Source organism: Mauremys mutica, chromosome 6 (genome assembly GCF_020497125.1).
Source record: "Mauremys mutica isolate MM-2020 ecotype Southern chromosome 6, ASM2049712v1, whole genome shotgun sequence".
Lineage (NCBI taxonomy): Eukaryota > Metazoa > Chordata > Testudines > Geoemydidae > Mauremys > Mauremys mutica.
In genome coordinates, this window is record NC_059077.1 from 61,002,259 (window position 1) to 61,146,437 (window position 144,179).

The following is a 144,179-nucleotide window of genomic DNA, read 5'->3' on the forward strand; positions in this document are numbered from 1 at the left end:
GTTCTGCCATAACAGACTTGTCTCCCCAGCATGCAATGAGATCCAGTACCGCCCGTTCGGACCATGCTGGAGCTCGTCTGCGAAGCCGGGACTGCGTGATCTCCTGTGATGGTGGACTCTTCATGGTCGCCTATCATGGTGAACTGTGCTGATGGTCACCTGTGCTGATGGTGACCAAACAGGAAATGAAATTCAAAAGTTCCCGGGGCTTTTCCTGACCACCTGGTTAGTGCATCGGAGTTGACATGGTTGTCCAGAGCGGTTACAAGGGAGCATTCTGGGATAGCTCCCGGAGGCCAATAACGTCAAATTGCATCCACAATACCTTTAACCTGGGATTGCGATCTCGATTTAAGCGATACTCCACTTGCTGGGGTTGAGTACCGAAATTGGATTAAAGAGCCCTTTAAATTGAAAAACGGTTTGGTTGTGTAGACGGAATAATTTTTTTTTTCCGAATTAACTCGGCTAATTCCGAAATAACAGACTAGTGTAGACCAGGCCTAAGAGTCTGATTAAAGCCTTTCTGCTCCCTTTACTTTCTGACTTCTGTTTGAAAAATCAAACAAAGAAGAAGAAAAAAAAGACTTCTTTTGGCAAATTCTTCCACTCATGTCCTGCAGATTTACTCAGGTAAAACTCACAGCTCAGTCAATGCACCAAATTCTTAGGCTCTTACTCAGTTTTATCGAGTCCTTACTCAGCAAACTCCCATTTACTTTGTTTGTTTTTTTTTCAATTGTAGCACTTGGTATGTTGCCATCTTTTGGCTGTACCCTGTGTAGAGAGGTCAAAGTTATTGGCTAAGAAATATATTCTGTGTAAATTGTTTCCTTGCTAAAATGTTTCTTTGTTCTGTAGACCAACAGTATTATCCATAGCCTGAACACTCCTATTTTTGAGTCATCTGCAGGTTTCAAAACCATACTGCTCATGCTCTCTTTTTAAAATCGTGAACCCCAAATGTCATCATCTTCCAAAAGGATCTATTCCCATTTACACTGATACGCTGCACCCAAAACCAGTTCTCAATCCTTAATTGTGCATTTAGCTCTGAAAACCTTGATCAGACTAATTGGTATGTGTTCATCTGATTGTCGCATGGACTTATGAAAATAAACAATTAATTGGCTTTCCTCCAGTCCCTTGCCAAAATTAAGTCACTTGTTTGTAGACCTGCTCAAATTGGAGCCATTTATGAAAGACTACATAGTCAGAAAATTATCTTGTGATCCACAAGGGACCAAAACTTATTCCCCTGCTGGGCTGAATTGTAATTGGTGTATTCATTTCTTACTGACAGGTTATCAGTCTATCAGGAATCATCCATCATGGTTCTCCCCACCCTTATCATAAGCTCAGTGTATGAAATCAGTGAGGAGAAAAGGAAGAGGAAAGTGGGTAACTGGTGCTCATCTATCCTTTTCCCCACAAATGCAGCAGCCAACCAGACATAAATGCAGACTTTACAGGGGTGGAGAGAATATGTAGGAACTGGGACTCTTTTCAGGCCATCACTTTCCCACCTTAGATGCATAGTTCTGTCCTCTATTGCTGGGGGGGAGGGATAGCTCAGTGGTTTGCACATTGGCTTGCTAAACCCAGGGTTGTGAGTTCAATCCTTGAGGGGGGCCACTTAGGGATCTGGGGCAAAATCAGTACTTGGGCCTGCTAGTGAAAGCAGCGGGCTGGACTCAATGACCTTCCAAGGTCGCTCTAGGAGATTGGTATATCTCCAATTATTACCTTAGGATCATTCTTTCATTAACAGAGTTAGAATTGTTGCAACTCCATGTGTGACATTTCTCACCCATGAGAACAAGTACTATTTCCCACTCCAAGTGTCATCCTCTCTCCACTCATAGCTTTCTGAATCAGTGGCTAACAGCAGGAGAGTGATTGGAGACCATGGGGAAGGCTGAGTGAATTGGGGATTGAGGAGTAGAAGATCCTAGCCACTTTCATTCTGCCACTGCTTCTTACTGGCTTCCCACACACTTTCCTATTTTCATTCTCATAGACTCATAGACTTTAAGGTCAGAAGGGACCATTATGATCATCTAGTCTGACCTCCTGCACAATGCAGGCCACAGAATCTCACCCACCCACTCCTGTAACAAACCCCTAACCTATGACTGAGTTACTGAAGTCCTCAAATTGTGGTTTAAAGACCTCCAGGTGCAGAGAATCCTCCAGCAAGTGACCCGTGCCCCCATGCTGCAGAGGAAGGCAAAAAACCTCCAGGGCTCTGCCAATCTGCCCTGGAGGAAAATTCCTTCCCGACCCCAAATATGGCGATCAGTTAAACCCTGAGCATGTGGGCAAGACTCACCAGCCAGCACCCAGGAAAGAATTCTCTGTAGTAACTCAGATCCCACCCCATCTAACATCCCATCACAGACCATTGGGCATATTTACCTGCTAATAATCAAAGATCAATTAATTGCCAAAATTAGGCTATCCCATTATACCATCCCCTCCATAAACTTATCAAGCTTAGCCTTGAAGCCAGATGTCTTTTGCCCCCACTACTCCCCTTGGAAGGCTGTTCCAGAACTTCACTCCTCTAATGGTTAGAAACCTTTATCTAATTTCAAGTCTAAACTTCCTAGTGTCCAGTTTATATCCATTTGTTCTTGTGCCCACATTGGTACTAAGCTTAAATAATTCCTCTCCCTCCATGATATTTATCCCTCTGATATATTTATAAAGAGCAATCATATCCCCCCCTCAGCCTTCTTTTGGTTAGGCTAAACAAGCCAAGCTCTTTGAGTCTCCTTTCATAAGACAGGTTTTCCATTCCTTGGATCATCCTAGTAGCCCTTCTCTGTACCTGTTCCAGTTTGAATTCATCCTTCTTAAACATGGGAGACCAGAACTGCACACAATATTCCAGATGAGGTCTCACCAGTGCCTTGTATAACGGTACTAACACCTCCTTATCTTTACTGGAAATACCTTGACTGATGCATCCCAAGACCGCATTAGCTTTTTTTCACAGCCATATCACATTAGCGGCTCATAGTCATCCTGTGATCAACCAATACTCCGAGGTCCTTCTCCTCCTCTGTTACTTCCAACTGATGTGTCCCCAATTTATAACTAAAATTCTTGTTATTAATCCCTAAATGCATGACCTTGCACTTTTCACTATTAAATTTCATCCTATTACTATTACTCCAGTTTACAAAGTCATCCAGATCTTCCTGTATGATATCCCGGTCCTTATCTGTGTTAGCAATACCTCCCAGCTTTGTGTCATCTGCAAACTTTATTAGTACATTGCCACTTTTTGTGCCAAGGTCAGTAATAAGATTAAATAAGATTGGTCCCAAAACTGATCCCTAAGGAACTCCACTAGTAACCGCCTTCCAGCCTGACAGTTCACCTTTCAGTATGACCCATTGTAGTCTCCCCTTTAACCAGTTCCTTATCCACCTTTCAATTTTCATATTGATCCCCATCTTTTCCAATTTAAGTAATAATGCCCCTTGTGGAATCGTATCAAATGCCTTACTGAAATCGAGGTAAATTAGATCCACTGCGTTTCCTTTGTCTAAAAAAATCTGTTATCTTCTCAAAGAAGGAGATCAGGTTGGTTTGGCACAATCTACCTTTTGTAAAACCATGTTGTATTTTGTCCCAATTACCATTGACCTCAATGTCCTTAACTACTTTCTCCTTCAAAATTTTTTCCAAGACCTTGCATACTACAGATGTCAAACTAACAGTCCTATAGTTACTCGGATCACTTTTTTTCCCTTTCTTAAAAATAGGAACTATGTTAGCAATTCTCCAGTCGTACAGTACAACCCCTGAGTTTACTGATTCATTAAAAATTCTTGCTAATAGGCTTGCAATTTCATGTGCCAGTTTCTTTAATATTCTTGGATGAAGATTAGCTGGGCCCCCCGATTTAGTCCCATTAAGCTGTTCGAGTTTGGCATCTACCTTGGATGTGGTAATATCTACCTCCATATCCTCATTCCCATTTGTGATCCGGTGGACATAGTGTACTTAGATTTCCAGAAAGCCTTTGACAAGGTCCCTCACCAAAGGCTCTTACGTAAATTAAGCTGTCATGGGATAAAAGGGAAGGTCCTTTCATGGATTGAGAACTGGTTAAAGGACAGGGAACAAAGGGTAGGAATTAATGGTAAATTCTCAGAATGGAGAGGGGTAACTAGTGGTGTTGCCCAAGGGTCAGTCCTCGGACCAATCCTATTCAATTTATTCATAAATGATCTGGAGAAAGGGGTAAACAGTGAGGTGGCAAAGTTTGCAGATGATATTAAACTGCTCAAGATAGTTAAGACCAAAGCAGATTGTGAAGAACTTCAAAAAGATCTCACAAAACTAAGTGATTGGGCAACAAAATGGCAAATGAAATTTAATGTGGATAAATGTAAAGTAATGCACATTGGAAAAAATAACCCCAACTATACATACAACATGATGGGGGCTAATTTAGCTACAACGAGTCAGGAAAAAGATCTTGGTGTCATCGTGGATAGTTCTCTGAAGATGTCCACACAGTGTGCAGAGGCGGTCAAAAAAGCAAACAGGATGTTAGGAATCATTAAAAAGGTGATAGAGAAGAAGACTGAGAATATATTATTGCCCTTATATAAATCCATGGTACGCCCACATCTCGAATACTGTGTACAGTTGTGGTCTCCTCACCTCAAAAAAGATATTCTCGCACTAGAAAAGGTTCAGAAAAGGGCAACTAAAATGATTAGGGGTTTAGAGAGGGTCCCATATGAGGAAAGATTAAAGAGGCTAGGACTCTTCAGCTTGGAAAAGAGAAGACTAAGGGGGGACATGATAGAGGTATATAAAATCATGAGTGATGTTGAGAAAGTGGATAAGGAAAAGTTATTTACTTATTCCCACAATACAAGAACTAGGGGTCACCAAATGAAATTAATAGGCAGCAGGTTTAAAACAAATAAAAGGAAGTTCTTCTTCACGCAGCACACAGTCAACTTGTGGAACTCCTTACCTGAGGAGGTTGTGAAGGCTAGGACTATAACAATGTTTAAAAGGGGACTGGATAAATTCATGGTGGCTAAGTCCATAAATGGCTATTAGCCAGGATTGGTAAGAATGGTGTCCCTAGCCTCTGTTCATCAGAGGATGGAGATGGATGGCAGGAGAGAGATCACTTGATCATTGCCTGTTAGGTTCACTCCCTCTGGGGCACCTGGCATTGGCCACTGTCGGTAGACAGATACTGGGCTAGATGGACCTTTGGTCTGACCCGGTACGGCCTTTCTTATGTTCTTATGTCATCCTACCATTATCCCTAAGCTCCTCATTAGCCTCATTAAAGACTGAGGCAAAGTATTTGTTTAGATATTGGGCCATGCCTAGATTATCCTTAACCTCCACTTCATCCTCAGTGTTTTTAGCAGTCCCACTTCTTTCTTTGTTTTTTTATTAATATGGCTATAGAACCTTTTACTATTGGTTTTAATTCCCTTTGCAGGGTCCAACTCTACATGGCTTTTGGCTTTTCTCACTTTATCCCTACATGTTCTGACCTCAATAAGGTACCTTTTCTTGCTAATCCCTCCCATCTTCCACTCCTTGTAGGTTTTCTGCCTTTTCTTAATCACCTCTCTGAGGCCTGGTCCACACTAAAAAGGGGGTTCGAATTAGGGTACGCAAATTCAGCTACGTGAATAGCGTAGCTGAATTCGAAGTACCCTAATTCGAACTACTCACCCGTCCAGACGTGGCGGGGTCGAACTCCGCGGCTCCAAGGTCGACTCCGCCACCGCCGTTTGCAGTGGTGGAGTACCAGAGTCGACCGCGGCGCTTCCGGAGTTCGAACTATCGCGTCTAGATCAGATGCGATAGTTCGAACTCCGAGAAGTCGAACTCACCGCGTCGACCCGGACGGTAAGTGTGGACTAGCCCTGAGATGCTTGCTCATCCAGCTTGGTCTACAACTCCTGCCTATGAATTTTTTCCCCTTTCTTGGGATGCAGGCTTCTGATAGTTTCTGCAACTTTGACTTGAAGTAATTCCAGGCCTCCTCCACCTTTAGATCCACAAATTCTTCAGTCCAATCCACTTCCATAACTAATTTCCTTAATTCTTTAAAGTTAGCTCTTTTGAAATAAAAAATCCTAGTCCCAGATCTATTTTTGTTTATCCTTCCATCTAGTTTGAATTGGGCAGTTCAAACTCAGCCCGCACCGCTTCCAGCAGCCCCCACTGGCCCGGAGCAGCGAATCGCGGCCAGTGGGAGTCGCAATCAGCCATACCTGTGGACGGGGCAGGTAAACAAACCGGCCCAGCCCGCCAGGGGCTTTCCCCACACAAGTGGTGACCCCAGTTTGAGAAACACTGCATAGATGGAATTAAAAATTCCAGTAATGGTGAAGGCCTATAGATTGCTCTAATTCATAGAAGAATGACTCAATGTAGGACACGCAAAAGCAGGGCTATAATAGGCTGCTCCCACAGAAGGAACTCTCTAAATGCAACAATCAACCTTGGGGTGTGCAGTAGGGCTGATAGAAAATTGGAAATTCCATCCTGTGGGAAAATCCAATAATTTGACATTTGTTTTTTCCTAAATCAGGATGGAAAAAGTCAAAATACCAAACCTTTTTGCAGAAAGAAAAGTTCTGATTTTTTCAGTTTGGAAATATTGAAATATTTCGTTTTAAAAATAGAATACATATTTATGATAAAAGTAAATCATTTCAACTTTCCCAAATTGAAATATTTGATATTGGTTTGGTTCATTGAACTACATCTGCTCGAGCTGCTGTGATGCCTCATGGGAACTGTTGTTTGGGTACCTCATGTCCCCCTTCTCCTCAATGGGCTCTCTGGCTGGACTACATCTCCCAGGATAAAACACGGTCATGGGCTTCCCATGATGCATCAAGGCAGTTCAGCGAGAGAGGCGGCCACACTACATCCTGGGAAATGCGTCAGGCCAAGGGGCCAAGGCCATCGTTAAGAATGGGGACATGAGGTACCTAAACTACAACTCCCATGAGGATGTGTGGCAGCTCAGATGGACACAGTTTGTCAAACTGACTTGAAATGAAATGTATCAATTTGCTTTGACAAATGAAAATATTTTGATTTGGCTAAAACCGACCTGAAACTAAATATTTTGTTTAGTTTTTCCCAATTGAGGAGGTAGAGAAGGTAAAATAAATAAACCCATGGAAAACATCAACTTTGTGGAAACCACATTTTTCATTGAAAAAAAATTAGGAAGAAATTCCAAATATCTGTAATCAGATCTAATGTCAACAGGTCTGTTCTAGTGCTGAATTTGTTCTTGAGAGTCTTTGATATACATGTAGCCCTAACACAAAGCTATTGCATTCTGGTTCCCTATCTCTTTCAAGACCAACATAATCTCTTATTCCAAACTCACATTAATTTAAATCAGGAGGAACTCCATTGTTTCTAGTGTAGTTTTACTGGTACAAACCCAGTGGAAGTGAGAAGCAGTCCCAATAATTTTTAGACCATGCACTACACTAGAACATGAAGAGTGTGCATGCAGACTTTTAAATAATAGGCACTTTCTTCATTTTAGTAACTACATGGCACCAGATTCTAGTCTCAGTTACAACAATAGAATAAGTCAATGAATTTGAATCAATGGAGTTATTTCAGATTTACTCTGATGTAACTGTGAGCAGAATTTGGCCAATAAGACCATATTCTACCATTGATCCTCAGGGAAAATTAGTGTTTACTTCAATGAGAATAAGACTGGTCCTCCATATGATCCAGAGTCAAAAAACAAAACAAAACAAAACAAAAAAACAGTGGATCAACAAAGGGGGTGTCTTTTTCATTCTGTTTATTCCTCATCATACTTTTCCTTAGGCAAATTTTAGTCCCTAGGAAATAAAAAATTTCTCTCTCAGCCCACAGCCTCCTGCACTTTGCCATCTATCTAATATCATAGTATCTGGGTGCCATTAAAAAAGACAAAGTGAAAATTATGTTCCCTTTTGCATTATTCTTTTAGAAATAGTCTTTTATATTCTTGCTAACTAGGGTTTCTTAGAATTCTGAGGAAGCAATTAAACAATGTTAAATATACATACATATAGGTTTTGGAATGAGAAAATAGAGGACAGGAAGGAATACAATGAGGAGAAAAAGATGAGGCCATTGTTGAGAACTGTGCAAGAAAACAGATCAGAATACTGAGCATAAGTAGCTCTTCGTTATAGTGCAAGCATATATCATGGTACTGTTGTATAATCTGGTATGCACACATCTTCATAGTGGAAGGTAATTAAAGCAATACCACTGATCCTATAAAAACTGACCATTATTTAAAGAATCCCAGTCATATTATAGTACTATGGGCTGGATTCAGTAAAATAGAACGTCCAACTTCTATGCAGTGGAAAACAGTGGAGCTCTGCAAAGTATTGACTTTCATGGCTTTTTCAAATATGCCCAGACTTCAGCAGTGTGCGCAAGTTGAATCTACCGTTACGGAAACAGGTGATCACATTTATTACAGAACAGTACTTTTTATCGATTTTTTTTAAATCTAAACAATTCCATAGTAAGGATATAAACTCTCTATTTGATTCTACAGTATAACTTACAAGTCAATGGCAAATGATAACATTTGCTATTAACTCCAGGAGTTTTTACAGTAACTTTTATAGAACTCGGTTAATTCCTACATAACCCGATGGATTTTATCCCTAGTATATTCTAAACTGTCTGTAAATATTAAATCTGGCCATGTTTGATTAGTTTTTCTAACCCTTAAATCCTGACATATGATATATTTTAAAGGATTTTTCTATTGCAACATATTAAGACTAATTTGAAAACCTGTGAAAATAAAACTTAAGGCTGATTGTAGTATAGAGGAACACAATATGAGAAAGTAAGAGAAAAAATGAAAAAAAAATGTTTAATTTATTTTACAGTTATACAAATAATAAAACAGTAATACCCAAATGCTGTACACAAAATAATATTAGAGGACAAGCCTGACAGAATACATCTTAATACTGTAAACTACACAAATGGTATTGTGAATGCTCAGTAGCAATAGTACTGTGCAGAAATGCTCTACTCCATAAACTCTCTTCCTTTATTATATACATTTAGAACAATTGTGCTTTTCCCTACACAAAGTAACATATCTTCAAAACAATAAAACTTAATGTGCAATATAAAGCTTAAATCCTGCAAGAGGCTAGGCGCCTATTTGTTCTGAGCACTTCAACTCTCAGTGAACTCAATGAGAGCAACAAGTGCTCAGCACTTCACAGGATCAGACCCTAAAAAGAAAAAAAAATGTACTGAACCCACAAGTATTTATCTGCAAATTGCAGTCAATTCAAACAAGTCGTCATCCTCATGAGCGTGTTGATTTTATTTTTAATGAGAAGTTTATTTCATGGTAGGATTTATTAATTGTGGTTCAGTTTGCAAAACACATCAAATTGCCCAAACCCCTTCAAGGTTGGAAACATTCAGTAGATGTTAGATGAGGGGTAGAAAAGGGGTGAGGAAAAACTGGAGGGATAGCTCAGGTCTTTGCACATTGACCTACTAAACCCAGTGTTGTGAGCTCAATCCTTGAGGGGGTCATTTAGGGAACTGGGGTAGAAAACTGCAAACTTAACAAGCAAATATATTCTCCATTAAACCACAGGAGAGAGGGTCCCTGACAAAGAAATGTAAAAATACTAGTTTATAAATCATTTACAACAAACATGTTTGAATGAAAACAAATTCCTCTGCTAACTTTGCCTCACTGTAGCTCAGCCTCAAGATTCTGGCAACATAACAGACAGTTTCCAGAATTTTGCTTTCAATTATTATTCTTTTAAAAACATATTTGCTAGAATCATTACCGGTGATTGCTATATCTTGTGCAGGAAGAAGTCAGTCATTTGAAACCATTCCTCATTCATAATCAGCTTAATCTGATGCCCAGTTTCATATCCCCACCAAATGGGTTATCATTATAGCAGGCGGACAACTTGTCCATTTTATTTTCTCTAGTTAACATAAGTCAACGATAAGTGTTGGGCAATAATTACAACTGATGTTTATACTAGCAGTTCTGTAAGCAGTGTAGGAAGATGAAAACAACAGAACTCATCCAAAGCTGCTATGCAGATTTGAGCTAGATTGTTGTACTGTGAGTTGAAGAACCACACAGTGAAATCCATTCCCTTGCATAGGCCCTATGCCATATTTAAACCTCCATATAAGTTCAATGAGGCCAATCCTTCACCAACCTCCACAGGAAAAAGAGGGTCACATAGTGGAAGCAGTGTGATTTCACTGTTGAGGGGAGGATTTGGGGAATTTGAATGGAGGTCCAGGGGCAGCCCTGTATATTATGGACACCAGCTCTGTAATCCTCGTGCAGCAGTGTTTAGGAGCAGGGCATGGCAGGCCAGGGATGGGCTGGCATCCATGGATCTGCTGATGTGGAGAAGATTTACTGGACATTGACCTTCACAAAGGGAGATACAGGATCATGGGGAAGGTGGCTGCAGTAATGGACACAGGACTGGGACTCCCCCTCTTCAGTCTACCAAAGAATCTCCCTGCATTACATTGAGCTACTGGGTTTGTTTGTGGTTTTTGCACTGGGGTCAGTTTCATCAACAGAACTAGATGTGAACACTGCAAAATAGGCTCATGCATATCTTCTAAATACTCATTCATATTCTGCCTACTTCCCCCAATCTTCATCTGCTGAATTTTAAATCTGAACAGGAAAAAACTCATCTACCATTCTGTTTCTAGGTCTCACTGGTTTCCCTAAGTCTACTAAGAAAAGCCATTTTTTTTTGTGCAATGGGAAATAAAGCATGTCCATCTACTTTGAACTTTATCTTCATTGAACTCATATTGGAGTATTAAAAAGTTCCCTGAGATGGGGCAGAAAAAACCAGTTTTAATCCACGAGGAAGCCCTTTTTTGACTGTAGACACTGCCATCTCAAGAGGGAGCCCAAATTCACAGACCACGAAGTATGTAGTAATAAAGGTATGTGAATAAGCTAAAAAGGCACTACTCTGAGCTTCTCTGACATGGATATCAGTACATCTCTCAGTGGACAATCAATCATTATATAAAAAATAATGGGTGGAACAAGATGATCTCCATGCATATTTACTGTTAACAAGGATATCACCCACATTTGTTTTAAAATGCAAACCTTTAATGTTTACCCTACACAGTTTTGCAGTTTTTCAAACCCAATTTAAATATGTTCCATTCAGTGCTGCCAAGTAGCTCTAAGTGATTCCCCTATGATTTCTGGAATAAAAAAACAAAACAAAAAAGGTATTAATCCATGATCATGTAGGCCAGATCTTGGACCCCAGCACAAAGCCAAAGCAAACAAGTGTTGTGCAGGAAAGCTTGGGGGGTGGACAGAAATGTTGACTATGTCTATGAGATGGACAGCTGTGCTTTCAAACCACAGTCTGTTGGCTGCAGTAATAAGTTCTGTGGCCTCCTCTGAGGGGAGTCTGGCTAGTGGACTTGCATGATTATAGACTTTCCTTTGCCATGTGTAATGAATCCTGGACCCGCAAATTAGGAACAAGATTTATCCTTTAGGGCTAAAACCCACCATGTGTTGTATAGATGCGGGGGGAGGAAGGAGAAGTTAGTCAACAAGGCAAAGATATGCTCTTAAAACTTTCTTAAGTGCTAGTTCTGGAGCCTGACACATGACTGGAGACGTAATCAGGCTTCAGACCCCACTGTCATTAGGGAGCAATCAGAGTGAAAGTATGATATGGCGCTCATTCCACTAGAACCATCACGTCCAAGACCAGCAGTTGGGATTGGGGGGGGGGTCTTCACTTGGCTACAGTCATTCCTCTACCAAGGTGTGAGTAAAGTTCTTTAACCTAGCTCTTCCCGTTTTTAAATAGGTGCATCCTTGCTCATGTGTCAGGTGTTAAGTTTCCTGATATACACATTCTAAAAAGGAAGTCCTGATTTTGCTTAACTCTAATGCATTCAATCACTCTCATTACCCAAGTCTGTGATATGAACAGTCTAAGAAATGGTACTATAGACTCTTCTGTACTAGATCCTGAAGATACTCCTTCTGCCACTTCTAAATCTCTTTCTTGGACAAGTACAGGACAAGAGCAGTTGTTCTGAGTAAGAAAATGAATGAGTGAGTGAGGGAGGTTTGGAAGAATATAACTGATATGGGAATAATACAGCAATGTGCTATTTTCATCAGTTACTTATCAGCATCTTAGACTGATACAAGACAGGTTTATTGTCCAACACTGAGAAATTTAGATTTAAAAAGGACTTTGTTCAATTTATGCTTTATTTTCCATTCAGTTTTTTTACCCATTCCAATGACAGGGATATTACATAGTGCAAAATTTTGCTACATTAATTTTTTGTCATTAATTCTTTTATTACAGTAATTAAAAACTGAAAATTTTGCTCCAATGGAAATAAAAATCACACTCATATGTTTAAGTGCATGGAATAAAAACAATCTGGATATTTCTACAAAACAAATCACCTGGGACAAGGTCAGCATAGGGAATTTGTTTGAGGCTCTTCATTCAAACAAAGTAGGCAACATATATTCCAGTAGAAAACAATACCCAAAAACATTTTTCCTTCAGCAGCACAGCAACACAGTATTAAATGTACGTTTTCTGCATGAAAAGAAAAACAAAGGTATTTGTATACAAAAAAAATCAGTGTAATCTTTGGTACCAAATGTAAGGGCACCTTCTTATTAAGTACATCCTCCCCAGTTGGCAAGTAACAGAAACTTTTCCTTAAGAATGGCTCAAAATTACCAATCTCATAGTGGTTCTGTTTAGCTGGTACTGACAACCGCAGTTAAAAAAAGCAATCTGGAGGTTTAGAGTTGTGCAACAGCAGGATACAACATAAATATTTTTTAAGTATTTGATTTCCCTCCAATAAGAACTTATTTCTTCAAATACAACTCTTTGAAGATTTTATTTTTAATTGTTCCTATTGTTCTCATAAAATCCTTTAAGGATTCCAATACCCAAATGAATAAAACAGCAATCAGAAAAAACACCAACAAAAACAATGAGGTTATAATACAAGGTCAAACAGTCCCCTGACTGAAGGCATTTACTTGATCTATTTAATCAAATAGACATCACTTTCTCCACTAAGTCCACCATGATTTCTGATGACAAAGGCTGTTTTATTTCCCCAAGGGCAGATTCCATCTGCTGAGTATTTCTTCTATAAGCTGCTCAATTTTGTGGTGGCAGTCAGCATTAAATGGACTATTTGCTTCTTCATTAATTGACGATGAATGCATCATTGGATCTTGTAAACACTACTGATTATACATTCAAGCTTTGTTCTTAGTGAAAGTGGCACTTACTTGAACCCTTGCAGTCAAGATATCTTAGTTTTATAGCACTTCACAGGTATAATATCAGCTGGTCATGGACTTCAGGTAAGCTTCCTTTTCTCAATGGCTTAGTGGGTATTGAAATATATCCTCTGTTGGATCCCATTGCCTTTCACAACATCTTTATGATGAAGTGACTATTCTGTACTTTATATTGTACTTTACATGTGCTTTATTGCTGTACACATTTCCCTGTTGTTAATTTCAGTGCTCCTTGGTTATGTAACATATGTAAAGTTTTAAACTCTAATGGCATCCTATGAGGGCTGGCATTAGAAAAGTACCGATATTTTAGATCATCGTAGTAATGATATTTGACTGGTTTTCCATATAAATCCTTTGGGAATGGCCAGAACCCATACAGGTGAATTTCATCACAAAATCTGGTAGTGAGCGTGTACATGAGGAGACCGGTGCTGGGTCGTTTGATGTGGACCTTGTTTGTCAGCCAGTAGCTACAAAGCAAACAAGAAAAAGACAAGTCATGAAACGTACATACAACTCCATGTAAACAAAACTTGTGAAATGCATTTAGTTTATCTTCATTATATACATTATTTTTCTTTCATGCATGTTTTTATGGGCTTCATTCATTTCCTTGGAATGGATATATACAGATTAGCTGGTTTCTTCTCCTTTAGGGCAAGATGGTGAGCAGTTACTTGCAAAAGTAGTTCCATTAATTTTCAGTGGAATGACCTCCGTAGGTAACTGCTCACTTGTGTGAGCAAGGAGTTCACAAGTTTTTAAAGGGGTTAACTTTCTTTTTGGAGGAGGAGGTTGAAGCCGCGACCAACACACGGTATTGCTCCTGAACTGAAGCTTTACATTGGCTCAATTGTATACTAGGAGTTAGGAATTCCAAGACAAAATGAAGTAACCACTTGAGTTCTGGAACTGCCAGCTCCAAAAGATATAAAAGGAGATTTCATTCATTTTGAAAAGACACTCTTTTTACATTATTTCATAGACGTTAGATGAGGGGAAGAACTAGAATACCAGTTTACTGAGGTGATGGGGACTGCCACCCTCAGGGGTATTGTTAACAGGTCCAGAGAGTAAAAACTACACCCTCTTTCTTAATGGGACAGGGTCTTAAGTTATTTTCTGTTGTGAGATGGGGTCATGGTATGGAAAAGTTTGGGAAACATGGATTCAAGATTAGCACCTACTAATCAGGATCATTCGCTATAATTAAACACTAAGATAGGAGGAAGTATCTGTGCCAAACAAATGTCTAAATAGTTCACTTTGACTGAGAAATAGTTCAAATCTTTGGGCCAAAGTCTTTTAGACTATTCTTCAAAAAGATGCATGTAGCTGTTCTAATTATCAGGTAACTGCATAGGCAAAATGGGCCACATAGACATATATCTGATCATTTATACTTAGAAAGATCCAATTTAATAAATAAATATCTAATTAGCCAATTTTAAACACGCAAATTAATTGCTTGTGCAAAAGTAGATGCAGTGATAAACATTTTTGTGTAATGACCTATAGCTTCTCTTAAGAAAACACACGAAGGCAAAACTGTATTTTTGTAAAATCTGATTCATTGTTTCATTGAATAATAAAGGACATTTTTATTAAAGTAATCTGACCCTTTAACTTGTTTGCATGTTTACTACAAATTTGAGACTATTCCTTTTCCCCATCACAAGGATAGCAACTTTTTTTATAAATTCACCATTAAAATGAACTCTCTCTATTCTCGATCGATCTCTTTATACGTACTAACAAAATCCTCATAAATCTGAACATGCTTTTGCAGACTTGATAGACAAATCTGTGTGCGAAATCAAGATGTTACCAAAAGGTGATGTATCTAATTTCTAATCTGAAATACTGTGCAGTGTTGTAGTTACACTGTTTCTTTGGTTTTCAGCAAACTCTCCTTCCAAATGCAACAATGACAAATGTACATCTTGGCAGGCTTAGTTCTGGATGTCATTAATCACAGGTTTCTCAGGTTTTTTAAAGCATATGTTGGCAATGAGACAGAGCCTCTCAACTGCAAAAGTTGATGCAAAGAGTGACAGAGAAAGAAACACAAGAATGTGAAGAATCTGATAAATTTAGGCTTTTTTTCTTGCGTGCCAAAAAGAAATCCTGACTGATGACACTACATTGGAAGACCATTCACATCTGTTTCTGGTACATTTTGAATAAACGGAGGGAACTGTATTCTGAAAGGAGGCACTGAGTTGAACCATGTTTTGACAGAATTTTATTTTCTTGGTTCTATTCAGGTTTGCCAAAGTCTGTTTTTAAGAGATGGATGTGCCAGCATTTCACAGGTTTATGAAAAAGGAAACACTTTTGTTAGGGCCAATGGAACTAATCCACATAACATTAAGATAGAGCTACAGCTACACTGACAATGACTCATTAGGTCAACTTATTTTCTTCTAAGATATATTAATTTTTATATTAACACCAGGTTAAAGAGAGGCCAGGCACATGAGTTTGAGTTCCAAATTCTAACAAGCTCTCAAGGCAAGCAGGTGCTGAAAATAATTGCAGATAACCTGCTCCGTCCATTGAACAATGAAGACAGCATGTTGTTCTCTAATGATAAACCTTTACTTCCACCCTAGCTTGCCATGCTACTACCCAAGCAGACCAGCCTCACACTGAACCTTTGACAAGTACAGAGGCTGTTTCACATATCATTCTTGCCTAAAAAACAAGTGAATGAAAATAAGAAGTGCAAGACATAACAGTACTGCATAGCTCGCATAACTGCAGACCAAGAGTTACATTTTGTCTTGCTCATGTATATTTACTTAAAAGTTTCCCCATCTGTAAAACTGGGATAATGACATTTACCCTCCTTTGCAAAACATGTGGAGATCTCTGGATGAAAAGTGCTAAATAGGAGCTAAGTTTTATTATTAATTGAAACAAAGAAAAGTGGTCTGATTTTTATGCTGAATAGCCATACATTCCACAGAAGTTAATGGGATTATGTTTGATCGCTCCACTGAAAATCAGATCACTTTTACATAGGTACCTAAATATGGATTTAGGAATCAGGGGATGTTTTCAAGGACACAAATGGAAGTTGGGTGGACTGCATGGAAAGTCAAAGGGAGTTAGGCATCTAACTGAAAATCTTCACCGTCTTCCTATCTTTAGGCACCTAGTTCTGAAAAATATGGCCATATTCATTAAATAAGGTTAGTGGCTTGGTAAGGACTGGCCTCATGCTTGCTCAAACACTTAGTTAAGGTTTGTTGAGCACTTTGAAGAGGTAAAGCTCTGTAAGTGTTAAGTATTATTACTGTTTGGAGCAGGGGTTCTCACAACACATTTTTTGGTGGCCTCAAAGTGTGGCCACCAGCTCTTGCCGTGCTGATACTTTTCTCTAAAACACTTAATTAACTTTAGGGAAAAAAACAAATAAATACGCTTATACACACATCCAAATCATTGTAATTTATTTATGTAAGTTTTTTTGCAGACTCAATAGTAAAAATACTTGTATGTTCGTTAATATCACTTTTCACAGCACACTTAGTAGCCAGCTCAGAGGCTGTGATAAGTGACTAACAAACAGTAAGTCTGCTGTGAAAAGTGATACTTGAATTTTAATATTACTTTTCTCAGCAAGCCCCAGGACAAATTAAGCCTGGGGGGCACAGGAGGAGGCAGCGGGGCCAGAGGCGATGAATGTGGGCCCAGGGAAGGCAGTGGGGCCCAGGGCAATGGGGGTGAGCCTGCATGGCCGGAGCCGGAGGTCAGCGCATGTACTGTGTGGTCAGAGCTGGGGCTGCACAGCTGAAGTCTGGGGTTGGAGCCCGCTGCTGTGCAGCCAGGACCAGGAGTCAGCATTGTGCTCCATGCTCTGCCCTCCAGTGGTGATGCAGGGCAGTGCATGCAGGAGCAACAGGGAGGGAGGGGGAAAGGTTGATAATTGCCCCCCTCCCCCATCACCACCCAGGAGGTTTTCGTGACTGCATGAAAAGCCCCTAGCGGCCGCATTTGAGAAATGCTGGTTTGGAGTGCATACTTATGGTTGTGTGGTTGGGTTTTTTTAAAGACACACAAATTATATTAATTTAGAGCAACATTGGGACCTCGTGTGAATACATGTGTTTACAGACATGAGTAAGAGTAGCAATATTTAGCCTTTAATATCAAAAGCGTCTTAAAAGCATAAGAAGCCCCCAAATCCTAAAAATATTAATTCTGTTAAAATTGACCTTTTCAGTTTCAGTTAGTGTCTTGCAGTCTGAGTCTCTGAAGTGGATGTGGCTTGGACAGTGGTTCTTTCATCTCAGAAAAAAAAATGGCCTTTGTTTAAAAGGAAAAAGAACCTTCTCTTGCCTTTCCAGTCCCTCCCCCCTCCAAATCATTCCTGTTGCACTCACACAGTTTTTAAAAGCTGACAGGTTCTGTGAGCTGAAAGCAGCTCCAGGCTGAGCCATGGCCACTTTAAAGACAGCAGAGAAAGACTCAGGAATCTGTTTAGTTTAAAAGACATATGAATGAAAGTAAATTAAGAAAGCGAATATTATGGTATGCGATTATGATAATTGCACAGTACTATGTGTTATTCTGAATGTTTTCATTAACCTGCATTTTTAGGCAGGAGAGACCTCTGAGATGTTCCCTCTGTTGATCCAGCATTTTACAACTGGTAAGATTTTTATTGTCGTATTTTGTTTTAACAAGTGCTAGGCTCCCTGAGCTGAAAACAACTTCAGACTGAGCAATAGTCAGTTCAAGAACTTCAAGCCACAGATACAGATATCTGCTCAATATAGGCTGAAGCTGAAACCCAGGGATCTAGTTTCAGCAGAAACAGGTGTTGCAAGGCTATGCAGAATTGGTGTGGCAGGCTCACCACATGCAGGAGGTTGCAGAGTCAAGCTGCTTACTTACTACACACTGCTGCCTTTCCCTCAGAAGCCCAACCAGGTGCTTCCATTTTTTTTGTTGGGAACCTTCCATGGCCTCCTCTTATCTTGGGTGAATTTCACTCATGTAAGAACTAGAGTTGCCAACTTTCTAATTGCACAAAACCAACACCCTTGCCCTGCCCCTTCAAGAGGACCTGCCTCCACCCCACCCCTTGTCTGAGGCCCCACCACCCATTCACTCCAGCCCCTCTCCCTCCTCGCTTGCTCTCCCCAACCCTCATTCACTTTCACTGGGCTGGGGCAGGGGGCTGGGGTGTGCGAGGGGGTGAGGGATCCAGCGGGGGGTTCTGGCTGTGGGGCGGGCCAAGAAATGAGGGGTTAAGGGTGCAGGAGAGGGCTCCAGGATAGGGTAGGGACACAGGGGGCGGGGGTGATCGGAGCCGCCAGGGTCGCTTTTTGACCAGTCATTCGGATAAAAAACCGGATGCCTGGCGACTCTAGTAAGAATGGCAGGGTTAAATGTTCAATAAATAAAACTGCAATATATAGAGACAGTTCCATATTTCTGGCACAAGGAATTAGTACAAGTTATTTCCAAGAGGCAGAGATGAATATTCTATTACTGCTAGGATGAAAAACACCCCCAAGATGCCAAAGTCTATCACTAGTAGAGTTTACACTAGGAATTAAAAACCTGCAAGGAAACTTTCTTCTACTTGTCAAAACTCTTATCCAAATCATACTGAGAAAAATGTAATTGTTCGCCCACTCATACAAATGAGACATGGGCCCAAACTAAACTTCATAATCAAAATATGGGGTGGGTTTAAATCTGTAGCTGAATTTTGCAGCTTGAGATCAACTCAAATACAGATCCAAAGAACACAAGATGTGAAATGAATAAAAGGTTAGAGCAGTTTGAAGTTTACAGCCTTCTTTAGAAATCAGATTTGTAATTAATCAGGAATGAACAATTCTCACCTCTGCAAAGCCAAGATCCCAATCACTGTTTGAACTGATTTTAAAATAGACCTTTTCATCTACCTGGCCTCTGTCATTTAGTCCTGGATTATATGACTAAAATTGTTAATTACTAGAATAACTGCCCCACTATGAGCTCAATTAAGGCTTAATTTTTGGAAATTCCTTAAAGTTGCAAGTAATTGTTTGATCAATAACCATTTTGCACCTTTCCTTTCCTGCCTGTGAACACATTCAGCTAAATCTAAGCTATAATGACAGCCTCTTTTTATTTATTTTTAGGAGTATGGTTGAAAGTATGGTTCTCTGTAAGATTAAGAATTCCAAGCAGCAAAGGAAAAGGCAGCTCTACTCAGGATCTGGAAAATGCAGCTGGCATCTTTAGTTTTTCACAGGTTATCTTTGGACCTATATTCACAGCGATCGACGTCCTAGACCTGATTTTCAAACTGGCTGTGGACGTAGCAAAAACAAGAAACACCACTAGTCCTGAACAGACTATCGTCTCCTTCAGGCTAAGATCAGAATCCTCCCAAGTCTCCTGGCAAGACAGAGCAGCCCTATTAACAAGAAGTTCCTGGATTCAGTCAAATTCTAAAACGTCCTTGCATATTACTTCAATTCATCAAAAGGCCGTAAAACAGAAGACCACGTAGGTCATTATGACCATTCAGTGTTAGTGCCATCATTAACCACAACAGCTGATATTCTGGCATTGAAACATTTGCTCCTTCCTCAAAAGTTCCCAAGGGTTTCTATGGTTTTCTGATTATCTCTGACCAAAAAAAGTACAAAGGAAGACAGTGCATCAGTGACCGAAAACAAACAGATATCGACATGCCCCAGTACAAGAAATACAAGCTTATGTCCTGGCTATTGAAGAAACAGAGAAATCCCACCTTTCTTCCACCACAGCAACTGCTAAATCACATTCCATTGAACTATCACAGATTGTGAATCCTCTTGTTAACTGAGTACTTCAGCTACTCCCATTGAGAAGTATTATCAGAGTCCTTCTTGGAGAAAGTCATCCACATCCAATATTGACTCTTGGAGCCCTAGGAAGCATACAGCAGGCATAAGCCTGATGACAGGATACCCTCTCACTTTGAATTTTCCCATTCTTGGCCTAAAGTTGCAACAGGCAGTGAAAAAGTCAATTACTTCCATCCAAACTCCCTCATGCCTCTCAAAAAGCAATGACAGCAAGCGTTTGCATATCTGCTTAAAATGGATGTACATAGTAGCAATTTGCCAATTTAAATATCCTGATTAGTCATCTTTAAACAGAAGTCATTAGCAAAATACTGTTTGGCTAATTTCAGAGTAGCAGCCGTGTTAGTCTGTATCCGCAAAAAGAACAGGAGTACTTGTGGCACCTTAGAGACAACCAGATTTATTTGAGCACTTGACTGTAGCCCACGAAAGCTTATGCTCAAATAAATCTGGTTGTCTCTAAGGTGCCACAAGTATTCCTGTTCTTTTTGTTTGGCTAATGGCATTAAACAAAGATTAGTAAACTACACAGAAAGCTGAATTGGCCATTAAAGCCTTGCATTCTGTAATATTAAGATTTAAAAAGATTTGTGAGGTAAATTATTTATGTATCAGAAAGAACACAACAAAAATATTTATATAAATGAGACCTGTTTACATTTTCAGTGTTTAGCATTAAGGATTATTACTTCACAAACTTAATGCATAATTTCTATTGAACTTCTGATGCAGAAGTCCCAGGTACAAGATTTTAGCAGAGGAGTGACTGGCAACAATCTGGCAGACACACTTAGAATAAAGTTTTCATGGACAACAGACTTTGAGAAGTCCTATCATGGTGGAAAGATGATTTAAGGATGGATTTGTCTAATGGTGCCATGTCCTCTCCATCTTGCATTGTTCAAGTATGGCAAAGTTTTGAGACAGCCTTTCAGTACAGTGGTTTCACCCCAGTAAGATAAAAGATAAAAGATGCTGAGGTACTGTGACTAGCAAAAATGGTGCCATATTAATCATTACATATTCCTGCATGAGAAGTTAAACAGCTGAAAATCTGAACTGACATTATTAAGGATGAAATCAAATGGAAAATGGTGGTGAGGGTAGATTTTATTTCATATATTTTACACCATTTTATTCAGTTGTGGATGGAAAATACAGCATAGCTAAAAAACCAAGAGTAAACTTAAAAAAAAAAAAAGTAACAGCATCAGCTGTTGGCTATCAGACTATCCATTAACCTTCTTGGCACATGTCCTGTAGCATTCTGAAACCCCACTGAAGCACAGTCCATGCTGTTATAGGCTAATGAAAAATAGCACAATATGTTTATAAGTATAAAGACAGACAGACTTTGTTCCCTATTGTTTAATAAATATACATATAATTACACACACAAAAAACCTATGTTAAAAGAATGTAATTAAGGTTGCAAAGTCAAGCACTCAAAAGTTAGGAAATGCTAGAATTAAGGTTGCCTGTGCTACTTAATTTGGCCCTAATTTAAAAACTTGGCATTATGATATGACCACATACTATTTTTTCCCACAGGACTTCAGGTCCCAGCCTATGCCCCTCTACAGATTTTGTTCTCTTCTTCATTTGAATCATGCAGCTTCCTCCTCCATGTTACTGGAGCCTAGGAGAGGTTAAACTGTTGCCAATTACATTTGTACAATAAGCGCACAGGAAGCATTGTTGAGTGCTTACCTATGAGCTAATTTGCAATATTTATTGTATGGCATTCTCAAGCAGTTAGTATACAAGACAAAACTGTTTTTATTAGAAGTAATAAGGCACTTTAATAAAGGGAGATGCACTTGCTCAAACTGTTAGTCTCTCTTTAATGAGTTCAGTCAATGTTACTGCCCCCTTTCCTCCTTCTTTGACCTGACTTGGTGCCAATGGTTTCTGCTAAATATTTTCAGGCACATTTAAGTTCCTGTTTATAAAGCAGATGGTGAATGAAAAGACCATTAGCCTGGGTTTTTGATGATAGTGTTTTTGTTCTTCTGCAGAATGAAGGGGAAAAAAATCAGTGACTGAAGCTGTAAAGACAACCAAGTTAAAGGAGGCACTATATCTTGTTATGAATAAGCATGAAAGTGCTAAGAAGACTGTGTATTCATCTTAATCACCACTGTGGAGAACTTTAAACATTTCAAATATTAGTTTTAGTGACTGTGACAAAACAGCTAACAATATATTAAAGCTCAGTTTGTACAACCTTAAAAATAATGGCCAAATTCTCTGCTATAGTGTAGCTGGTTTACAGCACTCCGGGGGTGTAATCTGGGCCGAGAGCAAATTTAGCCAATCATCTAGAGAAGACCACCTTAGTACAAGGGTGATACTCCAGTGACACAGATGTGATGTACAGAAACTTATAACCTAGCATACGTTAGAACTGCCTTCCAGATGGCCCTGTGCAGAGCAGCATCAGGGTTGGGAAACCGCAAATATGAGCTTTAAACAACCTCTGTACCTACCTCTACCTGCACTTTATCTCAGCTGAAGCTTGCTCATTGTCTTTGTCTGTCCAGGTTAAACGAAATACCTGAAAACATGTTTTCCCTTTTAAGATGATTCTGAACCTTCTGGGGCAAATTCTGTCTATATTTAGACCTGCAGAATTTATGGTTTAAAGGGGAACAGAATTTAGCTCTATGTTTTCAGGAATGTCCAGAGGAGCTAAAATTGTACACTATCAAAAACATCAAAGGCATGTTTTTTTAAAAAAAAATGTGTAAGCCTAAAATTTACATTTACGCATTCAGGTACATTGTCTTGCTCCCACACAAGAATTTACTGTGTATATTCAAGTAGGGTGTAAATCCATACTAACATTAAAAAGCCCACTGAAGAGTAGGTGCATCGATGATTCTTAAAAAATAATCTGTTTGTGAAGTTTTCCAAATGGCTAAATTTACATGACCAAATAAAATAAAAATAAAACATAAATAAATAAAAATCACAATGTAAGCCTATATATCATTGAATAAAACACAACCAGGATAGACTGATATCCCATAATGGCTGCTGAAGTGCCGTGTATGAATTATTAAAATTGATTGTTAGAAACTCAGAAGACAAGATCCCACATGGACAAGCTGACCCATGGTACAGTAACTAGTTCAATTTGGACTTCACTGCTGAACAAGTTTTAGATGAATTTAAGAAAAAAATTAATGTACTGATCTCTCTTGGAAGATCAAACACACAGGTGTCACACTATAAATGTAATGGCAAAATACCATCCTATATTACTTTTCAAGCACAGGTGAAATCAACTCAACATGAACTTATATATACTATTCCAAGGAGCCTCTATACGTTTTCCCTTTGCAATATTTCTGTGGAAAGAGTACTCACTCAGCCTCCAAAATGATAAACATCTCAAAATAAGAACAGCATGACTGTGTTAAAAGTTATATAATTGTCATATCATGCTTTTGGTGAAGGAGCAATACTTCTATCCTCAAACTTCCAAGCTAACTTTTCTGCTTACTAATGTTATTAAGAACTACCCAAAGGCAGACAGACAATCTGGGAGCAAAATACTAACATGCTTAGAATGTCTCCTAAATAATTATCAACATACATGCATAAAACTATTTCAGCTCAGGATTACTTAACTCAGAAAAGACCTAAATACACTCAGCACACATTGTAAAAACAATACAGATTGTTGACTTGAGAAAAGGCTCAATCTGCAGCCCCTGCTCATGAAAGCAATCCTCCCCCATGAGAGTCGTTCTACTGACTTACATGCAACTGTTCATGTGATTAACAGTTATGCCTCATACTCGAAGTGAACATTTAAACTAGACCACAATCTACCAGACCTAAGAACTCCAGTGATGAATCACAAAACCACCTAACCAGATGCTTAGAAGAATTTAATTAAACAATAACATATAAAAAGCTGCAAAACTGTTTTCTCCTAGATAAAAATATTAGAAGGATAGCAAGCTATGGGAGTAATTATGACTATTAAGATATAGACTCTTAAATAGATTTTTTATTTTAAATTGTGCTATAACATGTATTTTTCAGGAATGGTTAAATGTATGCTGGCTATTCCTCTGTAATTGTGGAGCCATAGCAACAAAGCTTGTTTTTCCTTTACATTAAATGTAGTGCTACAAGATAAATTACCATTTGTTATTTTAGAAAGAAAATTTGTTAATCTTATCCAAAATTTGTGTAAATCTTACCCTGTGCCACAGTAAATAACACAACTAAAATGGAAACATGAAGGTGTTTTTAAGAAGCTGTCAAATAAATGCAGTCAATCATCAAGGATCTGTCTCCTGCTCAAAATGGAGTCAATGAGAGTTTTACTACTGATGGCAATAGGATCAGGAGCAGGCCCAAATTTATTAGCTAAAGACAGCATTCAGCATCTCTGTGCTGATCTTCAAGGCCTTCCATGGAATTGGCCCAACGTACCACAGATGCTTTCCAAGACAAAGATTTCCCTTGACATTCCCCAGGAACTATGAAGCCGCCAAGCTCAAAGATGGAGTTCCTGAGAGTAGGTGAAAAAAAGTCTTATTTGGAAACAAGGCCAAGGCTTTGAAACTCATTCCCAGAAATGAAGGACCACAAATCTCTCTGCCCTCAGAACAAGGGGTTAAATTCACTTCCAATTATCATTCCCTCAGCTGCTATTCTGAACTGCAAAAAAGGAAAAGAAAGAAAAAGCAGTGAAGGCAAAAAGGGAGAGAGAGAAAGAAGCAGGAGACAGGTAAGTAGAGAGAAAGTAAATACATTAAAAACAAACAAACAAAAAAAACCTTCTACTGCTTCAGGAGGAAGGGAAAGCAGACCACTGGTCTAATGAGATTTTGGAGGCATTCTAATAATGGTGTGCACCATTATAAAGAACATAGGTGGATAATCTCCCCTTTCTAAACTATATAGGACTCAAATATACTCTACAGATTCTTCACTTATTTCAGCAAGATTATACTACTGTGCCTTGACTAGATAGGATTTCTGATAACACTGTTATGTCTTTTCCACCTAAGTGTTTTGTCAGTTTTGTTGCTTTTATCAAAATGAAAAACTTTAAATATGATGGAGTTCATTGCTCTCTCTCAGATTTCTCGATTGTTCATCTCACGTCTCATTTTCAATGTACCATTTAGATAGGATGTATACTGTTAATCAAAACTAATTTCTAGTTTTGTGTTCTAATTTTAGTTTTCATAGTGGGCATTTATTCTGATTACAGATCTTTTACTTCCAGGGTAAAATTGGAAATTCATTTTATATATCAGATTCATTTTACATACCTGTTTCTTAGTCTACCAACATAACCAGTCTCTAAAACATTTGCATGTCCTTAAAAATCTCAATAATTAACCAATTCAGGAACTTATATTATTAATGATACAATTTTAATCAGCAGAACAACAATTAGATGTATGGTTAGAAGCTGAAAGGTTCATTACAGTTGCTTAAAGGAGGATATTTCCTCGATTACAAAATAGCTAGTAAGCAACTGAGGCCCAGAGTCACAAACGGTGCCTAAATTTCTGCTGTAGATGTCCCCTAGGCACCTATGTTTTTGGCTCGGGGCATGCACACAATCCCTCAGTATAGGGGCCTGGGTACCTATCTCATGCCTAAGCCACAGCGGGATCCTCAAACCAGGTGAAACTAGATGTTCCCCTGTCTGTCTCACCTGAGCACCTAACTCTGGGTTTGTAGATTCCCCCAGACACCTAATCCCTTTGTGGATTTGGTCTGTGTCCTGTCTGGATCTCAGGGCAAGTCTATACTACAGTGTTACATCGGCGATGCTGCACCGATGCAGCTGTGCTGCTGTAACATGTCTGGTGAAGATGCACTATGCCAATGGGAGAGCGCTCTCTCATCGGCATAGTTACACCACCTCGGCGAGAAGCAGAAGCTATGTCGGCAGGCAAATGTCTTCCACTAATGTAGCACAGGCAGCAAATATGTGAACTCTATTCCTTAATGCAATGTCACTATGTTCTTTAGAAAGTGCCTACCTCACTAGTTTCTCCAAAGAAATGGCATTTCTGATCAGTAGTGAAGTTCAGATGTGCCACATACCAAATTGTTGGTTGTAGGCCCATGTTGCTCACGTCATTTTTATTCATTCCACAACCATCTGTTCACACACTTAAGGGGCACACTGAAGTACATAAAGGAGGGATAGCTCAGTGGATTGAGCATTGGCCTATTAACCCCAAGGTTGTGAGCTCAGCCCTTGAGGGGCCACTTAGGGATCTGGGGCAAAATTAGTACTTGGTCCTGCCTAGTGAAGGAAGGGGGCTGGACTTGATGACCTTTTAGGAGAGGGATAGCTCAGTGGTTTGAGCATTAGCCTGCTAAACCCAGGGTTGTGAGTTCAATCCTTGAGGGTGCCACTTAGAAATCTGGGGAAAAGTTGGTCCTGCTAGTGAAGGCAGGGGGCTGGACTCAATGACCTTTCAGGGTCCCTTCCAGTTCTATGAGATAGGATAGGTATGTATAAACCTGGTAATGCTTGATTATTATCTTCCTCACAAGTTTCTTTATCTGTGCATCTCAAAAACTGTATTTTAATTGCTTTGGGTGTTGCCTCCAGTTTTGGCTTCAAACAACCGTTCAAAGAAAGTCATCAATTCACATTCTTGGTCCTAAAGTGGTAAGTCATTACTGTGAAATTACAAAAGGGTCCCCATTTAATTCTTTTTTGGTCTCAATTCTCTTCTCACACACACATGCAAACATGCACAATCCTGAAAGAGTTTTTCTGCAAAATATTTTTGTAAACACTGATTATTCAGAGAATGCAAGTTTGCTCTTTTAAAGCACAGAAATTAGTTGAATCTATTTTTTATTAACATGGACTGTACCTACACATAGTGAACAAATTGTGCATTAATATTGGTTGAAAATTATCAGCATTGGTGTTTTCTTACTCTATTTGCTAAGTACCCTGATACTGCAAAACTTTTCACATATGCTCCTGTGAGTAGTCCAGTGGTAGTAAACATAAGAACGGCCATACTGGGTCAGACCAAAGGTCCATCTAGCCCAGTATCCTGTCTTCTGACAGTGGCCAATGCCAGGTGCCCCAGAGGGAATGAACAGAACAGGTAATCAAGTGATGCATCCCCTGTCGCCCATTCCCAGCTTCTGGCAAACAGAGGCTAGGGATACCACAGAGGCTAAGTTAAGCATGTGTGAGTTTACAGGATCAGGGCCTAAGATCACACTTGATTAAAATGTTTTTATTAACAAAAAGTCAGGAAAGAAAATATTTGGAATTCTTTAAGGCAGAAAAACAACTCTGCAAAGTAAAACAGCCAAACGGTCAAAAAGGAGAGATGAAAATGTATGTGTGTGAGTTGATGAGGATGGGGATATGAGGGAGCTAGGAGCTTTCTTTAGTCTGGTCACATCAGGTCAGGTCACATGAAATTAACATTTATCCAAATCTTAATTCACAATTAGCGAAAGAGACCAGAATTTGAAGCAACTTGATCAACTGGCAAAAATGTCATTTTAACAAATGCAGAACCTTCAAGAAGTTTGATAGTCTGACAGCAAGTGCACTCTACGAATCACATACTCTTATGGCACCATGTAACTAATAAAACATAACTACCGCAGCCTGCTGTAAATCACAAGTAGAAAGTAGCAATACTTCCTGGAGACGTGGGTTAATGCTGATGCTCATGAAAGTGACCAACGAATAGCTCGGGCAATAGCATAATGTGAACAAGGAGCTGTGCTACACTGATCACATAGCTCTGCCAGTGCACCTCAATTAGGACACATCTCTGCTGTTCCAGGCCCTTGTTTCCTCAGATCAGAGACTTTAAATGGTGCTGAATTGTACAGTTCCTTTTGATGTGGTTAAACATACACTGGAGACTGTATCAAAACCTCTAAACTCATTTTCACTGGTGAGCTAAGTCAACTGTTAATAAAAATCTCCAGAGGTTAAAGGCTAGTGAACCACTACACCCCTTAGTCCACCGGAACACCAATTCAACACAAAGTCAGAGCAGTTAAGCATGCTGATAGCACAAACATAAAGCCAATCCCTTTGGCAGCAATAGTAGTGTTATGATTAAAATTAGGAGAAACAATGGGCCTGGTCCCACAAACACATACTCTACTGAGTAGTCATTTTTCATGCTAGGTAGTCCCCTTGGAGTCAGCAGAACTACTCACATGAGTAAGTCTCAGCATCCCTAGATTTTTCTGTTAGATATACTTAAAATATTTCATTTTCCTTCTGTAAGCATAGTTGAAAGAGAATTAAAACAGCACAAGACTGAGGAAAAGGGAGAACAGCAAAGAGATAATGAGACAGACATCAAAACATGCTTGTGAAAAGATGAAGAGTATAACCACCATGACTTGGAAACAAAAGTAACATGAGTAGAGGAATTAGTCAAACTAATATTGACTGACTACAGTAGCTAATCTAATACTCATTGCAATATTTGTTACTTTGATCTTTGATAAGAATATTTAAATCAGTAATACTATGGGAATCAAACAAAAAAATCCATTGCGGTATTTTATTTCGAACTTTAAAAATTATATTTCATACTATGCCTTCATTCTTAGGTTGGTAATCCTGCATAAAAAGACCCTAAAACTTAAAAAATAAGACAAAAAAACCCCTAACTAAATATAAAATAAAGAGGTTCTAGTCTATTGAAGTTAACAAGCTAAAAGCAAGAAACTAGAGAGATCTAGACACAGACAGATAAATAGATAACACGTTCTACCCAGAAACTAATTTATTGAGGTTAGTTAGTTATCCATAGTAATGTTTGAAATTATCAGCCAAATACAATTCTCCATCTATTCAGATATGGGTCCTCATCTTGCAAGAATGACAAGAGTTATGGTGTGTGTAAACACACACAAAGATGGAAAGAAATGTGCAAAAGAGTGAGTGAAAGAGTAAAAAAGGAAGTAGTGGACAAAGGATACTTTTTAAAGTACAGTAATACCAGCTATTTCTAAAAGCAAAATGTTAGGAACATATTCATAAAAGAGAAGCAAACATTTATTGCATGAAAGACTAATGTTGTTTACAAAACTGTGCAAACCCACCCCACTGCTCTGGGTACGTAGTGGCATTCTAGCCCGCACTAAAGCCCAGTTTTTAGTAAACTAGATAGATTTAAAGCAGATATGACTACACATGCTGCATGTTACACCTCCAGTTGGAGTTCAGACATAGCCTAGTAATTCATAGTTAGTGTGTACTAAATTTCTTAAACAACACCTAGCATAATTTACTGCAGATTAAGGGTTAGTCTTAATTGTGCTGGCTGCAACAGTCCCTCTGGGAGTGCTGCCCCACACAGGGATCACGCAGAGTATTAGGCACCCATCCCACCTTCTTACCTCTTCCTGACACGGTCTCCACACCCCCTCCACTGCCCCCTATCAGGAGGAATCTCCAGCAATCTCTATAAGGCAGTTTTATGGGGGCTTAAGCTTTCAAAAGAGATGCAGCCAGGGCAAAAGTCTGGCCCATAAAGTTTTAGTGTGTCCCATGCCATCATATGAATGTTTCTTTGACAAATTCTTCCGAATGTATTAAAAGATTGGTTTCTGTTAGACAAAAATGGTCTGCTTGTTGCAAAAAGGGGTGGCCTTTAAATGATGGGCACACAAATTATGTTGTAGCTAATACAAGTCCTGGTTCAAAAAAACACTGTTGCTCAACTTTCAGCAAGTGTCAAATCTCCCTGAAATCAACAGATTGCAAATACATGCTCAAAGTTAATCATGACTTAAGTGCTCTGTGGCACAGGGGCCGTAGAAGTTCTCACTTTTCCTGGGGATCTCTATTTGCAAGAGAGGGAGTTGTAAAATAGAATGGGACATGGATATCACATGGTTTCTAACGAGACAATATTTGGTTTGAATGGACAAGACTACGTAACCATACACCACTCACTCTGGAAAAGCCATACAGAATGAAGAGCTGTACTCCCCTAGTGAAAAACAAAGAGACAACTTTTGGCTGATGAGAGATGATAACCCAGCAGTAAGAGTAGTTAGGAAAACAGCATGATGTAATCAAACTGCAAAATTATAGTGTTAGGAATATTCTGCCAGTGCAGAAGTCTGATTAGCTGATGATCCCTAAGTGCTTTGCAATAAACAATATACTTCAGTTGTAATTTTTAAAACATGCATTAAAAAAACCACACACACACACAAAACCCAACCCACACTTGGGAATCTTACTATTTTATTCAAGCATTATCACAAATTACCTTTTATCTATGTTTTGTTCTTTTTAAATTGCAAAAGCATACCGTTGGAGTGGTATAATTAAAGTTAACAACTTGCACTGATTCTACCTTCCACCATTAGCTCTAGTCTTTCCTAACACAGATAATTGCTCTTATGCTAATATCCAAGAGATGTGTTTTCTCTATAGAAAATATCCCAATACATCTCCCTTTTGGACACACTGTCAACACTAAGATAGAAAGGAAAAATGTAAAAAATTAAAATACACTGCATGATGTTCAATACATTAAGGATGTGGTTTGCACCCTTTACTTTTTAGATCCGATGTGAAGTTCAAAACTACCCCGTGCAATTTAAAATAAATGGCCTGTTCCAGATACATATGGTGAAACACATGCTTATTATTATGTGGTGTTGTTTGTTAGAACAACTACAATCATACAGCTGGAAATTTGACCACTTTTTCTTTAAATCAAGACAATTTAAGGTCTCCTTTTTAGAGATTATTATATATAAAATATTCATTACAGAGAATTAGATTTGATAAATATAATAAACCAGGACATATTAATCAGATATAAAACTATGGATTTAGCAGTTATACATCCCAGTTGTCAGTGTATTTTTATTAGCCAATCAGAAGAACCATGATTAAGGCTATGATAAGGCATGGGTATTTTTAATAAAAGTCCTGGACAGGTGATGGGCAATAAACAAAAAGTCATGACCCCTGATCTGGCCTTGACTTTTACTAAAAATATACCTAATTAAAACTTAAGTGCTGGGGGAGAGGGGGGGTGGGGTGCTGCTGCTCTGGGAGGTGGGTGCTCCGGGCCCTGCCACTGCTGGGGTGGAGTGGGGCCCAGGGCCCCGCAAATGCTGTTGCTTAGGGGAAAAATGGGGGGGGGGGAGAAACAGCCCAGGGCCCTGCTGGTGCTCCCGGACCGCTGCTCCGGGCAGCACCTGGGACCAGCTGCCTGGGGCTGCCTGAACAGTGGCCGGTGCGGCTGGCCCTGGGCTGCTCCAGCTGCTCAGGTGGCACTGGGGTCAGCTGCATTGGTCACTGCAAAAGTCACAGAGGTCCTGGAAAGTCACGGAATCCGTGACCTCCCTGAAAGACCCACAGCATTAGCCATGGTGGATACGTATACAAATAAAGTACTTAAATAAATAACCAAAGAGATACAAGTTACAATCTAGGACCCAGATTCAGCAGAGTCCTTACGAACAGAAGTTAATGGGGTTTAAACACATGCTTAAAATTAAGCATATGCTTAACTGCTTTCCTCAAAAGGCATGGTTTGCTGAATCAGAACCTACTGGAATTTAATGCTGTGAAAGATGCCAGCCTGGCAAAGTGAAGTTCTCTATTCATCCATAAAACACATACAGCACACCTACAGGCACCACAAACTTCCACAAACTGCCAAGCCAAAATGCCACAGTCTACTTCCTAGTGTCCATGTCCACTCAGTCTCTGACTTCTCTGCTAACAGAAGTGTAATTAGCACCAATTGTGAACAGCAACTAGGCCAAGACCACCAACCTGTTTCATACAGGCCACATAGCCACCAGTTGACAATGACTGCCAATCACTGCTGGACTGGGTCAGAGAGAAACCTGGGACATATAGATGAAAGGCTCTAGATACCGTTATTAATTCCTTGAGCAACCACTTAACCACAAAAGAATCTGTGATGCACAGCAGGGGACGGCTGGCAGCATGTTCTCGATGAGGGTCCCATGACTAGCCTCCGTCATTGGCCTGACAAAACCCAGATTTGATAGCTTTCTGTATCAGCCCATCTTTTCTATTGGGTGTTTGGGAAATCGAGATAATGGAGTATGCTTGAGGGGCTTTATTATACGACTATTCATTCTTGTCAGGCAAATATAAGGGTGTGTGTATATGTGTGTGGTTTATTATATCATTTGTTTTATTTTCTTATTGCAGGTTTTATGGGTTTTTAATATAAAACAAAGATGTCCAAGTGGAAAGATGCCCATTATTACTATTATAAATCAACTCAATAAAAGAGTGTTATGACTAATTTCCAGTAAACTAGCTAACCAGTTCCAATGAACTGCATGAAAGCCACAGTCTTAAAAATGAAACTGTGCAAATCTATTTTAATATTTTTAAAATGCAAATATTATTCATTTTGTTGCTTATACCCCTCAAGCAAATACTAAAATGTCTACTTGAATAAATAAGCTGCAAGTCATTGCATATTGCCAATGGCCCTACTTATTTACCAAAACCATATAATTAATACTAATTTGAAGAGAGATCTTTAGTTTGAATTCAAACTACTCAACTTCATCATCAATGTTATAGAAATTAAGTGTGTGTACATACTGGCACAGTTCCCAGACGTTTCATGCCCAGAAGTTTAGAAAAATTGAAAATAAAAATACCAAAAACAAAAACAGAAAAAGCCTAACACTCGTAAATCAATGTACTACTTTTTTAATCTGCCCTTTCTTAACTATATTAGTAGGCAAATATTTTGCCAGAATACCCACAACTGTTTTCAGAGGTCTCCTGGCTAAGGCACTCAGGGAGTTCAATTCCTGGCTCTGCCACAGGTTTCCTGTTTGACCTCGGACAAGTCATTCAGGCCCAGATTCCCACCCATTGTCTCCCTCCACCTGGGGTCATGCTGTGAAATGACCCAAGGGATTTAGGAAGACATCAATTTAACCAGTGACTTTCTTCCTTTGTGAAGACCCCATTCAATGCCCACTGACTTCATTGGAAAGACACTTATTGACTTCAATGTGTGCTAGATCAGGCCACGAGTTCTATCACTGAAGCTGGTGGCTGGCATTCACCAGTGCATCATGCCTGAAGCTCCTAGACTCGCTATGAAACTGGAGACCATTACAAGGATCTTGTCTAAATTCTCCTGTGAGTTTCTCCTTAACAGATCTTTTTAGGACTGACATTTCTGCTAAGACAGAAAGAAACAACCACTGAGACCATGTCTTGTGAGAAGTGTTTTTGTGCCTAAGCACCAGAAATCTGTGATTATGAGTCTTCCTTCCAAAGAGTTTCAAAGGTTTGCTGAAGTAGATTTATGTGTGGGAACATAACGAGAAACTGGATACTGCTCTGATAAAAAGTCATACCACTTTCAGGCCACACATGTACATCTTAAGATCCTTGTGGGTGTTATAAGTTTTACTTGAAGACATGATTTTTATATGAGTGTAAAATGTACCCATTTTGCATTCCGGCACAACTCTGATACACCCACAACTTCCTCTTTGCAAAGTTCTCTGGCAACAGTGCACACATTTAGATTGAAACAGATACACAAAATCATGCTCCTCCAAAACACTGTGGAAAACGGTTTACTGCATTTGCTAAAAATGACATCTTATCTCAGATTATTTCTACAGATAATATTTAACAGTACAGCAGAAAATGGAAATCCCCCAGTCCCATCTCTAGCACACAAACAGCAACCGAATTTAAAAAGTAAAAAAGTGCTAGCAATAACTTCTATGCCTCAGCATTGTCATTGATGTACATTTGTGTTTTAATGGGGGGCAAACTACATGAGATAAGACTCCTGTTCCCATTCTCTACACAGTGCTCATGTGAATTTGGGTATATTTTCAAGTGTGATTTCTATCACGAAATTGAGACTGACTTCCATTTTTACTCTAAGAAGGGTGATGGTCATAACTTTTAAATGATCAGTTAACTCTGTTTTTAGGCACCAAGCCCACAGCTTGCATTTAAAGTCTCCTCTTACTGTTTCAGATTAATATGTGCTATATGAAAAACAGATCCCCAAACGACCATTCTTGAAAATCTACATGTAAACTAAAAACAGTGGATTTAGAATGTTACACAAAGGATAATGGATTATTTATTACTTGACTTGTATGTTAGAGCTATCAAAAGAAAAAAAGACTGAGCCAAATCCTTCCTTCAAATATATGCCCACTACTCCCACTGAAATCAGGAGTTACGGGTCATATCTGAAGGCATACTTAAGCCCCCTTGATTGGAATTTTTGCTGCATTTTCAAACAGTAGGACAACCAAACCAATTTGTTTTAGCTTAAAATCGTTAGGGCTCTGTCCTGTTCTCATTGTAGCCAATGGCAGAATTCCCATTGATTTACTGGCAACAGGATTAGGCTATTTTTAAAATTCCATATAAAGTAATAAGCAATCCTGTGATTGTAGTGAGGTAAAAGGTACCAGTCAGAATCCTGTGGTGACATCATCTACACCTCATGATCATCTATGCAGAAATACATATATAAGGGCTGGATCCAACTCATTGAAGTCAAACAGTGAAACCCAGGAATGTAGTGTAAAGGTGACTCATACCAGAACTAAGAAACACAGGCTTGTATGTTCTTTGTTGTGGTTTTTTCTTTTCTCCATCCTCTGTAATAAAGACCTGAAAATGTTTGTGGTGGTGGTGGTGGTGGTATACTTCCTTGTTTTTTCAAAAGGAAGGTGGTTATGTGTATGGAATTCAGATCTAATATTGTCTGGAGAATTCAGTGGTGACTGGAGAACTAGTGAAATTATGACAAAATAGCCAAAAGAATATAAACTGAGATGGTAAGAGAGAAAGGGATATTTAGTCAGACTAAAACTCAATTTATTTTACTCCTACTTCACTTCATTAACTAACAATTTAGAGAAAAAAATCTTGGTTAAATATTCAAAATCCCTATCCTGTCACTTTACAAGTTGAAGTAATGTGTGAGAGCTAACAATATACATCTTCCAAGACCTCCTACAAAACCAGGTAAGATCATACCAGGTACGCTAATACTCCTGAAATATCTAAGGTAAAAATCAACTTTAAAACAATAACACAAACAAATCTTATAGCGGTTTCTTATATGTCCTGTAGAACAGTGTTTTTCAAACCATGGGTCGCAACCCACTACTGGGTCACGGCATGTAAAGTGCTGGGTCTCCTTGCTCTGGTCAGCACCACCGATCAGGACGTTAAAAATGTCGGCGGTGCTGCCCAGCTGAGGCAGGTTAGTGCCTACATTTTCCGAAACGTGCTGTGCGCTGGAAGTGACAAGCAGCGGGTCCAGCTTCTAGGCAGGGGGGCCATGGGGGTCCACGTGCTGCCCCCACCCCGAGCACTGGCTCTGCACTCCCATTGGCTGGTAATTGGCCAATGGGAACTAGGGGGGCAGTGCTTGCGGGCAAGAGTTTCACGGAGCCAGACCTGCTGCTGGCCGCTTCCAGGGCTCAGCGTGGTCCACGGTGCACCCCAGCTGCACCACTGACTGGGAGCTGCCAGAGGTAAGTCCACGCTCCAACCCCCTGCCCTAGCCCCGAGTCCCCCTAAACCTAGAACCCCTTCTTGCACCCCAAATCCCTCATCCCGGCCCCACCCCAGAGCCTGCACCCCCAGCCCAGAGCCCTGACCCTCCTGCACACCAACCCCCTGCCTTAGCCCTTAGCCCCCTCCCATACCCTGAACCCCTCATCCCCAGCCCCACCCCACAGCCCTCATCCCCACACACCAACCCTCTGCCCCAGCCCTGAGCCCCTCCCACACCCCCAGCTCTGCTGGGTCACAGGCATCAACAATTTTCTTCACTTGGGTCCGCACAAAAAAATTTGAAAACCACTGATGTAGAAGCACTAGATGACACAAATCTAATTATTTTAAAATACTTTGCAAATTACCTTTAAGGGCAGAAACCTCCCACCATCGCCATGTGCACTTTCTCCCCAATATTATCCCCCAATTTGGGTGGGTAGCCCATAGAGCTAGCTTCAGCATTTATTTTATTTAGCAGTGACATAAGGAACCTATAGGCCTGTATCTTGTAACACACTGGCTTAAGCAGTTAGCTTAAGGCTTGAGGCCATCAACTTTGACACAAATATATATCCTAACGGTCACTCTGAAGTTTTGGGGAACTGGAAATAGAGTGATTAAGAGGGATGTTTTAGCCATAATGACACTAGCCAACCACAGGAACATGAGCTAACACCAGCTTTTGTTATTTTAGGATGGAAATGTCTGCAGATGTCTGACCACAAAAGTGCCATGGCAATGAATGGACATCTATGACTGTTAGTTCAGATCATTAATTTGTACTTGTTTCTCCCACTATTCAAAGGAGGAAGAAACAACATTTCCAGCTCCATCCTCTCATCCTCCAAAGCTCTCATTCCCAATTTCACCTCACTCCACCCCATCCGACACCTAGAGCTCCACAGAGCAGCTTCATCTCTTTTCTACTCATGTCAGCAGCGGGAGCATGGACCTCAAAGTAAGGACCATAGAATTTGGCCTAATGTGTTAATTCACAAAATCAGTGCTAACTGGTACCCCATTTAAGGACTCGCTGCAAAGCCAGTTCTAATGCTATCCTATGTAAAGGTTGAAGGGAAATATAATAGTACAATCTATATTAGCATTATTTTATATTGGAAAGTGATATTTTCCTTTTTATTCTTCCAGTGTGGCATTCCTGTAATGCATTGAGGATTACTACATTGTTTACAGTAGTAAGTAACTCCACTAAACCTCAATCACACAAGTGTAAAATTGGTGTAAGTAAATTCAGAATCAGATCCAAGCAGGCTCAGAGATGCTCAGAAGTCACAACCTTTAATGTGAGTTGCAGCCCTGCACTTCACATCATCAGGCCATTACTGCATTAAAAATACACTGGCAAATCACATTTCAGCTAAAATTTAGCATTTGTAAAACCCGACAGAAATATTTCCAATAAAAAGTTAAATCCTTGTAACTGAAATATTGCAATATAGGCTTACTGCATAAAAACCCAAATGAGAAACTGTGGAGAAACTCAGGTTTCAGAGTGATAGCTGTGTTAGTCTGTATCAGCAAAAAGAACGAGGAGTACTTGTGGCACCTTAGAGACCAACACATTTATTTGGGCATAAGCTTTTGTGGGCTAAAACCCACTTCATCGGATGCATGCAGTGGAAAATACAGTAGGAAGAAATATATACACAGAAAACATGAAAAAAAAATTGGATGTCAAGAATTGTAGCATTCAAAAGCCAGTCGGAGAACTCTTCAACCTCCCTGGTCACTCAATTACAGACCTAAAAGTTGTAATTCTCCAACAAAAAAACTTCAAAAACGGACTCCAACGAAAAACTGCAGAATTGGAATTAATTTACAAACTGGACACCATTAAATTAGGCTTGAATAAAGACTGGGAGTAGATGGGTCATTACGCAAAGTAAAAACTATTTCCCCATGCTAATTTTTCCCCTTCTTGTCAACTGTTTGAAATGGGCCATCCTGATTATCACTACAAAAGTTTTTTTCTCCTGCTGATAATAGCCCACCTTAATTGATTAGTCTTGTTAGAGTTGGTATGGCAACACCCATTTTTTCATGTTCTGTGTGTGTGTGTGTGTGTATATATATATATATATATATATATATATATATATATATAGGTATCTATCTATCTTCCTACTGTATTTTCCACTGTATGCATCCGATGAAGTGAGTTTTAGCCCACTAAAGCTTATGCCCAAATACATTTGTTAGTCTCTAAGTTGCCACAAGTACTCTTTGTTCTTTTTGTGGAGAAACTGACAATTAAAAAACAAAATTACCCTGACTGGCATATTTTCATTAGCAACGTGAGTTAGACACAAAATGTAAACAAAAACAGAAAAAGCAGTAAGGAAATTTTTAAAAGAAATGTGAGATGTTTAGAAAGACAGGTTAAGGCATTTACTGTATTAAAACATAAACAATATATGATTTTTAGACTAATCGTGTAACAAATTTTTAATTTTCCAAATTTATTTATATATATATATATATATATATATAATTATTTACTTTGGCAGCAAAAATAGAGAAAGAATGTTAACAGGACAAACCACAAAATGCAATATTGATCCCTCCCAGCAATTGTTTAGCACAGAGCGACAGGAAGACAATTTGACTTATCCATGTTTGAGTTTCATAAAGTATTATTTTTCTGTACTGCCCGCTGTGAAGGACATCAGAGAGATAGGGAAGTTGTATATAAGGTCATTCCCTTCAAAATAAGCTGTTTGTCTCGACTTATAAAGGAAAAGGGCTCTGCACTGAAAAAATGACCATAAATAGGTACAACCCTGTACTGTTTACTCAGGCAAAATTCATAAAGACTTCATTAGGAATTTTGCCTCAGTAGGGAGTACAAGATAAAGCTCATTACTGTCTTTCATAAGAGATGGCAAGATGAAAATCTTAATAAAGGGAAAGCCTGAAGAATGGTTATGTGATTTCCCCTACACAAAAGACTATGAAGGCATGAAGAAATTTCCAGTGATGTAGATGCTGAATGGCGAACAGTTCAAGGGAATGAACTGTTGCAACTAAAAAAAAAAGTCAGGATCATGCATTACATTTAAATTAAGATGCACATGAGAATATTGTTTTTGGACTCCCAGAGGGGCACAGGGCTGGACAAGGCAGGTTCACTTCATAGAAGAATAATATAAAAGACCGTAAAATTGTTTTACTGACTCTTTTTTGTTTCATTGCATACGCTCATCAGTGAGGAGTGAAGACTGTGGAGGAAGCAGAGGGAAAGACCTTCAGACCCACAGAACCCAGGGATCTGTGGATCACTGTGCCACAGCTCTCCAGTTCCTGGAGCTATGTGTACGTCTGTCCATCCCCTCCATGTTTCCTGCTGGTTCCTCTCTCCCTGATGGTGTAGTTCTTACAGGAGCTTTGGTGCCACTGTTTGCTTCTCTCTGTGGCCATGTAACAGCAGAGAGAATTCACTGGAAGCTAATGATCTTTGGAGCAGTGTTAACAGCTGCTCAGTTATCCATGTGGTCTGCAGAGCGGCATGCCATGGAAGAGAGCATCCCTTGCTCTGCTAGTTTTAATTGCCCTCCATTAGTGGAAATGAAAAGCAGTATTTGACCCACAATGCTAGCCAGTCCTAGTAAGTTCTACTCATCTCTTTGTCTCCTGTTTAATGTGACTTCCATGAAAGTTTTGACTCAACAAGGTACTTGAAGACCTGCACACTGCACTTACTTTACTATTCATCTGTCTTATGGTGTATCATTAAAAACAAACACAAAAACAAACAACTGCTCAGCATGAAGTCTCAGGTCCATAAATAACCCCCCGTTTCATCTTTCTGAATTTTTTTGTTCAATTCAATTATTTTTAAAAGCTCTGTGGTTTGCTTACTGGAATTACCCTATAATTAACCTTCTGGTCAGTGGCTAAAGAGAGTGAATCATTTAAATCAATTAAACCTTTAATTTGGAGCTTCTACTTCCTGCTGTTAATCTTGAACACCATGGGATATTGATTACCTCAATTATTTTGTCAATAATACACAATTACATAAAAGTTCAGTAAAAGCTATTAGACATAATGCATAAGCAAGTCACGCAACTGTACAAAGAAAAACTCTTAGTGCCCCAAATTGTAAAGTAGTGATATAAAATGATATCTGAGCAAGCAATACAATGCTTAAGAGAAATTTCTTTGTATTTGCCCACAGGAAATGGATTACAGCATAAAGCTATTTGATCATCCTGGGCAAGAACTGCTTAAGTCAGAATCTGAATGTAAAGGTCACTAAAGATATGCAGTGGCTTAAAAATGCAGTTATCATACTGGACCTAGTATTTACATAATATGTGCATACAAAGCTTTAAATCATCATGAGATTTCTGAGCAATACCCATCATTCACAGAAGTTTAATAGAGCATGAAATCTGCAAAAAGCAATTTCTTTTCCAAACACCACATTACCTTTTTTATGAACCAAACAGCCCACAAGTCACCAGAATAAAAAAAGTTCTCTCATACCGTGAAGGGAGACTAGGATACATTCTGAATAAGAAAAGTGGCCAGATCCAGCTAAAAGTAATCCTATTAAAGACAACAGAGTTAAATGAGTAAGAAGAGAAAGGTTTAGTGCCATGTGTGATCACTGCAAAACTGTCTGGCTATTATATACGCCAGTACACATGAAGATATAATGTGGTCATACTAGATCACCTCAGTAGTCTATCAAGTCTAATATCCTGTCTCTGGAAACTGCTTAAACCTGATGGTCACAGAAATATGAAGGAAAAACAGTGCCCCTGGATGACTTGGCAATGCTGTTCATAGGCAGAGAGCAGGGGTGATTCCTTCCTGAACACTGCAGTCATCAGCCTACAGGATGAAGCGTGAAATTTCTTTAACCCTTGCTCAACAAGTCAAGTTGAGAACAAGAATCAAAGTCATCCAGCCTGTTTTAGACCACAGGTCTCCCTAGAGCACCAAATTTTTAATGAAAATTTCAGGTGAGTCAGACCACAGGGCTCCTGACATTGAATTAAATATAGAGTTGCACAGGACAAAGTTTTGCTTGTTCTACAAAATAATGAATATTTTACAATTTGATTGTAAGCTCCTTGGGGTAGGGATTGTCTCTTAATGCGTGTTTGTAAAGCACCCACAGAGATCCATTGTATTTGGGATGTCTACATTGCCATAAGAAAACCACAGCACTGAGTCTCAGAGGCCAGGTCAGCTGACTCGGGCTGCAGGACCATAAAATTTCAGTGTAGACAGTTGGGCTAGGGCTGAAGCCCAAGTTCTGAGACTCTCTCCTCTCATAGGGTCTCTTAGCCCAGGCTCCATACTGAGCTCAAATGTATAGACTGCAATTTTGCAGCCTGAGTCCCACAGGCTTGAGTCAGTTGACTTGAGCCAGCCACCTCCTAATAGTGACTCGAGCCAGCCACCTCATTACAATGTAGACATATCGTAAGGCTGACTGAGCCTTTGAGCATTACCATCTTACAAATAATATACTGTTCTACTTTGCAGGCCTTTGTAGAAGTGTACTTGCAAATCTAATAAAAAAATAAACAGAGTCTTACTAAAGAGCCTCAGTTTGCACATCAGAACTCTATGGAAGTGCTCTGTCCCTCAAAAGACAAAAAAACCCAGTGACCGTGTAAGCCACAAAGGGCCTCTTCTCTATCAGAGATGAAAATTCCTTTCTTTCAAAACAACTTTATGGAGTCATTTAAACATCAAATTGCACATTTTATTTATCCCCATTAGATTATCATTTCAAGTTCAGGATACTACTTTGGAAGATCCTCCTAGTATGTCTCTGGCTTGGTCTTATAAAAATCTCTCCACGTTTCACTTAATATAACTTTGGAAGGATTTCAAGACATAAAAAAAAAGCAACATTAGAGCCTTAATGATTTGCAGACTGATACTCTTATCATGAAGTCTAATTTAAAAAGCCACCTTCATATAAATGATTATTTAAATGCAAAATAAAATGTAAAACAATGAAGCCTTGTATGTGGTTAAAAGGCTAAAAGGAAGTTTCTATGTCTTTGGAGAAAATGCAAATGTTAATTTGGGGGAATGATTCTAAACGTCACGTTCACATATGTGTGCTCCAAGCTTTTTGTGGTCCTCAATGAAAATCACCACAGTATATTCAAGGGCAAGGATATGGAAACTATAAGAATCCTGATATTTAACAAAACAAGGATCACAAAAGTAATGGATATACAATTAGCACCATATTGTAAAATAAAGTACCTGACCAGACAATACCACTTTTTGCAGTTAGAACATAAGAATGGCCATACTGGGTCAGACCAAAGGTCCATTTAGCCAGTATCATATCTTTTGACAGTGGCCAATGCCAGGTGCCCCGGAGGAAGTGAACAGAACAGGTTATCATCAAGTGATCCATCCCCTGTCGCCCATTCCCAACTTCTGGCAAACAGAGGCTAGGGACACCATCCCTGTCCATCCTGGCTAATAGCCTTGAGTTCAGCCTTGCCTATCTGTCTTTCATCAAAAGTTAAAACTTGATCTCCTCTGACTGTTTCAAACACTGATGTAAAATATACCATGTCTAGCAGATTATTTAGCTGGTGTATACAATAAATTAGATGGTTTTTCACAAGTCTCACCCCACCCTTTTTTTTAAAACAAACAAGCAGAGTATTTGGGTGTACATATCCTGTTTCCTTTTTACCACAGAGCTAGCAGCAATCTTCTACATGTTTTCATGCTATTTCTTTCACTTCTGCAGTAGCTGAGGACTCCATTAATTATCACAGTTTATTTATTAGACAGTAACTTATGGAGACTTGTGCTCAAGAATAGCAAAAAATTCTGTTATACAGATGACAAGTTCAGCCTCCACATAAGAGTTTTAGGAGTGTTGCTTCTGGAACGTGTCTTCTCAGGAGAGCACAGATCATCACACAATTCACATAGGGTTTGAAATAAAAATGAATGGAACAAAAATAAAAATAGAATTGTCATGTACTAAATGTTCCTCAAAACTACTACACCATAATATGCAAATAACAGTTACTACATGAAGTGGCAATCAGTGGTTCTGTATTTGTTTCAAGCTATTACTGATGTCAGACAAGGTAACTATACAAACCTTTTCACATCCAACTATTTTACAAGGTTAGTGTGAGTCCATGAGGGCGGGGGGGGAGGGAGGAGGGAGGAAACACAAATTTTACTTCATGTTTTCACATTACAGGTTTGTCACTGGGGAATGTGGAACTGAAATTTAAGCATAAATTTTATTGTTATAAAATCAATCTTCAAAATTAATCTTTGCCTATCAACTTCTACCACTGCTATAACATACAAATTGTTCTGCTTGAAATACATAGACCAGATACATATTGTGGTGATAGCTTTTGAGATTTATCTTTAAACATGAAAGAGATGGTACTTTTTTCAGAGGCATAAATTGTATTTAGTACTAAACCCTATTGCTATATTTTTTAAAAGCCAGAAAACTCTGTCTATTAGGAAATCTAGAAGGATATTTACTCTAAATTTAATCAATATATATCAGTATGCTACCTGTCAATCAGGCACATGAAGCCAAATTAATCCCTCATGTCACTTTGTGGAAGTCAGTGCAGTTAGATCAAAGATGAATCAGACCCAGGACTTTTAGTTTTTGTTTTCATTAGATGAACTTTCATTTTTATTCATACTGTAAATGAGAACAATGAATAATGACGACTTCCATACCTGCTGCAGGGTGCAGCTAGAAGTCCAAATGAATAGGGTTATTAATCCTCTCCACCTGAAAAACTGACTTCAGAGTAACGATTTGAAAGAGATTTAACAGATTTCCTGAAACATCACAGGAGCTCAAATCCCATACTTTTCTAAATACGGGATCTCATAAATAGAGTAATCCTAACAGATTTAAAATTGTTGGCCTAAATTTTCAAAACTGACTAGTGATTTTTGGTGACTCAGTTATAGGTTACCAATTTAAGATACAATAAAGGGACCTGATTTTCAGAGGGTAAGTGCACAGTGCTTTCAAAAAATTAGGCCCCTTCGAGGTGCCTCAAGCTGGCCACCCAAAATGTAAGCACCCCTAGTCACTAGTCACTTTTGAGAATGTAAGCTATTACTACTACAACAGTTGTTTGTTAACTGAAACTGGACTTATTTTAAAGGATTTATAATGTTATGTATTTATTCATTCAGATTTATACACTTTAAATAAAGATCACCTATCCATATGTTCCAGGCACACTAGAGACAACCTGAAAATTCAACAAAATCAGTGCCCAAATGTAATTAAAGTATAGCAGTACAATTCAAAACAACCCACCAACAGCAACCAGGCAATCCAATACCAAATTTACCTCCCCCTCTAACAATTGTCCTCCTATTCTCAACTGGCTGAAGAAGAAAAAGACAAGGTTTGCCATCTGAAGGTAGTTCAAGTTAACCTCTTTGGACTGGGAGGTGAGCAAACTGTAAAGCAATTTTCATGGAAAGCACTATGCTACAGCATCTCCTTCTCAGGCCTACTAGTGAGACTTCAGCTCAAACATCTCATCTGATCTCAGCTGTAGTGGTCTGGTAGACAGGCAGGTTCTAAGCTGTTTAGGGTTGTATAATCAAAATAGACACCTTAAACAACACCTGGAAACCTACAAGTCACTAGTGAAGTTCATGGAACATGGGCTGAATATGTTCACAGCAAGGTATTGCACTTAATAGATGAGCTGAAATATTGCACCAACTCCAGTTCGTGGTTTTAAGGTATATCCCTATGTGCATCATGGTAATGTAATCTTAAAATGACAGACATGAATGACAGTTACAATGTCCACATCCAAGAAGCACATGCAATTTTATCTGGTTGAAAAAAAAAAACCAGTCTCCTAGCTCTGCTGGACACATACCTAGCTTTTAACAACTACTTTTAAGCTTTCAGTTATTCTGACTAGTTGGCTGTTTTTGATGGCCCAAAAGGCTCTCAATCCAGGACAAAACAGGGAACATTTTGAAAGGAGCTCAGGTTTTTCACATCTGCCAGACAGACTCTTTTGTAGTACACCATTTCTGGAGATGGAATCTAACTGTTTCTCATGAAATACCAATCCTTTTTGTCCTCCACAGCCTGGCCCAATAGAGAACATGAAGCATTTCTATTGCATTCTGTGTGCCAAAAGCTTCCCACCCATGCTTTGAATTCACCTTATTTTTCAGTAATTCTTCCTTATGATAATAATAGTGTTCATGAAGGTGGAAAAGAAAAGTTACTAAGCTAAAACACCCCAAAATGTTTACCTTTAAACAGACTCAACGAGCGGACAACATTTATTACCAAACAAATAGCTTTATCAACAGATGCAATCCATTATGAAAATAATAGATATACCATAAACCCTTTTAGAGGTTTACTAGAGCTTTTTTCTATCTACTGGAAATTTTAGTTATGAGTTCCATTGTGCCAAGGACAGTCCAGTCTTTTACAGACACTTACCCTCTGACAGCATGAATAAGTCTCAGTGATGGATAAGCAGTTCGCACTTTCAATTTATTCTTAAGGATTAATGCATTAACCCACTCCACATGCTTCTCTCCGCCTTTCACCATGAAAGCAGGGATCCAAAGGACACTGTCATTCAGCATGGATAGTCTATGCACAAATTTTTCTCTGTCACTCTCATTCCGAAAGCCTCCAAATGCTCTTTGTACAACTGATGGATTCATGGTAATAAAATCAGATTTAGTTCCCACATCTGCAGCAAACTCCACCACAGGGGCTAGATTGCACCTGAAGAGGAAAAAATTAGTGGACAAATGAAAATAGATATGAACTATTAACTTAGATAAGGGTATGCATGAAAGAAAAGCTGAAAATGAACATGTAAGACTGTTTCACACTAGGTGAGCAAAAAAGTACCAATGGTAATCTGCATGATATTACTTAGTGCTGTATACAGCCTGGATGTTCCCAGCATGTTCTAAAAAAGGTATTATGTGTAACCAACTCAATGAAAAAGATACTGTACAGTATATTTAAAATTCATATAATTAGTGTTCAAACAGAATGTGTCAATACTTAGACAAGCGCTTAACAATAACAATATGTCTCTTACAGCTATTGTTATTTTCACTAATGTGCATTTGTTTAACCTATCTTGATTAAATTCCTTGGGGACAGCTGAAGCTCTTTAAACGTAGTCATGCCAATCAAGTAGAATTCATGTATTTTTGTTATCCATTATGTAGTTTGTACAGCACATCATTTCATACCAATCACAAATAACTGTCAGAAAAATCAAACTGGTTTGGGTTTGTTTAGTTGTCAGTAAAGCTGGCTGAAAAATTCTGACAATTACGATTTGGATGACATTTTTCATCTAAGTTTCAAGTTTTGACCAAAAGAGTGACTTTTTTGTGAAAATTATGTCCCGTTTTTAGACCAGCTGCAGTTGTCAGTGACCTCTTGCTTTCTCCAATTTTGAGCTTGTTCAGGCCTTTTCCACCAACATGTAACTTTTAATAATCACCAACTAAGCAAAAAGAGATCAGTCTCTTAACGTTTTACTGTAATATATTGGGCATTAAGCTCATCATTAGTAACACATCCACATATTATACACCTGATAATATTTAAAATCTGTTCTAGAATAAATTGCATTTAAAAAACTTTTAATATATAAAATATATCTCCAGAAGAATATGAGAATCTATTTACTGCATATACGTACAGGACACAGAAGTATCAACATAGGTAGGGTTTTTCTTATTCATTTATTTGTTTCTGCAGTTGTTGCCTTGCAACAAAATCTTCCTACTCTTCCAATGAGTAATCTTTTTGTTTGTGACAAAAGTGGGATGTAATTTTAGCAAAAATTGTCAGAAAATTTCATGTAGTGACTATTTTATGGTGCTCATCAGTATCATAAATGTGCCCCTGGAAAACACTGAATTTATCCTCACAACACTGCCGTCCCAGTCTAGTGCTTTAATCACAAGAGCGGCCTTCCTCTCAATAATTCTCAAACAGTGTAAGTTTAAATGAAGAAAGTTAAGTGTGAAGTAGGAGTTGAAATGGAAAAAGCAAAGAATCCTGTGGCACCTTATAGACTAACAGACGTTTTGCAGCATGAGCTTTCGTGGGTGAATACCCACTTCTTCGGATGCAAGAAAGAAGAAGTGGGTATTCACCCACGAAAGCTCATGCTGCAAAACGTCTGTTAGTCTATAAGGTGCCACAGGATTCTTTGCTGCTTCTACAGAACCAGACTAACACGGCTACCCCTCTGATACTTGACACGAAATGGAAAAACATATTGGGTCTACTTCATATCTGTGGTGTAACTCAAATGAAATCACTAGAGTTTGTACAGGCGCCAGCACAATGGCTAATTCTGAATGTGACCCTTGGCACTACTGTAATATAAATAATAGTTATTATAATAGAGGTTAATTCATTTAAGAAGAAACAAGATTTGCAATGCAAATTCTATTACCTGTACACACAAGTGCTAGAATCACATGGATGCGAAGGATATGGTGCTGAACATTTTTTTTTTTAAATGTAAAACTGCACTGACACAAATTTGGCCAATATGTCTTTAAAACAAACCTCTTCTGACCTGGCAACTACAATACTGTTTAGGTAGCATCATCTCTCTTCAATTACAAAGGTTTTCTGCAGTTAGAAAATGGTGCCTAAATGTAATTTCCCCATAAACCTGAAAAATAATTATAAGGGCTAACACCTTGTGAGTTATCACCAATTCATGAGAAACATACCTAATGCAAAAGGTTATGTTTTATAATGGTGTCCTTTCTTGACCTAATGTATCTGGCAGTACATGTTTTATAACAGGCAGCATCATGAAATTTTTCAACCCTGGGTTAGAAAAGGTAATAAGCCAGCCCAAATTCACTCCTTGGTAATGGAGGTGTCCCTGCTTTGTTATTAAACACCTTAAGCAATTTTTTCAAACCTTGGTGCCTCATTATATGGATAGAGGAATTTAAATATGTGGTTTTATTGTTAGACGTGCTGTGTATCTTCAATACTGGTGCTTGGTCCTCTGAGAATCTAGTCAGTTATTTTAGGTACATAATTATGAATTTAAGAGAATCATTTTAGATACTCAGTTTGAAAAACTTTTGTGATAGCAAAAGTAAGACAATGCCCTGTGAAACTCTAATTTCATGGAAGTACCTCAATGTTGCTATGCTAGTGCAGTGCTTACACTATTATTATTTTGGTAGAATATCAGTGTAATACTAGCTGTTACAGCAATATAGAATTGTGTTAGGAGAATGAACAATACTACCTTGGAAGCAGCTGATTGCTTTATAATAGTATTATCAGACTTTGCTCACTTCCCACCTATTTAACAGATTTTTTTTTCTCCAAAAACGTGGCTTACAGAACAGAAGATAGCAGTACTTAATGTTTTCTCAATAGCTTAATAGCTTATATCCCAGTCTAGAAGCAATGCAAAATCTTGCAAAATCTGTAAATTAAAAATAGCACATTCTTCACAAAGCAGCTTATGGTACAATTGTTTCTGCCATTCTAACTGCCCAATCCAAGACTATGTTCACAATAGTCATCAACTGTATTTTTGACACCACCCTGCCACTACTAATCAACTTATATTTCCATAGGATTCTTGGAAATCTGATGTTAAAATGCCTTTCAGAATCTATTTTTTTAAAAATACTTTGGACACATGCACATACTACAGTAATGTGGGGTGGGGTCAGAGAGAGAGAGAGAGAGAGAGAGCGCGAGCACACTACGTAAGATGTCTGTATGCGCCTTTCTGAAGGTTTCAGAGTAGCATACTTAAAAATAGGTACCTTTCTGTAAAATTGGATATGAATGATTTCCACAGAGATATTCAGCACTTGTATACATTATGCTTTGGTTTCTGAAAAAATTATTAGCATTTTGGAGACTTAGTTGTTACATTATTAGCAAAATGTTCTTCTTTCTTCGTGCAACTGGGATTTTTCTTGGAATTCAGCACTGCATTTTCTGAATGATAACTACCTATGTCTAAATACATTTATATCTGGTATTAGACTTCACATATATTCTGCATGTCATTATATCTTTTTCTAGATCATAAACTAGTTGCATTGCACATTTCCACTTTTCCACCCTCAAGAATCCACAATCAGGTCATTTTTTATTCTTTTTGGAAGGCTCGGATTCTAAAGCTTTTAGTTGTTGTAGTTTCCATTTAGGACTTCATGTTTTCAGATACACATACATGAACCTTATAAAACCAGCCACTGCCCTTGCACACAGATTTAAGTATATGTAGATAACTTCCTATATCTGTTTTCAAACCCTTTTTGGAGTCTCTAATGCACCACCTTTGTGATGTATCATGCTTGCAATACTGTACTTAAATAAACATACTGTTTTATTAGTTGACATCAATTGTTTTCTACTGTCTGTTCTGCAGACCTGTTTCAGGACAGCATCCTGATTCAGGAAAGCAGTAAACATGTGTTTAATTTTGAGCATGGGCTCAAGTCTTACTGAAGTCAATGGACTTAAGCAGATGCTTAAAGAAAAGCACAGGTTTAATGCATACCAGAATACAAATACATGGAAGAAAATATTGATTGCCTTCCTGAATCGGGACCTCAGATGAATGGCATGGGAAAAATGAATGGTATCTGAATTAGAATGGCATATTTTAATCACATATTTAATTTTTAACCATATTTCAAACTACCACAGCTTTTTGCCCAACTAATTCATTTCTATCATGCTGTCAGTTCAAGTCACTAAAAAGGTATGCATCTTACTCCACTTACTGTTTATTTAACCATAATGTATTGCACCCAACCCCATTGCAGGGTATTGCTGTGATACACCAGACTCCTTTATAGGTCTGGGAGCATGTTCTGTGTAACATGAGCACAGAGATCAGCACTGAAAGTGCTCCAAGCACAAGGATCAATAGGTTTTAGCCCTCAGTGAGTCCCTATTAACACTCAAGTATTCTGAGGAAGTAACTGAAGATTACTTCACTAGGGCTGCCAGAAATAAAGGGAGAGGAATAATCTAGGAACAATTACATTTTATGGTTGCCACAAAAAGGTCAACCCAACCATTCCTAACCCAGCCTAAGAGAGGGGTATATCATAATCATCATAATCCTCCCAACCATATGTACTGTAGTCCCATGTCAAATACTTTCAGGTCATCTTCCTGTATCTTGCTACTGCTGCTTACCTGTGCATCTCTTGACAGCCACAGGAAAGATGTTGCTTCCTTGCCCAGCTCTCAGGCCACCTGCTACCAGCCTTTACCTCAAAGCCCTCAACTGCTGACTCTGGCCTACTACTCCTGGTCACACACAGGCACAGCCTCTTATGCCCTCCTGAGCCTGTTCCCCTCTGCTTTCAGAATAGGGTGACCAGATAGCAAGTGTGAAAAATCAGGTCAGGGGTTGAGGGTAACAGGCACCTATATAAGACAAAGCCACGATTATCGGGACTGTTCCTATAAAATCAGGACATCTGGTCACCCTACCTCAGGAACTCTCTTCCTTTTCTATGCTGGAGGAATTACAGAACCATAGAAATGTAGGGCTGGATGGGACCTCCAGGGATCATCGTGTGCACCCCGCACACTGAGGCAGGATTAAGTTTATCTAGGCCATCCCTGACAGATGTTTATACGGAGCTTTCTACTGGCCGACGTTAAACTGCATAACATGATATGTTCCATTTGCTAGATCCTTTCACTGCAGCTCAGCCAGTGAAGAAGGTGGATACCCAGTAATAAGCCAGCTGATTCACTACAATATTTTCCAGTACTGGACATTAAATGACAAGCTGCAAATTAAACTTTAATTTCTCCTGTTAATAAAAGGCTATTGCAGGAGTGTCCCTGCTACCACTCCGGATAGTGTCCCTGCCAGATTGAACAAGGGAGAATAAATACTACAGTGGTATTTACTGGGCTATTTCCTGCCACCTACCCCAATATTGTTTTCTTCCTATTGCACTACTTTTAAAATACCACTCTCAAACACAATTCTCTCCCAGATCTCAGCAACTCCCTTTAAGCTTCACAATCACATGACCATCTTAACAAAAACAGTATCACCACTACTTAAGTCAAGCTGCAAGGAAGCAAGCCTAACTCATCAATGCCCAGGAGGACAGACTTGAATATAGGAAATCCCTGAAGTCACGTACTGAAGTTGGGAACATGAAAACAGGACAGAAATATCAGTTATATCCTACACTGAAGACAGACTTCAGGAAGCAAGTGAGTGGCTCTACATATGAACATCGACAAAACCTCATCACATCCTGCGGAAATTTGCAAGGCTACAGTACAGAATTCACAAATTCCTTACTGCAGTTTATTATTAAAGGGACTGCAATGTAAACAGGGATTGCCCTGGTAACAAGAATGTTACCAAAAAGAGGTTGTTTTATTTAGTTCTTTGTTTTTTATCCATTAAATTTCACATTGGGAAACGGTTCTGGTCTTTGAGATTGAAAGAATAAATATTTTTATATGGAAAAAACAGCTTAGCAGCTTTAGCTCCTTGTGTTCCCCTTGCACTGACTAGTTTTATCCTCCAGTTCTTAGAAAGATTCTCCTTGGTCTGAAGGTGCAGAAAGTTTAACTATAATGGTCTTTATCTGTGGGAAAAAGTAAACAGGTGGGGAAGGATCATAATACATGTGTTGCCTTGTATTCAGTGGAGTGAATACTCGTGAACACACCTGGGTTCCACAGCTCACTACTCTTCCTATTGGATGAACTAAGACAATATCCAAAATCCTAACTCAGCTTGTTCACCATCCCATAAAAAGGATATCCAGGAAATTACAGGCCAATAAATCTAACCTCAATATCATATATTAAAAAAAAACACTAGAGTGAATAATAAGGATTCAAGAACCTAGTAAGGAGGATAAGTAAGCAGCAAGAAGATAGTTAAGGTAAGCAGGTTCAAGTCAAACTAAACTGCGTGTGTGCATATTTATGACAAACATAGTGGACATAATATATGGAGATATTAAAAAAACAGTTCCAAGTGGAATCTCAATTAGAAAGCAAAAATGTAGTTTGGATAAAAGTACTCATGTAAAAATATGCAAAAAGTAGAAGGATGGATACAGATTTGGCTGGAGGAGAGTAATTATTAATGACCACGTGTAACAGTATCTTGAAGCATTCAACAAGGGTCAGTGTTGTATCCATTATTACTTAGTATCTTCATAAGTGACCTAGAGCAGTGGTTCTCAACCAGGGGTATGTGTATCCCTGGGGGTACACAGAGGTCTTCCAGGGGGTACATCAACTCATCTAGCTATTTGCCTAGTTTTACAAAAGGCTACATAAAAAGCCCTAGCAAAGTCGGTACAAACTAAAATGTCATAGTATGACTTGTTTATACTGTTCTATATACTATATCAGTGTTTCTCCACCTGGGTGTGGCAACGCCCGGGGAAGAGGAGGATGTCACAGGATGGTTTGGGGGGTGGGTCGCAAGTACAGGACTGCCGTTAGGTGGTGGCAAGCATGTGCCCCTTGAAGCTAAGATATATGCTGAAGCCCAAGCCCCACCACCTGTGGCTCAAGCCAAAGCCTGGGCCCCACTGCCCAGGGCTGAAATCAGACCCCTGAAAGGGTACAGTAATCTGGAAAGGTTGAGAACCATTGACTTAGAGGAAGGAGTAGAGAGGACAGTGATCAGATTGGCTGATAAAATGATGGATGGACTAGCACAATGAACAAGTAAATTCAGTAGCCTTTAAACAAAAAAGTAGAGTAACAGACAGAAATTAAGATAAGATTTAATAGATAAATTATGAGTTGGTTCACTTGGGGAGAAAAATATTCTAAAGTATAAAATGTCTGTTTCCTTGATAGGAAACAATACTCCATTGGGGATGACATGAAAGAATAAATTGAACATGAGCACGCAATGTGATGCTGTCACCACAAAAGGAAACAAAGTACTGAAATACACTGCATGTCATTTGGGATCCCATATAATGAACCACATCCTGAGATGTACAGAGTACAGGTTATGCACATGCACACAAAGTGCTTAAACCCTTGATCCTCCTGCAGCACTGTCCAGGAACAGTCCCCCTATACCATGTCAGAACAGCCTGAGGACTGCTCTTAGTAAAAAAAGATCTAGAGGCCAAAGGAGTTAAAAATGCTGCCAAAAGATTAGCATTGCATATACTTCTTTTCTTTTGGCCATGCCCCCGTCACCTACATCATGAGAGGCTCTACATTCTTACAGAGAAATTATCCATGCTGGGCTCATTATCCTGGTTTTATGGCCCAATTAAGCCTGTCGCACAGTGAAGTTGCAGAACTGAATAACCTTATAAAGAAGATATTGCAATCACATTCATGGAAGCCACAGCCAAATACAGATTTTATTGTTCCACCGTGATGCAGTGGAATGGGCTAGGTGACCCAAATGTACATATCCAATTCTAGTATTTACGGGCCAAATCCTGCATTCCTTGCTCAGACAAATTCTAATGTAAAACAACAGGTAAAAACTGAGTAAGGACCTCAGGATTTGGCCCTACACATTTTAAGTGTGTTGATCCATTGTCTAATCTGTGCAATTTGTAGAATATAGGCTCCTTGGTTGAAATAGAAGTGTTTGGCAACTGTTGCTGGCATCAAGCAGAACCTGCACCGAACACTGCTGTGAAAGTGTTTCCTCTTTCAGCAAACCATTCCTTGTGGATCAAAGGATAATATGCCCAGCATATGGTATTAACTCAAGGTGGACTCTGGAAGCCAAAATATTAAGATTAACCTGTTGTTGGAAAATTGATATGTATTCATGTCACCTAAACTCTACAGATGGGCCTAAACTGGCACCAAGAACCCCCAAAGCCTTCCCCCTCACAGCCTGCAAACTTTGGTAATACAGATACAAGTCCTGATCTCTAAAATGGACCAAAACTGGAACCCTGAATCCAGATGCCTCTGAACTTTTAGAATGTATCTAAATCTGGAACTGAACTTCAAGGCTCATGTGCACTGCAACAAAAAAAAAAAAACAAAAGCAAGGATAGCACAGAACCTAACAGAGAGAGTAATACCTGCTCATCTGTCTATTTACAGAAAGCACATCACTATGACATTTGCATACTGAACAGAAAACAGCTTCACTGCCTTGCATTTGGACTACATATAGCATGAAGCAAAAAAAAAAAAGGAGAGACCATAAGAACGGCTATACTGGATCAGACCAATGGTTCATCTAGCCTTACATCCTGTCTTCCAACAGTGGCCAATGCCAGGTGCTTCAGAGGGAATGAACAGAACAGGCAATCATCGAATGATCATCCCGTCATCCACTCCCAGTTCCTGGCAGTCAGAGGCTATGGACGCCGAGAGCATGGGGTTGCATCCATGACCATCTTATCCAATAGCCATTCATGGACTTATCTTCCATGAACTTATCAAATCCTTTTTTGAACCCCGTTATAGTTTTGGCCTTCACAACATCCCTTGGCAATGAGTTCCACAGCTTGACTGCACGTTGCGTGAAGAACTAGTTCTGTGTGTTGTTTTAAACCTGCTGCCTATTAATTTGATTGGGTGATCCCTGGTTATGTGAAGGAATAAATAACATCTCCTTATTCATCTTCTCCATACCATTCATGATTTTATAGACCTCAGTGATCTCTACCTCTTAGTTGTCTCTTTTCCAAGCTGAAAAGCCCCAGTCTTTTTGATCTCACCTCATATGGAAGTTGTTTCACACCCTTAAATCATTTTTGTTGCCCTTCTCTGTACCTTTTTAAATTCTAATATATCTTTCTTGAGATGGGATGACCAGAACTTCATGCAGTATTCAAGGTGTGGGTGTACCGTGGATTTATATAGTGGCATTATGATATTATCTATCCTTTTCCTAATGGTTCCTAATATTGTTAGCTTTTTCAACAGCCACTGCACATTGAGCAGATGTTTTCAGAAAACTACCCACGAAGATGCCAAGATCCCTTTTTTGAGTGGTAACAGCTAATTTAGATCCCATAATTTTGTATGTAAGGAAAACAGCATCCCAACTAATGAGCAATATTTTTCGTTTGTCAATAACTGGATTTCATTTGCCATTTTATTGCCCAGTCGCCCAGTTTTGTGAGATCCCTTTGTAACACTTCACAGTCTGCTTTGGACTAGTTTTGTATTGTCTACAATTTTTGCCATCTCACTGTTTAGCCCTTTCTCCAGATCATTTATTAACATGTTGACTAGTGCTGGCCTCAGTGCCAATCCCTGGGGAACACCACTGTTTACCTCTCTCCATTCTGAAAACTGACCATTTATTCCTGCTCTTTGTTTCCTGTCATTTAACCAGTTACTGATCCATGAGAGGACCTGCCTTATCAACCCATGACTAAGGTTATGATTCTGTCATGGAGGTAACTTCTCCCAGGGCCGCAGGGACAACTGACCAGCAGTCAGCCCTAGGGCTGCCAGAGATGCAGTCCCCAGCCCACCGGAGCAGCGGCTGGGGTTGTGTCAGTCACCCTGGGGTTGGAGCAGTTGCAAATCTTGGCAACGCTCTATTTGTCCCCCCTTGTTCCCAGGGTATTTTTAGTAAAAGTCAGAGATAGGACGCAGGCTTCCATGAATTTTTGCTTATTGCTCATGACCTGTCCTTTAGTGTGGGATCTTGTCAATAGTTCAAGTACATTATAGCCACTGGATCACCCTTGTCCACATGTTTGTTGACCCCCTCAAAGAATTCTAATAGATTGGTGAGGTATGATTTCCCTTTACAAAAACTACATTGACTCTACCCCAAAAAATCGTGTTCAGGCATATGTCCGATCAGTATGTTCTTTAGTTCATTTTCAAATCAACCAATTTGCCTGCTTCTGAAGTTAGGCTTAACGGCCAGTAATTGCCAGGATGGCCTCTGGAGCTTTTTTTAAAAAAACTGGTGCCACACTGGCTATCCTGCAATTTCATAACTGAGTTCCTGCAGAACACCTGGGTGAATACCATCTGAGCCTCACTTATTAATATTTAATTTATCAATTTGTTCCAAAACCTCCTCCGTTGACACCGTAATCTAGGACAGTTCCTCAGATTTGACACCTAAAAAGAATGGGTCAGGTGTAGGAACATCCCTCACATCCTCTGCAGTGAAGACTGACGCAAAGAATTAATTTAGCTTCTCCAGAATGGCCTTATCTTCCTTGACTGGCCCTTTAGCACCTCAATCATCCAGTGGCCCCACTGATTGTTTGGCAGGCTTCCTGTTTCTGATTAACAAAAAAAAACAGCATTTTTTTTCTAAGTATGTTGCTCTTCAAAATTCATTTTTGGCCTGCTTAATGATACTTTTACACTTCACTTGCCAGAGTTCATGCTCTTTTCTGTTTTCCTCAATAGGATTTAACTTCTAGTTTTTACAGAATGACTTTTTGCCTCTAACTCACTGTTCCCCAAACTGTGCAGAGGAACGTTTGGGGGGGGGGATTCAGAGGGACATTTGGGGGGCTGGGATGGAGTGCCACCCAGCCTCGCTGTGCCCCAGTAGCAGCTCTACTCCACCCCCTGCTCTGTCCCCAGCCCCAGCTCCACTCCAGCTCTTCCTTCAGCTCTGCCTGTTCCTCTGCTGAGCCAACTGTGTGGTAACGGAAGGGGGTGCACACAGATTCCATTACTGTGGAAAGAGGTGGGGGTACAACAAGAAAAGTTTGGGCACTACTGCTCTAAGTACTTCTTTTACTTTGCTGTTTAGCCATGGTGGCACTTTTTGGTCCTCTGTGGATTCCCCCCCCCCCATTTGGAGTATACAGTAAATTTGAGCCTCTATTATGGTGTTTATAAAAGTTTCCATACAGCTTGCAGGCATTTCTCTTTTGAGACTGTACCTTTTAATTTCCATTTAACCAGCTTCCTCATTTTTGTATAGTTTCCCTTTCTGAAGTTAAATGCTACTGTGGTGGGCTTCTTTGATGTTTCCCCCCTCACAAGGATGTTAAATTTAATTATATTATGGTTGCTATTACTGGGTGACGTGAACCAGCTAGTCCCCTTGTGGGTTCCAGGACTAGCTGGTCCAAGAAACAGTCATTTATGGTGTGTAGAAACTTTATCTCTGTATCTCATCCTGTGGTGACATGTACACAGGCAATATGAAGATAATAATGGGGGATTGTAACTGAGTTTCCCCCCTCCCACCCATCTTATAGCCTCTCTAATCTCCCTGAGCATTTCACAATCGCCATCACCATCCTGGACAGGTGGTCAGTAGTATAGTCCTATTGCTATATTCTTATTATTTAAGCATGGAATTTCTATCTATCTATAGAGATTCTATGGTACAGTTTGATTCGTTAAAATTTTTTTACTATATTTGACTTTGCTTTTTCACAGATAATGCCACTCCCCCACCAGCATGACCTACTCTGTCATTCCTATGTATTTTGTACCCTGGTATTACCATATCCCATTGATTATCATCATTCCACCAAATTTCTGCAATGCCAGTTACATCAATATCATCATCATCTTACTTCTAGCTTTTTTACACAAGCACTTATAAAATGTGTCACTTTTCGTTGTCTGCAATTATGTGATGTAACTGAATGGGACTCTTTCATTTGACTGTTTCTCTTCAGTTCCTACCTGGATTTTATCAACATCCATCCTCATCTTTTTATAAGGATACAGAGACTCCCCTTTAATAGAGACTCCCCTACGGGACATCTATGAGAACGGTGTGCTCTCCACACCTGTTGGCTTTCCCCCAGCCCTTAGTTTAAAAAGGAATTTGTATTTCTTCCTAAAAGAACAAAAGAGGTCTGGCAATAGCAGTGATTTGAAAAGCATATGGTTTGGAGCTCTCAGGAGTGTAGGATGGTCTGGGAGCCAGTGTGGTTCCTGCCATAAACTAGAGCACAGGCTGCTCCAATTTAAGCTCACTGCAGCTATCTCTAGGCTACTCCACAGTCTGCACAGCCCAGAATCCCTGAAAGTGATGGTCTCACTTCCTAAGACTTTCTCCCATCTGCTGGGTATGCACAGTAGCCAGCACAGAACTTCTTATAGAAGTCATACGATGGGCCTGTGCTGGGGGAGTTTTCCCAAGGCCCTTTGTGGCAGCACAATTCCAGCTCCTATCTGCCACTGATGTACAGGAGCCAGGTCTGCCCCTTAAGGTCTATCATGGTGATGTTATCATTTGTTAATTATTCCCTACTGTAAGACTTGTCACAAGAATTCAGGTTTCATTAAAAAAAAGTGTCGCCTTCTTTAAAGTCAGCTGCCAACAAGTTTCCTCATTTCTAGTACCCTTATTTTTAAGTTGTTTATGAAACAGGAATTTAAACTTATGACCACTAAGTTCCTTGTTCCTGCAATAACATAGTGAACAATATGGGTTCTTCTCATGTGAGGCCATAGAGTGAAGTAACAGGGAAAGTTTAAATGGTATTAAATACTTTAAAAAAGTGATGACACATTATTTACTTCTTTGGCAGCAGACCTTGCTGCACCGTTACCCACGAGTTACTGAGTAGTTACTCTTGTTTCCAGCAGAGTTCTTCTGACATGGTTATAAAGAAATAAATTCAAATCACTGAATGGTGCTGCATAGTATATGCAAAAAACTAATTAAGTGAAATATCAAGAATGAGATCTTAATCACAGAAAGCCAGAAAACTGTAAGTTGTAGTTTCCACCGTCTCTAACTCCATCTTCTTGCGTACATGTAGTTTTACTGACTTCATATAAGAGGATTAGTCTAGAGGGCAAATCTCACACCACTAACTTTTTTATACTGTTTTAATATAGGTAATTTTAGAGCCATTATGTCACTCAGTGAAAGAAGAGAGGTTAAATATTACGATTATTTACACTTCTGGGAGGGTTAAGTGGAACTCTATTTTCCAGTCATGCAGAAAAAGGATCTTTGTGGTTGTGAATAGCAAGAAGGAGCACTTAAGATATTCAAAAGGAAAAAGGGGGACTTTTTATGCTGGTGGAGCTGCACCAACTGAAGGCTTAGTTTTTTTAAAACCACAAAACCCACCAAAAGAAGAAGGGGGCTAGGGAAGCAGACTTATTACAGAACTGGTAACTTGTGGTTTTTGAGTTCAGATTACTGTTTTATAGAATTTTTTTTTGTTTAGGAGAGTTTTACAGAGTAATGGAATTATGGTGATTGTTAAAAGGTAAATGTAGAGTTTTGTAACTTCTGAAGGAAAAGATATTAATGGATGTTCTGCATTAGAACATTCTTTGCTAGTGACTAACATGAGTATCTTAACCATTAATGGAAATTTTACTACTCTTAGGTGTCCCTCCCAGGAAAACCATTAAAAAAGCCAGACTGGATCTTGTATGCTCTAGAACTAGCTGTTCTAAAAAGCAGTCATTTCTGATATAAATAAACTATTTATCTAAATCCTGTCTGTTGTATGCAGTATTATAGCTATGGTGGTCCCAGGATATTAGGGAGACAAAGTGGGTGAGGTAATATATTTTATTGGACCAGCTTCTGATGGTAAGAGAGAAGACTCTCTGTCTCTCACCCCAAGAGAAGTTGATCCAATAAAAGATATTACCTCACCCATCTTGTCTCTCTAATATCCTGTTATGATATTTGACTAGTCTTCATGTGGGCAGCTGAAATCACCCATCGTTATTGTTTTATTGATTTAGACTCTGATCTTGCATCAAATTGCACATTCAGGCCAAGATTTATGAAACTGAGTGTCTTAAATTAGGCTTCTAAATCCTGACATCCCTAAACAACTGCCATGATTTTCAAAACTGCTGAGCCCCTGACAACATCAAATGAAGTCAATGGCAATGTTAGGTGCTCACTGAACTGATGATTCCCATGGGTAATGAAAAGTTTCTAAAGCTGGTTTTACCTCACCTACTCTGGGGCATATGGCACAGCGGGCATGCCAAGACATGGAAAAGGCCTAGCTAGAGAAATCCTGGGCTGGAGCAGAAATTCAAATGGAAACTTTCCGGCTGCAACAAAGAAAGAATAATCTCAGGGCTGCTCTAACTCATACCAGGGGCTTTCAGTCATCCCAAAGACTGGAAACAGTAGTGGTAATAGTCACTTCTGCCCTCCTCACTTCTCAGAGGCACCAAATAAAGAACAGCAACAGCTGAAGATATGACTTATTTTTATGCAACTGTTTTGTCTGACAAAAGTGATTGGGAACACAATAGAAAAAAGATTAATCAGCTGGCAAAGTAGTAATTGTCACGTATGGAAGAGAAGCAACAGAAGCATCAGAATCTATGATGGAGAAAGTGTCAGCAGAGGCTGAAAAGTTGTCTTTGAAGTGCCATCTATATTTATGATACCCTGCAATATATTTTAAATAAAATAAATAAAAAGACAACGTAAGGTGAGATAGTATTATCCAAAGACAAAAAATGGGTAAAGTGTCACCCTAAATCTTATGCTGACAAGTCTACAGGAAAATTTCTGCTAAGATACAGGAGGGAAAAAACAGAAGAGAAAGCTGGGACCTATGCATAGGTAAACACTGAGTGAAGTGAGCAATATTACTCTCGACACTATTCTCACTCACTGCTCACATACTGTCATTAAAGCTATTTTCCTACACAACAGAATAATTTGCAGAAAGAGGACAGACAATGGGCTGAAGCATTTGTAGAACATGAAGAGGAAGAGAGTTTTAAAGGTTCTATTGAAATTGTCTATCACACAGTCACATGATACCTTAAAGTGCAGTTCTGCTCTGAAGAGTGAGTTTGTAAAATTGGCAACTTCTCAACAGATCTGCTGCCTGTGTGCTTTCCTTGTTGTAACTGCTTACTTTCGCAATGAAAAGAAAAGTTTCTACTGCTTTCCTACCTCTTATTTCTACAAAGCCAAGACAGTTATGAGTAACCGAGCTGGATTCTATTCCTTCTGGTGAATAATCAACAAAAGTTGTTTATCAAGTTCCAATTACCTACACCTGTGAAAACCTCACTAAAGGCAAGGGGAATGCACTGGTTTCACTAAGGGCATGTCTACACTGTAAACTTAAGTTGACCTATGTTAGGGCAACTTAGAGCCACCGCAGTAATTATTGTGGTGGTTCATGTCCACACTGCCCTTCTTCTGTCGGCGGTGTGTCTCCTCACCAGAAGTGCTTCCACCAACTTAAGAGGGGCAGTGTCAGGGGCTGAGAGCCAGGACTCTCAGCTCCACACACAGTTCCCTGCCAGTAGCCCCGTTCCCTGCCTGGAATGGGGCAGCTGCACCAGGCTTCTCGGCTCCCCGCTCACTACTGGGAATGGGGCAGCTGACCAGTCTCCGGACACAGAGCTCCCTTCCAGGTGCAGCCGTGCTCCCAGCAGGCAGCCAAGTGCCTGGGAGGGCAGCCAGGTTCCCGGCAAGGAGATCCATACCTGAAATCTGGTCAGCTGCCATGCTCCCAGTGGGGAGTAGGGTGACCAGATGTCCAAATTTTATAAGGACAGTCATGATATTCGGAGCTGTCTCTTATACAGATGCCTATTAACCACCACCACCCTCAGCCTGTCCCTATTTTCCCCCACTTACTATCTGGTCACTCTAGTGCAGAACCGGAAGCCTGGCTGGGAGACCTGCACCCGGAGTCTGGTCAGCTGCCGTGTGCCCAGAGGGGAGCAGGGAGCTGAGAGCCTGGACAGCAGCCCAAATCAGAGTGGGGAGCCAGAAACCTGGCAGCAGCCTGGCTGAGAGCAGGAAGTTGGGACCTGGGTCACAGTAGGGTTCCCCAAAGGGAGTGGGGAGCCTGGGTGACAGCCCAACTTGGAGCAGAGACCAGGCAGCAGCCCAACTGGGGAGTCAGAAATTGACAAGAATGACAGCCAATAGATATAAGTAATGCAGTATCTACAGGGCACTGCATCACCCTAACTACATCAATATAAGCCCTATGCCTCTCATGGAGTTACTATATCAGTACAGTAGGGCACTTACAATTGCAGGAGCAAGGCTGTAGTATGTACAATGATATAATTAGGTCACCATAAACTGCCTTACATCCACCTAATGCTGTAATAGAGACCAGGGCTAAGGGAATAATTTAAGGACAATGAACATTGGAAAACTGAGGACCTAATTTGACAGGCAAAATCTTTCTTACTGAAGATGTGCAACCAGGGTGGATAAAAATCAATGATTTTTTTAAATGAATAAAATCTGATTTTTTAAAATTTAAAATCAGATTTTTCCTCAAAAAGCATTTAATCAAAAAAATCCATCTAAAGATAAAGATACATTATAGCTCAATGATAACTCATCATGGAATAACGCTTATAAATTCAATATTTTCATGTTATGTTTAAGAAAAGTTTTGCAAATGAGTTGCAATAGTTCATGGATTAGGGATCCATGGATAAGGAGTTTCTGTATAGATTATTTAGGTTAATCTTTCTATCTACCCAATGAGACTCAGTGCTCAGTCTAGAAGATACCATCAGAGATGCCTTGTTTTGCAGTTCCCAAACTGTGGATGCGTCTCTCCAGAGATAACATAATTGTTAACAGCTGACATAGTCAATTTAATTTGTTTTTTAAAATATTTTGTTTAACTATTTTAGTTAACAATTTTAACAAAAACGAACCTGATTTTAAAAAACTTGAGTGTTTAACTAAATTCAAAAATTCATATGCTTGTTTTGTTAAAATATTATGTTTGCTGTCGAAGAAAAAACACTTAACGTCGTTTTAGTTAAATAACACAATTTAAATGTCTGCTGATGTTCTCCTCCTAATGTAGGAGCATTGCCAGCAGATTGAAGGACGTGATCATTCCCCTCTATTCGGCATTGGTGAGGCCTCGTCCGGAGTACTGTGTCCAGTTTTGGGCCCCACACTAGAAGAAGGATGTGGAAAAATTGGAAACTGGAAAGAGTCCAGTAGAGGGCAACAAAAATGATTAGGGGGCTGGAGCACATGCCTTATGAGGAAAGACTGAGGGAACTGGGATTATTTAGTCTGTGGAATATATGGATATATACCTATATCTCCTAGAACTGGAAGGGACCTTGAAAGGTCATTGAGTCCAGCCCCCTGCCTTCACTAGTAGGACCAAGTACTGATTTCTGCCCCAGATGCCTAAGTAACCACCTTAAGGATTGAACTCACAACCCTGGGTTTAGCAGGCCAATACTCAAACCACTGAACTATCCCTCCCCCAAGAATGAGGTGGGATTTGATAGCTGCTTTTAACTATCTGAAAGAGGGTTCCAAAGAGGATGGATCTAGAATGTTCTCATTGGTAGCAGATGACAGAACAAGGAGTAATGTTCTCACATTACAGTGGGGGAGGTTTAGGTTGGATATTAGGAAAAACTTTTTCACTAGAAGGGTGGTGAAGCACTGGAATGGGTTACTTAGGGAGGTGGTAGAATCTCCTTCCTTAGAGGTTTTTAATATCAGGCTTGACTAAGCCCTGGCTGGGATGATTTAGTTGGGAATTGGACCTGCTTTGAGCAGGGGGTTGGACTAGATGACCTCCTGAGGTCTCTTCCAACCCTGATACTCTATGATTCTAATAAAGCATGGCAAGAAAATCCTCCAAGTATTAATGATTAATCTGTTGAATTGGAGATAGTTCACCTCCCAACGACTTCATAAATATCTGCTTCATTTTCCTTTGGTAAATGAAATAACCAAACAATCGCTAATTTTCTGATACAGCTGTAAAACTAATCTGAAAAGTTTTCAAAATAAATCACTTTAAAAATGTATAGTGTGTAACCTCTAAAAATGAAACCCACATTTATCTCTGAGCTGTGAAGAATACGTATTAAGGTTATAACAACCATCAAGAATGCACTTTCATGTAGAAATCCATGATTAAATCGAGTCTTCCTAACAAGTGATTTAAATCAATTCCACCCTGCATGCAACAAAGATCCATCTGCTTCCTATAAAGAAGGGACAGCAAGAATAGCAATTGCAGAGGCCAGGAAGTATCTTTATACTTCTAAACTGTGCACTTTTGCACTAAAAATCTGAGACAATTAACATGGAACCCCAAAATGCTGTTTTTACATATACAATTTTGAGAGTACAACAACCCCTTAAATAGAGTTGTGTAACATGGCATATTAGCAGCATGTGGAGTTCAGTGGAGACAGATGGGATAAAGTGTTGTGACTGTTTCCCTTTTTGTGGGGAATTCAGATAAAAGATTGGGGTAGGAGTTTGGAGATTTAGAAGAGAAACAAGTTCTTCACATTGAAACAGTATTGAAAAAAAATTTTTATTGCACCTGACCAGAAACCTCAGAAGCAGAAGTAGAAATCTGGGGAACCTACTGGATTACAGAAGCGGTAATTGTTGCATGAAGATGAAATTTACAGAGAAATTGGATTTCCCATTATTTTTATTTGGCTTCCTCGTGGGCTTGTGTGTTGAATTTTAGTCTTTGTAGAGTACTATGGTTAAAAGGGTTTTCATTAGAAGATATATGGGAAATATAACCTGTCTTTGTTATGAGAGATGTAAGTGGTTTAACCATTAAGAGTAGGTTCCTCCAACTTTTAGAGTATCACTCCCAGTGAAGCTATAAAAAACAAAAAAATACAAAGGCCTAGACAAACAGCTCCTGGCTAGTAAATACAATAATATCAGAAGGAGATCTGAAAATGTACAGGAGGTAACTTTATTAAGGTATCCCTTTTCTCTAAATTTAAAGAATTTCTCTGAAAATTGAGAGACAGATTCCATCCACCATTCTGGAGGCATACAACTGCTGTACAGGAGCCACATGCAAGTAACCATGAGAATATTCCCCTGGTACAGGCACAACATAGGGCTGGTATATACTGCTCTCCTTCTCCCGCATTAGCCCTGGCATAGAGGGCATGCTGGGGACACGGCTGGAGAGAAATCAGGGGTGGGCCCATACTGGTACTATGAGGATTCTAGGCAGCATGGCAGCCCAGGATGGGCTGCCATTACTTTGAGCAGCTAGGGACTGCTTTAATTTACACCAGGGGCCATTTCACTTCGCCGATGCGCAGCATCAAATTAAACCATATGAATGCGGAAATGGTATGTTTCGGGATTGTCATACACATTAATCAGATTCAGATAAGTTCAGTAAGACATTCAAAGGACTGGTTAAAAAGATAGCCAGATTCCTTCCCCCAACATGGGAAGGACTCAAACCCCTGCTCCTCCCCTTCCCAAACACCCTCATTCATAACCACAGATATAACTTAGATAAAGTGTAGTACTAAGATGTGAAAAAATTATCTCAACCAAAAGGCTGAAAGTGACACCCCATTCCCACCTTTCTTCCTTCCTCCCTTTTCTCAACTGGCAGAAATGTGAATGACTCACTCATTTCAAATCACTGGTACGCAGTGATCCTTGTAATGACAAATACATTTTTGATGTTTCCCCGAAGTTGCACACTTCATATTGCAACCTGAAAAGCACTGAAGGCATGTCCCATTGCTTCTTGTAGTTCACATCTTTTTTTTTTTTTTTAATTGATTGACACATTCAAACACATATTGAAACTTACTAAGCTCATCAACTCATCGTAGAGGCCCAGCAGTTGTCAGTTGGTCAAAATTTGGGCCCTGATCCTACAAGCCGATTTCTGTAGACCCTTAAGTCAATGGGCTCAGGGCTGTCCACTCCGATCAACTTGGAGTTTTAACCATTATCTACTTGGATCTGACTCACAATGGCAATCTACAAGAAAGAGTTGTTTTTTGTCATACATGTAGAGTGATCCTACAAATCCTTACTCACATGAATAGACCTTGGGGCAAGTGTCTGTCGGTCTCTGAGGGTACATCTACACTACCCGCCGGATTGGCAGGTAGTGATCGATCTATCAGGGATCGATTTATGGCGTCTAGTGTAGACATGATAAAATCAAACCCCGATCGCTCTGCCGTCAACTCTGGAACTCCACCGTGGCGAGAGGCGGAAGCAGAGTCAATGGGGGAATGGGCAGGGGTCGACTCGCTGCCGTCCTCACGGCCAGGTAAATTGACCTAAGATACGCCGACTTCAGCTACGCTATTCGCATAGCTGAAGTTGGGTATCTTAGGTCGACCCCCCCAGTGTAGACTTAACCTAAAAGAGATGCATCATTTTCCTACATAAAGCCAATGGAACTAGTTGTACAAGTAAGGACTGCCTCATATATGCATAAATACAGTATTCTGGTGAAATGTACTTAAAATGTGACAGAAACCCACAACTGATTAAATGTTTACTATGTGGACAGTTCTGAGGAGCTGTGAGAGAGTCAAAGTCCTGGAATACAATGAAAAATCCTTTTCTCTGCTCAGCCTATGTCTCCATGGAACATCTACTATCAAAAATTAATATTTGGTAGGTTTATGCGCAACAACAATTTGCTTAATACACATGCAGTAGTTGCTATTATCTCAGATGCCACTTTACAACGTATTCCCCACACTAAACAAGAGGGGAGAAGGCATGCTACAATTTCCTTAAGCAGAGCAGAGCCCCTTACTCCAGGATAAATCTAAATGCATCATCTAGCCCACACTAATATATTTAGATCTGGATTCCATGTGGAATAAGGTGCTACTCAGTGTCAGTAAGGCTGGCAGAATCTAGTCCTTACTTTGCACAGGCACAATAAACTATCTGCAGCTACATCACAAAGGTTTCTTGAGTGATCAGAATCCATAAGTCCTGCGGAAAAAACGAAGCTGTTTTTCTAAAATCCTCAGTATTCTTAACATTCTGAACCTAGAAGTAAACTGAATTCTCTTGTGTGCTCATGAAATCATGAACTGTTATGGGGAAAAAAAAATCAGAGAATCCTGAACTCATTTTTTGGCAGGTACACAAGTGGCTCTTCTTTTTGATACTTGGAAACATTATAATTATCTTATACTATATGACTAAAATATAATTTAATATTTTTAAACAAAGGTCTTAAAACTACCATATAACAAAAAAAATTGCCACTTGCTTACCCTACAAAGGTTAGCTCTATACTCTTTAATGGGTGTAATGTCATTAGCAGAGTTCATGCTTGAAAAACTCAAGACAGTGAGAGCTGGTACTCCATGACTGAGACACCTTAAACAGAAAAATGGTTAAGGTTAAAAATCATGTGTCCCCTGAATGCCTATTTCACCCTCATTATTTGGGGGCATTCAGCACATGTAGTCCTATCACCATTGTCTGGTTGGTTTTCTAAGTACTTGTAACTTATCTCTAAAGAAAAAGCACAATCATAATATGCAGACAAAGGAAAGGAAAGACAAAGGTAAAGGAAACCAAAGAAATGAGTCCTTAGAGCTGCAGAGATCTAGTGAATCTTACTGCATGTGTATTTTTTTTTTTACCTGACAGCAATAGCAATAGAAATATTGTTTAGAACATCCTCAGTGGAGGAACAAGCCTGACATGTTTTAATCTTAGACAGGAGCACCATCTTATAGCCGTCTGATTCAACAGCTAGAGAACTGAACAGCAGCAGCAAGTGGAGCCAGGCCATTTTTCAGCAACCTGCGAGCAATCAGTGTATTATCTTATTTTTTACAGCACTGATTCCTTTCATAGAGTGACAGGTGTTCTTAGAGTTAAGGAACCTTTTCATGGTATCATACAGAAATGCTACATGCTGTGATTTATCACATCAGTACTGTGGATGCAGGGATCAGTGCTCATTTACTTGGATAAACTTAGCTTTAAAAGGTGACGAGGAAAGAATCTGAAGAGAGAAAACAATTTGCAATCAGTACCATTTTAAGAGAATAGAAGCCTGATTCTCCTCTCTCACCAAGTTAACTCAACTGGGTCAGACCTTCTGATGCTTAAGCTGTTGTAGCTTTACTGAACTTGACAGAACTAAGCCACTTTACTCCAGCAGAAGATCTAGCCCTTGACATTAAAGAAGTTACTCCTGATTTACACTGGTGCATGAAGAGAATCAAGTCCTGTGTGTGTAGAGTTATGCTTTATCTCAAAAATAGCTGCTTATGATGTGCCCTAAATATGGTAGAAACAGATAGTTACACTGACAAAGCATACAACTGCATTTGCAAAAAAGTGTGTGTTTACATATGCACTTTTAGCGCTCTGTAAAGAGGAGTGATAATTGCATTCTTGCAACTGTATAATTTACTAGCACAATTACCTGTTTGTTCCCATGTGTGCATACACTGTCTCTCTCTGTTAGGTACCTATTTTTAAAAATATGGCTTAATAAACATATTCTAAACACAAACTAGTTATTTTCTTCTTTAGCTAGCTGTATGCTCCAATTGACTATGATAGGTCAGACATCATCAGCATACAGCACACTGTGATGTCTCAGAGAAAGGGGGCCAGTTATTAATGACCTTGGATAACTACCTTAGAGATAAGACACTATAAAATTTAAGGTTTCAGAGTAGCAGCCGTGTTAGTCTGTACCCACAAAAAGAACAGGAGTACTTGTGGCACTTTAAAGACTAACAAATTTATTTCAGCATAAGCTTATGCTTAAGCTTAAGCATAAGCTTATGCTGAAATAAATTTGTTAGTCTTTAAGGTGCCACAAGTACTCCTGTTCTTTTTATAAAATTTAAATATGCTACATAGTGAAAGCTTCCTTCTCCCCTTGATAATGCTTTTAGGGTGTCCAAGTCATATTTTATTGGTTATTAATATTTTCAGGTTACCTTTAATGTAGTATCCAATGCCATCATATTGTAATTCAAGATTGCTGGATTTACTGTATCACAATCCAAATACTAACATAAGAACATAAGAATGGCCATAGTGGGTCAGACCAAGGACCCATCCTGCCCAGTTTCCTGTCTACCAATAGTGGCCAATGCGAGGTGCCCCAAAGGGAGTGAACCTAACAGGTAATGATTCAGTGATCTCTCTCCTGCTGTGCATCACCACCCTCTGACAAACAGAGGCCAGGGACACCCTTCCTTACCCATCCTGGCTAATAGCCATTAATGGACTTAACTTCCATGAATTTACCTAGTTCTCTTTTAAACCCTGTTATAGTCCTAGCCTTCACAACCTTCTCAGGCAACGAGTTCCACAGGTTGACTGTGTGAAAAAGAACTTCCTTTTATTTGTTTTAAACCTGCTGCCCATTCATTTCATTTGGTGGCCCCCAAGTTCTTATATTATGGGAACAAGTAAATAACTTTTCCTTATTCACTTTCTCCACACCATTCATGATTTTATATACCTCTATCATATCCCCCCTTAGTCTCCTCTTTTCCAAGCTGAAAAGTCCTAGCCTCTTTAATCTCTCCTATGGGACCCGTTCCAAACCCCTAATCATTTTGGTTGCCCTTCTCTGAACCTTTTCTAATGCCAGTATATCTTTTTTGAGATGAGGAGACCACATCTGTACGCCGTATTCGAGATATGGGCGTACCATGGATTTATATAAGGGCAATAAGATATTCTCGGTCTTATTCTCTATCCCTTTTTTAATGATTCCTAACATCCTGTTTGCTTTTTTGACTGCCGCTGCACAATGCGTGGACGTCTTCAGAGAACTATCCACGATGATTCCAAGATCTTTTTCCTGATTTGTTGTAGCTAAAGTAGCCCCCATCATATTGTATGTATAGGTGGGATTATTTTTCAAATGTGCATTACTTTACATTTCTCCACATTAAATTTCATTTGCCATTTTGTTGCCCAATCACTTAGTTTTGTGAGATCTTTTTGAAGTTACTGTAGAATGTCTGAAGTACCTTCCTTACCTTCAGACACTGGTCTAATTTTCACTATCACTGCCTCCATCAAATTAACAAGACCACTGATATTAGGGGTAGTGTGATCAAGATACTCCTGTTCTAATTAATCACACACACTTTTTGTTATGTATTTCCTTTCATAAATCTCTTAAGGGGAAAACACAGTATTACCAAAATTAACAGAATAATATTTAGTTTCACCAAAAAAATATAAGCATATCTCTAAAATGGTTTGTTCATACTACATAAAACTGCTGGAGTCTACAGAAATTTTCTGCCTTAGCTTGTACAGTCAACTGTGAGCCCAATATAGCCTATACAACTGCTTTTTCAGAAAAAGCAAAACATGGTGAATAAGGTGTGTATATTTTATTTTCAGAGAAATCAACAAAAAGCAAAGGAATCTGCAAAGTCAGATCATGGGAGTTCATACCTGAGCCCTTACAGCAATACAATTATCCAGCATGAAGAAAGCATAGAGTGCTGTTTACTTATTAGGTTCCTTTCTCTCCTCCTCCTAGCAAAGAGATATATTCACTCTTCTCCCATAATTCCTAAAGGACTTCCTTACTACATACTTTAAGCAGTGAAAAGTCTCTGAATGCAGTTTAGCCATACACATTCTGTGCACTTCTGAAGAGTTTTAAGGTCTGACCAGTGAATAAAATCTCTGTACCATACATACTCCAAAGTGTCACACCCATTTCCTTGCCTCTTGTTCATATGACGGATTCACTCTTGGCTAATCTGACCCTATTCTGGAGTACTAAGGATACTGATTATTATGGCAGTCCCTCTGATGCAATGGGATTGCATTGAAGTGATACATGTGCCTCCAATCTTAATTGCAGGTTTTGCTTCCTGATGTTCATACTGAGCTTTATCATTTTCCTTTCATTCACAGGCTAATTTCTGTAGATTAAACCTTTGCAAACCTACTTTCTTTATTCCACAGAGCTCAAATTCTTTTAGTTCAAAATTCATATTGGATCTCATCCTCTGGTTTCACTACTAGCTAAGACGTGTTTTGGGGATAGGCATAGGTGGTCTTAGCAATGAGTTCTTTGACATCTACAGGAATTAAGCACACGTTAAAGTTAAATACTGAACGTGCTTAGGTACTTTGCTGAATCCAGGCCTTTTTGAGATACAATCATGAGTTTACCTTCACATAGAAGAACTTCCTGCAGAAAGTATGGTATCTGCATCATTATGCAGCTTGTCAAGTCAAACACATTAAACCTGCAAGAGGGCATAACGTCAAGAAAAGAGCTACAGGCTAAGTGCAGTTAGGCAATGGACTGTTTATAATGAACTCTCTCGGCTATAAGCAGGAGTTCTAACTTGGCAGAATCAAAGCGTTCTCAGTATAAGTCGAACATGCATGGAAAAGGAAAGGGCAGTCTCTGGCCAGTCACTGGAAAAACTCCAAAATAAAATATAGCTCCTATATCTGTGTGTGCAGTGTTTGGGTCACGCGTTGTAGGACAGAACAGAGAGATGAAAGGTGGAGTGTGAAGAAAGACATTGTAATATAGCTTCCAACTCTTTTCTTGTCTCTGTCCTCCCAGCTTTCTGCAGCGTCACTATCCAAAACAAAACAAAAAAAAGTCAGGCCCTTCAGTTAGCAAGGTGCAGGAGGTCTCTGGCAACCCTAAATGACATGCAGCATTTTTCCATAAGAGTCCAAAGGATTTGTATCCATTTTTATTAGCATCTTTGGAAAAGTGCTCTTTTCGCAGATTAATACAAGTGATCATAAAATGGGATAACTAGCTGTGATGAAGTGCATAATGATGAAATGTATTTCACATTGTCCAATATACTAACGAGGTTTTCTTAAGTCTTGTTAAAAAGCTTGCTGTGTTTCTCTATTCAAGCCTAAAATCGTGCCTTTGAAGAAAATACTACACAATAATTCCTGCAATTGTTACTACTAGGAAAAGGATGATTTATTTATTTCAAAGCTGCCTAAGGGAGTTAGATGTCCAACCACCACTGAAAGCTTTTGAAAATCCTAGCCTTAACATTATGAAAAGAAAAGAACTATAATTTTTTCCTTTCACAGACCCCGTCCTTTTCAAGTTTCTTTGACCACCAGCTTTGTACAAAATAGAAAAGGAAAAAACAGGAACAGGAGCAGTGATGTGAGCTAACCCTACATATATAGTAATTCTCTACCACCACCATTTCACCCTCTTTGTTCCATACCAATGGAGACTTGGCCTACATTTATCTGTGTATGTTCACATAATGACAGCTTGTCAAATGGAGGCAGTAACTGCTCTTAATTTGCCACTGATCCATGAAGACAAAATTCTTATATATATATAAAGTAATTCAGTAATTTACTGCTAGGCCACGTCTACTGGCCAAGAGACAGGAAGAGAGATTTTGGAAAAAGAAAAAATTTCCATTTACAGGAACAACTCTTCTATCAGAGTAATGCATTTATCTGGAATAACACAAATGAACAAACACAGGCAATGAGTAATGTAAATCTGTCTTCTACCTCCAAATATGCACATCTCTCATTCCAAAAATGTATTTAAATTTAGGCATCACACAGTGAAAATATCACTTCAGATAAATTACTCAGTAATTCCAAATAATCCCTGAAATTGATCTCTCAGGTTAAAGCATTTCTGCCCATTCCCTCCCCCAACCCCAAAAGTGACAGATAGCAGGCTATAATCCCAGCAGCAGATGAAAGCTCACCTTATTACAAAGTCATGGTTGTCAATCTCCTTTCCACATTCACTGTCCAGGAGGATGCCAGAATTGCCCACAACTGCACATGTTTTAAACCGACGGTTCTTCATTGGTGAAACTTCAGGAAGGAGGCTATGCAAATCTTGAGAAATGTTCAGGGTGCGACGTCTGTCTAGCACATAGTGAATTACGTCTCCTGGCTTGAAGCTGCTTTTGACCACTGAGACATCTCTTTCAGCATCCAAAAATCGAAGAATATTCTTCCTATTTTGAAAGAAACAGGCAGACAGTATTCATTCCTCACAATCAGCTCATCTTCTAGTAATATGGTATAAAACATAACATAAAAGAGTGTGAGGTTTCAGATTTTCATTCCCACAATATCAGACTATGCCATTTCAGGTGCTATAAAGTTATGTTAGAGCTCCATTAAAAACCCTTATGATCTTGATTAAAAAATGTCATGTGACAAACAATTACTCAAAGATAATTCTTTAACATCTAGTGATTAGACTAAGTGACTATAGATTCAAGTTTTAAAAGTTGGACAGTGCACATGCGCAGTAACTGGTTTTGAGTAGTATTTTAGAAAACTATCTGGCATGTGGGTTAATGCACAGATTCCAGAATAAACTGCATCATTCTATTTTATTAACAACCAGTAAATTAAAAAATATTTACAAGGATTTCAATGTAGCCTCGTGTGTCAAAAATCAAGGAATGAACTAGCATGGGTCTCACAGCCTTGGTCGAGTTGTCAGAGCTAGCAGCTAGATAAAACCTTTTTTTTTTTTAAACCTCTAAACTGAGCATCTCTGTCATGGAAATCAGCAGGAAATAAGTCTGGCTTCCTCACAGTGTCTTTTTTACAGATTCATTATCACTTTGGAACTGCACTTTTAAGAAATTTGCAGAGTTCCTCTCATCACCATGTCCTTCAGTTTTAAGCACCAAGTTGGTATTATTATTCAGTGTGCTTGCACATGTATAACATTAGAATTTAGCACTTGTCTACACAGAGAAATTGCAGTTTTGTAACTTAAATCAGTTTAAGTTCAATTTAAGCCTCGTCTACACAAACTTGCAGTGGTTTCATTAAACTGTCTGTTACAGCTCCATTTTGTTTCTTAAAGCTGTCCCCTTACTCCATTTTGTTCTTGTTCTCCTCTGTGGCCGCCCTTCCCTGGCTGTTAAGTTGTTACCAGGGCCTCTGCCCTTCTCAAAGGGAGGGCCCCTTAAGTTGTTTAACAAAAGCCATTGCCCTTCTCAAAGGAATGGCCACTTATGCTAAGTGGGACCACTGCCCTGTTCAAAGGGTTAGTCCTGTTATCACCTTGTTAAAACCTGGGTTTGGTGTAGGGTAGGCTCTATCCAGAGCTGCAAGACTATTGTGTTTTTAAGATCCTGGGCATGAGTCATACCTCTGGGCTCAGGACTAGTCCAAACATGCCTCTGTGGCTACCTGCAGTTTTTCCCTGCTTGCTCTCCTCCCTGTGAGAAGGGGAACCAATCAGAGTTACTGGCGGGAAGCTGCCAGGGTTTGCCTTTAAAAACAGACATTTTGAACAGACTTCAGAAAGGTTCTTGCATTGCTGCCTGGTCTGATCAGCCAGGGGTTCTGGGGGTCCTTTCTCCGCTCTCGTTTTATTTTTGAGCGTACCCCCGTTTTTTGAACCCCCTCCCACGAAGAACGAATTGCTGCCTGAGAGATCTCCTGATTATCAAGACTGTACCGAGCCTTCTGATGTTCTTGCTGCTTCTGCCTCTGTTGCTGCCTTGGGGGATGGTAAGAATCCCTCTGTGAAACTTTCTATACTTTTATTTTATTATTTTAGCTGCTGGCTCTGTCTCCCCAGCACACAGACTCAAGCTAAACCTTGGTCTGTGTTTTAAAACCTCTCTCTTAAACCCCGTGACACTCTGCCACTGAAAATAAGTTTGTGCTGCTGCTAAGTTCTGCTCCTTTGGGCTTTGCCTTGGACTGTTTTCAGCTGTATCCACTGCTGCAGCCACCTCCCTTGGCTTCCTTGGGGGCTGCCTTGGGAGCTGTATTCTGGGGCACATACCACTCTGCCCTCTGTAACTTCCCCATAGCATAAGGTGCACCACAGATTTTGTTTCTTTAGTTTAATAAGTTATAGTTTGTTAAGATTGTAAGTCTCACCTGCCTTGCTATAGTTCGTTGTTTTGTTGCTCCATATAAGCTGCTTGTCATTTTATATAAGTTTGATTAAGTTAGAAGATAGATAAGGTTTTTGCTGCCTTTTCCCCCACGTCTGCATCACCCTCTGAACTTCCCTGAAGTCCTTGCTGCTTAAACTTACAGACTGCTTGTTCTCTGTGTCTTCCTAGCCTGCTTGTTCTCTGTGTCTTCCTAGCCTGCTTGTTCTCTGTGTGTCTGTGTCTCTGTGCTCCTACTGCCAAACCTCAATTGTATTGCTGAGGTCTAGCACAAAACCCCATTGGTTACTTTTTCCTCTCTGATACCCCTCACATTCTACATTTACACCACTGTGACACATTTTACCTAAAATTGTTTGTTATTTAACATATTTTTCCATAACTATTAGTTGGTTATATGCTGCTGTGACACACCTTTTTACATAGAAATCGCTAGCTACCTGTTACATTTATACTTCAGTGTTAGTTGGTTACCCACTGTATTGTATCCTGCTGTGTTGTACCCCACTATTGAAACCCCCTTACTGTTCACCAAAAAGAAACCCCTCTTTTCCCTGTTTTTGCATTTTATTAATAAAGTTTATTTTGCACCCCACCCGTGTGGTAATTGCTCCCCAAGATCCCATATACCTGCTGGCAGGGACATGGCGTCACGAACAGGATCTTGGGGTAACAATTACTGCCATCCCTGTCCCTGGAAAGAGGCCAAGACCTCTGGGACAGAGGAAGACCAGACCAACCACCTACAATACCACTTGCTGCAAAGTAAACAGCAGCCTGAGGCCCTAGAATGGGTCTGTACTATTGGCAATGGCCAGAGCTCCAGGGTGTATACCACCCACCTGGGGCTCACTGATGTGGGGTGCCTCCTAACCTGCCACCCCACATTCAGGGCCAGCCCTGCTGATTCCAGCCTCCGGCCAGTCTGCACTAAGGCAGGAGAGCCAGCCGCAGATTCAGATCCCACCCGCCTCTGGAGAGAGGTGGGAAGGGTCATGAAAGCCTGCGGGGGGGCCCCATCTAAGCTCACCCCTGAACCTCGAATTTTGCAGGGGTCCCCCACCCACCAGATATTAACAGAACTGGTGCAAAAGCTGGATGAAATTCGAAAGCCCAAGAAACTGTGGCATGACATATATAAGCCCCAAAGGGTAGCCACAGTTACCTATGAGATCCTGGCTCAGGCCCTTGACAAACTAACTGTTTTCCATGGGGCCCTAATGACCTCGGCCAAGGAGGCCACTAGCCAGCCTAGCCAGGAGGGACCACCACTGACCCCTAGCTTGCCCAGTCCCAATAAATCCCCTGAAAAACCACCCCCATATATCCGCCCAGAGGCCTCATCTACCCTCAAGAAAACCCCACTATACCCAGCCCTACCTTCAGCCCCTCTAGAGGCCCAAGCCCATGAACCTGCACCCACTGTCACCTCTGGTGAAGCCCTGCCAGTATCCATCAGTCGTATAAAGATTGATGACCAGGGCAACACCACACAGGTGACAGAACTCCGACCCCGCTCCAAAGCAGAGATGAAGGAGTTCATCTCAGACACTGCTAGGGAAGCCAATGAGCCACCACTACTGTGGCTAGGCCGCTTGGCTCTGGAACATGGACAGGAGCTAGTAAATAGAGAAGAGGGCATAGTACTAGCCAGGACCAGTAGCTGGTCCCGGGGTCTCTCAGGGAGCCCGGTGATATCTAACACCGCATGGCCCCTGACTGTCCCAGCCCTGGCCTTCCTCCATTTACAGCACTCCCTTCAAGGGATCCAAGTCCCCAGAGGAAGCGTCAAGGACATACCTTCCCTGAGATGTGCCATCGCAGGGGGGTCCATCATGCTATGGTCCCCTGCCCTACACCCTCTCGGACTTACTCAGGCCCAGATTAACCAGGTCAATGCCTTCAGGCATGTTATTGACCCCACTGAGATACCCATAGCCGAAGCTGCCATTGACTTAGCCATGGATAGCAGTACCACCCCTGACACTGGGGCAGTTCTGTGGCTAAGGGGGTATGCTAGGCGCCCCATTGGGCGACTCTATGAAGCCCTCGAGAAAGTAAGATGGCCCTCAGCCCAAGCTCTACCCATCAGTCCTCCCCCACCACACGCCAGTCCACAACCCAGGTCTCAGTACTCACAGCATTCATTTACAGAACGCAAAATCTTTGGGTTCTTATTGTACAAGGGCCTCACTAAGGAGGTTGTACGTAAGCTCAATAGTGAGCAGCAAAGAGCCTTGGCCATAGCTCTGGGATGGGAAGAGCGCCCAAAACCTTCCCAGCCAAAAAACGAATAGCGGCCGGGTGCTTGGCGGCAGCCAGCACCCGGCCAGGGGACCCCCGTCCCTATTATCCGCTAGTTTTTGACAAGGGTCTTGTCATCCCCTTTTTGCTGGACACGGGGGCACAGGTGTCCATTGTACCCCCTCACGTCCCTCACACTCCCACAGGACACACCATTTATGTGCAAGGCCTCAATAGCACAGAGCCCCGCTCAGAGGTAAAGGTACATGCACACATAAACCACACACCAGTAACATTTCGGGCCCTAGTGGGACCCACGCCCCTCCTTGGGGTTCAGGAGCTATGGCGTTTTAAACTGGCCAAAGCTGTGCTCGATGCACTACCAGTCACCCTATCGGGTGCCAGTGCCCCCCACGAGCCTGAACTGCTCAACCCCACACCCTGGAAATACAGACCCATACCCACAGATGGTCCTGTGGGCATTGCCATGCTTGCTGTCCAGTGTGCTCTCCCATGGGGTAAATCTGCCACAGGCACCCTAAAGGGGCCTCATGTGCAGCTTCTCCCATACCTCACCTTCACCCCGGCCCCCCAGTTCCAGGGAGCCCCTGCTACTTGGGAGCGACTTGTTTACCAGGCCCAAGAGGTATTTGGACATTGGGCCCTTAAGTCCTCCTCCACCACAGCTCCCACTGAGCCAGGGGCTATTGGCCAACTAAGTGCCTATGCCCCTTGGATTGTATCTGATGGGGGCACATCGCCTTCTCCCCGAGCAGGAATGCTATGTGCTACCTGTAACACCCTCAAAGTTAAACCCTTAGATTTTTCCAGCTCAGCTCAGAAGACCGAAGCAGAAGGCGTCCTGTTGGCAGCCTCTCACATTGTGGCAGCCTGCCCGAAAACATGTGTGGTCCTGGGAGTGGACTCAAGATACTGCGTGTCCATCCTGGTGGGAGAAGGACGGCCCACCGCTCATGAAGAAATATGGGCACAGGTTACTCAACTGGCAGCACAGTCCAAGCTGCCATGGTTTGTTACCCATTGTCCTTCACACAGGTCTGACAGTAACCCTCTTCATTCCAGCCTGGATCCACAACTCCAAGAATATAAATGTAACACATTCCAGGTTAACATTATCTCTTGCAGCGATCCCTTCATCACCTGGCTCCATAAAGAGTGGGGGCACCTGCCTGCCCGTGCCCTACATCAGCTGTTGACTGACCAAGGGAGACGAACATCGAGTGTGTCTAGGCAGCAGTGCACCCAAGCTGTCCAAGGGTGTCTGAGCCGCCAACAGGCACGAGTCACTAACAAGCCTGTCTATGCTCATGGTGCTTATAGCCCTGAGCACTTTAGCCCGGGTAAAACCTGGCAGATGGACCTCATTGGCCCCCTCCCGGGGGCAAAACAGTATCTAATGTGTTCTCCCCTCAGGCGATCTACTGCACCAGCTGTTTCTGTAGCCCTTCTCCAGGTAATTGCTGCCTGGGGGGCACCCGAAGAGATCCAGACCAATGGAGGGCCACCGTTCAGCAGTAGAGCTATAGACCAGACGGTGTCCCAGTGGGGGGAACCAGTCGCCATGATTGCCGCCCCGCCTCGAGAAAACCCCCTGGTTGCCTGGTTGAGAGCCTACGCCCTACAGGAGGTCCTCATCGGGAACCTGTCAGATGTCCCCCCATCACACGATTGCGTTGCCTGTACAAGACCAGAGGCCTCAGAGGGAGGGTCCCCCTTCCTCTGGGAGTTCCTCCCCCTCACGAACCTGACTCCACAGCATCCAGCTTCAGCCTGCAACGACACAGACTGGGTTCATCGGCCTCTGTTCACGTGCCACACCACCAGTGACGCCCTCATTATCCTAGCCAGCTACGCCGAGCAGAACTGTCTTCTGATCCAGACCAACCTACAGAAGGACTTTTGTGTTGCCTTAGAGGACCCTGATCCTCGCTTTAAGGGACAATGTTGCCTGCACCTTCAGCCTGGGTGGAACAACATCTCAGCCGTGGCTGACCAACTGTCCTCCTTCGCCATGCAGATTCGTAAGGAGCATAAGCAGTGGGATCCTGGGCCCAGTCCATTGAGCAGTGGCTTATTACTGTTGCTTTTATTCTTATAGTCTTTTTTGTTGGGGATGGCAGTGGTCAAGCAGCTAATTCGTAAGGTTGTGTCAGCCCTGCCTTTGCAGGTGAGGTATTCCTCCATCCCCTTGGACAGCAGCAAACCACCACCTCCATACTACGAAGACGACGACTTGTAAAACACCTATTTTTTTTTCTTTTCTCTTTTACCTTTTTTTTTGGTCTTTGCATGGGATATCCCCCTCACAGCCCGTTCAGGTCGGCCAGGGGGGCATGTCTGTTACAGCTCCATTTTGTTTCTTAAAGCTGTCCCCTTACTCCATTTTGTTCTTGTTCTCCTCTGTGGCCGCCCTTCCCTGGCTGTTAAGTTGTTACCAGGGCCTCTGCCCTTCTCAAAGGGAGGGCCCCTTAAGTTGTTTAACAAAAGCCATTGCCCTTCTCAAAGGAATGGCCACTTATGCTAAGTGGGACCACTGCCCTGTTCAAAGGGTTAGTCCTGTTATCACCTTGTTAAAACCTGGGTTTGGTGTAGGGTAGGCTCTATCCAGAGCTGCAAGACTATTGTGTTTTTAAGATCCTGGGCATGAGTCATACCTCTGGGCTCAGGACTAGTCCAAACATGCCTCTGTGGCTACCTGCAGTTTTTCCCTGCTTGCTCTCCTCCCTGTGAGAAGGGGAACCAATCAGAGTTACTGGCGGGAAGCTGCCAGGGTTTGCCTTTAAAAACAGACATTTTGAACAGACTTCAGAAAGGTTCTTGCATTGCTGCCTGGTCTGATCAGCCAGGGGTTCTGGGGGTCCTTTCTCCGCTCTCGTTTTATTTTTGAGCGTACCCCCGTTTTTGAACCCCCTCCCACGAAGAACGAATTGCTGCCTGAGAGATCTCCTGATTATCAAGACTGTACCGAGCCTTCTGATGTTCTTGCTGCTTCTGCCTCTGTTGCTGCCTTGGGGGATGGTAAGAATCCCTCTGTGAAACTTTCTATACTTTTATTTTATTATTTTAGCTGCTGGCTCTGTCTCCCCAGCACACAGACTCAAGCTAAACCTTGGTCTGTGTTTTAAAACCTCTCTCTTAAACCCCGTGACACTCTGCCACTGAAAATAAGTTTGTGCTGCTGCTAAGTTCTGCTCCTTTGGGCTTTGCCTTGGACTGTTTTCAGCTGTATCCACTGCTGCAGCCACCTCCCTTGGCTTCCTTGGGGGCTGCCTTGGGAGCTGTATTCTGGGGCACATACCACTCTGCCCTCTGTAACTTCCCCATAGCATAAGGTGCACCACAGATTTTGTTTCTTTAGTTTAATAAGTTATAGTTTGTTAAGATTGTAAGTCTCACCTGCCTTGCTATAGTTCGTTGTTTTGTTGCTCCATATAAGCTGCTTGTCATTTTATATAAGTTTGATTAAGTTAGAAGATAGATAAGGTTTTTGCTGCCTTTTCCCCCACGTCTGCATCACCCTCTGAACTTCCCTGAAGTCCTTGCTGCTTAAACTTACAGACTGCTTGTTCTCTGTGTCTTCCTAGCCTGCTTGTTCTCTGTGTCTTCCTAGCCTGCTTGTTCTCTGTGTGTCTGTGTCTCTGTGCTCCTACTGCCAAACCTCAATTGTATTGCTGAGGTCTAGCACAAAACCCCATTGGTTACTTTTTCCTCTCTGATACCCCTCACATTCTACATTTACACCACTGTGACACATTTTACCTAAAATTGTTTGTTATTTAACATATTTTTCCATAACTATTAGTTGGTTATATGCTGCTGTGACACACCTTTTTACATAGAAATCGCTAGCTACCTGTTACATTTATACTTCAGTGTTAGTTGGTTACCCACTGTATTGTATCCTGCTGTGTTGTACCCCACTATTGAAACCCCCTTACTGTTCACCAAAAAGAAACCCCTCTTTTCCCTGTTTTTGCATTTTATTAATAAAGTTTATTTTGCACCCCACCCGTGTGGTAATTGCTCCCCAAGATCCCATATACCTGCTGGCAGGGACATAAACAAATTCAGTTGTATTGGTGCAAACCCTAATGTACACATTTATTTTGGTTTAATATTGGCTTATTTTGGTTGACCTTAAGTCAGTTAGGAACGGGTTTAAGATGAACCAAAATAAGCCACTATTAAACCAAGTTAAGAGTACCTTTCTGTGGACACTCAAAGATTTAAATCTGGAAAAATAAAGGCTGTGGTTTGGGGTTTGTAGAGCCCCTCATTACAGAAAAAGGGTTACAAGAACATAAGAAAGGCCATACTGGGTCAGGCCAAAGGTCCATCTAGGCCAGTATCCTGTCTTCTGACAGTGGCCAATGCCAGGTGCCCCAGAGGGAATGAACAGAACAGGTAATCATCGAGTGATCCATCCCCTGTCGCCCATTCCCAGCTTCTGGCAAACAGAGGCTAGGGACACCATCCCCGTCCATCTTGGCTAATAGCCATTGATGTACCTTTCCTCCATGAACTTAGCTAGTTCTTTTTTGAATCCTGTTATAGTCTTGGCCTTCACAATAGGTTAGGGGTTTGTTATTGAAGTGCATGGGTGAGATTCTGCGGCCTGCATTGTGCAGCAGGTCAGACTAGATGATCATAATGGTCCCTTCTGACCTTAAAGTCTATGAGCTTGCACCTCTGCAAGCCAAACAGCCAGGTTTAAACCAATCTAAGAGTGTCCACAGCCAGGGCCGGCTCCAGGCACCAGCTGAGCAAGCTGGTGCTTGGGGCGGCAGATTCTAGGGGGCGGCATCCCGCCCAATCCTAGGGCAGCACGGCTGCTTTTTGTTTTTTTTTTGTTTGCTGCTCTGGCCGCCCTGTAGGGGTGATGGAGGGGAGCGCCCTGCAGCAAACTCCGCAGGGCAGCCCATGCCCTTCCCTCCCCACCGACCGGAGCAGCGCAGAGCCCTCCCGCAGGCAGCGCGGCAGTCGGGGCCGCGGGGTGAACTACTTGCTGAAGCGCTGGCCGCCCCCTTCTCCCCCCCCCCCCCCCACTAGACCGGGCGCGCACTCTGCAGCACAGGGAGTCCCCCTGCACCCTGGGTCGGGCCGCCCTGTGGGGTTTTTTGTTTGTTTTTTCCCGTTTTGCCAGCCGCGCCATTGTCCCTCCCGCCCTCCGCTTCGCCGCTCCAGCCGCGCCGTGTTTTTATTTTGCCCCCCCCCCCCGGCCTTTGCCGCACCACAGGGGTTTTTTTCCCTCATGCTTTGCCGCTCCAGCTGTGCCGTTTTTTGTTCCCCCCACCCTGCTTTGCTGCTTTAGCTGTACCGTGTTTTCTTTTCTTTTTTTTTTTTCCCCCCCACCTGCTTTGCCGCTCCAGCCACACCGTTTCCGCCCCCCATCCCGCTTTGCCGCACTGTGTGTTTTTTTTTCCCCTGCTTTGTGGCTCCGGCGCAACCTCCCCCCACCCCCTTTTTTTTTTTTGCTTGGGGCAGCAAAAAAGCCAGAGCTGGCCCTGTCCACAGCCAAAGTTGCACCATTTTCGCTACATCAGTTTTTAAAATCACCAGTGCAACTGTACATGTAGACTGGGCCTTAGTAAACAATTTCCTGGATAATGAAGAAGTTGGAAAAGATCTGGTCCACTCTGTCAGAGCCCAATTGTACAAATACCATCAGCTACAAATCCCGAATCAGCAAAGCATTTAAGCACATGTTTAAGTCCATCTCTATTCAGCTATGTACTTACGTTTGTTAATGGGACTACAGTATATGTCTAAAGTTAAGCAGGTGCTCAATGGAATGCAGAAGTGGGGTTAGAACTACACCGAGAGGGCCTGACCTGGCAAAGACATTAACCTAACTCTTACTAAAGCTTATTGGAGACTGCTCATTATGTATATGCCATCTGGAAGGCAGAAGAGGGCTCTTAATTTTAAAATTGGTTATGGAAGGAGATTTAGTTAAAGCAGATTTGTTATCAAGTAAATGGAGCTTTCCCTAAAAAGGTGTTCTACCTCAGCATTGGCTCTGCAATTCTAACAGGAGGAAAAAAAGCTGTAAAGACATTTTTATCATTCAAGTCAGCAGATAAGACTCTGGATGCACAACAAGCATTTTGTTGAGTGTAAAAATAGCATTTTCTTATAGTCACTTTGAGGATTCTGCATTGCTAATCCTTAGAACAGAATCAATACTTACCAGGAAAACCATCCTGCTGTTTTAACTGCTGTACAAGCTATTTAGAAGTACCTACTGGGAAATGAAAGGGGGGGAAATAATCTCCAGAGGTGAAGGGACAAAAACACAACATCATCATGTAGGCCAGTCAGCTACCCTGTGTCACTGCCTCAAGATACAAGAGAATGTCTGATAATGAAACTGGTTACAAGACATTTGCTACTCTGGAATTTACCTTAAAAGCCTAAGGGAAAGTGAAACTGTACGATTTTTTTTTCTAATATTATCTCACATATCTTAAACCTAACTAAAATAAAGAGAAAACCTTTAAATTCTATTTTAGGGCTCTTGTGAATGTATGAAGTAGCATCAGAGCAAGGACATCTGATGATGTAGCATGCATGAGGGACCAAGAATAATGAAGCAGAAAGGGAGATATTAAAACCTTAAATGCCTTAAGCTTTTGGTAAATGGTAAGGCAAGTGATTTTTGTTTTGTTTTTTGTAAAGCAAGATAAAGACTTTCTTCAGCCCGTAAGTTTAATAGACGTAAAAGCCCTGTGGGTTTGATGTGCCTACTTTTGTGGGCACCTGCAATAGAGATGTAAATGACTAGAAAAAGAATGAACGAAGAAAAACATTTGAGCAGATTGAATTAAAATCCTCGTAAAAATATTCATTACATAGGAATGCAGCCTTCAGAGTTGGGGCTTTTTAAAGGAGATGGTGACTACATCTAGGAGGACAGTGGCCACAATGGAGAGCCTCAATGAATAGGTGAAAATGTCAAAAGGACTCTCAGGGACCCGAGTGAAATAATCATAAGGGAAGAGGGATCAGGAAGATTCGCTTTCAATACTGATATACACTTTCAATATTTAAGAGGCACCTGGCTATTATGTGTTAGCAAACACGCATTTGCATATAAACAGGATTTCCCATGTATTGTTTTACTGTGTCTTTTTAAATGTTAAAGGCATCCAAGTGGGGAATAACTTTCTATCTCAATTAACACTAAAGAAATTAGATAGAAAGAGCCCTGGTTTGAACTGTGACTTGTACTTATTAATTTGAATATAGGTAATTCACAGTATAAACTCACTAGTTATCTAATTATTTTTAAATGCATGAAGGTCCTGATCCAGCTCCCATTAAAATTAATGGCAGTCTTTCATACATATGTATGAAATAATTTGAATAAGATCATTCAGAATTTACAGCTTTGTTTACAGGATAAGTTTACAAGATAGCTCTGTTGCTGACATGATTATTTGTTGGAGAGTTCGCTCTTAATATGAGCTTCTGATTTCAGTTTCTATCAAAACTGTGGACATAAATGCAGATTATTTAATAAGCAATATATAATTATTAGCAATGACACTTATTTATAGCTTTCTGGGAGATAGTCTATAGATTCCTTTTAATAAGCTGGCATTTTTCTCTTAAGATGTAGTTTATCATTAGATAGCTCAAAATGCAATATTTGTACTGTGCCATAGTACCATAAACAATGGTAGCTTCTCCAATCTGTCTGAGAATTGTGTAGACTGAAGAAGAGTTGGGTGGATAGACTTTTTTAACTTAAAGGCTCTGGATTAATTTGTAGCCCACTAATGATTGGTCCATTTTCTTGAACAATCTTCCAACTTCAAATCTCCCAGAAAGATCCACAGAGACCATATATCCTGCTTTCACCTATCTCCTAGGAAGATTCACATCCCCAAGCCAGCTAGCACTGGAAGTTCTAGTTTCCAGAAAGGGTCAGGGTCTATGTTCCAGTTGTCTCTAGTAGAAACAGCTCATGAGGCGAACTTGCCAAAGAGCACCATAACTATCTAGGAAGCCAGACCAACTCCAGAAACACTGTAGTGTTAAAGCTGTTAGAACTACATTGAGAGGTCCTGCCCTGGCAAAGACATTAGCCTAATTCTTACCAAAACTTTACCAGAGACCATTCATTAAGCATATACCATCCGGAGTGCAGAGAAAGTTCTTAATTTCAAAATTAGTTATGGAAGATTTAGTTAAAACGATTTGTTGTCAATTAAATGGTGCTTTCCCTGAAAAGGTATTAGCTCACCTTCTTTATCTGGCTGAATACAGATTTAGATAAGCATTTTGGGGCCAAATTTTGCCTCCCCCTCCTCCCCCACTGACTCCTAATGAAGTCTATAGGAATTACACACGTCTCTGAAAGCAGACTGTGGCCTTATGTTAATACAGATTTTTTTTTTAATGTTTATATTAAGAGGGAGAACCAAAAACATTATTGTTTCACAGGGAACAACTGGGCTTGCCTTTAGCTGCGCATCCGAACAGAAAGTAGTATAGTATACTTCCAGTTATTTGAAAACACTATTTATCCAAATCCACACCGTGCCCCCCCATGTAGTCCTAAATTAGTTAACAACACTTCCATTTATCTAAATGCCTAGTTATCTGAAAGTTTTGGATATTGCCCAGCAGAGTCGGCTCCAGGCATAAGCAGCAATAAGCAATTGCTTAGGGTCCTGATCAGCTCAAGGGAGCCCCCTATTTGCTTTTTTAGTTTGTGTTGGGGGGCCAAAACCATTTCAGCTTAGGGCCCCCAATGGGCTAGCATCTGTCCCCTGGGCCATTTGGATAAATGAGAGTGTATTTGATTTTTAACAGTTTTGAATAAGTGAAAAATGCATACTTTAATTTGATTAACCAATTTTTATTTTTCTGTATTTCTTTTCATGCTCTTACTATGCATAGTGATCACTAAGAAACTTAACTTAGCACTTCTAACAATTGTTTTACATACTGTACATTTTTGAGTACATATATTTAGTAATTGCATTGAGCTTTCTGCACGTTATTAAAAAAAAAGAGAAAGATTCATGTTTAACTTCTCCAAGGAACTGTTGCTGATTACTTAAAGGCAAATGGTCACTATTAAGAATATCTGCATGTGTTTTTAATTGCCTTAAAGCATCTTTGTAAACAAAGTCTCTGATTTTTAAATATCACATGGATCATTTTGACAGTAGCTAAAACTAATTTCTCTAATTAGAATACAAAAATAGCAAACCTTGCATGTGTTTTCACTTGAGCCCAACTTTGGGCTTTTTAGTTCTATTTTGGTCCTTGTATGTATTTTTGTATAGAATAAACAAAACGTCTAAATATATAGAAGCAACTAGCAAGTCTCATACATTACTAACTGCTCCTTTAGAAAGATGCTACAGAATCATTCAGTACATTTGGCACATGTCATTTGTTGGCTTGCCGCAAAGCCTATGAACCAAGCACAAGTTTATCCAATCCAATTAATTTTTTTTTAAACTGTGCACACCTGTGTGCTAGGCACACCACAGAAGGCACATACAAAATAGGTCCCTACTCTGAGGAACTTACACTCTAATTGATAGACTTCACAAATGAATGAAGGCAAAGGTGAGGGCAATCATTTTAGTTCTGAGTATCGATGCAGGATCGTTTACAAAATACAGCTACTGACTTTTCCTGTACTAAAGTCCTGGCTAGGCACTTTGCAGGCTTCCACTCTTCTTACTTAACAGGAAACTCCATTCATTGCTCCCTGACCCAGCACATTAGACACTTGGGTAATTTTCTCCTTGCTTTCCGTCAAAGGATTCAACCCCCCAACAGTTTACACAGTATTGGAGTTTAAGGGAGGTGAAAGAAGAAGAAGGTCACACACACTGAGTGGGACTCTGAACACCTAGGAGGTTGTATCTAAGATGTCGTATCAACCAGGCAAGGTACTAACAAACCTCAACAGGACTTTATTTTTAAGTGTAAACCTCTTTACCAAGCTGCTGCTGCATCCTCTATAACTCTCATCCTGCCTCCTCAACTCCTCCCCCTTCCTTCCTGTTTCCTGTCCTTTCAGACTCCCAACAGCCAGTGCTCCCAGTTCTAATAATCTAAACATCTAAACACCACAATCCCTCCTCTCTTAAGAAACTCTCCCAATTAAATTAAACGTTGTTCTAGCCACAGGAACAAATAGGAAACAAGACACTATACTAATGGCAGAAATATTACACTGAAAACACTGTCGCTACTACATAACATAGTCTCTAATCCAGACAGGTGGTCGTTTGGGTATGAGAGGCCGTCTCTCAAGCCCCGGTTCCAATGCAATGTCTTGTGTTGATACTATGGTGAAGTCATCCAATGCAGACTGGGCGTTGGCATAATCTCCTCTTGGTGCATAGGCAGGTGCAAGATAAGTAGCATTCCATACCCACCCATCAGAAAGTCAATAGGTGTAACATCCCTTCTTCTCTATGATTTTAAGAGGAGCTGTGAATTTATGGTCCCCTTTGCGTAAGATTCCAGTTTTTTGTATTCTAACGAAGGAACCACCCTCAAACTTTGGTTCCTTAGCACTCGCCACTTGTCTGTGAAAGCCTTATACTTTGCTTGGTTCTGTTCAACTGTTTTTCCTCACATCATCCTCGGTTGGGGCTCAGGTCGTGCCTTTAACAATCCAGCAATGTTCAGTTCAGAATTCATCTATTTCCCATGCAGTAATTCTGCAGGTGATCTTTGAGTTGTGGCATGTCGTGTAGCTCGGTATGCTTGCAAGATATCAGTAGTGAAGGGTATCCACAATCGCCCTTCCAGTTTAGCCATTTGCAAACTCTTTCAAACTTCTGTTAAGTCGTTCGATTTCCCCATTGGCTTGAGGGTAATATAGGGATGACCTTCTGTGTAAAATGTTCCTCTCTGCTAGAAAAGTTTCAAACTCCAGGGAAGTAAATTGACTACCATTATCTGAAACCTGTTCTTTGGGGTTACTTTCCCTGCTAAAAACTGAAGAGAGGAACTTAATTACTGTAGCAGAAGACATTTGCGATGTAAACGCTATCTCAGGCCATTTACTGAAATAGTTTATTAAAGTGATGGCATAACAAAAGTCCATTGGAGCAGTATCAAAGGGTCCTACAATGACAATCACCACTCCTTCCCCATACAGATTTAGGAAGAGGAACAGGCTCTAATGGAGGGGTACATGTCACTGCTGTCTTATCATGCATTTGGCAAGTGACACAGCATTTTATGAGTGCTTCAGTTTGAGAGTCCATCCCTGGCCACCAATACAGATCCCGTAGTCATTGTTTGGTTCTGACAATTCCTTGATGAGTATCGTGTGCCAGATGTATGAGTTTTGACTGTAATTCTTCAGGCACAAGTAGCCTGTTTGTACCTCATAGCACACAGCCAAAGAAAGTTCATCCCAAAAACTCTAACATAAGGCAGCAAAACTGGGTCAAGGTTTTTAGGGTTACTGGGCCATCTTTGTCAGAAATTCCCGTAGTTTTTGTTGAATTGAACACGCTGAACAAATAGCTTTAAATTGTTCTCTTGTAACTGCAGTAAGAGTGCTTGTAATAAGCGCAACTACTGCATCCTCATCCTCCGGTGGACCATCTGGTGAAGGCAAAGGCAGGTGAGAAAGAATCAGCTACCACATTTTTGTTTCCAGGGTTACATTCCAGTTCATAGTCTTGCAGACCATCTAGCAACACGATATCCTGCTCTTCCCAGTCCTTTCGTGGTGAGCAACGTCGTCAAAGGGCTGTGGTTTGTGCGCAACTTGAACGTGCGGCCTCACAGGTAAGTTCCCCATTTTTCAGTAGCCCAGACAGAAGCAAGTGCTTCTTTTTTGACTGTAGAATATTTTCTCTCAGCATTACTTAGTGTCCTTGAAGCAAAAGCAACAGTCCTCTCTGTGTTGTCCTCATGAAGTTGTGTGAGGACAGCCCCAAGTCCATAATCAGAAGCATCAGTAGTTACAATTGTGGGCAATGCAGGTCTAAACAGTGCAAGTACTTGACTATGTACAATCAAGTCTTTCACCGTTTCGAAACTAGCTTGTGCATCCGCTGTCCACAATAAGGCTGAACTTCTCCATAGTAATTCTCATAATGGTTCAATGACAGAAGCATAATTGGGAATGAATTTTGCATACCAGGAGGTAAGACCCAAGAAGGAACATAAGGTTTGCTAATCTGTTGGAGGAGGAGCATTTGAAATTGCCAGGATATGATCTGGATCAAGTTTTAGTCCAGCCTGTGAAATTGCATGCCCCAGAAAGGAGAGTTCGGTTTGTCTAAATTTGCATTTGGACCTATTGAGCTTGAGGCCTGCTTTGCTGATGTAGTTTAGTACAGACTGCAGGTTATTGTCATGCTCCTCAGTAGTATTTCCAAACATGATATTATCATCCAAATAGCACTGAACTCCATGTTGATTCTTCAGAATCAATGACATTTTTTGGAAGGCATTTGGGGCTGATGCGAGACCGTATGGAACACGTTTAAAACCAAACAGTCCCTCATATAATAAATGCTGTGAGGTCTCTGCTATCTTCATGCAACATAACCTGGTGGTGTGCGCTCTGCAAATCAAGAGTAGAAAACATCTTTGCTCCACAGAGTTCTGCAAATACTTCTTCTTTGTGAGGAAGAGGATGGCTGTCAATCACAATAGCTTTATTTGGCTCCTTTAAGTCCACACAAAGGCAAATGCCTCCACCCTTCTTCTGCGTCAGTACTATAGGTGAAACCCATTCCGAGGAGTTGATCTCTTCCATAATGTCCTTTTGAACAAGTTTTCTAAGTTCCTCTGAAACAACTTCCCTGCCTGAAAATGATAAATACCGTAATTTCTGTCGTACAGGCATCACATTATTCTGCATTTTAACTTTATGCAGAAACCCATAAGCACAGCCAAGTTTCTCCTCAACCTGGTGTTGGGTCCCAGCTGAAACTGGTTTGTGTACTGCAAGAGTGCTTTGCTGAGAAAGATCAATTCATCCATTAACCACCCTGAGATTTAAAGCAGCCAATAAATCTCTGCCAAGGATAGGAGTGCCTTTGTGGACAAAGTAGAACTCTGCAGTTACACAGCAATCACCAAAAGTAACTATTGCTGGCAGGTAGCCATGTTTTCAAATAGCACACCAACTAAAGTTAGGGTTCAGTAAGAGGCACATCTTTAAAGTAATGGAAATAGATGGAATCAGGTAGTATAGATACTGCTGAGCCAGTGTCCAACATTAGCTGAAAAGAGTGTGATGTGCCTGAGGGTATGGCGGAAACATTTACAGTGCATTTTATCTGTTCTGGAATATGTGCAGTAGTGGTTTTGTCCACACTCAGCACAGTAACATCTGGTATTGTAACTGCATGCACCTGTTGATTGAACTGGATACTGCGACATACTTTAGCAAAATGCCCAATCTTTTTGCAATGATTGCACTGAGCTACTTTTGCTGGACATCCTGTGTAGCTTGCAAGGTGTTGTGGAGATCCATAGCGAAAGCTTTTACTGTATTCTGAATTTGCTGATTAAGTGGCTTTTCATTAGTTTTCCTCCTGCAATAGTTTGTCTGCAGCGACAGTGAACTTTTCTGCAAAGGAGTCAGAGCCTGGACTATGCCTCCTGTATCCCTGCTCATTATTTTGGCGTCAGCTGTAGTTGACTCAATCTGAGTAGCAATGGTTATTGCTTTTTCTAGTGCAAGTTCTGGTTCTAGAAATAAGCACTCTCTTACAAGAAGCATGGTTGTTTTCTCAATGAGCTGGTCTCTAATCATCTCATCTGCCATATTCCCAAAGTCACAAGTTACAATCAGACTCCTCAGGGAAGCAATATACTGCATTATAGTCTCCCGTTTCTGCTCACGCTGGTGAAATCTGTAGTGATTAGCTACTACATTCACTTTTGGCACAAAAAAGTTCTTTAATGCAGTGAGTGCAGTCTCATATTTATCATCTGCAAGGGGAAAAGTGTAAAATATACTCTGCCCTTCTGCTCCAAGGCAGTGGATTAGCAGAGCACACTTTCTTGCTTCAGAAATCTCTGTAGCACTGATTGCAAGCAGATAAGTCTCAAACATATGAATCCAGGCAGTAAAAGCAATTGGAGGCTCACCTGGGCTTTGCAGAAAGGGTGCAGGTGGGTTCAGAGGCAGAAGATCCATCCTTGTCGCCAAAATGTCATATCAACCAGGCAAAGTACTAACAAACTTCAACAGGACTTTATTTTTAAAGTGGAAACCTCTTTACCAAGCTGCTGTTGCACCCTCTGTAACTCTCACTCTGCCTCCTCTACTCCTCCCACATCCTTCCTGTTTCCTGTCCTTTCAGACTTCCAACAGCCAGTGCTCCCAGTTCTAATAATTACAAGCAACATCTAACCACCACACAGTCACAACTGGGAAGGCAGCAGATTTGCTGCAATCTCCAATTGCTAACTAATTATGCCTCCATCCCCACAGCCCCCGGCATGTTCTCACGGGCTACCATATCAGCCTCTGCTGATTCCCAGGTTAGAGACAGGAGCTAAGGATCCACAAGGGCCAGTTGACAGATGTCAGGAGCTCAGACATAAACCTCCCCACAGAGTTTTGATCATGGAACAGCTTAGCAGCTACTCACCCTCCCACCAGTGTGGATCTGACCATCAAGAATCTGATTCAATATACATAAATAAATAAAAAAAGTTAGGACTTCTGTGGATAGTAGAAAGCTGTCATTTACTCGAGCAAGTCAAAAATAGTAATGAAGAGTGATCAAAACATGGTACAAAATGAACCATAGACTTTCAGCTGCCTAGCTGTTAGGTCCAGGCACACAATGAAACATGCTATCCTTGTAGAAAGCAAATCCCACTCAGAAATGTTTCATATTTTGAACTTTTTATGGTGAGTGTCAAGCTGATGTAATACATAGCAGTGGCTGCCATCATGGGTTTTATAAAATGCCTGTACACTGTACATTAAGGGTTTCACAAATTATTTCTCCATTGCAAAGAACTGACAACTTTTTATACATTATTCAATAGGTACTAGCTTTTTTTTATTGTGTTTCTCTCTCTGTTATTTGCTATGGCATACCTCACACCACAAGTACAAACATTTTATTCACACTAACAGTTGCAATAATAGGAGTATGAATCATCTTCATGATCTACATAGTGCTTTTAATGTACTTTGGAAAGCTAAACAATTACTTTAGCAGTGAAAACACTCTAGGAGTTTGCTAGAGACATTCTGAAATTAGTCCCTCTGACTCTAACAGTATACAAAATATTAAGGGACAGATCCTATTTACTGTTATGCATGGGGCGGAAAGGTTGCACAGAGAGCCTGTTGCGGAAGCAGAAGAATAAGATTTCTTATTAGTGTTTAGAGAGTATCAGAAAGGGGACCAGATATAGCAATGGATTGTTTCCAAAAGGCATGGTCAGCTCTGCAGAAATTGTTCCCAACCTTTGTCCACCATTGTTGACTAGCATGTACCCTGGCAGTAAGGATTCCTGGAAAGGAGATGCATCTGCCAGCATCCCTGATCCCCCCTGCACTGACGACTAGGGCAAGATGCAGCCCTAAGTCATATTCAGCTAAAAGCTTCTCTGTTGGATCCTCTACTTCCATGACTTGATGCTAATGCTCATTACCACTACGGCTCAAAAACAGAGGAGTCATTTAGTGTTCAGCAGCTATTGCAAGTCTTCACACTGGTGTAGTGAAATATTTCCTACTTATACTAAGAGAAAGCATATGCTCTTCTTCATATGTGTTCCTGGGATGACACTATAGCCTACATCATCATTTTAATAAGCCATGTAATTTTTAAACACTTACTCTAACAAAGGCCAGGTCTACACTACTGCAGTAAACTGATCTAAGCTACATTACTCCAGTTACATGAATAACATAACTGAAGTCATCATAACTAGATCCACTTACCGCAGCATCTACACCATGCTGTGTTGATGGGAGACACTCTCCTACCGACTTACCTGACTCTTCTCGGGAAGGCAAAATACAGAAACTGATGGGAGAACGCTCTCCCATCGATTTAGCACATTTTCACCAAATGAGCTAAGTCAATGCTGCTGCTGCATCGATTTAGCTCCATAGCGAAGACATGCCCAAAGTATTTAAAAAAGTTCTCTTAGTAATATGTTATTTTTGTTTCTGCTGTATCTGCATTGTCTCAATTGTTTCTACAATGGTTTTCTTTAAAACTACCAAAAATCTTCTGAAAAGTGTAAAGATATATCTCTAGAAACAGACTTTGGAGCATTTCTCTGACACTCTCTTCAACATTTGTTCTCCTTGTCTTAATGTGATATTTTGCTTTCTTGAAACTGGGGAAAATTAAGTTTGTCAACTGTATGACATGCTGTGTTTCCTTCTGTAAACCAAATACTTACTACAGTGCTGAAGGTCACACTTCATGGTTTGCTCTGCACAACCAGATAGATTTGTTTTAAATGGTTACATTTTGGAAAGTGACTAAAAAGGGGTTATTACTGGGTTTCGTAATTATGTTCTCTCAATTACTTCCAGAACGAATATGCTCAGTTTGCAAGTAAAACAATGATTTTGCTAAATTGCCAGCCCAACAACCAAGGATTTGAAAGTCAAGAGGTGTTCTTTTGAGCTCACTCACCATCCCCACTTCAAATTGTTCTATCAAACATCCATGTAAACCTGAAATAATCCCATTGATATAGGAATTACATTGATTTACACTAGGTGTAAATTAGAGCAAAATTTAGCTATTAACAACTATGCATGAGTCGTATAGGCTCCAGAGTACTAAGAGAAGCAAAAAGTAGCTTAAGAGACAGATTTTGCCATCCTTATTTGTAAGCAGCACTTTACTCTGCCCATTACCCCACTAGAGTTCAGTGGGACCACTCACGCATTAAGGTACAACTTGGTACTAGTAAAGATAGCAATATACGGACTAAATTGAGAAAGCACATGTGGTGCTACTTCTGCTCTCAGTCACACCAACATAAAATTGGAGTAAGTAAAATCACTGGACTTACTCCAAATTTACACTGGTGTAACTGAAAGAAGAATGGGACCAAGTATTTGTAGAAGATAAAAGGTCTCACTTTAGAGATCTTTTACTGATTACTGTAGCCTGTAGAGCTAGCTTTAGCATTTATTTTTTTTCAGCAGTAATGCAAGGAACCTACAGGCCTGTATCCTGTAAGACATTGGCTTCAGCAATTAGCATAAGGCTTGAGGCCTATGAACTTAAGTGCAGATAAATGGCCTAACAGGTCAATCGTAAGTTTTGGGGAACCCAGAATAGAGTGTATTTAAGGGGGAAGTTTGTCCATAACACCACCAGCCAACCACAGGAACTTGAGCTAACACCAGCTTTTGATATTTTAGGATGGGAACATCTGCAGATGTCTGACCACAAGAGCGTCACAGGCAATGAATTGAGGTATATGATAGTAAATTGAGATCATTCATATACTAACCTATATGAGAAGGGCACCTCAAAATTAGTAGAGTGAGGAAATACAAATAAGGAAGAGGGGAAAAACCCCGAATGAATATGCACTAGAGATAGTGGCATCAGCGTAACATAAAAGTTGTATCCCAGCCTGTGTGATTGGGAAGGCAGAGATGTAGCCCTTGGGAGGTGCCAGGATGATGGCCACTGGTGATGAGGAAGATAGTGATGAGCAAAATTATGGCAAACATTTCGGGTTGTTCTGCAAGGGTTGGTGTGAGTATATGGATGTTCAGATGTACATTCTGTATGATCTTTATCTGCCTTGCTGGGTTAGAGTGGTTTATGAATACATTTAGCAAGGTCACAATTACAAATATTTCCTGAAGTATGAATGTTGTAACTGTGCACATCGGGGTTCCCAACTAAACAGTAATTTTAATACTGGGCCTGATCTTGGGACAAGAACCTGTCAAACCTCAGAGTGATAACTGGGAATTCTTCAGTAATCAATATAATTAATATGTGATGTAGCCCAATCTATGAATCATATGTTTAATTTAAAATTTAGAATCATTATTTCCTTAAAAAGCAATGAAATCACTGAAATGCAAGTCATCACAATCACTGTTCAGTAATTGTTATAATGGTGAGGCACCGAGGTCACTCACAGCATAAGCTTTCCGAAATCTCCATAGTCATAAGTATCCCACAGATTCCTTTTACCACAACTTTGCACATGCTAATTATCATTGTGCTATTAATATCTTCCCTTTGCTTTAGAATTCAAGACATAAAAACATTGGGCTCAATATAGCAGTCCTTACTAAACCTTTATTCAGGCAAACTACTCTTGCATAAATAGGAGTTTTACCCGATTAAGGACTTCAGGATTTGCCCCTTAAAAAAAGGAAATGGTTACATAGAAAGGGCACAGATGCCCCACTTTAAGGACTAGATTGAATTTTTGCTCAATGCCCCAAATATGGGCCAGTACATAGACTGCCCTGCTGCCCCAACACAGAAAGAGGCAATTTGCCACAGTCCTTCACTGGATATAGTATATTCTACCACCCCTACTGGCTCAATTCTGCTAGCCAAGGCTCCACACATTCCCTACCCTTTCTGATCCCTGCTTGCTTGACAGGGGGAGGAAGTACCATACCCACAGCCCTGTGATCTCCCATTCTTTATCCCCCATGCTGGGGCCCAAGGTCCAGGAAGCCTTGCTGTAACCATCTAGAGTGAGAGGTTGTGGCTTCCTCTTACTGCACAGTCTGACCACCCTAGTGTCAGGCACATTCTGGCCTCAAGTAACTTAACGGAAAAAAGGAAACTGCACAAAGTATCCATATTACTACTATTTTACTCCCTCACAAAGCACAAACATTGTTATTTAAAGCTCCCATTTTATTCATTCTTATACACGAGGATGGAAGTATTACTTCTTTTCAGGCTTTCAGGTCATTCACCGTGCAACATTAAATAGAACTAGCACAGTATTTTGTTAAGCAACAGCCACCTTTAAACTGTAAATCAAGAGTTCTAGATAAGTTTGCTAGACCCAGAGAATTATAGGCTATAGTAATATGAAATTAACTGTGTGTTATTCAAGGCACTCACCTTATCTCCAGTACCAAAGAAGAATTGATTTTCCAGCCTTCTACAGAACGATGAAAGATTGAAGAGCCACTCTTTTGAATTATTTTATCAGAGCTATTGAGCATTGACCTACTCAAACTCAACTCACCATCTCTGAAATGCAATATGGAAAAGACACCATTAAGGTAAGGTTGGGGCTGCTAGGATGCTTTTTCTACACATCACAAAACACTAGTGTGGGTTTATTTATATCCATGAGGCAAAGCAGCAAGAATTTCTCCCCCATCTCCACTCATTTAACATGTTCAAAAAAATAAATTCCACCTAATAAAATGGTATTTTAGATACAAGGAAATGCTTAATCTGAAAAATATATAAACTCTTTAATTACATTTAAGTTACTTTAAATCATATACCTTAAATACAGAGGAAGCTTTTATTGTGAATGTGGGCCCACACTGACCAGATGTGGGCCAGAACCTATACTCCTGGTACATCACATACACCCATCAACTATTAAGCTATGCATTAAGTTTTAGCTTTCAACCAACCCCACCCACCCACATAACTTCTCAGTTATTATGCATGTGCTGGGCACATCAATTCTTTTGACTCAATGATACTACAAGTCCCCCACATGTGGAGTTTCAAGCTACTGGGGCATATTCTTCCTTGATATGCTCATGGAATTTCCGTACAAGTTTGGAACAAGGGGGAGAATATGCCCACAGTAACATAAGCTTGATTTTCAGGAACTTTTGCACACACACACACACACACACACACACACACGTTTCACACAGCCATATAGTGTCAAAGAATAATCTTATCATAGTTACATACTAAGCAGAGTCAGAGGTGGACATTTTTTAGGTGGAAAAACCTTGTGAACTAGAGGAAGTGGTGGCTGATGATCATGAACATGTACAGAGGTATTGTAATTAAAAAACAGACAATAATTGCAGTTATTGAATTGGTGTGTCCTGGTGTGTGGGAAGCTTGAGGGCCAAAGAATCACACAAATCTAATAGTACACCTAAGAAGTTAGAAATAAAAATAGCAAGAATAACATTCAATCTAAATTTTTCCCTCTTGTTGGTAATCCCATTGACCCCAGCACAGAGATACACGAGACAAAATTTGGCTCCCTGAGTTCAAACTTCAGGTTCTTTAAACCAGAGATGGGATTCCCAACACGGCGCCCACCAGGGCCGTCTAAGTGTGCCCGGGTACTGGCTGGCGGACGAGCATCTGCCGAAATTCGGCAGCATTTCAGTGGTGACGCCTCTGGATGATGCTGCTTGCTGCCGACAAGCAGCGCCATCCCGAGGCGTCGTCGCTGAAATGCCACAAAATTCGGTGGCATTTTGGTGGCGACGCCTCTGGATGATGCCACTTGTCGGCAGCATTTCGGCAGATGCTTGTCCACCACCACGGTCCTCCGTGGCTCGTTGTCTGGTGCCCGCCAGGCGAAAAAAGTTGGGGATCACTGATCCAGAGTTTCTCACTCTGTGGGTCATGACCCAAAATTGGGTCACCAGAATGTATCGAAAGGTTGTGTCAAGGCCTGGTGGGGAAGATTTGGTCTTGGTGCATGGGATCACAGCACCACTCTTGACTGGCCTAACCACTCCTCCATCACGATGACAAGGGGCCAACTCAGCCAAATTTGATTGGCACCGCGACCCCACATGCCAGTTCACAATCCCACTCACAGAAATTACCCCCTTCCAAATGCCCCCGACCCCTCCAATCAAGAAGGCTGGGCCAAACATGAGCGGCAGTGAAACTCCAGAGACCACAACACCCAGAGCAGGAAGCAAAACACTGTCAGCCCCACAGGACAGGAGCAGCCGCTATGGTACACCTGGTGTACATATGTCATACTTATTACATTAATGTGTATATTATATATCGTGAGTAAGAAATAGTTAGAAAACCAGATTATTTGTTGTGCTAAATCTATTTGCTGGGTCATGACAGGCCATCAAGATTTACAAATGGTTCCTGAGTTCCAAATGGTTGAGAATCACTGCTTTAATCCTTACTGGATAATAATATTTTAGAGTTAGAGTGCCTTTCATCCAATAACATTCCAAATGACTTTACCAACTACGTACAGGAATCGCTTTGCCTACTAAGGAAATGCAGTCACCTCTGAAATAATACATAAATAATAAAATTAAAACTTGGCTCCAGTATAGAGCTTTTCATCAATAGATCTCAAAGCAAGTAAATGGAACACGCCAGCTGTTAGACAGTAAGCTCTTTGGGTCCGAGTCTGTCTTTGTGTTTACCCAGCGCCTAGAACAAATGAGATCCTAGTTGACAAGGGCTCCTAAGCACTACAAAAAATAATATTTGGCAGTATACAAACAGTACAAAACAGATTAGTCTACGGTGATGAATCCAATCGAATTTAAACTGCATTAGAATTTTAGTTAGGCTGAATGTAATTACCTAAACTAAAATTTGGGTAGCACTTCAAAAAAGTCATGGTCACTAAAGAGCCAATAAGTGCCCAAACATTGTTTCACAACTCATCAAAAAGATGCACTACTAGCAACCCTGTGCCCCACTGCTATCCTGCTGAGGCACTGATGTTGTACTAATTCCGAGGTAAGATGCCACCTACTGAAAAACCAACTCAGTAATTTTACAGGTCTGGCACCTTTATACAAATTATTCTATTTATTTTAACTTGAAGTGGATAGGAGGATGTTGCAAAAGTCCATGTGGAATAATCCCATTAGTGTCAATGAAAGTTATCTGCATATATTCTATGGGAAAGATCTCAATCAGAATTCATTTAACCATTCCCTTGTGACTCCACAGGCAGTAAAATTTCTTTACAATAGCAGTGAACATATTTACTGTATATATTTGCCCTACAACACGATACAGTACATGCATCTAAAGGAAAATTAACAAAATAAATCAAGGAAAGTATACCGTATAACAATACATTGGAGAGGATTCTGGTTTATGCTGAGCTAAGAGAAATCCATTAAGCACTTTCACACGGTGGCATACATGACAGAATTAGCAATTAAGTAACTTGTACCTAAAAAGTACTCTACCATTTGAAATGTGGTTGATTTGAGTCTTCAAGACATACTCTACAGCTACAACAAACTAAAAATATGATGCACTAAAACAACTTTAAAAAACATGTTTTCAGGAGCTGAAAGTCCCAAATGTTCTGCATTAAAGCTCTACTTCAAATGCAGTAGAAATTTGCTTACTCATAAAAGTGCTCTCCTTATCCTTTTTCTTTACCCTATATATCAGTAAATACACCAAAGAAAAAACTACATTTACATAAAGCTAAGCACATGTCACAAAATACCCAGAAATTTTTCTTTGCGTAAATCATCTGACAAGTATAATAAATAATTTGGGCCGCATTCTACCCTCCAGATTTGTGTGGAACTACAACTGACGTTAGTGAAATCCACCTAAAGACAAAGGGCAATTTAGGACTGAAAGCATCAACCTTGATGCTGACTCTCTTGACTTTGGAGATATATTAAACCATTCATATCAATGAACCAAACAATCAATCTTGGGTAAAATATGGCCCAATATGATTCCAGAAAGAAATCTTTCACAACCCCTCTTTTCTGGTCTTCAAACAAACCCCACAACTTCACCCAAAACACCAGAAGCAAGCTTCCCACAAACCAGAACACACCAATTCAAAGCAGCACCAGACCCTGCCAGAACAGCAGATGAAAAACCGGGACACAGATCTCCATTGCTATGATTATCAACATCCCAGCAACACACCTTTCAAGTTCCAAAGGTCCTACATATGCCTATCACAAGATGTTGGTATACCTCATGCAGTGAATCAAATGCCACAAGAACTATGTGGGTGAAAACAGTTCTTGACCCTCAAAGGAAATCGACACACCATCTTCAAAGAGACAAACCTAGAAGCTTAAATTCATAACTTTGCTAGACACTAAAAATCATGGACTCGGAGACACCAGTTTTATATCTTATTACAACAACAGTTAGGGACTACTTTCTAACTGATTTTAAATACTTTCAGTTATATGTGCCCCAAAAAGCACATATATTAGGATACATGTTTATATTTATATAAACAGATATATTTATTAGGAGACATGTTTATCTTTAATAAGCTAGTGAGAAAGAAGGCTAGCTAGTTTTAAATGTCTTCTTGGGAACACAACTAAAACATTTAGCTTTATATATACATATACATACAAAGACATCAAGAGAAGTTTGAAGAGAAAGGAACTCCAAGATATGGTCCAAAAGGAGTGGGGAGGAATTGTGGGCACCCCTGATCCTGTGTAAATGGGAAAAGGAGTTGAGAGTGAAGTGTGTATCTATAATACCTACATTTGTAAAGAAACTATACTATTAAACCTTAGATTTTAATATACCAAATTGCAGCAAGACAGAAAAGGTTATAGCCCAGTTATAGTCCCTTTATAAAAGGTGATCCAAACAATACATTAACCATATGAAATACAAAGGAGATCCCAGGCTTAACTCTGTGCTGGGGGGGAAAAAGAATGAAAAAAGCAGGGCAAGGAAGAAACAAGCTCGCTGCAGCCTGGCAGGAGTGGAACAATCTGCCTGGCCCCCCAGCTCTGTAATTAGTGGAGTTAATGAAGGAGGAGGAGCCCTGCTATCTGAACTGTGCCTGCTCCTTTCAATGACCGGGGCAACCTGCCTGCGCTAACAAAGGCTCCGTTCTTTTGCTTCTTTCGGCTCAAGCTCAGCTCAGCGGTTGAAAGAGATAGGCAGCGCTTTTCATGTCGACTTGCAGCGAAATGCTCGCAATGCAAATTTTCAGACACGCTACGTACGAGGCAACCACAAAGCCTGCCCGGAGCTGCTGCTGCTGCAGCATCTGCTCCAGCCCGCCGGCAGCAACCTTTCTGCCAGCTGAGCACAGCTGCTTGTCATGGTCCCTGCAACCAGGCATGGGGGGGGGGGGCAGGCGAGGCGTTCCAGCGGTGCAATGTCCGCCCCTCCTTCCAGCAGCACAGCTGCTTGTCAGGGACCCTGGTCGGGATGAAGGGGGAAGCGATGCACTGGCTTCCTTCCAGCATAGCTACCTGTCAAGGAACTTGGAAACAGGATGCTAGAGATGAGGGTGGGGAAGGGTCGATGCACTCGCCTCCCTCCAGCATAGAAAGGAGCTTGGGGAAGCGATGCACTCGCCTCCTTCACACTAGCACAGCTGTGCCCGTCAGCGGCTGGACCAAACCTCTCCGAGGCACTGGCAGGCTTACAAGGAGGAGCAGAAGGACGTACACTAGCCACCGGCTGGCTCTCCATCCTCCGGGGCGCACACATGCACACACCCTCCTTCCCAGCCACGCCAGCCGCACATGGGTAACGGAACCATGTTGTATGCATGAATAGAAATGCACATACGGAGCGGGCCATGCCCCCTCTGGGTAATACCTCCACAGCCCCACCGCGTTCACACATGGCACCTACGTAGGGGCACAGGTTTGCCACGAGCCCTTTAGGGAGCTCTCTCTTTCCTGTAAATGATTCACTGGGGATCTCCTATTCTTCCTCTCCCCCCACTCCCAATAAGTAACACTGCTTTGCATTTATATTGCGCCTCCAAACCAATGAGCTCTGGGCGTGTGCAAACATTCATGAATAAAAACCCGCTGTGAATGCTTCCAAAAAATCGATTTTACGCTTCTGGTGACATAAATAAAAACCAAGAATTAAATTCCGCTGCGTTATCGCATTTCTGCAGTCCTTGGCTATCTTTAAAAAGAAATCACGAAAGAATAAAAATTCGACAATCATCTCTGGTGGACGGAAACAAAGACTTGGCTAAGAAACCAGCTTCTTCACGTTAGTTTCAAGTTTAAAAAAAAATGGAGTGACCAAAGACGACAATAAACCAAGAGGAAGACAGCAAGCAGCTTTTGTCTTTTGTCTTAATCACAGATCGGGAGAAGAAGGAAACAGGCGGTGGTCTGTGCAAGAAAAGGTTTGCAAGAGGAAACATCTGAAGAGTGAAGGGGATTTTATAATCTATTCTCGGATCCCCGAGGAACAGGGTACCAGCAACAACAGCCATCACCAAAGTTATGACAATCTGCTATACAAACTTCAAAGCAACAAAGGCAGAAAAAGACAGCTCCTTGTTATTGCTCCCTCACTCAAGCCGGGAAACAAAACGTAACTTGATTTTATTATTATGGCCAGTGCAACCACCAGAAAGGTGTCCCAAGTCTTCAATAAAAAGCTTTTTTTCCATCTAACCTTCTTAGAAAATGTGTTATTGCCTAGATAACAAAAGCAACAAATCTAACGTGCCACCCGTTTCAAAACTACACGACACTGATCAACCCTTTTCTGTTTAAAAGTAACCGGCTTCCTTCAGCCTCTTTCTGCGAGCAAAAACAACCATTTGTGGGGCGTGGAGTATTTAACAAACCTCAGATCACACTTTACTCTTTCTCCTTAAATCTAAAATCAACGACAAACTCTCTATTGCGAGACCATTCTGCAGTGCTGGTTGCTTTTATCATTTGTAAATGAAAGCAATACCACACGTTTATAAACGCAAAGTTGAAATAGACGCTAGAATATAAAACCAAGGAAATGCGCGGGGGGCGGGGGGAGGCGGAGGAGAGAGGGAGAGTAAGAAAGAGCCTGGGTCATTTAAATTTCACATGCTGCTTTTCTTTTGTCAAATCCTTACAAGTCAAGGCTTTGCATTTACCCCGTGAGTTGCGTTTCCTGGTGCTCCTCAGTTCTTGCTATTTCTTTTGTCTTATAAAAGATCAGGAGAATACTTATCGTGCAGATAGTCCACCTCTTCCTGACGGAACGCATGTCTTCTCCCAGAGCCCCCCCTTCTCTTTGTTTAGCAGGGGCGTGCAAAAAAAAAAAACCACCAAACACACACAAAACACAAAGACTCTACGCAAATTTGCAAAAATAAAAAATAAAAATAAAGGAGCGGGCAGAGATGCTGCTGTTCTGGGCAGAAATCAGAGGCGGCGGGGGAGGCGGCTGCTCCTCGGCTGGGGGAGTAAGTCCTTCTCCTCTCCCCTGGCGCTGCCCGGAGCCCGTGTGCGCACCGACGCGCCGCGGCTCTCTCTGGCTCAGCGGCCACTCTCACGTTTTTTCCCCGTGTACAGAGCAGGCGGCGGCGGCAGCCAGGGCCAGGCTCCGCGGCGTCGTTAGCCCCGCCCTTTCCCTGGCGGGGAAATGATGAGCACAGCCCGGCCAATAAGTGGCCAGGGGGCGGAGACGGCTGCCTCCCCAACTTTAAAAAGCCTTTCCCGGCGCCCCGAGCTTCTTTAATGCTGCTTCACGCGCTAGAGGTGGGGATGGGGCGGTAGCATCTCACCGCGCTGAAGGGCGCGCCTCGCAGAAAACTCCTCAAGGGTCCTCTTCCCTTCCCTTTGAGGCTGGAGGCATCAGCCCCAAGGGGGCCGCTGCGTATTGTGCATGTACCGCTAGAGTCAGTGCGCTGCTCGCAGATTCCGTGTCATACTAGCGCTTGGCACTAACCACCGGCATGAATTAAGTCATCCACTCTGCAGTCAGTTAGCAATTTCTTTGATGTGGGTAAAAAGGTGTTTATTACAGCTGTAACAAGGTGGCAAAACAATTTCTTTTGTAATACCCCCCCATACACCTAACGTCCTCAACCAGTCACTGGACGGTATGACTAGAAGATTGGGGGGGGGGGGGTAAGAAGAGGGAATTTTCAGTAAAATCTCTTCAACCACCCTGCAGCACTGGGACAGTAAGAAAATACATTTTCTTTTAAAGATATTCTTTTAAAAGGGGAGGAGGGGTGATAGCACAAATTGCTCCCATGTTTGCACCTTGGCAGGCTGGAGTTGGTTTAGAGCAGGGGTAGGCAACACATGGCACCTGTGCCAAAGGTGGCATGTGAACTGATTTTCAGTGGCACTCACACTGCCCGGGTCCTGGCCACCGGTCTGGGGGGCTCTGCATTTTAGTTTAATTTTAAATGAAGCTTCTTAAACATTTTAAAAACCTTATTTACTTTACATACAACAATAGTTTAGTTATATATTATAGACTTATAGAAAGAGCCCTTCTAAAAATGTTAAAATGTATTACTGGCACGCAGAACCTTAAATTAGAGTAAATAAATGAAGACTTGGCACACCACTTCTGAAAGGTTGCCGACCACTGGTTTAGAGGATAAAAACAACATTAACTGACCATGCATATGCCCTGATCCTTCAAAGATTTATGTATGTGTGTAGTCCCTTCAGTTAGTAGGACTACGGGCATGCATAAAGTTAAGTATGTGCATAAGTCTCTGGACAGCAGTTGCTAAGATATTAGCAAGGCATAGTTAAATCCTAACTCACTCTGCTCAATATTATTGTATATACTTGTTAGCTGGCTTGGCACTCAATAGGCTGTTACTATCAGACTACTGAAGGGACAATTGGTATTAAATGGATAGTGGCCCTTTAATACCAAGTAAAACTCGGGAGGCAGAGGGAGACCAAACAAAAAGACATGAGTAGTAGAAAATTGTAAAGGTTGACAGTCAAAACCTGGCTCACTTGGGGCTGTATTTACTCTCCTATGGCCCCGCTATGCTCTCTTCCACTAGAGTTGACATGTCAACTGCATGGGGAATCCCTGGAGTTTGACTGGGTAAATACATGGGGGTGGGGAGGGAGGAGTCAACCCCAGGCAGGCAGAATAGCTGTTTGTCTTTTGGCTTAATGTTGGCATAAGAACAAATGGGTATAAACTGGCTGTGAATACATTTATGCTGGAACTTAAAAGAAGATTTCTAACTATCAGTACAGTGAGGTTCTGCAAACAGCCTCCCCCTAGGAATTATGGGGTCAAACAACCTAACTAGGTTTAAGATGGAGCTTAATAGATTTATATTCAGGGGCCTGAACTTGATAATCTGTGAGGTTCCTTTTACAAGCCTATAATGTATATAGAGTAATTTATTTTTCCTCCTTTACTGTGCATTACTTTGCATTTAATCAACAATGTTCTTCATTTGTCATGTTTCCCATTCATCTACATTGTCTAGGTTCCTTCAAAGTTTCTCACAGTTGTTTCTGAATTGGCACACAATTATTTATCTTTGGCATCTGCAAATTATTACATCCCTAGTAATCCCTCTTTTCCAAATCTAGTGCAGAATACTGAGGCACCCCATTGTTAACTTTTAGCTATGATGCAAATTGACTGTTTATTCCGACACTTGATAAAACCTTTGACTCTCATCCACAACTGGTTAGTTTCTTTTGTGAGGAATCTTGTTGAAAACCCTTTGAGAGAGGGGAAAAAACAAAAAACCCTACATGAAGCAGTTCTTTTTTAACCATTACTCTGATACATTCAAAGGTTTCAGAGATTAGTGACAATTTTCCTTAGCAGAAACCATATTAGACTCTATCACATCACGATCTTGCAGGTTTTTTTGTTTTTTTATTTCATTTCAACCAATTGACCAAGTACAGATGTAAGGCTTGTTGGTCTGTAATTCCCTAGATCACACCTTTTAAAATGTTAATTTACTCTTCTCCAACCCTCAACTCAGCTTTACAATTTTCATTCCTAAGTTCCTTCATGAGAATCTGAGGTGTCCCCCACCGCAGCAGAACCTTCTCCCACACATTTGCATGAGTGACTGAAGCCCCTCTTGTTGCAGGGTTTCTAAAATTTGGTACATTCTACAATAATCTACAAATGCTAATAGTTATTTAGAGAATGGGCCCAGTCCAGAACCGGCACCCATTGAAGTCAACAGGAGTTGTACTAGTGACATTAATGAGAACTGAATCAAACAGCAAAGAAAACTGGTGTACTACTGCTCTGATAACCCAGACTCAGATAATGGTCACCAGATAAATAGAAGTATCAGAGGTAGGAAACCACTTTACCTCTAGGAGATGAGATCTTCAGAGGCTACTTGGGACCATTTAAATGTTACCATTAAGAGCAGGCAGTTTCTCTTTTTAAAAAAAAATTATATATGAAATACAAAAATCTACACTGACATAATATTAAAGGGGCATAGCTAAGATCACAAGGAAATGCAAAAGTTACAGTTCCACTTGCCATGTTAGCTATGCTGTACATAGGTGATATTTTCTATTTCTGGTTAGATGTGTACATAATTTGTACATGTCAAAATTTATACCATAATGGCAGGCAGGATGTATTCATTTTTTCATGAACGTACTCAGATTTTGAATTAAGTGCTCTGAACTGCCATTTAGTGATGGAATATGCAGTCTAATATTACTGTGGTTCTCAACCAAGGGTCCAGGAACCCCGAGCAGGTTTCAGGGGTCTGCCAAGCAGGGCCAGCATTAGACTTGCTGTGGCCCAGGGCAGAAAGCTGAAGCCCCACCTCATGGGGCTGAAGCCTAGGGTTCCAAGCCCTGCCACCCATGGGTGAAGCCTGAGAAACTTAGCTTCACAGGGCCCCATGTGGTTTGGGGCCCTGGCAATTGCCCTTCTTGCTACCCCTAATACTGATCCTGCCTTTTATATGCAGAAAAACAGCTGTTGTGGCACAGGTGGGCCATGGAGTTTTTATGGGGGGGGGGGCTCAGAAAGAAAAAGGTTGAGAACTCCTGTAATATTACAGAGTAATAATGGGTTTCATGTTATATAAAACATGGAGAAACACATGGTTCCTGCCCCAGAAATTTACAACTTTAAAATAAAGTGTTCATAGATTCCAAGGTCAGAACCATTGTGATCATCTAGTCTGTGTACAACATGGTTATAAACATCCACAAAATAATTCCTAGATAATAATTCTATAATTTAGAACAACATTAAATGTTACTTTAAAAGTTGTCAGTGATGGAATCCACCACAAATGGTAGTAAATTATTTTGTGACAAGGGTGTAATTCCTATATTCCTGCCTCTCCCATGAACACAGACCACTCAGATCTTTTTGCTTGTAAACACTGGCCTGTCCTTTATTTACAATGTCTCACTCTCTCCCCCAATACATATCAGTGCATCCACCCCTTTGCACTGTATGTGTGGGGCAGTGGTTTGAGGGTGTCTAGACTCAGGCAACTCCCCTGGCCAGGCTCTCACTTACCTTCTCTCTCTCTCTCTCTCCCCCCCCTCTTTTTAAACACTGGCCTGTGATGGGTTAATTAGCTCATTGACTTCCTCTGGCCTAATAATTGGATACACTCCTGACCAATTAGGTCTTCCTTGAGGCAATGTAATTGTTGCTAATACTGACCAGACTGCTGGTTCAAACTCCATTTCTCAGACTTGTCACATGTTCCAATGTGAAATTAAAAATTTGCACCTTATTTCCAGCCTGAATTTGTCTAGCTTCAACTTCCAGCTACTGAAGCGTGTTATACCCTCTCTGCTAGACTGAAGAGCCCATTAAAATTATTTGTTCCCCATGTAGATACATATTGACTGTAATCAAGTCACCCTCTCCTCCTTTGTTAAGTTTAATAGATTCAAAGAGCTTACTCTATCACTGTAAGGCAGGTTTCTAATCTTTTAATCATTCTCTTGGCTCTTCTCTGAACCTTTGCCAATTTATCCTCCTTTATGTTTCTACTTCTTGAATTGGGGCACCAGAACTGGACAAAGTATCCCAGCAGCAGTCACACCAGTGCCAAATATGGAGTTAAATAACCTTTGCCCCTACTGAGTAGTCCCTGGTTTATGTGTCACAGGATTGCATTAGCGTTCTTAGCCTCAGCACCACAGTGGCAGCTCATGTTCAGGTGATTATGCACCAATCACCCCCATGTCATTTTCAGAATCATTGGTTCCCTGGACAGAGTCCCCCATGCCATAGGTGCCAACTCCATGGGTGCTCTGGGGCTGGAGCACCCATGGGGAAAAATTAGTGGATGCCCTGCACCCACTGGCAGCCAAACTCCCCTCACACCCCTGCCCCACCTCCTCCTCCTCACCCCCCCACGCACTCTGTGTCCCTGCTCCTCCGCCCACTTCCCACCATTTCCCACCTGGCCACTGCCAAATAGCTCTTTGGCAGTGTGCTGGGAGGCAGGGGGAGAAGTGGGAATGTGGCACACTCAGGGGAGGAGGTGGGGATTTTGGGAAGGAGTTGGAATAGGGGCAGGGAGGGGGTGCAGTTGGGGCAGAGACTTTGGGGAAAGGGTTGGAATGGGGGCGGGGCTGCATGGAAGGGGTGGAGTGAGGGCAGAGCCAGGAGCAGGGGGGTGTCGAGCCAGGGGAAAGTGGGGAAGTCGGCGCCTATGCCCCATGCTGTAAGTAGGGCCTACGTTCTTTGTTCTCCATTTAGCTGTATTAAAATACATAGTTTGCTTGTAAATTGTGCACAGGCAATCCAGATCACTGAGTTAGTGACCTGTCCTCTTCCTTATTTACCTCTCCAGAATAGGGTTGCCAACTGTCTAATCACACAAACCCAAACACCTTGCCCTGCCCCTTCTCCGAGGCCAAGGCCCTGCCCCTCTCACTCCATCTCCTCTCCTTCTGTCGCTTGCTCTCTCCCACCCTCACTCAGTTCCATGGGGCTAGGGCAGGGGGTTAGGGTGCAGGAAGGGGTGCGAGGTGCAAGCTCTGGGAGCGAGTTTGGGTGCAGGAGGAGGCTCAAGTCTGGGGTGGGGGGTTGGGGTGTGGGCTCTGGGAGGGAGGTTGTAGGAGGGGGCTCAGGGCTGCGGTGCAATAGGGGGTGAGGGGTGCATGCTCTGGCTGGGAGATGCTTACCTCAGGCAGCTTCCGGGTGGTGGTGCAGTGGGGTTAAGGCTATGTCTACAATGGCAACTGAACAACAAAACTTTTGTCTTTTAGAGGTGTCAACTCCGCCCAAAAGAAAAGTTTTGCCAATGACAAGTGCCGGTGTGAACAGCTCTTTGTCGGCAGTACCACTCACCTGCCGACGTCGCTAACACCACTCGTCGTGGGGTTTTTTGTCCACAGGAGAGCAGACAAACAGCAGCTACATGGCACAACTTTTAGCAGCACGATTGTAGTGACACAGCCGTGTCACTAAAAGCTGCATAATGTAGACGTAGCCTTGTGACGTTATTGATATAAATTGGGACCATATAGAACATGGGTTGCAACCAAGGTCCTGTAGTGGCACCAAATCTTAGGTAAAGGGGGTCATATAAGGTGTCTAAGACCAGGTTATGGGTTGCTGGTTATGATTATGCTGTCTGTGTGCATGTATCATTTTTAGTTGAAGTTATGTATATTGGCTCTATACTGTCTGTATTTCAAGTTGGTGATGTGCTTCTGGGTGATATCCCAGACAAGTTGGTGTTAGCTCTGCTTAGCCTGCTTGATGGCCCATTAAGGACCATCAGCTACACAATTGACCCATGGAGAGAAGGCAGGCACGCCTTATGCCTCAGCGAAGTATGCAGGGACTGGCCCATGTGACTCCAGACTCCATTTTGCTGTAATTTTCCACAGTGGGGACAAAGAGGTTCTTACACCTGGAAAAGCCTATATAAGGCTGATGCATCATCTCCATCTTGTCTTCAACCCTGCTTCTTACCTCTGGAGGGACTTTGCTACAAGCTGAAGCTCTGCACAAAGGACTGAGGACCCATCCCAGCGGGGGATGTACTCCAGAGACTTGATTTGAACCTGCAGTTTACTCCATCACTGCTGCAAGCCTGAACTAAGAACTTTGCCATTACTGTATGTAATTGATTCCATTTAACCAATTCTACCTTTCATTTCTACCTTTTTCCCTTTGTAAATAAACCTTTAGATTTTAGATTCTAAAGGATTGGCAACAGCATGATTTGTGGGTAAGATCTGATGTGTATATTGACCTGGGTCTGGGGCTTGGTCCTTTGGGATCAAGAGAACCTTTTTCTTTTATTGGGGTGTTGGTTTTCATAACCATTTATCCCCAGGACGAGTGCACTGGTGGTGATACTGGGAAACTGGAGTGTCTAAGGAAATTGCTTGTGTGACTTGTGGTTAGCCAGTGGGGTGAGACCGAAGTCCTTTTTGTCTGGCTGGTTTGGTATGCCTTAGAGGTGGAAAAACCCCAGCCTAGGGCTGTGACTGCCCTGTTTGAGCAATTGGTCCTGATTTGGCACTCTCAGTTGGGTCCCGCCAGAACCGCATCATCACAAGCCTATAGGGCAGGGGTAGCATTTGGAGAACCCCTGTCCCCCCACCCCAAAGGCCGCAGGGATGTGCTGGACACTTCCAGGACGCTTCCGGGAGCAGCAGGTGGGGCAGAGTAGGCAGGAATCCTGCCTTAGCGCTGCCAGACTTTTAGCGCCTAAGATCTCCTCATTTGGCTTCAGTAGCTTCTGAGAGATAAGGCGTGATTAGACACAGGCAAAACCAGGAGAGCTGACAACCCTACTCCACAAATGTGTGGGTCATCTGCAAACTATCAGTGATTATTTTGTTTTGTTCCAGGTCCTTGATAAGAAATGTTAACTAGCATAGGGCCAAGAACTTGCAGTACCCTACAGGGGTAACACTCGATTATTCCTTCTTTACTATTACATTTTGAGGCTTAGCAGTTAGTAATCCATTTAATGGGTGCCATATTAATTACGTTGTTCTATTTTTCTTTAATCAAAATGTTGTGTGATACCATGTCAAAACACCATACAAAGTATGTTATGTCAGCACTATTTCTTTATCAGCCAAACTTGTAATGTCTTTAAGAAAAGAAATCAAGTTACGGAAGATCTATTTTCCATAAACCCATGTAGATTTGCATTTTTTTTTTATTCAAAAGTCCCATATCAGCCACTCCACTATCTTGCCCAGGTTTGATGTCAGGTTGAGAGGTCTAAGTTACCCAGGTCATCCTATTTACCCCTTTTTAAAAGTTGGGGCATTAGTTTTCTTCCAGTCTTCTGGAACTTTCCCAGTGTTCCAAGACTTACTGGAAAAAAGTCAACAACATTAATGGTCCAGCAAGCTCCTGAGCCAGCTCTTTTTAAAACACTTGGATGAAAGTTATCTGGACCTGCTGATCTAAAAATATCTGATGTTAATAGCTTCTGTTTATATCCTCCAGAGATAATAGCAAAACGGAAAATGTTCTCCCTAGATACAGAACAGAAATATTTCTTGAACACTTCAGCTTTTTCTGCATTACCACCATCTAGTAATGGACCAATACTATTGTTAGGTTTCTTTTTTTAATATTAAACTCCCTATTGTCCTGAACTCTGCTGGCCATAGATTTCTCGTGGCCTTTTGCTTTCCATATCAAATATTCTACAATTCCTAGCTTCTGATTTATTTTCATTACCGTCAATTTTCCTTTTCTTCCAGTTACATCATTGGGTGTTCTCGTCCCCTTGGCCCCTTTTTGTGGTTGCTATTCCAGGCTAGGAGACTGCAACCCATCTGTGTGCACTATGCAGGGATTTTTTGGCCACTGGAATAGTTCAAATGTGATCTATTGGCCCCTCCTCAACTTGACACAGTCCATTATCCAAAGCACCTCTGTGCCAGTCTGTTCAGCACCTACCTCTGAGTCCCTACCTCAAGGCCCACTGGGAGTATGAGGGGAGACCCTCTGTCTGGATGCTCTACCCATGTTTCCCCTTCTCGTATAGGATTGTATTCTAGCTCGCATATGTAGTCAAGTAATAAGCAGAGGCATATAGTTAATTGAGCCAGGTGGTGCATTTTATTTCTAATGACAGTTTATTACAACACAAAATGAGTTTACTGTATAAAGAATTTTGAAATTCTTATCTAGTACTTCACCAATTCTTTTAATTACCTTTCTTTAATGGGCCATCAACAGTACTTCACAGCACTAACAAGCTATCTAAATTATGCCTTGAAATTATATGGCTTGGTTTTTTTATAAAAACTGATATTTACATAAAAAGAATTCATATCAAATATAGTTTATAATATGAATTAAATAGTTTAGTTAAACTAATCCAGAAACATGCTCTGAAAATCGTATTTCATGGCAGCTAACAAGAAGATTTTTCACAGAGGGGTATTGGAGAAGCAAAAAATTGTGAATACTACAAATCATGCATTTAAGCAGTTCACGTTTTTGTGTGCTAATTAGTTCCAACATCAGACTTCATGAGAGAGCCTGAACTTTGTACTGAATAAATTTAGCGACTGGAAATATTTGCATTTGTTAAACCATATTAAGTCTTTTCCCACTAAATACATTTCATTCTATGCATCTGTGCCCAAAAAACAAACAAACAAAAAAACACTTTTGTGGCCAAATTCTTCTCTCATTTAAACTAATATAAATCCACTGTAGTCAAAGTAAAAATGTAGTTCTCTGAGCTTTATCATACAGTCACTTTTTAAAAAAGAATCTCCATCTAAATTCATGTAGTTCTACCTTAAAAAAAATAAAATGCTTAGCTCTGTATTTGTAACTACATTTACTGCAAGGAGGAGTTTGGTGATGTCTGTTCTTGAGGAGGGAGGTATTCATATATGTTCAACACTTTAGAACTGATTTAGTTTTGCACACCACATTTGCTACTACAAGCCATTCTATTTTTGTTGTGTAACAAAAATCTTAGATAATGAATGATCAATCCTTTGAGCAGTTTAAGCACTTCTCATGGTTAGATATTTTTTCCACAGAGGCATGATTCAATATGTATCATTTCCTTTGATAACTTCAAGTAAAGATAAACAATGACAGTGTTAACTTTAAGTTGTTTAGTGTTGATGTTCAGGAAACACTAATACTTTGAACAAAACATCAATCTTAACCCCAAATTTTAACACCTCCCTGTGGTTTTTTTCCATTAAACCTTGTCCTTCAACATGTTTGTGCTAGAGGAGCTCTTTGATATGCAATCTTTATATTCTTGTAGCAGAAGCATAATCCTGTATTTTTAAAATTACTAGCATTTCAAATAGCAAAACATTGCACATTAGCAGTGTAGAGGAATGGCTTTGCTATATGCAGTAGGGTTAAAGTAGTTTTAGTAAACTTCTTTTTATCATATTTATTCCACCATATAGAAAGTGAAGTATGGGTGGGTCATGCTGTTTTTTGCTTTCAGATTCATAAAAAGCATGTATTTCCCCTCTTTTTTTGTGCTTAAATTACGATGACTTATGTGCAACAGCCTAACAGAACAGCCACAGGATCAACATAGAATTGCAATAAACTTGCATGCATTACCAAATCTTTCTCAGCAATTTCTTGTGTAGTGGAAATCTCCCCCCAATCCCTCAGAAGTGCTGTAGTAAATCATAATGTTGATGTCAAATTCCAGTGTGTTTTGCTTGTATGTTTCTTTTGCACTGGAGTAGCTATACCAGCGCAGACACCCCCCATGCTACAGGGGTGCTGTAAAATGTTTATAGTGGGGGGTGCTGAGAGCCATTGAATCAAAACTGTAAACCCTGTATATGATGGAAACCACTTCAAGCCATGGGGTGCAGCAGCACTCAGTTCCAGCACCTGTGTCAAGTGGTAGCTGCTCTGTAGAAATGTAAGACAGAGCTTGCTCTGGTGCTGCAATGCATTTATTTTAGGAGTCTGCACCAGTATAACTCAGTATAGTTACACTAAAGCATTGGTATTCCAACTGTGGGGTGCACTCCCCAGGGGGAAGAGCAATGAGTTTCCAGGAGGGCAGAAGGACCTGACTGGTTAAGAATTCTCTTGTTTCTTCAAACTATTATCAATAAAATAAGGATTCCTTTCACTAGCCACCAAGTCACTTTTTCCAGCCACTGCTGCCAGGTTGGAAGAACAAGGAGATAGGAAGGATGAGAGGAAGTGGGGGGCACCCCATTCCAGCTCACTAACCTCTACAGAGATTGATGCACATGGCCCCACACTGGTGGTTCCTCCCATGCTCTTGTGCATGTATGCTAGGGATTGTGTCAGGGTCAGAGAAGCCTGTGGCCTGCCAGTGATTCTGGGGAGAGTGGGTGCAATGTGCGTCCTGCTGGGGCTGCCTGTCTGGAGCACATCCGAGTAAGAGGATACTTGCAGGTCAGGAGCAGCTGGATGGCCTGGCTGGGTTGGGCTGCCTCAGAAATACTGTTTCTTAGAAGGGGGCAGGTATGCAAGGGACATGAGATCTCTGAAGGGAGCCCTCCCCCACACACAAATAAAGAATTTGGGAGCCTCTGGACTAGAGCAAGTTTCCCTGATCCAGATGTGTCCTTATATGGCCAGAACTACATTAAACACTCTTGGCACATAGCTATGTTGGTCAGCAATCACAGTGCTGACCAACACAGCTGTGCCAGCAAGAGTACCTAGCTTAGACCCAGCTATACTAGCAAAATTACACTTTTGCCAATATAGCTCATCTCACTCAGTTGGGGGCAGGGGGGCAGAATTCTTCATGATCACTCATCCTAGTGTGAAGTTGGATTAAGTAGTGGTAAGGAGTTCCTCAGGCCAGGTCTATGCTAGAAGTGCTCAGGGCTAGCCTTTGAGATCCATGAAAACTGTGGCATCAGATCTCAGATTTGGTGGGGACCAAGGTTAGTTTGCAACTATGGGGAGCAGCATCACCTAGTTGTCTAACAGCATTAGGACAGCCACAAGATTACTCCCAGCCAGAGGCCTTGCAGCAGAGTCAGCAAGCTCTCTGTGGGACAGCTGATACACCTTTGGACACAAGGAGATTAATGGGGTCAGCTACTCACTACTCAGCAGCGCCTGCTTCTGGTCACTCTGGGATTAGCTCTTCGAACCTGATGCTCTCTTCCTGCAATTCCTTGGCCTGTCATCTCACTCTGCAGCCCCTCTCTTGCTCCTCAGGAGTTGCAGTGCCTCATCTTTGTGGCTTTGTCCTCTGGCCAAGCCACAAGAGTCCTCTCCTTCCAGAGTAATATCAGTGACTTTCTTGCCTCCTAAACAGTCTTTAAATCCACTGCCCTGGCTGGGCCACTCCCTCACATGGTCCCAGACAGCCTTCAAGTACACTGCCAGGACTGAGCCGCACAATGGCCAGTAGGTGGATTCAGGCCCACCCTGTACTCTGGGGCATCTACTCCAGGGCCTTATCTCCAGTAGCAAAGGTCCAGGCAATGACAAACCTTCCCGCCACTCCCCTGGACTACTTCCTACCTTGCCTATCCCAGGCCTGCATTCTCCACCCTTCTAGCCAAACCCTTTTCTTGGGTCTATTTTTCTCACTCACTTCTCTCAGGGAGAGTGGCTGCAGCCCTCTTTCTGCTACTAGCTTCCTGGTTTTATAGAAACCCTGCCTGTTTCTGCACAGGTTAGCTTCCCTTAATTAGGGATTTTCTCAGCCTAAATATCCCCCAGCTTGCAGCCCAGTAGGTTAATTGGCCCACCTGGCCTACATTAAACCCATTAGGGCCAGTGTGGAGGGCACATTCCAGAAACAGAGCAGCAGCAGGGACTAGATTATGAGAATGGAAACAAGGACTCCCACACTCTAATCCTCTCTCTGAAACTAACTCCTTCTGAAGCTTGGGTCAAGATATTTCACCTTTTTGTTCCCTCAGCGATAAAATGGAGTTAATACTTGCCTGCCACACAGCAAGAGGGCTGTGAAACTTAAACAGTTGCTGTTTGTAGAGAAACATGTGTCAAGCCAGATTTCGGCTGGATGCCACACAAAAGACTCCAGTGGCTGCAGACATAGTGGCTTCCACGTGCCCAGATTATCCATGATAATTTTCCTTGAAATGCCACATGCAGACCCCAGCACAAGCAGCTGACCTCCATATCTGCACCTGGGGAAGTAGGAAGTAAACATTTTCCTCCACTTTTTATAAGTGAATTAGTAAAATTTAGGATGCATCCCAAATAATCTTTCTAACTCTTCTCCAAATCCTCAGGCTGGCCCTCTGCATAGTGGGGTGATCATAACATACAGGGGTCAGTTAGGTCTTTGTGTATGAGGGAGAGTGGCTATATTTTGTTTTGAAAGCTTGCCTAAGACTACTGAGGCCACCTGTGGCCTACCAATAGGCAGGCCACTCGGTCAGTTTTAAATTGGACAGTCCTACTTTTGTAATGTTTGTCCCCCATCTGGTAGCGAGACAAAACCCCCATCTGATACTGGACAAACCCAGATATGGACACCATAATGGAGTGCACTGCTCTGCCCACACTTGTGTGACTTTGCACACACAGTTCATGCAAGATCATGTGAGGAGAGGCAGGGTTACACCATTCCTTGAAGTAATAGAATACCCAGTATTCTGGGACTGTGTACATGGACATCCCATCTACCTCTGAGGAGTTTGCCCTGTAGGATGCACATACTGTAGGTCCCCACACCCACAGACTGCATATGGGGCCATTCCATCAGCCCTGTGACTAGTCTGCCCAAAAATGGGACCTGACGGTATCTCGTCTCGTCAGATCTACTGACTGGACAGCTAAAGTCCGGTTACTGCAAGCAGGGGAGACACTGGGTCATCACCTGCACCACCCCTATTCCTTTGGGGATTCCTCCTACTTGCACTGGACAGCTGCAGCTCCCAGCCCTGGCTCCATGGGAGAGTCCCCCCTGACCCAGGCAGCGGGTTGGGAGGGCAAAAGCAGTGAGCAATTGCCAGGGGAGTGGGGGGAGGAAGAGAAGAGTGTGTGACGTTATTGACAATCTGTAACTGTATAGACCACTGTTATATATTTGCAGCAAAAATTGTATAAAGGTGTCATGTAAGGGGTCTATGGAGAGGTTATGATTATGCTGTCTATATACGCATATCATTTTTGAAGTTGAAGTTATGAATATTGACTCTATACTGTCTGTATTAAAAACTTATGCTACGCTTCTAGGTGATACCCCAAACAAGCTGGTGTCAGCTCTGCCTAGCCTGCTTCCTAGCATGCTTGATGGCCCATTAAGAACCATCAGCTATACAATTGATCCATTGAAAGAAGGCAGATACACCTTGTGACTCAGCAAAGTATGCAAGGACCTGCTCATGTGACTCCAGACTCCATTTTGCTGTAATTTTCCACAGTAAGAACAAATAGGTGTTCTTACACCTGGAAAAGAACAGACCCATCAGACTATAAAAGGCTGATGGCTCATCTCCATCTGGTCTTCAATCCTGCTTCATACCTCTGCAGGGACTTTGGTACAAATGGAAGCTCTAAACTAAGGACTGATGACCCATCCCAGCTGTGGATGTACTCCAGAGATTTGATTTGAACCTGCAGTTTATTCTATCACTGCTACAAGCCTGAACCAAGAATGTTGCCATTACTGTATGTAATTGATTCCATTTAACCAATTCTAGTTCTCATCTATATCCTTTTCCTTTTATGAATAAACCTTTAGATTCTAAAGGATTGGCAACAGTGTGATTTGTGGGTAAGATTTGATTGGTATATTGACCTGGATCTGGGGCTTGGTCCTTTGGGATCGAGAGAACCTCTTTTCTTTTACTGGGGTATTGGTTTTCATACTCATTTGTCCCCATAATGAGTGGCACTGGTGGTGATACTGGGAAACTGGAAACTAAGGGAATTGTTTGTGTGACTTATGGTTTGCCAGTGGGGTAAAACCAAAGTCTTCTCTGTTTGGCTGGTTCGGTTTGCCTTCGTGTGCATAGAAACCCCAGCCTTGGGCTGTAACTGCTCTGCTTTAAGCAATTTGTCCTGAATTGATACTCTGAGTTGGGTCCCACCAGAACCAGCATCGTTACAGTGGATGGTGCAGAGCCGGAGGGAGGGGGAGAGGGCAAGGGAGGTTCCAGCACTCCTGTTGGAGTGTCTGTTTTTTAAATATTACCTATTTGACAACCGTACCTGTGACACTCATTTCTTTCTAGTTGCAAATCCAAAGGCATGCATGCACTCCCTGTGACCTGAAGGAGATGTGCACACCTACCTGAAATAAGTACCTGCAGTAACAGTAGAGGGTTCTTTAGCAGACAAAGGAGTAAGAAAATTCAATGGCTGGAAGTTGAAGCTTGATGAATTCAGAACAGAAATAAGAAGCAAATATTTAATAGTGAGGGTCATTAGCTGTTGGAACAACTTACCTAGGGATGCGCCGGATTTTTCAAAACCCCCATCTGAAGAATTTGAACCTAACCCTGACAGTTTAAGATCAGGGAGGCACTCATGTAGAGCCATGGAAATTCTGTTGGGATTTCATCAGGAAAAAAGCTCACTGCTGTCTGACCCAGCAGATACTCCTAAAGGGGACACCATTGGGGCAGAGTGCAGAAGGGCTGTATTTGGATTAATGTAGCACCTAGGAGACCTAGTCATGGACCAGGACCCCATCATGCTAAGCACGTACAAACAAACATGCTGTCACAGCGACCCATCATGGGTTATCATTAATTATTTGTATTATGGGAGGACCCCATTCAGGAAGAAAGGTTCTATCATGCTAGTTGCTGTATACACAGGTAATAAAAGAAAGGTTGGGGGGAAGAAAGTCCCTTCCCCAAGCTTTTAATTTTACCTTATGAAGATAAATACGTGGACACAGGCTAATGAGTGGAAGACAACAGCAAAACTATGATTATTGCAATGAACAGTGGTCTCAGCACATCAACTGTCAAACCCTCTTGTCACCTACCACCCCACAGCCATACGGGGTTATCATTAAACAATTACAACCCATATTCAGTGGGGACCACCCATATCCTGAAAGAAGCCTTTCCTGAACCCCTCCTTCTGGCCTTCAAACAACCCCCAATCTCACTATTATAAGTGCCCCACAGACCAAGGCCCACCTACTCAAGGCAGCACCAGACCCTGATATAACAGGTGAAAAACAAGCAGGCATCTCTCTACTTCTAAGATGATCAACACCCCAACAACACACCTTTCAAGATCCATGGGTCCTACATGTGCCTATCGCAACATGTAGTGTAACTAAGCCAGTGCAATAAGTGCCCAACAACCACATGGGTGAAACCAGACAATCACCACACAGTGGCAAACACTTTTCAGAAAACGATCATTCTGTATTTGACCTCTCAGTCTTCAAAGGAAACCTGCACAACACCTTCAAAAAATGAGCCTGGGAATTTAAACCCATAATTTTGCTAGACACTACAAATCATGGTTTTAATAAAGACAATGGATTTATGGCTTATTACAACAAAATGTATAACCTACTAATGCCCCCCCCTTTTTTGTCTCATGAATGCAAATGTGTTAACAAGCCACTACACCTTGAATGGTCTCTTAGAACATGAGTTACTTATGTTAAACAATCTCTTCCACCTTGTATTAGCTGTGATATGGTGAGTACATTTCCCCAGACATGAGAGTCCAGTGCATCTCAAAAGCTTCTTTCACCAACTGAAGTTGGTCCAATAAAAGATATTACCTTATTCATCTTGACTCCAGAACAAAGATTCCTAGACATCACGGCAGACATAAGTTATAAGTCTGAAGGAGAAAATGTACTGCTGTTGTACCAATATAATAAAAACCAGCAGGATCTTATTAAGAGGGATAAGGCAAAGATGCCACATTTATTGTAAATACCATAACAAAACAAAAGACAATGTTTTCCTACTTGTTTCCATTACTACTTATTCCTTATACACACACAGACACACATATTCATTCACACAATCATTCATTCAGGTTCTGTATAGATGTTATAGTTACCAGCCTAGATGTTGCTCATGCCAAGTTACTGGCCAGGTATCTTGGTCATGAGGATGGAGCCGAGTCTGTGTCAGATGCATCTGATGCTCCTGGAGGCTGGCAGCAGAACCATAGACTCAAAGTCCTCAGTCTTTAGAGTCCAGTTTTATAGGGAATTTTCCCTATGTTAGTTCATAGGAGTTGCCTCATTCTGCTGTTGCTAAATCAATCAGCAGATGGCTGGCTCCATTCTGTCAGATGCTTGTTTTTCCTTCCTTTGAGGTGTGGTGGGTCATCTGGTTGATCCCACTTGACACCTTCTTCAGCCAACACTGAATTCTTCAGACTGGTAACTCCCTAACCATTCAGTCACATACATTCTCTATCTTAATCACATCTATTTCACTGTTTTGGCTTACTTAGAGTTAATTAATGTTTAACAAGTTTTATACAAAGTATTTCTTTGAGCAGGCTTCACACAGACACAGCTGGTGGCTTGCAGGTTAGAATCACAAATTTACTTTTAACATAAACCTTTAGTTATGAGGCATCAATTAACAATAAGTCATTTTTCATATAAACCATGTCTAATATAAACCTTCTTTAATATCCCTACATAATCCCCCTTTTGACACTACGATATACATATATTCGTTAGTGTCACTTTTTATGTAACCTGTTTAAAAGAAGGTACTGTGAGGCAACATGGGTTTGTGATTTCAATCTATTGTACATTCTTTTTATCCAAAAGCACATGCTAAACATTTCAATAATACAAATACAATTTGATACTAAGACAACTATCAAGGGATGTAGCATTACTGATAAGATGCCAGTAGCGGTTGGGGACCATTCAGAGAATATATCATACCAGTGGTAGGTTGTAATTTGTTTTGTAAAAACAGTACTGACATTGCATTTACATTTATGTACTGGGGGGGCTGCTAACACTTTGCCCCTTGATCTATGATCATTACAGTAGTTGTTGTTATGGTAGGGCACAGGTGATCTATTGTAAACAAACCAAACAATTATAACCAGGTGAATATAACTAAAACCATTACAATTGACTAAAGACCAGATATAACCTAAACACAAATCCAAACAATTATAGTTATAATAATTGGGAGTACAATAAAACCATAACCATTACAATAATTGGGTACATTGACACATAAGATGAGGTCTAAGTTTGATGCTGCAATAGCCATCAAACAATAAAAGTTTCTGAGGTTTTTAAGCACACACAAGAAATAAGATTTTGTAGGAGGACCACAGTTGTTATGCAGGGTTAAGCTGATTTGGACTTTAACATTTATTTGCTAAAATGTTGCAGAATTCCCTATTTTTAACAGTTGTACTTAAGAGGTTTTTGGGGACCTGAAAGATGGGGCCCTGCAATTATGGGTCAAGGTCTTACAGGTTATGGGGGGGGCCCAAGAACTACCCTTTAGGACTTGGGGAAGTAGAACCAGAGTGTATAGAGAAAAGTGTGGAAAACCTAACAAAAAATAAACCTGATGCACTGGGGACCAAAGTCTTTTGGACACAAGTGGTGATTGATAAGTTGGATGGACATGGGGGAAGTAGAGAGAGAAAAAGACATTTGCTCTGTCTAGTGTAGTATTATTTTTTTCTGGACCCAATGCTAGCACAGGACACCACTAGAGACAGACACAGAACATGCAACAGAGAATATGCAACACAGAACACTGAACACAGACTTTGTCGCGACACTATAACCATGGTATTTTATAACTCTTCAGCTGGTACCAGCTCTCCTGATGTTTTGGTTTTAGAGCCTGAAAGATAAAAGCTTAAAAATAAATTAGCACAGTGCTTCCACATGGCAGACCCTGCTTAGTCTCTGCCACAGTGTGTTTGGTACTTGGGGCTGCACAAATGCTAATTAAGTGGTGCAAAAAAAATAAATAAATTTCATTTTAAAATCCCCAGCCACTTTGCCATGGCCTGGAGGTCTGAGGCAGATGCAGGAATTCCCAGCCACTTTGCCATGGCATTCTGGCCCTGAGAGGAGGAATCTACCCAAATATCCCCCTTCCCACTCTCCAGAGGGGTCCCAAAAACCTGACCCTTCTGGGGTCTCAAATGTTTTTTCTTCTGATGTTACTGCTGTTGTAAGATGTGAGAGTGCTGTTTTAACTCTCTGTACCCAACCTTAAGGGCACTTAACTGGGTTTGGGTACTACATACATTTTTATTTTTCTGCTTTTGCAGCAGAGGCTTGTAAATCTTAATGCAGTTTTTTTGTTTTTACATTTTCCCAACAGTTGTGAACAACAACCAACCACAACAACAACAAAAACCAAACTGATAAATATTAAGCACTATAACCCTTAATTCCTAAAAGAGCAGCTTACAATGGTTGTTTATTTTCTTCCCATGTTTTTCGGGGGTCCCAAGCCTCTTTTTCCCAATGTGCCATTACTTTCCAATTTTCTACCCCTTTTTCCAATTGGGATAGTTTTTCTTTTAGAGCTATTTTCTCCTCTTTACAGGCTGCTAAGTGGAGGTAGCTGTCACTACAAGCCTTCCACAGCAGCCAGATCCCTGCAGCATCTCTTTTTACTGCATTTAGGGGTTTGCATATGAGGATATATTGGGCCAATCTATCCTCTAGGTTCAAAATGGTGCAGATATCTGCAAGGGCTTGTTCAGTCCAAGGACTGTGCCCATATCTTTGGAGAATTTGCTGAAAAGGCGTTATCTCTTTAATAAAAGGTGAGGTAGAAGCTACTTTTGACTTCATTTCTTCCTCTGGGACTGTTTTCCCTTGCCTTTTCTTAAACATTTTAAATTTTGTTCAGCGAGCAGCACTGTCTGGTCCCTGGGACCCTCTTGTTGCTCCTGATATATATATATATATATTTCTTTTTCTGCTACCTTCACGGAGGCCAACAGATTTAGTTAACAATTTTCCTACTACCCACCCGGGGGCCAGCAGTTTTTGTTAACAATTTTACTTTTCCTACTACCCACCCGGGGGCCAGCAGTTTTTGTTAACAATTTTACTTTTCCTACTACCCACCCGGGGGCCAGCAGGTTTTTTTAACAATTTTACTTTTCCTACTACCCACCCGGGGGCCAGCAGGTTTTGTTAAAAATCTTATGAGCTCTTTATTTTCCTGCTACCCACACGGGGGCCAGCAGTTTTGGTTAACCAAGAATAGAACCGTGCTCTGTAGAGCCGGTTGTGTGCACACAGATTGGTTTACAATAAGTGAGGCAAAAATACCATAATCCCCCTTTCGCTATTCTCCACCAAAATGTTGTACCAATATAATAAAAACCAGCAGGATCTTATTAAGAGGGATAAGGCAAAGATGCCACATTTATTGTAAATACCATAACAAAACAAAAGACAATGTTTTCCTACTTGTTTCCATTACTACTTATTCCTTATACACACACAGACACACATATTCATTCACACAATCATTCATTCAGGTTCTGTATAGATGTTATAGTTACCAGCCTAGATGTTGCTCATGCCAAGTTACTGGCCAGGTATCTTGGTCATGAGGATGGAGCCGAGTCTGTGTCAGATGCATCTGATGCTCCTGGAGGCTGGCAGCAGAACCATAGACTCAAAGTCCTCAGTCTTTAGAGTCCAGTTTTATAGGGAATTTTCCCTATGTTAGTTCATAGGAGTTGCCTCATTCTGCTGTTGCTAAATCAATCAGCAGATGGCTGGCTCCATTCTGTCAGATGCTTGTTTTTCCTTCCTTTGAGGTGTGGTGGGTCATCTGGTTGATCCCACTTGACACCTTCTTCAGCCAACACTGAATTCTTCAGACTGGTAACTCCCTAACCATTCAGTCACATACATTCTCTATCTTAATCACATCTATTTCACTGTTTTGGCTTACTTAGAGTTAATTAATGTTTAACAAGTTTTATACAAAGTATTTCTTTGAGCAGGCTTCACACAGACACAGCTGGTGGCTTGCAGGTTAGAATCACAAATTTACTTTTAACATAAACCTTTAGTTATGAGGCATCAATTAACAATAAGTCATTTTTCATATAAACCATGTCTAATATAAACCTTCTTTAATATCCCTACACTGCCTTTATGGATATTATGTGGAGCTTAGTGTCAGAGACAAGATGAGTGACGTGTTTTATTGGACTGACTTCTGTTAGTGAAAGAGAAGCTTTTCAGCTTATATAGAACCCTTCTTCAGGTCTGGAAAATATACTTTGTTGCAGATAAATACAGATAATGGTGGAACAGATAACACACGTTGCAAGAGACCACTCGGCACTGTAAATGAGCTTGCATGTCTGCATTTTGCAGCTTTGCAAGTTACTAAATAATAAAATCAAGGAAGATACATCTCAAAATCTCCCATTTGAAGCATTGTGCAGGAGTTAATACTTCATAGACTACTAGTAAATGCAGAGTAGTACATTTTGTAAGCATGTCATAATAAGGATGCAGTAATGAGAGAGCTTTACTGCATTATTTTGCCACTAAGACTGACAGCCTTTTTGGTGAATCAGGTGTGTGGATTAGTAGGAGTCTACTGTATTTTAATTATCAAATGGTCCTTCAGTGAGAGCTGTCCTTTTACTAATGCTTCCCTGCAGGAAGCCCAGCTTGTTGTTGTAGATTAAGGAAAGTAAGCTTTGTCTTTAAATTCAGGAAAACCACAGTGGCTTTCAGTGCCCTGGAAGATATTCTATTTTTTTTAAACTGTTGATTAATTTACCACTGCTTAAAGTGTCTGTAGACAGAGTACAATGCACACCTGCCTTCCTCTGATTTTCACCGAAAATAAAGCTATGGGCCTTCAGCTACATTTTATTAGGTCTTGTATGACAATAGCACGTGGAGGCCCTAGCTGAGGTCAGAGCCACACTGAGCTAAGCACTGTACAAACAAAGCAAAAACAAAAACAAAATAAAATAAAAAAAATCCTGCCCAGAGTCTATATTCTGACTAGTAAAGAATAAGGATGGGAGGGGAAGCAGTGGTACAGAGAGGTAAAGTCATTTGCCCAATGTCACAACTGGCCAGAGGTAGACCTGTGAAGAAAATCTAGGTGTGGAGTCCTGTATCCACTGAAGTCAATGGCAAAACTTCCACTGACTTCAGTGGAGCCAGGATTTTACCCCAGCTCTCCAGTCCAGTGATATATATCGACTTAGACCATGTTGCTAAATATCATGAGAGAGAAAACTAGTTTTACAAAAGTAGGGTGCAGTGAAAGTTATTTCTGAATAAGAAGTTTCCAAAAATAAATGACAAATTCCATTAAAAAAATGCATTAATGATCCAGTTATATTACTTTCATTCTGCTCAACTTCTGTGACTGAGACTTCCTCCCCATTCCACCCCCCGTCCCCATTCTGATGGCTTAGAGAAAGCAGACAAAGTTTTAAACTGGTCACAGTTATAGAAGTCCTTTAGAAGCTTTTCAATGCTAAGGCTCTCATCTGAGGAAATATAAGTACTGTATCAACTTCAGAGCATTTTTCTTTTGACTCTTCAAATATGCTTTTCATTAAATAAAGGCCATAGATCTTCTTTTGCTGAGAACATTTGAACTTGTGTTCTTTAAAAAGCAAATTGTCACACAATCAAACAAATATTTTTGATACAAGGGAGTAGCACAATAAAAGCACTTCTAGTTCAGTGAAATACTGTGAAAAGCAAATTTGATTTACCAAGTCTGTAGGATAATGTGAACTTTAATGTTAAAGTTACAGGGATGTTTGATCTTGAAAACACTGTTTGAGCCTTGCCTGAGGTAAACTCCATTGTGTGAAGGACGTTTATTTTTATATATACACATATAAAGTGTTACAGGCTGTAGCTATGTTTTAGCTACATAGAAAGGGTCAAATCTGAAGCTAAAAGCATTTTAGAGGAAAATTGCCTCTTACCAAGGGAGCATTCTGGGTTGGCAGATTGGGGGTTGGGAGAGTTTATATCTCTGGGCCAGGCTAATGAAAAGCTCAGTGTGATCTGATTAATTCAGTCCTGTGGATTCAGGATTAGATTCACCTGCAACTTTGTTCAGGTAGCACAAGAGTGTTGTAATGTGGTCACAAATTCCAGCAGAGAACTTCTCTAGTGCAGGGTGTAGATGTGCCCAATCTGGGTCTGCACCTCAGCCTCTCTACTATGTCTCCAGCATAAGACGTGTGCCATGGAGGGGGAGGTAGGGTTGAGAATTTAGCGGGAGCTCTGGGGCAATCTCCCATTGGTGAAATTTAGAGGTGTCTGGAAGCACCTAAAAGTTATGTCAGGACCAGATCTTGGAGGCCAGAGCTCTGATATAGCAGCCAGTTATATGAACACTGCAACCTACCTGGGCAGCAATCTGATAGCTGCCCCTCTCCCCCATAACAACTTTTAGCCTCTGCAGCTGGCCATGTGTCTGTCTATTCTACAGCATGGAGGTGTTGCATGCACTGTTGCATCCCCTAACATCTTTTTTAAAGTGTCACCGTCCACACACAAAGCTTTACTGAACAGCACAAAGGCATTCACACCACTAATGTAATTACACTTGCTCTGAGGAAGGCTAAAACACCACTAGATCCACCACATTTCACTCTTGCAGTGCTAGCAGGCACAAGTAGCAACTGTTCCTGTGCATTTGGTACTCTCAGCCAGTGGTTAAAGTAGATTGAAACAAGAGGGGGAGCACCTCTGCACCAGATTAAAAACAAAACAAAACAAAAAACAAAACAAAAAAAAAGGCTCTTGGGCGTGCCACTGCTTTACTCAAACCAGGGAGAGAAGGGAGCAAAATTTCCCTGGCCTCCACCAGAAACAATCTCTCTATCCCCACCCCCCAAAAATGCCTAAGAAATCCCTTAATGGCCTTTGTGGGTCAAGTTTCCGAACTTCACAGCTAGTGGAGTTTGTAAGAATAGCTACTGGGATTAGAGGCTAGCAGCCTTTGCTAGATATCAGGAGATTTAACCCTGGCCCTTGTTATGTGACTGGGACCATGAAATTAAAACTCTTATTGCCTGAATCTGTGCCAAAAGTGGAGTAAATTAAGGCACCCAAATCCCTGCATTTGGAAGGTCCCCTGCCAGGTAATATTAGGAGGTGGTTGCATTGCTTTCAAATTTGTCTTAAAGCAAGTGATATTGATGAGAAATTGGAGTGGCAAAGTCCTCCACACAACTGTGTGTGAGAGCCCCATAAGTACAGGAGAGCTATACCACATTCCATTAGAAGCACAAAGTCTTTCAAAAGTTTCAAAAATGCTTGGATCCATGCAAAAGTGTTATTTGGGAAAAACAGCTTTACAAAGGGGCCAAGGAAGACCATTGTTATAGACGTGTAATAAAGCTAAGTAATATGAAATTGATGAGTGCAAATTAGTTAAAGATTATATGTGGTATAACAGGTCAAAGCAAGGTTATTGTGAGGAATGAACTTCACATTACAAAGCACAGTGAGTATTTGCAGAACTAATGAAAACTGCTTCCCAAATGCAAGTGTTAGCAAGCAGAGAAAAATGAAGTGCATCTAACTAAGAGTGCATACCAAGGTAAACAAAATACAAGGGTAAACCACTGACAGAGGCCAGTTTTGTTTGCAATAAGTGTGGAGGTAATCACAACAGGATGCAAACGTGTGTAGGACAAAGGGTGTTGTGTCAATAGGCAGGAAAACACCATATTCCCAAAGTATTTAACTCAGTACAGATAGACAAAAAACAAAGAACATGCATCTGGAGGACAAGGCTTTGATGAAGAAGCTTTAAACCATGTTCGATGGGGCAGGAGACAAAAGTCCACAAGTCAGTCCAAAATATGGAGTTGGAATCTTAGGGGACATGGGCAATCACAGTAGGGAAGAAGGAGAGACAAAAGGGACTGTAGAGGGGAAATTAACAAATATCTTAAATGTCTGCATACTAATTTCCCATACTCCTTGTATAAGCAGTAAGAACTAGAAATACTAGCAAATAGTTAAGTTTACAACATAACTGGCATCAAAAATGCTTGCTGGGATAATTCCCATTATTGGAATATTGATTTAGAAGGGTACAACCTGTTCAGGAAGGAGATGTTCCCTTTATATCAAAGATGTATACACTTGCACTGAATTTGAGATAGAGGTGGGAGTCTGACCTATTGAAAGTCTCTGGATAAGGATAAAAGTGGCAAAAAAAAAGGGTGATGTCATGGTAGGTGTCCATAGACCACCTAAACATGAAGAGGTGGATGAGGATTTAAAAAAAAAACAAAAAAAAAAAACCCTGAACATTTCATCCAAAACACAGGACTTGGTGATGATGGAGGGACTTCAGCTACCCAGATACAAGTTTAGCCAACAAATTCTTGGAACACATTGAGACAACTTATTACAGAAGGTGAAGAAAGCTACTAGGGGAGAGATTTGATTGAGAAAGAAGAACTTGTTGAGAATCTGAAGGTGGAAGACAACTTCGATGAGTGATCATGAAATTATGAGTTTGTGATTCTAAGAAAAAAGAGCAGAATAAAGACAACGGACTTCAGTAAACTCAGAATTGATAGTAAGATTCCATGGGAAGCAAATCTAAGGAAAGAGAATTCAGGAGAGTTGGCAATTTAAGAGTACAAGAGTAAACTATCCTGATGTGTAGGAAAGCTAGAAAGTATGGTAAGAGACCATTCTGGTTTAACCAGGAGATCTTCCACAACCTGAAATAAAAAAAAATGAAAAAAAAGTCATCCAGAGGAGAAACTAGGTCAAATGGCAAAGGATGAATATAAGAAACCTCAATCATGTATGGACAAAATATGAGATTAAACTCATCAGGGACATAAAGGGTCACAAGAAACATTTTACAGACACACGAGAAGCAAGAGAAAGACCAAAGACAGGGTAGGCCCATTACTCAGTGGGGAGTGGGGGGAGGGAGAGACAGCAGAAAACATGGCAATGGCCAAAGTGTTAAATGGCTTGTTTCAGTTTTCACAAAAAATAAAGTTTCTAGTCATGAACATCAGTGTAGGTGGGGTAGGATCTGAGGTTAACATAGGAAAACGAACAAGTGAAGAATCACTTAGACAAAATCAGATCTCAGTTGGCAGGGCCTGATAAAATACATCCTAGAATATTTAAGGAGCTGGCTGAAGAGATTTCAGCCATTATAGATTATCTTTGAGAACTCATGGAGGCTGGGAGAAATAACCAAGGACTGGAAAAGGGCACATGTAGTACTTCTCTATAAAGAGGGAATAAGGCCAACCCAGGAAATTACAGACCAGTCAGCTTAATGTCAGTACCCAGGAGGATAATGGAGCAAAACAATTAGTAAATACCTAGAAAAAAATAAGATGAGTAATAATCAACATGGGTTTGCAAAGAAGAAATCCTTCTTTGACAGAGAAACAAGTCTTGTAGATGGAGTAAACAGTAAATATGATGCATCAATCTCAGCTCTAGTAAGGCTTTTGATACTCTCTCATACGACCTTCTCAAACAGACAAGAGAAATATAGCCTAGATAGAACTACTATAAGGTGGGTGCATAACTGGTTGGAAAACTGTTTCCGGGGAGTAGTTATCACAATCAAACTGAAATGACATGTTGAGTGGGGTCCTGGAGGGATGTGTCCTATGTCCAGTTCTATTCAATATCTTCATAAATTATTTGAATAATAGCATAGAGAGTACACTTATAAAGTTGGCAGACAATACTAAGCTGGGAGGGGTTGAAAGCACTTTGGAGGACAGGATTAGAATTCAAAGTGATCTTGACAAACTGGAGAAGTGATCTGAAATGAACAGGATGAAATTCAATACAGACAAATGCAAAGTACTACACTTAGGAAGGAATAATCAACACACAAATACAAAATGGAAAACATCTAGGAAGGAGTACTGTAGAAAAGGATCTGGGGGATCTAGTGGATGATAAGCTAAATATGAGTCAACTATGTAATATAGTTGCAAATAAGCAAACATTCTGGGATGTATTGGCAGGAGTGTTGTAAGCAAGACATGAGAAGTAATTCTTCTACTCTATTCAGTGCTGATAAGGCCTCAACTGGAGTAGTGTGTCCAGTTCTGGGTACCTTACTTTGGTAAAGGTGGATAAATTGGAGAAAGTCCAGAGAAGAGCAACAAGAATAAGTCAGTCTGGAAAACATGACCTATCAGGGAAGACTGAAAAAAATGTTGTTTTTTAAGTCTGGAGAAGAGAACAGTTTTCAAGCACATAAAAGATTATTATAAAAAGAATGTGATAAATTGTTCTCCTTATCCACTGAGGACAGGAGAAGTAGTAATGGGTTATATTGCAGCAAGGGAGATTTAGACATTAGGAAAAGCTTCCCAACTGTAAGGGCAGTTAAACCTAGGGAAGTTGTGGAATCTCCATCACTGGAGGTTTAAGAACAGGTTAGACAAACACCTGTCAGGAATGGTCAGATAATACTTAGCCCTGTCTTAGTGCAGCAGTCTGGACTAGATGACCTATCGACGTCCCTTCCAGTCTTATATTTCTATGTAGCTGCAAAAAAAACGTTCTTTGTTGGGTCTCTTTATAAGTGTACAAAGCAATGTCTAACCATGGACTGGTTTGTGGCAATGGAAATAAAGAATGTTTCAAAATAGATAGTGGACATAGTGAAATGTTCTCAAAGTGAGCATGTACAGGCTTACTGACTGTCCAATCTAAAAGAAGACATTAAAGTTTGACCCTGCAGGCTACTGAGCTCTCTCGAAAAATCACTTATCTTAAACCTGGTGTAGCCATGGGAGTATGCATATGCTTAGAGTTACCATCTGCTTAATTGGATTCAGTCCAGACTGCTCAACACCTTGTAGGATTGAGCCCCAAGCTATCTTTCTGGATAGATTTTGTTCCAGTACCTTTGTCTATTTCATCAAGCAATCCTTCAGAGTGCTTATAACAACATATTTTAGCCTAAGAGGGGTTTTGCTGAATTACAGCCCATCAAAATACTTTTGTCCTCAATTGGTTATAGATCAGTTTGCTACATGATAGCTCAAGGACAAAGCACAATTTGTAAAGAGCTCCTGTTGGGAATTTACAGTACATTACCATTACCATGCCTATGTTTGCTCTGGCACATGTAGAAAAAAAGAAAGTGAAGCCTGCTCTCTTGCTAAGCAAAGATTTTTCTTTAATATTATTTTACAATTGGCCAAGATCATCTTTTTGTCCAACTGAGCAGTAAATGGAACTGTAATAGCAGGTGCAGTTGGAATGTTATCACCATCTCCATTTTCTCAGTTAGTTATGCCTTGTTCATAGGGTTTTTAGAATTCCCATTAAGACACCTATCAATCGTCGCCTTAAAAGCTGGTGGCAAGTCCAAATTCATTTAAAATAAAGCAGTGAGAAAAAAAACACAATGCCATTCCCCTACGTTTCAAGCCTACTGAGAGATATAAAACAGGTTCTAGCTTCCAAGGCCATTTTCTGTTGACTTATTTCAAATGTTAAAGAAGTACTAGTCTCCAGGCAAAAGATTAATAATATTTTCATGGGCACGCCTGCCATATGCTGTAATTAAGTTTTAACTACTGATTAGTTGTCAAAAGCAAATCAGAGGGGTTGCATGACTCATTCATCAGCATTGGTGAAATTCTCCTCTGTGTGTAGTCAAGGTAAAAGGGTTTTGTTTGAGACACAAACATGGGAACTTCAATATTCTCTCCAGTTCACAGACAGTGCATAGGCCACATGTGCAGAGGAGCTGCTTCTAAAATTTGTGGATCAAAATCAAGGCAGCAGCCCATTTTGATCTCCCACACCCCTGTGTGGAGCCTCTGCCATGTGGACCCTTCATATTTCTCCGGACCCCAGCCACTCCCCAGGCCCCAAGGACAAGCCAACCTAGAGCTTGGGACTACAGTTTCCCTGGATAGCCTCACCCAGTCTGAGGTTTACTTGTAGGACCACCACAGCAGGTTAGCTGCAAGAAGGGAATTTTAGGGTTACATGGGACCCAGTGATAAAATGTACATTTCTGTTTTCTCCAGCTTCATTTAAGTGTTTTGGGTATATTTAAGAGAAGGTAAAGATGATTTAAAAAATGCAAAAATTCTAGTTAGAATCTAAAATTAGTAATGGTGCATGTGTAGCCTTATATTTATGCAAATAGAGTAAAAGGGAATGGCTTTAAAAAATAAAATGTTACCTGCCAGAACCTGTACTCAGAGTTGCATACTTGTACTAAAAGAGGACTGCACTGGAGTAGGCAGGGAACCACACTTATCCTGCTGCTTTAGGTATCAGTGACAGCAACAATCCTCAGAGCAAAAATAGAGACCTCTGGGCAGATAACACTGAACCTTTGGCAGATCAGTAACAGAATATATGTAGTTTTAAAAGAGTGTGCTTTACAATAGATTCACACCAAGTGCAAGAGTGTAAACCAGATCCTACCATGCCTGTCTGGGAAGTTGTGTGTCGGGGGATTCAGCTGGTGGGAGGGCAAGGCACCAGATGGCAGCCGAGAGCATCATACCTGGTTGCTTGTTCCATCTTAAGATATGAGCTCCCTCACTTCATCTAAGATGCTCCAGGTCTCATAGGATTTGATCCAAATCAGCTCATATCGCTGCTGGTATGGCCCCTTCCCATATACACCCTATCAGCGATGTTGGGTAGTTCCAGGCCTGACTTCAGACACTTGTACTACTGCACCCCTAATTATGGTGGAATTTCTGCCATCAAGGGAACACAAAAACTGAGCTGTGGTATTCAGGTTAAGTCCCTGTATGTATTACATGTGTGAATGCTACCCTTCCATCAGAGCCTCAAAAGGGCCACAATACAAAACTACAGTGGTGAAGAGACCCTGTAAGAGATCTTTATGAACTCTGAACACAATAGAGTTGAGGTTAGTTGCAGCCCAGTCCTAGGAGCACACAGATGAGAAGGTCTTGGGGGGAGGGGAAGTTATGGATTCATGTTTCTGGGCCTGTGAATTTCATAGATTCACCAGTTGGAATAAAAATACACCCCCCCCACCATCTCATTGAGTAGCAGCATTTGCTCTCCCACCCCCTATCATTTCATGGGCTGATTTCCCATATTCAAAGTTTGCAGGCCAATAAATGTGTACTGATGTGATGGTGCCTTATAGTCTGAATAATGTTGTGCATTGTTAGTTATTTGTTCAGTATTTGAAAAAGTATTAAAAACAGTAAAATAAATGTGGGGGGAGGGCTTCCACCTCTATTCTTCAGTTTCAATAAACTCATAACTAAAAAAGAAATCCCATTCTATTTTTCCAGTCACAGACTCAGACTAACCCACTGGAAGGTTCACTATCTAGTTCATCCAGGACACTATTTTTGTTGTAGAACAAAACAAAAAAACGGATGACTGGTTGTTCAAAGATTTATGCTTAAATAGGCTTATATGCAGGTTCCAAATGAAGTTCTATTTTGATTTTCAAAATATAAGTTGTCCTTAGCACCATATGTCCTCTAAATCTCTGCTTCTTCTATGAGCTAAAAATTGTCAGATGTTTCCAGATTTACTGCAAGACAAGAAACGTGTACCATAAATGGAACAAAACTGTAATTTTAAATCTTTGCTAACTTTATTTCTGATTCACAGCTATGATATTTTGACCTTTTCAGGTGTGCTCTATAAAAGAAAATATCAAAATAAGTTTCTACTTGCAGTAAAGTTAATATACTACTAGTTGGTCTGGAACATGAGTAAAACAGGCCAATTGTTTTAAAATTGCCAGAGTCTCATTTATTTCTAGGGCATTACTGTAAGTGCTCATAGAGCAGATATGTTTAAGATGAAATAAGATACTTGGGGCCTGTTTCTCCTCTCATTTACATGTGAATAATTCTAACTCTGCTGTCAATAGAATTAAACCAATGTAAACTGGTGTAAGTGAGTGGAAAATTAGGTCTGATCTTGATATTTGATCTTGGCAGCAGAGAGAACTGCTAGCTAAAAGTTCAAAAATTTAAAGTAAAGAGACCATGGGCCTGATCCAAAGCCCATTAAAGTGTATGGAAAGACTCAGGTGGATTTCAGATTAGACCTTATAGGACACTGATTTAAGTCAGGAACAACTCCACTGAAGAAGTGAATGGAATTACAGCAACATAAGTGACAAATGAGGCAGCTTTGCTGTGTGTTCACAGGTTCAATTGCACCCACAGAAATCATAAAACCAAGAGTGCAAAAAACAGGAGAAAATACACTGGTCCTGGTCTGACAGAGCAGGGAGGCATTAGGCTGGAGAACAAGCCCACCTTGCACTCATATCACAACAGTGGTCCTCCACTCACTCAAATTCAGCCTGGTCATCCCTCTGACAAAGGGACAGCCAAACCAAACCTGGGTGGCATTGTGACCTGTGCACCAGTTTGCAACAGTCAGACCAGGGAGCTGGGCTCAGCCCCACGGGACAGGAGCCATTGCTGTAAGGTGAGTGTCAGACAGGCCTGCTTTCCAATATCTCCTTGCCCAGTGTCTCCCCTTCACACTGGGTTAGGACTAGGGCAGAGAGTGCTGCTGCAGCTGGCTGGTCAGTGCCCTCTCAGCAGTGAAGTATAGTACACCCATTGAATTGGGAAGCTACATTCAACCAAGCCCTATGTAAAAGTGACAATTCAACTCATCTGCTCCCTGGATGTATTCAGACTTACTAAAATACATCATCACTTCTATTAGCACTACATAGCTAGTACAACTACAGAGAATGAGCTGGTGCTTGTTTAGTTCATGCTTCATCAGTTACAAGTAGAATTAAAAAAGAAAAGTCTACATTAAGATGGAGTTAAGGTTGGATAGATTTACAAGGGGTAAAACAATTACAGGGACATTGCAATTACCCAAAAACCAAGCATTAGAAACAGGAAATTCAGAATTAAGGTGACACATAAGAAATCCAAACATGTAAAGGTATGGAAATTCACAGTTAACTCCTTAACAGCTTTCACACAACAAGTATGTTTGAGGCATTTTATTGTTTTTGGCCCCATATGAAATGAAACAGATGCTTAAGGGCACATTAGAGATTTGTAATATATTTGATTTCCCAGTGCCACAGGGCACAGTTATTTGGGTACCTTAATAGTAATGAAAAATTGTTCTTAAAAGAAAGAAAGAAAGAAAGAAAGAAAGAAAGAAAGAAAGAAAAACTGCTGGCTGTTCATTACTGCTTATTAAGATGCAAGCAAAAGGAGGCAAATCATCCTATGTATCTTATTCATTTTTTGGACTATGATATATAAGAAATCTTTATTTCACACCATTCATTGAGTTATTTCAGAGGATGTATAGTCATGACAAGTTAATTGACATGTTTTCATGTGACTGTAAAGCAAAGTTAATGCAGTCTACTTAATACTGTTCTGTTTTAGAGGTGGGATGTGAATGAGCATTTTAGATCTGCAGCTCTAGAGCTCATGACCATTTGAATGGTCAAAACAAGAGGTAGGTAGGAAAAAAACATTTTCCTGAGGAAGATTTTGTTTTTTAGATTTTTAGATTTACATGGAAGTCTTCAAGGGCAGGGAGAGAGAAGGAGGAGGAGTGTGCACACATACTTTTGGCCAAACACTGAAGCGTTTCCATCAAAAACTTTGTTTAAACAGAAAATTACACATTGGAAAAGCCACCACGGTGCCTCATGGGAGTTTTAGTTTGGATGCCTTATGCCTGCCCCCTCCCACTCCAATCTCTCTCTATGATCCAGGCTCCTTGGTTGGACTGCATGTTCCATGATGCATCACAGACTCCCTCTTGTGTTGCAGTGCATGAGGGCAAATTAGTTAGCTATGGTGCATGAGGGCAAATTAGTTTAGTTTGGGAATCTGGCTCACAGGAGAATGAGGACACAAGGCAGCTAAATTGCAACCCCAGCTGAAGAGCTGCCTTAAAGTTCATTTGCCAATAACTTCCTTTATATCTTTAAAGGAAGAGAAAATATTTATAATTAAAGAATGCCAAAGTACGAAGCAGAAGTGAGGTATAATGGAAGAGCCATTTTCACTCCAGCAACAGAAACACTGGGCTCAGCCAATGTTTCTTATCACTTTCAGGTTAGCAACCCCTTTTTTGGGCTTTGAATAAGGGAATGTATCCCATTACAAATGATATAGATATAGGAATAAGTATCAATGACAAGAGTTATATGAGTTTAATTGTGTGTGTCAAGAGATTAACAAAGCCTTGCCTTGAAGGTGTTATGGGGCATGCTCACCTTTAGAGCAAACTTCCCTGCATCAGCACATAATATCCCTAGAATCCTCAACTCCAATGCCTCCTGCAGGCCATCTGCCTCTCACCAGGTCTTCCACAGCTCAGCCCTCCAGTCCTATGACAAAATTCAACCACCTTCCAGTCCCCCGTTCCTTACAGATCTTAGCTCAGGACTTCCCCAACAGGAGTTTATCTTGCTCCCTGTGGGTCTCTCCTATTTTCTGTTCCCCTTCCAGAACACAGGTCCCAAGACTGCTTCCCTGGACAGCTCACCTTTGTTCCAGGGGCCCACTGCAGAAATTAGCTCGGTTCCTGCCACTTAGTCACAGCCACTCCCAAAGCATCAGGCTTCCTCCATACATTCTCTGAACTGAGTTCACACAGGCTCCTTACAAGGCCCAGGTGACCATTGGCTCATGACCTAGCTCCACTTCCTGCAGCTGGAAGGAAGTCAATCACCCCATAGGTAATGCAGCATGTCTCTACTTGGGTTTTCATTTCTTTTCTAGCAGATGATGGAGAAACCCCATCACAGAAAGGTGTGGGGGAACAAGATAGTGTGGCAGGGTCTCCTGGGCAGACATGAAAGGAGTGGAGCTACTACTACATTTGAAATCACGATCTTTGAAGGGTTTGGCCACCCAGAAGTTATTCTGTGAATGTTTTTCATTTTTGTTTTAGAATTATAATAAAATGTTCAGTACTTTTTATGAACCTACTGGTTGAAAAACTCTGGGCTATACTGTATCATTTGGAAAAAACTTCTGAAGCTCCCAAGCATGCAAAGTGAGTGCACCTGCTATCACACTCCTTTGTGGGACACAACTCACTTTGCCTTATATGGCTGGCCAGTTCATCTTGCCAGTGCATAAAGGGGATCAGTCATGATCCAGTCAACTCCTCCCACATCCTTTCTGGGTACCAGGCACCCCAGGATTGGAGAGGGAGAAGCCTCTGCACTCCACAGAGAACAGGGACTGCAAATTTGCCTGGCCCTTATGCAGGCCACAAAAGAGAAATGAAATCCTGTCCCCATTGAGTCAATGGCAGAACTCTCATTGATCTCATCGTGGCCAGGATTTCATCCCAGATGGCTCCTTATGCCCTTTCCCTTTCCTGCCCAACCAAATAAAGGGCAGGTGGAACCAGCCCTCAGTCTGCAGTTTAAATTTGTATCCATCTTGGACAGTTCTCAGCATTCTTCTCCAGCAACACTTTTTAACCATCCACACATCAGGTTATTAATGTACAAGGGGAACATTAAAATAAACAAACAATGCTAATATAACAGTTCACCCTGGCAAAAATCATTACAAAATTGTACCCATCCTACAGTGGACAGTGCAGAAAACAATGACAGTGCAGAATATAAGAAGATAAACAAGCCAGTAACATCAAATGAAGAAATATCCTTAGCTGACAGGAACCTAGTCCAGAAAAATAAATAAATAAAATATATAATTTGCAGTGTGTTTTGTTAAAAAAAATTGATATCTTAGCTATGTGAAATAAAAATTCTTCAAACAAGGCAAAGTCTCCAGTCCTCATTCAGGCCAGATCCTGCTGGTTCTGTCTATCTAAGCCATTTCCCTTTGGCTTCAATCCGAGTTGTGGTTGATCAGTACCTCACATTAAGTATCATGCATGAATGGGTTCTATATCTATGCCAAGTCTGATGTTTTAAAGCTATACAGTATTTGAATAATCTGTGTACAAAAAGCATGTTAACAAAACCCTTTAAAAACTGCTTATTTGTATTTTAGTCTTGACAAGGGAAGCCTGATTTTTTTCCACATACTTACCTCAAAAATGGCAAAACTCAAAATAATTAATTTCAGTGCTGACTAGATCCAGAAAACATTAGCTCTGAGAGCATGTTTTTAGAATGTTATAGACGTAAAGTGTATATTTTTCAAATACATCTAAGTGATTTAGGGACATATATTCCATTGGCTTTTAATAGGACTTGTACTCCTAAGTCATTTAAGTACTCTGGAAAATTCCACCCAAAACAGGAGGTGGTATATCTTACAGCCTTCTGTTAATGCTTGAGGGTTAAAAGCTGGGGGAGAGTACAGAAAGAGCAACTAAGTTACACCTTCTTACTCCTACTTTCTGACCAGTTTATATCAGATACATATTTTACATGATCATTTACATCACTGCTGTATTTGGCCAAACGTCTTTACAATGGCCCATGAAAATCCGCTATAAATCTCCACGTTTTTTTTTTTAAACTATTGGTGTATAACCTGCACTAGGGACCAAATTCTTCTCTCACTTACACCAGTGTAAAGTTGGAGTGATTCCATGAAATAAGTGGCCCTACCTAGATTTACATTGGTATAACGGAGTAAAATCTAGTCTAATCCACATAGGGTCCAATCCTTATCTGGTGTAAATTGGTGTATGTATTGGAAGAATGTATTGGAAGAAAACTAGGAAGAAGCCTTTACATAGGGGGACCTGGAAGTTTGAGGGGTGTCTAGCTTTTTGATGAATCTGGGTCCTGGTTAGCCTTAGCTTAGAATAATTGTGTCATCTCAGCCTTAAGAATATCTAGTCCATCTACTAGTGCAATTCTGTAAGTGGTAGAGGTACAAGTAAATTTGGCATCTTACATTCAGAGAAATTGTGGCTATTACTGTCAGTTAATAGCTAACTAAAATGGCTGATTTAATGTTGGTCTTCGTCATATATCTGTCTACTTTAGAGTTCCACTGTTTCTTTGCTAACTGAAGTTATTTCACGACCATGGCATATTACTACGGGAGATGTCACTGATAACCCAAGAGAAGCAGTGTTTCTCAGACACCACTCTTTAAAACAACCCACCTGACTTAAGGTTTCACAGAAAACCTCAACAGAATCTTTGTAAATACCAGATGTTAATAGGTTACTAAATTATTTTTCTCTATACAAGAAACTGGTGCTACACTTAATAGCTCTGCTGATTGTTTAAGTCTCAGTTTGTAGTCAACTCCATGTTACTGCATCTATTAAAGTTCATTTTTAAAATTTTAACAATTCATACAATGTTTGATATTCCTAACAGTATGATGGTGTACGAAGTAATTGTTAAATCTAATAAAATAGCATGTACAAAAGGTTTCTGTCAAGTTAAAAATTACAGATTTTACTGTGTTGGTTTGTTTTTATAGTTACACAAATAATTTAAAAAAACTGATTTCAATCTCAAAACCTGCTCACAAATGTGGTGCTATTTCTGCTCTAAAATGAGCACAATGCAACTGTTTCCTTTTGGGTTTAATATTTTCTTATTCAGTATTCTTGTTCTTCATCAATGAAAAATTAAAACAAAATTTTCAATGCCTGTAAGATGCAAAATGGCTCATCTTCAAGTTGCTTCTGAGGCACTGAAGACAAAGAAACAGAAACAGCAGCTAAAAAGATGATCCCCTGCAGCACTTGTTTATCATATATTTGTAAATGGATAAAAATACATTTAAAAAGTCTTAGAGCTTAATTCATCTGCAATTTTACAAGCTTTGCGTTCAACAGAAAACTCGTCAGGGTGATAGTTTTGATAAGAAAAAAAATCAAAGCTAGTTGAGTTGTTACAGAAAAATATTTCTGAACAAAAGCTCTATCAACCATCCAGCTCACTATTCTGAAACTAGAAACAATAATGATTTATGACATTTTATGACATTTAACATGACATTTAACAGAACATGAAATGTCATTGCCTACACTACATAATTTCATATGTAAATGTAAGTAACACAGTTAGATGAAATATTGCAAAATCTCTTCTGAAATATTTTTTTGTCAGTAGTTAAGGATTTTTAGTAAGAGAGCTCAGGAAATCTGAATAAGTTAGACCACTCTTTATTGAAATCCAGAAGTATATATTTTTCCCTAGCACCAAAAAGAACAATAATTAGATGATATGTCTTGATATGTGATTTTCATAGGCACTTAATGGAGTTCAACAACCAGTGGAAGTTAACTTAACTCCCTTAGATGCTTTTGAAAATCCCAGTCTAGAAATATGCACTGCTATAAGTACTAGTTCAGCTCCTGGCACAAGTAAGAGGAGCCATAATTATGCCAGAAATAATAGCTGGACAGGAGCGTACTGCAGCCATACCATCTACAACATGCCCTCTATACCAATAATATTGGGCATTGGTGTCACAGAACTAGCTATGCTGGCTGTAACCCAGCTAGGAATTTCCCTAGGCAAATTTTCTGACCCATTTGCAGCACAGGAGTGGTGCAAAGGGGATAAAGTAGAGATAAAGAACTTGGCCAGAATGTTTTATATCATTTTGCAATAGTGAAAAATCTGGAGGTTTCACTCAAACATTTCAAACAAAAGATTTTTTTATAGGAAAAACTGTTGAATGGATACTTTTTTGGGGAAGGGAGTTGTCTATTTGCACAGTGGCAAATATCTAAAAATTTGCTTTTTCTTGAAGGAAATTGTTACACTTTTTCACAATAAAATGATGTTTTTGCACTCTACATATGGTCATAGCAACATAATCACCCCTGAATGTGCACATAAGTGAAATATACAGTTAACCAAAATGAGCCAGAACTGTGCCATTGAATGAATCACAGAGTTTTGCTCACAGTGCAAATCTTACCTTAGAATGGATGTTAAGACAAATTAATTTCAGTTAACATAATATATCATAATGAAATACAATACAGGTTTGTACCTACTATAGCTATGGTAGTGTACTTTTTTCAGGCGGGTCAAAGAGAAAGGAAAGAAGTCACATATCTCTAGGTGGGGATTCTGTCCTTTCAAGGAGAAAGGGGTAAAGTGGATATCCCTGGATCATACTGTTTTCCCTCAATTCCCAGCTGAAATATGGTCGTTTGGGACCATTGCAAGCTGGCAGAGTTTCGAGTGGCTCATGGAATTTCTAAACTCCACTGGGGATGGGACCAGCCAGAGAATCAGGAAAATATTACCAGTTGCCCAATAATCCCTCCTGCTCTCCCTCCACTGCCCCCAGTTTTCAGTGCACAGCAGATAATATGATCTACAGTCTCTGCCCCAAAGAATTAACAATATTATTGTAGGCAGGGCTGGTAGCACTGTAATATTAAGGTTGTCTAAGACTTCTTGTGGAAAAAATAGTATATGATCATATAATTAAAGACTATATCATAATATGAACAGGAATACTTGTGGCACCTTAGAGACTAACACATTTATTTGAGAAATAAATTTGTAAATTTGTTAGTCTCTAAGGTGCCACAAGTACTCCTGTTCTTTTTACGGATACAGACTAACACGGCTGCTACTCTGAAACCTATATCATAATATGTACTCACAAGAGGGCTGAATTAAGGTAGCACAGACAACCATACTTCTGGCATTTCCTTATTTGTGTGTGTGTGTGTGTGTGTGTGTGTGTGTGTGTGTGTGTGTGTGTGAGAGTGTGTGAGAGAGAGAGAGAGAGAGAGAGAGAGAGAGAGAGAGAGAGAGAGAAATCAGTATGCTATAACCAATACACTGATTGTATTGAAAACATGCCATCTTGAGCAAAGGCATTTCATCAACCACATAAGTGCAGTACAATTGTGAATTAAATTACCTTACTTTATTTAATGTTTAGTTCCAGTAAACATGCTTGTTATTAATTATTTTAAGATATAGACCACATACAGCAGTGGTCACAATAGAATTCCTTATCTTTTAGTTATGTGTGTCTATATTCTGTTTCAAGGAAATCTATATAAGTTAAACTTGCTTGCTTAAAATTATTTAAGTAAAAAATGGTTTAGATTATATAAATACTCTTCCTACAGGTTACTTCAATATGGATCTAACTGTTGTACAAACAAATGAATGAAAATATTTTGGTTTAAAAATTGAAATGTATTATTTTTGGAGAAAATATATTCATTGTAAAGCAAAAAAGACTTAATGCAAAGGCAAAACTACTTCTAAAATGCATTTCCTAAAACCACTTCAAGGTACTGTATATAAAATGCAATAAAAGCTCCCTTAGTAATAAAATTGCACCTTCTAACTCAGTATGACTCATGTCTGCCCACCTATTGACCAAAACCAATATTTTATGTGCTTCTAGCACGCCAGAGCCAATAACAATATGGAAGGGTGAGTGGGATGCCATTTTGTTAGCATATTAAATTATTACAGAATAAATACACAAAGTCAGTTTTCATGCTGATGTGCATTGGCATAGCTCCATTAATTTTCATTGTGTTAGGTCAACTTTCACCTGCTAAGGAGCTGCTCCAGAATTTTTTATTATTTGTGAAGGATGATGTAAGAGGAAAAAAGCACAGCTTGATTTTTCAGATACCTATGCTGAGTTTGAAGGATAAGAAGTAGAAAGTCATTTTGTGACTTGTAGATTGAGCACATTTTGTATAAAAATTACAACTGAATATAAAACTCCATGAAGCTATTTTTTTGGTTCTGTTTCTAACCCTATCCCAACTACCAGGCCTATTTTCTTTGGTCTATTACACCAGTGTTCTGCTAGTTAATTCCATTGAAGTCTGTGGATTACACCAGCATAAAACTGATGTAACGGAGTGGAGAATTCAGTCCTAAATTGTAAATGGATGGCATGGCTGCTGCTGCTTCTACTCATGAAGACTAGTGAAGTGAGTGATCTTAGGGTTCTGTAATATTACCTTCACGGTTCTTCTGATGTGCACCTCTGATTTCATTTAATTATTTAAAATATATTCTAATTTTCTACTAAGTGATTTGATTATCAAGCTTGATATAGGATTGCAGTTTTGCAAATGTTGAGATGAAAAGTTCTTGGTACTGTGTTTTCAAGGTCTCAGGCTAAAAGAAAAGATTACAAATGAGTTTATATCAAAGATCCAGGTTTTGTTCTAATCAATCATTCATACCTTCCACACTGGATCTTTCAGAGGTTTTTAATCTATTATGTGAACCAAAGATGCATTGAATTACAACAAAGGTAAGTGTTGACTTCCTTTATCTACATTATTAGGTGTCTTTTTAGAGTGGTTCAACACTAATTCTTAGCTTAGGCTGCTTTTTTAAACATCCATCTAACAGCTTCCTATCTCACTTTATTGTTTCTATTATAATTTAAAAGGAAGCAGCTGTTCAAATTAATTTATGTTCTTTTTTGCATCTACTCAGACCCATTGTATTTATTTTGGCTTCCACAAATCTGTTTGTATCCAGTGTCTTTATTCTTACAAGTAAAAGAGGAGGTTTTCTGCTTTTTCTTTAAACACACAAATTGCCTTCTTTTTGTTCCAGAACTGTTGTGTACACAGAAATAGGCACTGAAAATAAACTTATGCCAAGAGAATAAATCAGATAAAAAGAGTTAAGAAAGTGATTGTTGAGGCTTTGGAACAGTAAATCTGGCCTTCACTGGTAGTTTTATATCACTCCTGTGGTGCAAAATAGCCATACACTAAGACAGGGGTAGGCAACTTATGGCACACGGGTGCCGAAGGTGGCACATGAGGTGATTTTCAGTGGCACTCACACTGCCCGGGTCCTGGCCACCGGTCCAGGGGGCTCTGCATTTTAATTTAATTTTAAATGAAGCTTCTTAAACATTTTAAAATCCTTATTTAGTTTACATACAACAATAGTTTAGTTATATATTATAGACTTATAGAAAGAGACCTTCTAAAAACGTTAAAATGTATTACTGGCACATGAAACCTTAAATTAGAGTGAATAAATGAAGACTCGGCACACCACTTCTGAAAAGTTGCCGACCCCTGCACTAAGAGTATGTCTACACTGGCAAGTTTCTGCACCACAAGTTATACCACTTTTATTAAAATGCTGGAATTAAACCACTGATGCGTGTCCACACTATGCTCCTTGTGATGCTGGACTGCATCCACATTAGCAGCTCTTGCAATGGCAAAGACAGCAGTGCATTGTGGTACCTATCCCACTCTGCAACTGGCCAGGGTGCTTTGGGAAGGATTTGCAATGCCTCATGGGGCAGGCACAGTGTCACATGATACAGGTTTCTTTGGTCTGTTCTAATTTTCAACAGGGAGCACACAGGTGCCAGCTCACACTCGAACCATCTATGGCCTGGTCTACACTAGGACTTTAATTCGAATTTAGCAGCGTTAATTCGAATTAACCGTGCACCCATCCACACCAGGAAGCCATTTAGTTTGACCTAGAGGGCTCTTTAGTTAGAATTTGGTACTCCACCCCGACGAGGGGAGTAGCGCTAAATTCGACATGGCTATGTCGAATTAGGCTAGGTGTGGATGCAAATCGAACTTACTAGCTCCGGGAGCTATCCCACACTGCACCACTCTGTTGACGCTCTGGACAGCAGTCCGAGCTCGGATGCTCTGACCAGCCACACAGGAAAAGTCCCGGGAAAATTTGAATTCCTTTTCCTGTCTGGACAGTTAGAATCTCATTTCGTGGTTGGACATCGGGGCGAGCTCAGCAGCACCGGCAGCGATGCAGAGCTCTCCAGCAGAGGAGTTCATGTAATCTCTGAATAGAAAGAGGGACCCAGCATAGACTGACCGGGAACTCTTGGATCTGATCGGAGTGAGGGGCGAGGAGTCTGTGCTTTCAGAGCTGCGCTCCAAATAACAGAATGCAAAGACCTACGAGAAGGTCTCCATAGCCATGAGAGACAGAGGATACAGCCGGGATGCAACGCAGCG

The 144,179-nt window shown here is 40.7% G+C and overlaps 1 protein-coding gene across 1 annotated transcript; it reads right to left on the minus strand.

The window, feature by feature from the left end:
• Positions 1 to 8,937: 8,937 nt before the first annotated feature.
• ST8SIA4 (ST8 alpha-N-acetyl-neuraminide alpha-2,8-sialyltransferase 4) lies at positions 8,938 to 103,062 on the minus strand. The gene is made up of 5 exons (XM_045021694.1): positions 102,528 to 103,062; positions 95,810 to 95,941; positions 72,309 to 72,566; positions 45,351 to 45,644; positions 8,938 to 13,887 (listed from the first exon to the last, which is right to left on the minus strand). Exons 1-5 carry the CDS (start codon positions 102,638 to 102,640, stop codon positions 13,605 to 13,607), a joined length of 1,080 nt encoding a protein of 359 aa, XP_044877629.1. The 5' UTR covers positions 102,641 to 103,062; the 3' UTR covers positions 8,938 to 13,604.
• Between the last annotated feature and the right edge of the window lie 41,117 nt (positions 103,063 to 144,179).

Excerpts from the sequence above, each read along its gene's own strand:
- ST8SIA4 (XM_045021694.1), bottom strand. The coding sequence starts at position 102,640 with ATGCGTTCCGTCAGGAAGAGGTGGACTATCTGCACGATAAGTATTCTC. Across the intron at positions 95,942-102,527 it reads CAGGAAACGCAACTCACGGG|AGATGGTGAGTTGAGTTTGA; the intron begins GTAAATGCAAAG and ends ATTGCATTTCAG. Across the intron at positions 13,888-45,350 it reads CTTATTCATGCTGTCAGAGG|CTACTGGCTGACAAACAAGG; the intron begins GTAAGTGTCTGT and ends TTTGCTTTGTAG.